Source organism: Gracilinanus agilis, chromosome 1, assembly GCF_016433145.1.
Source record: "Gracilinanus agilis isolate LMUSP501 chromosome 1, AgileGrace, whole genome shotgun sequence".
Lineage (NCBI taxonomy): Eukaryota > Metazoa > Chordata > Mammalia > Didelphimorphia > Didelphidae > Gracilinanus > Gracilinanus agilis.
In genome coordinates, this window is record NC_058130.1 from 169,577,500 (window position 1) to 169,721,678 (window position 144,179).

The window sequence follows — 144,179 nt, forward strand, 5'->3', positions numbered from 1 at the left end:
AAAGGGAATTCTTTATTCTCTTTGTCTATTTTGAGTTAATCAGTCAAGAAGACCTTACTTAATCCCTACTTATCACATTGTTATCCATTAAGTAATAGAATTCACAAGTCACTTACTTGGAGAGTTCCGCCCTTTTAACCCAATCAATCAGAAACTTGTGAATCCTTTAATAAGAGTTGACACCTTCAGAGGATGAAAGGTGGATCCTGTAGATACTGCCCTCCTGGGCAGTGCTAGGCAATTTGGAAGCTGTGATTGGCCCCCGTGAAGAGGGGAAGGGACAGGAAGTGACATGGAAAAAGGCCTATAAGAAGTCCTGAACTTCTTTGGCTTGAATATTTGACTTGGAGCTTTGGCTGGTGACCTGCCTCTTGGAGGTGACTTTGGACTTGGACCTCGGCTTCAACTTGGGACCTTGGCTCTTAGACTGGCTCTTGGGTTATTGAGTAGCTGGCCTTCATTTCCTGGCTTCTGGAGAGATTAGTTCCGGAGAGCCCTTCCCCTCTTGGAGGAGACCCAGTAAGGTCAAGGTTTAATAAGCCCTGCCAGCAATATTTAGGTGATAGGCTAGACATCTTTATCCTCTTTTTTGCATTTCTCTACTTTCACTCTTTCCACTTGTTTGTAAATAAAAGCTATTAAAAGTCATTTTGACTTGAGCTATAATATTTTAAATTGGCAACCACCATATTATTTTAGAATTCTTATGTATTTAGTCAAACCCTTAATTTCATTCCTTACAATAATACTAAGTATTGGTTCCAAGGTAAAAGAGTGGTAAGGGCTAGGCAATGGTTGGGGGGGGGGGGGTTAAGTTACATACCCAGGGTCATATAGCTAGGAAGTCGCTGAGGCCAGATTTAAATCCAGGACCTTCCATCTCTAGGCCTGGCTCTCAATCCAATGAACCACCTAATTTCCCCCTTAGATTCATACTTATTTATTTAAAGTAGCTAAGTGCTCTCTATTTTCTCTCCTATCATAGGCTTCAATTGGCCCCTGAACTGTGTTTGGCCTATCTTTCCTATTTTGAAGATCATTTTCCTTGATAGTTATTTTATTTGGGGTTTGATAATCCCCTGACTTTCTTGAGCCTTTTTTTCTACCATAACTGCATAAAACATTCAGACTGTGGGACTCATTAATGACACTAATTTACTAGCATCTTTTTTTTTTAATTTTAAAATTTATTTAAAAATATTTGTCCATGTTTACATGATTCATTTTCCTTCCCTCCCCATTCCCAGAGCCAACAAGCAATTCCACTGGGTTGTGCAAATGTTATCACTTGATACCTATTTCCATATTATTCATTCTTTAAATTTTTAAATTTTATTTATTTATTTATAATTTTTTTCCATGATTTTTTTCCATGATTCAAGTTCTTTCTCTCCTTCCTTCCCTCCTTCCTCCCTGAGCTGACAAGCAATTCCACTGGGTTATACATTTATCATTGTATATGGAATGGAAATACAATGGAAACCCATTTCCATATTATTAATATTTGCAGTAGGGTGATTATTTAAAGTCAGAATCCCCAATCATATCCCCATCGAACCATGTGATCGATCCTATGTTTTTCTTCTGTGTTTCTGTTCCCACAGTTCTTTCTCTGGATGTGGATAGTGTTCTTTCTCCTAAGTTCCTCTGGATTATTCTGGATCATTGCATTGCTGCTAATAGAAAAATCTATTACATTCAGTTGTGCCACAATGTCTCAGCCTCTGAGTATGATGTTCTCCTGGTTCTTACTAGCATCTTTTTTAAGACCTTCATCTTGGAGAGGGTGATTTTCCACCACCATTTACAAAAAGGTTTGGAGTTATACATCCCACTGAAAATTTAAAAACAGTCTAGATCTCTTGCCAGGTTTCTTCTTTAGGCACTGAGGTTGTTTTTAAAGGCTAACTTCTTTTTGTCTGATACTGAGGCAGTTAGCTAGATGGTTCGGTGCACAGTGTGTTGGACCTTGGAGTTGGCAAAACCGGAGTTCAATTCAACCTCAGGCATTTAGTAATTGTATGACCCTAGGTAAATTACCTCTTCCTGCCTCTGCTTCCTCAGTTGCAAAAAGGATATAATAATAGCACTTGCCTCCCTGGATTGTTGAGAGAATCATGGGTTAATATTTGCAGACATTTATTAAGTGCTTGTTTCCTTTCTCCTGATGTCTTGAGTTTAAGTAAGCAACCTAGGAGTTAAACTGAATGTCTGTACTTCCTCTGTGGTCTATTCTCTTTCTATAAGTAATTGACTTTTTTGCTGATGTCCACAACATTGCCAGGAAACTCTTGGTATATTGTGATATGCCTGACAATGTCTTGCTAATACCATAAATATCTCATTGTCTTAAAGGCTATCAAATAAGTCATGTCATATTTTTTTCTCACGAAATGGCCAGTGTTTTCTGGCTAGTGCAACAGGATTCTTCTCAACATGAATATCAGTCTCTGAACTCATGTCAAGATGCAGTGATGTAAGTCACGTCTTCAGAAAGGCATTGAGAAAAATGCCAGAATGACTTAAAGGTCAGCAAAGACAACAACAAAAGATCAAGAGAGGATTGTAATAAATGGATTCTTACCCTATTCTAACATATTCTACCATTTAGTTAGTGCTGACAAAGGAGAAATACAGAGGTTTGTAAGGGAAATTCACATGAATGACCATTTCCCTTAGTCACCCTTTAAATGAAGTTTCTGTTTCTAGAAGCAAGAGAAGGAAGCATGGTCTAGTACAAATAGCATTTGGTCTGCAATCAGAAGGTTGGGGTTATAATTTGGAGCCTTCCCTTTTATTACCTTTGTTGGGCAAGTCCCTTAGCTTCTTAGAGCCTCAGTTTCCTCATCTGTAAAATGAGAAAATTTGACTTACAATTTGAAATATTTTCATGATAAGGGGCAAGAGGTAGCTGTCCAAATATTAAAAGGATTGTCACTTGAAGAGCAGTTCATCTTGTACTATTTGATCTCAAAGGGCAGAAGAAAGAAAAATGGGTAGCAGCTGAAGAAAGGCAGATTTTACCTCTATAAAAAGAAAAACTTCCAATTAATTAAAGCTATCTCATAGTGGAATAGGGTAGGGAGAGGTTCAGAGATAATGAGCTCCCTCTCACTAAAGGTTTTCAAGTGAAATCTGGGTGACTAGTTAAGTTGTAGAGAAAACTTTTCATCAGGTAAAAGTTGGAATAAGATGGTCTCCAGGGCCTGATTTAAAATGAATAAAAGGCAGTAGTCTCAGGACTTCAGCCCATATCCTTATCTTTATAGCATGTTAAATCATTTCTTTTCTTTTTTTTTTTAAATTAAAAGATATTTCCTCAATTATCTAGAGTAACAATTGTCAACATATGTTTTCTAAAATTATAAGATCCAGGGGGCAGCTGGGTAGCTCAGTGGATTGAGAGTCAGGCCTAGAGACGGGAGGTCCTAGGTTCAAATCTGGCCTCAGACACTTCCCAGCCATGTGACCCTGGGCAAGTCACTTGACCCCCACTGCCTACCCTTACCACTCTTCTGCCTTGGAGCCAATACACATTATTGACTCCAAGATGGAAGGTAAGGGCCTAAAAATAAATAAATAAATAAATGGAATTATAAGATCCAAATTATCTCCCTCCTGCCTTTCTGTTCCCCCTCTCAGAAATGGTAAGCATTTTGATCTGGGTTATCATATCATTTTAAATCTTATGAAGGATTTTTATTTTAAACCCTTAAGTTTGGTGTATTGAATTATAGGTGGAAGAGTGGTAAGGGTAGGCAATGGGGGTCAAGTGACTTGCCCAGGGTCACACAGCTGGGAAGTGTCTGAGGCCGGATTTGAACCTAGGACCTCTCGTCTCTAGGCCTGGCTCTCAATCCACTGAGCTACCCAGCTGCCCCCTCTTATGAAGGATTTTGAACATTTCAAGTCTATAATAAAATTTCTGTCAAGGCCAGCTTATTAGATGCTTTTTTTGCTCCTGACCACTGACTTCTGTGGTCATTTTTTACCTTATCTAGGTATTTCTTCTGGAGGGCCCAAGCTATATTGGTTTCTGCCTCAGGAACTATGTAAAGGCCCTGGTCACAAGCTAGAGTGCTTCTGTTATTATTAATACCTTTGTTTGGATTCCTTATATTTAGCCTCTTGTTTTCATTATTTTACCACTTTCCTGGCTTCTCTTGCCTTAGACTTTTGATTGTCTATCTTCCTCTGGCTTTTGATATTTGTGATTTTATTATGGTTCCCACCTATGCTCTACAATTGTACTTTTTACCCCCTATTCACTGTGGGCCATAACTTGTTGGTTTATCTGGTTTTAACTCATGGTCTTGCTCTGATTTTCAGAACTTGAACATACACTACCTCTATCTGCATAGCTGGGCTTGGCTTTGCTTTGACTATAAGATTCTGGGCACTCTCTGAAGTTTTGCCCGTTTCTGTACCTATTTTCCCCAAATTTCAAATGTCTTCATCTCCAATTTGAAACTTGCCATTTTCTATGTGAATCAGTAAGAAGTAATTTTTTTAAAGCTCTTACCTTCTGTCTTAGAGTTTTCTTAGAGTTCTGTCTTAGAGTCTTAGAGTTGATACTAAGTATCAAAAAGGCAGAAGAGCAGTAAGGGCTAGGCAGGGGTTAAGTGACTTATCTAGGGCCATATAGCTAGGAAGTGTCTGAGGCCAGACTTGAACCCAAGACTTCCTGTGTCTAGGCCTGGCTTTCTAGCCACTGGGCAACCTAGCAGTCCTAACAAGTCATGATTAAGTACTTACTATATTCCAGATACTATACTGAACTTTGGAGATACACAGAAAGGCAAAAACAGTCCCTATCCTCAAAGAGCTCACATTCAAATGGGGGGGGGGGAATAATGAGAATTACTGGGTACAGGGGAGATACATGAAGCAGAAACAAGATAATCTCAAAGGGGAAGTCTCTAGCAAATGAGAAGACGAGAAAAGTCCTTCTGCAGAATTTGAGTCCTCTGAGTCTTGAAGGAAGTCAGAAAACCAACGTGAGAAATGAGAGCATTCCAGGAATGATGGACAGTCATTGTAAAGTCACTGAGAATGAAAATGGAATGTTGCATGTGAAAAAGAGAAAGTAGGTTGTGTAGCTGGACTGTAGAATGCATGGAAGTGGGTAAAAACTGAAAAGGAAGGGGCCAGGTTATAAAGGGCTTTTAAATGGTAAAAAGATGATTTTATATTTGATCCAAGAGGTAGTATAGTGCCACTGGAATTTATTGAGGGATTAGACTTACACACATGAAAAATCTATGCCAGTTCATTGGAGCATAGAATGGAGTGGAGTGAAAAGAGACGTGAGGCATCAAGACCAATTAGAAGGTCTAATTGAGAAGTGATGAAGGCTGAACTAGGATGATACTTAAGTGAGTATAGGGAAATGGGCTTTCTAAGAAATATGAAAGTAGAAATAGCAAGATTTGGCAAGTGAGAGTAAGAAGCAGAATATGACCCTGAGGTTTTAAGCCTGGCATGGAAGAGACCTGGATGGATGGTGTACCTTTAATAGTAAATGGAAATTGGGAAGAGGGGAGGATTTGGAGGGAAAGATTGTGAGTTGTGTTTTGGACAGATTTAATTTGAGATGCCTATGGACATCCAGTTTGAGATATCTAGGAGACACTTGGTGATGCAGGACTCAAGCTAAGGAGTTAAAATAGACTACGTACTTACTTACCAAAGTAGTAAACTGAAGGATGATCCAACAGGTAGAAAAAGAGCCCGGAGAAAGCAGTGCCATGAATATTCAGAGAGGAGAAACTCTCCAAGGGGAGAAATTGATTAATAATATACTGCTAAGGGGGCAGCTGGGTAGCCCAGTGGATTGAGAGTCAGACCTAGAGCCGGGAGGTCCTAGGTTCAAATCCGGCCTCAGACACTTCCCAGCTGTGTGACCCTGGGCAAGTCACTTGACCCCCATTGCCTACCCTTATCACTCTTCTAATTAGGAGCCAATATACAAAAGTTAAGGGCTTAAAATAAAAATAAACAAACAAACAAATAAATAAATGAATAAATAAATAAATAAAGTATGTGCCTTTGGGAAAAAAAAAATAATAATATACTGCTGAGAGCTCTAGGAAGATGCAGATGGAGAAAAGGTCCTAGAGTTGGCATTTGCCCTCAAGGAGCTTGTCATATAAAAAGGAAGACAACAGGCAAATAAATATAGACAAAGCAAGTTATATACAGGATAAATAGAAAATAATTAATGGGGAAAGCACTAGAATTAAGAGGCATCGGGGAAGGTTTTCAATAAAACCAGAGTCCAAATCAGCAAGTATTTATTAAATTCTAAGCCAGTTTGTTGTGCCAAAGAAACATAAAAAACAGTCCCTGCCTTCAGTGAACTCGCAATCTAAAGGAGGAGGGAAGGGGAACAACATATTTGTAAATTTGTAAGGCAACATATTTGTTTATAAAAATGTTTGTAAATAACTGAACAGATAAGATATATTGAGGATATCTTGAAAGTAATTTCAGAGGGAAGGCACTGGAAAAGATTCTTGAAGAAGAAAGTCAGTCTTCAGCTGAGACTTAAAGGAAACCAGGAGATGGAAATGAGGAGGGAGCACATTTCAGGCATGGGGAGAACTACTAGTGAAATTTCATGAAACAGGGGGATGGAATGTCTAATTCAAGGAACAACAAGGAAATCGGTGTCATTAAACTGTAGGATTTGTGGAGGGGATGAGGCAGACGTAAGATAGAGAAGATTGGAAAAGCTGGTAGGGGCCAGATTATGAAGGGCTTTGATAGACAAACAGAAGATATTATATTGGGTCCTAGATGTAAGAGGGAACCACTGAAATTTATTGAATGGAGGGGGATCAGACTTACACTTTTTAGAAAGATCATTTTGATAGCTGAGTGGAGGGTGGACTGGTGTTGGAAGAGGCTTGAGGCAAAGACCAACTAAAAGGCTATTGAAATAGTAGAGTAGGGAGAAACCTACATCAGGTTGGTGGCTGTGTCAAAGGAAAGAAAGGGGTAAATCTGAATGCAGTTGCAAAGGTAGAAACAATAGGCCTATGGGGAGGGAAAGTGAGAGAAAGTGAAGGGGAAGACATTTAAGTTCTGAACCTTGATGACTAGAAAGATGGTGGTATCCTTGATAGTAATGTGGAAGTGGGAAAGAGGGGAAAGTTGGGAAGAAAAATAAGTTCAGTTTTGGACAAGTTCAGTTTAAGAACTCTACTGAACATTCCATTCAAGACATCTGGTAGTGAGATTCTAGGCTGCAGGTAAGGAGAGAGGCTAGAGCTGTATAAATAGATATGAGAATTATTTGCATAGAGATAGAGGAAGACTCAGGATAGAACCTTGGTGGTAACCCACCATTATAGGGCATAACCTGGATGGATGTGATAGGGGAGATGGTAAAGGAAGATATCTGAGCAGTGTGAGTTGAACAAAGCAGATGAAGGGGTACTCACCAAGAATGTCTGCATTTTTAATTTTTTAAAAAAATTTTGGTGAGATGAATTAAGATGTATAACTGAAAAGGGCAGGGAGGGATGGTATCCTAGAAGACTTCAGAAAAGCTAAGAAAATTCATAGCAGCTGTGGAGAGTGGGATAGTAAATAATTACCTCCATGTAGTGAGAGTCCAGTTGAAAAGGAAAAGAACATAAATTTATAATGAACCCAGTCAGTTTGGATTTGCGATTTTCTGTTCAGCAACATGAGGATAGGAATGAAGAAGGTGAATGGTGGAAGCATCCTCAAAAGCTCATTTACTTGGGGTCATGGAAATTAGAGCTAGAAGAGATCTTGTAATCCACCTTGTCTAACTCCCTCGTTTTGTTTTTGTTTTTGTTTTTTCTCTTAGGTGAGGAAATTTCGGAGAGGTGAAGAAAGTTGCCCCAAATTATACAACAATTAGGTGAAATGAACTTACCTAAGGATATTCTAGGTTGTTTTACTTGTAAGTCACAGCCTCAGGACTTGAACTGAGGTCTTTTTAGTTCATTTTTTTTTTTTCTCTACTTATTTGCATTATCCCTCTGGGTAACCCAGGACTTTCATCTCCTCCTCCCTCAATTAGTACAGTCCCCAAATGATTCCTATTCTTTTCAGACTTTGCTTGTTAACTAATAGCCACTAGGTGATCCAGTGGATAGAGTACCAGGCCTGAATTCAGGAAGATTCATTTTTGTGAGTTCAAATCTGATCTGACACTTACTAGCTATGTGACCCTGGGCAAGTCACTTAATCCTTTTTGCCCCAGTTCCTCATCTATAAGAAATGAACTGGAGAAGGAAACAATAAACCACCCTAGTATGTCTGCCAAGAAAACTCTAAATGGGGACACAAAGAGTTGGATATCAGCTGAACAAGAGTTTAATAAAAGAGGTGGGGAGGGGAATTTGCTTTATGACTGGGATCAGAACAAAGAAGAGTCTTTTTTTTTTTTTAATCTTTATCTTCTGTCTTAGAATAAGTTCTAAGGCAGAAGAGTGGGAAGGGCTCAGCAATTGGAGTTAAATGACTGGTCCTGGGTCACACTGATAGGGCATGTCTGAGGTCAAATTTAAATCCATGTCCTTTTTTTTTTTATCATACAAATTAATATTTTATTTTTTAGAAAAATTTTCCATGATTACATGATTCATGTTCTTTTTTCCCCCTTCACCCCCTCAAACACCTCCCTCCATAGCCAATTCGAATTTCCACTGGTTTTAACATGTGTCATCAATCAAGATTTATTTACATATTATTGATAGTTGCATTGGTGTGGTCCTTTCGAGTCTACATCCCCAATCATGTCTGCATCAACCCATGTGTTCAAGCAGTTGTTTTTCTTCTGTGTTTCCACTCCTGTAGTTCTTTCTCTGAATGTGGGTAGCGTTCTTTTCCATAAATCCCTCAGAATTGTCCTGGGTCATTGCATTGCTGCTAGTACAGAAGTCCATTACATTCGATTTTACCACAGTATATCAGTCTCTGTGTACAATGTTCTTCTGGCTCTGCTCCTTTCACTCTGCATCAATTCCTGGAGGTCTTTCCAGTTCACATGGAATTCCTCCAGTTTATTATTCCTTTGAGCACAATAGTATTCAATCACCAGCATATACCACAATTTGTTCAGCCATTCCCCAAGTGAAGGGGAACCTCTTCCTCATACCCTCTAAATCCAGGTCCTTCTGACTCCAGGCCTGTCATGAAAGGTCTTATCCATGCAAAGCTGTGATTGGTCTTTGGTTGATGGACCAGTTGATGTAGAGAAAATTTTTGTGCTAACATTTACATCTTCTTGTGAAGTTTCTATTTTAATTTGTAGAGGGGAATTGTAGGGGCAAGAATTTAACTCAGGTTGGGGGTTCAGCTAAGTTGAGAGCTGGATCTAGAGACAAGAGGTCCTGAGTTCCAATCTGGCTTTAGACACATCCTAGCTGTGTGACCCTGGGCATTACCCCATTACCCAGCCCTTATCACTCTTCTGCCTTGAAACCAATCCACAGTATTGATTTTAAGACAGAAGGTAGGAGTTAAAAAATGTAATTTGGGGAGCTCTGTCCCCACACTCTTCCAAAAGTGTAGGGCTTAATGGAGAGTATTAAAAGGGGCACTTGTTAAAGGCTTCCATGGTCCTTAGCTTTATTTTAAATTTATTTAAAATTTATTAGCCTAAATTTTGTTGACTGGAAATCTGATTACTTTTATTTACACTGAGAGGTTCTATGGGTGGGAGGGTGGTTTTTTGTTTTTTTGTTTGTTTGTTTTTGATTTTAAGGTGAGGCACAGGGTCATTAAATAGTTTAGCCATACACAGAAAACCAGTGTTCAAGTCTAGGCAGGACTTCTTGACTCCTAGGTCATGTTTATCCATTTTACTACACAGTCCCCTCAGGGAAGATAAGGAGTTCACATGATTAACTCAGGAAACTGGCATAGTTCTATGGGAAGGCAAAATTCTATTGAATGTCAGACCATTGAGAAGAAAGTTGTTCAAAAGTGACCTTTGCTAAAAGTCATGGGAAATGCAAAGAAGAAGCAATCACTTTGAAAAGTGTTTATTAAGCATCTAGTGGTTGTGTTGGAGAGAGAAGATACACACACAAAGGTCACTAAGAGGACATAAAAGTCTATATATGAAATGCTAAAAGAATAACAGACACTAGTTGCAAAAAGATGTCAGGATGGGAAGAAATTCCTAGTTGGGCCTCTTGAGGCAGTAAGTAGGTAAAGTAAAGCCGTCAATGAACACAGGCCCCCAGAAAAACAAACCCTGAAGGAAATCTAGTTGGACCTAAACAATTCTTATTTGCTTTGGAACAAGTGTCTGTTTCCTCATTTGTCAAAGTGGGTTACCTGCCCTACCTTGCCCTCTTCCAAGGGTTGTGGTGTGGATCAGTGTGGAAGGAATTTGTTATGGGCTCAAATGTTAAACATCGGGAAGGTCAGGTCCAGTATTTCTTGGCACCTGTCCGTGACCTTCCTATTCTCCAGCCAAGAAGGTACTCAGTTGTAAGGATTTCTGTTCAGCCTGGGCTATATGGACTTACCGCTCACTTCGGGGCATGCTGGGAGACGCCACAAGCCCCTCCCTCTACATGAATAATTAAGCCGGGACCCGAGAACTCCGCCCCCATCCGCGCTGCGTGGCCACTTCCGGCAACTCAGTTGAGGCGGAGGCGCCGGCGGACGGAGCAGAACGGTGAGCAGCTACTCGCGAGGTATCGGCTCGTTTGGGAGCTTGGGTCGGGACGCCCGTCCTTCCTCCTAACTCCTTTACTGGGGGCCACATCTCCGGGCCCTGTCAGTGGCTTGGGCACCTCGTCATGTGCACCCTAGAAGGGATCCCTGGGGACCCAGATCGTGCGGGGGAGTTGGGGGGGTACTGGGGCAGAAAGAGAGGGAGGGAAGGAGGAACCGGGTCACGTCCCGTCTGGTCTCGTCCCGGCTGTTCTGCTGCGTAGCCAGGTGACCGCCTCCCTCCCCACCCCCCACCCCCGGCGGGAGGGGGGGGAAGAGGGGGAGAATCACCCTGACCGGGATCAGCTCCGTGTGGGGGAGGAGGCAGCCGCAAGAGCTGCGGAGCCGCTGGGGCGGGATGCCGCGGGGGTTTGGTCCCCAAGGAAGGAGTAGACCTGGTGGTGAAGGTGTCCCACTCCGGGCTGGGCTATGGTGGGGTTGGGGCGGGGCAGGTGCGGAAACGAGCTCACCTGAGCCGCTGTATCTGGGCCCGGCCCGGCCAATGATGGTCAAGTCCCGAGAATTCGACCTCGCGACCCCTGGAAGCCCCGGGAGCCCAGCTATTGCCTTCAGCCGCAGGGAGTGAGAGGCTCGGCCGAGAAAGAAACAAAAGGACATTTTGTGGAAGGAATGTTCCATCGGAGGCGGGGGTAACCGCAGTTTACGGGGACAGTGCAGGTTTTGAGTTTTTTGTTGCTGTTTTTTAAAGGCTGTTCTGGCTTTAGGCCCTCAGTTGGATGAGAATAGAAACCCAGCTGGGGTTTGGAATTTTCTATAGAATCGGGACTAAATGCACCTTTGGAACCTCGAATTTTTTGAAAACAGGCTAGAAACATTGGGACTGAGTGTGGCAAGTTGTGTCAAATCCATAGCTGGAAGGAGCCTTTTGGGTTATCTGTTCTAACTCTAACGCTTTAGAGATAAGGAAAACGAGGCAGGGGATAGTAAAGTCATGTTCAGGGTCACTTAGGTAATAAATGTCAAAGGCAGGATTTGAACCTATTTCCTCTGGTTTCAGAGCTTGTGCTTTTTTCCTATTTTAATACCATGTTGCCTTCAAAATATCATCAGATATTTGCCTCCTTATTCCATGGTTAGGGTCCAGTTGAGGCCCAGTTACCAACTTGGTTTGTCAGAGGTTTGATCTAACTCATAAGGTTGGGTTCTAAGTGACAGAATTTTGGCAAAAAACCTTCAACAGACCAGCTTACTGAGTCATGGAGGAATGATATCTGTATTGGAGGACAAAAATCACATCCTTAAAGTAGAGTAATGCTGGGTGTTTATATAGTAAATCGTGCAGACTTGGTCATTGTCTCCCTAAAGGTTTGAGGGCAATGTAGAACTCCTTACTTTATTTTTCCATCAATAAAATGTAGACTTTTAATTATTTGAATTTTTTTTCCGTTAACTTTTGCACACCTTTGTGAGAATGTTAGATTATAAGGTGCAGTCTTTAGTATGTAACCAATAGGAGATAACTGGTCTGTACAAGCAATACATACATGACCTTGACCTCATTAGCACAAAGCTTTAACTAATTGCTAGATATAGGCTGTTTAAGAACAGTGCTCTGTTTTCACACACATTGCCAGTTTGTACAGTGTCATATAAATTGTTTTTAATGAATAGTAAGTTTGTTTAACAACATGTAGATTCCCAACTGTACTATATTAGGGTGGTAGTTATAAAAACTTATTAAGGATAGATTAGTGGAATTGTTCATTTGATGATGTCACTCTTCCCCGTTTTAGACTTTGGGGAAGGAGAATAGCATTTCTATGGAGACTGTAACAGGAATTTAAACAATCCTGTGTACACATGTATTCTGTCATTTTTTAATTAAGTGAAAAATGTCTTTTTGGACAACTTCTGGCATTTGTTTTAAATGGAAGGAGAAATTTAGTAAGTTATTTTGTGATATAGAGGAATAGATCTTTTTTGATATCTCCATAATAGTTCACTATATATTAAATACATATTTTAGTAGTTCTTCCTTACTTAGCTATTTCACTACAGAATTCTTTTTTTTTTTTAAACCCTTAACTTCTGTGTATTGACTTATAGGTGGAAGAGTGGTAAGGGTGGGCAATGGGGGTCAAGTGACTTGCCTAGGGTCACATAGCTGGGAAGTGGCTGAGGCCAGATTTGAACCTAGGACCTCCCGTCTCTAGGCCTGGCTCTCAATGCACTGAGCTACCCAGCTGCCCTCACTACAGAATTCTGATACACACTTCACACAGTTGCCAAAGTGATATTTCTAAACCTTACACCACTTCTCTGCTTATAATGTCCTAATGGTGCTTGCAATTGCCTTTAGGATAAAACACAAATTTCTCTGTTTGCCTCTCTTACTGCTCTTTTGCCTTGGAACCAATACTTATTCATACTAAGATGTAAGGTATGGATCTTTTTTTAAAACTTGTAAAGCAAATTTTATTGAATTATTCTGAAGGAAATTTTCCATATTATAATAACAAAAATAATAAAGTTAAATGTTATGAAAAAATACCACAGGGTGAGGGGTTGGAGGTAGAGGGGTTTGATGAGTGCCCTGTAAACATGGTTTGAAGCCTTTAACAATCTGACTACTTTTCCAGGCTTCTTAACACATTACTTTTCTTCAAGAACTATACATAGTTCTTTGTATGTAACATTACCTCTCCTGTACTCTGTGCTTTTGCACCAGCTATCTCCCTTTACCTCCCTAACCCCCATGCCTGGGATGTACCTCCTCCTTCTGCGTGTGTGTGTGTGCGCGCGCATGTGTGTGTGTATGTATATGTATGTATATATACACACCTATTACACACACACACACACACACACACACACACACACACACACACACTCCTACCCCTATTAGATCTCTAACTTCCTTCAAAGGGCAGCTAGGTCGTTCAGTGGATAGGCAACCAGGCCTAGTTCTAGGCTCAAATATGACCTCAGATACTTCCTAAGCTATGTGACCTTGGGCAAGTCACTTAACCCAGTTGCCTAACCCTTACCATTCTTCTGTCTTGGAACTGATTCTAAATTAGAAGGTACAAGTTTAAAAAGGGTTAAAAAAAAAGTTCAAATGCTATCTCACACTGAAAATCTTTTCAAATCTGATGCTCTCTCTGGAAGGACTCCTATCAGAGTCCCTTGGCTGTTTACTTCATATATTCTTTGTACCTATTTTGTTTTGATTTCTATGTATACATGCTCTTTCCTTTATAAAATGTATATATTCCTTGGAAGGTAAGAACTGTTTATTTTTTGACCCTCGCACCTAGCACTGCACTTGGTACAAGGTAGGAACTTAATAAATGATTGTTGATGTTTTATTATTTTTGTTCTTTAGATCAGACTGAGGGCATTTGACAGGGCAAGTTACTGATTATATTTCAGACCTTAACCAAGAAGTTGTTATGCCCCAAGTACTTAAAAGTTTCAGAATGAAATTAGAAGTTGCCAAGTTCTTGGCTAAAAACTACCCTGTGGACTTAGAAGTGGGATTGACATTGAAAACTTGATTTTATAAAAAGCTTTCCTTAGTTGGATTTATTTTGGAGGAAGATAGTAGTATTTCCACCATGGTTAATTTGGTTTTCTATTTTCACATTTAAAAAAAGTTTGATAAAAGTGAACTGTTTTAAGCAGCCACTTAATACCATTGAAAATCTTGACTTCTTTTAATATATTCAGAAAGGAAACTGATTTGGTCTGCTAAATATCAAGTATGAGTTCCTTTTTTCTCCCTCTGGGAATGAGTTTGGACTTTGCAGAAGACTCCTATTGTGAACTGCTGTAAGAATGTCTGCAGATAGGAAACTGAATTTTAAAGGAAAGCTTTACCATTAAGTATTAAAACACACACACACACACACACACACAGCAATAGAGACAAAATAACATTTATATAGCTCTTGAAAATTTGTCAAGCACTTTAGAAGAAGCTGATTTGTATTTGTGAGATTTAATTATAGTAGTAACTTTTTTTTTTTGGTTCTAAAGTGCCATGAGTTTCTGTTAAGATGAAGTTAATACTTTGCCTCCTAAGCAGTGATCAGAGGCCTAGCTGAGACCCTGAGGGTCTTAAGGTCACACAGGTTAAGTTTCCTAAGAGCTAGGATTCAAGCCCAACTTCCATATTTAGTGTTCTTTTCCCATAGTGTCTCAGGATGCACACTCTCAAATGAAAGTGTTAAATAATCCCATGTCAGAAAAAGAAATTGAACAAGCCATCAGTGAACTCCTCAGGAAAAACCTCCCTGGGGCCAGATGGATTTACAAGTAAATTCTATAAGATATTTTAAAGACTAACTAATCCAAATATTCTACAAACTGTACCTCAGCCAGGAAGACCAAAAACAGAAAGAAAATTACTGACCAATCTCCTTAATGAACATAGATGCAAAAATCTTAAATAAATACTAGCAAAGAGGCTATATAGCAAGTTATCAAACGTAAGAGTGTGCACCTTGGGGAAGAGAAAGAAGAAAAGTGACAATTGTAGGATTGGTGAAGTAGATGTTAGACAATTACTTCGTTCTTTATTAGAGCTAGTTAAGTTTGTTGATTTTTTTTTAACCCATATCTTCCATCTTAGAATCAATATTGTGTATTGTTTCCAAGACAGAAGAACTATAAAGGCTAAATAATGAGAGTTAAGTGACTTGCTCTAGATCACACAGCTAGGAAATATCTGAGGTTAGATTTGAACACAGGACCTTCCATCTTAAAGCTAGTTAAGTTTTAACTGCTTCCTTTATAAAGGAAATTGAGAGGAGGATCTTCCTGAGAAGCAACCTTGAATAACTTTAAGTACTCAATTAATTTAAACAAATTAACATCTCCCTACTAATTTGTTTTAAACCTATATGAAATTTTCAAGCGATTGGTAGGTGACCAATAATTTATATGAGTTGTTAAATGTAGAATACAAATGCTACAGATCATACTAATTAGATGAAGAATTGAAGTAGAGATTGGAGAGGATTTAATGAAATGAGTAGAAGTAGAGGTAGTTAGATATGATTAATTTATTTAAAATACATTTTCTCTTGTACTTCACAGCATCACAAAAATGTGAGCACTTTCTAGTGAACTTTTTACAGATACTGGGACCCACTGAAGGAAAGTAATTGCTCATGTGAAACATCTAGTTAGAAATGAGGATTGATTCTTGAACCTACGTCTTCCTCATCACCTATTTATCCACTACTCCTTATATTATAGCCACAAATTAATATATTCGTGAGTGGACATCTGAGAAGGAAAGTTAGATACCGAGAGAAAATGGATAAAGGGATCAGAGAGAGAGAGAGAGGGAACACCACAAAGGGAAGAAAGACTCAGAGACACAAGAATTGTAGCAAAAGAGGCTTTGCAGCAATTAGGCTCTAGATCAGTGATTCCCAAAGTGGGCACCACCGCCCCCTGGTGGGTGCTGCAGCCATACAGTGAGGCGGTGATGGCCACAGGTGCATTTGGGGGCAGTGATAGTATGTGACAGGGGCCGCTAAGTAATATTTTTTCTGGAAAGGGGGCGGTAGGCCAAAAAAGTTTGGGAACCACTGCTCTAGATGGAACAGAGCTCTGAGAGCATGTTGTGAAGAGGATGGTGGAACAGAAGCGTGTTGTCCAGAGCTTTGGCAGTAAAGAGCGGAGGTGGAATTGGGAGGTGGAATTGAGCTTCCTCGTGTTAGGCGTTACTCATTTTTATTGGGGTTACAAAAAGGAGGGAGGAAAGGGACAAAGGTGGTCTGACAAGTTAGGTAATCTCCACAAGACCCAAACTGCCACATCCTAAGACAATAGATGTAGTTAATGCCCAAAATCAAAAGTACATATGGCCTAAGGCATACAAGCTTGTTTGATACATGTTAATTGTTATTGGCAAAATCATAGACTGAGATACCTGGCCAGTCTTCTGGAGTGTAGCCTCTGGGAAGGGCTAGGAATTTGACTAGGTTAAGGTTCAATTTAACTCAAGATTACAGGAATCAATCATAAGAAATATCATAAGAGTAAGCTTTTTGAGCACCCTTAAAATATTATCAAGATTAATATATGCCTGGACTGCTACATCTCATTGCCTCTCAAGAAAAGATAGGAAGGACTTGTGTTAGCATTCCTGTAATGTATTCATTATGTAATTATTGAGCCTTACAATGTGTATAGCTGTGTATTTGCCAGCTAAGGAGATGTAAAAAAAGTGAAAGATGGAATCCTGACCTGTAAGGAATTTATAATCTTACCAGAGAAACATGATGTGGACATATAAAAGTTAGATAACCATGTAAAGTAGTAAGCACTAATCTAGGTGACATAGACCAAACTAATTTAGCCATGGAAGTTTTGATGTTTTAACCCATTATTTCTGACCTGTGGGGTTTGAAGATATGCAATACCCCTGGAATAAAATGGAACAGAGTTGGAAAATTTTGCATCAAGTTAGAAGTTAACAAGAATTTATTATGTGCTACGTTATGCACTGGGGATGCAAGGAAAGGCAAAATGTATATACTGTTTTGGCACAGATCTTTTCATATATAATATTTTAGAGGAGAAATATTACTGGTATTGACATTTTCTGGCAACCTTTCCATGTTTTTTGGAACATTGCTTCCATGCAGCATAGTTTGGAAAATGTTGATATAAATAGTCAAGTGTTATTGGAGTTCACAGATGAGAAAGAGAACTGTGACTTAGAGGACTTGAAGAAGGACTGATAGAGAAAATAGAATTTGAGTTAGAATATGAAAGATAGGTTAGAATTTAGAGGTACTGAACTGAAGTAGGAAAAGGAGAAAGAAGAAGGGCAAGAGCAAATAATGGAACATGAAACTGGAGGAACAGAGGGTGCTTTTGAGATCCTTGCTATGGGACATATTTTTCATAGGATCATAGAATTAGAGCTCATTTTGCAAGTGAGGAAACTGAGACAGAATTATTGCTCAAAGTTACATAGGTGATAAGGGACAGAGGCAGGATTTGAACCTAAGTTTGTTGATTCCAGATCCAACATTTTATTCTCTTGAGACATTCTATTTCTCTAAGGTCATATATGTAGTCAGACTCCCATTCCCAACCCCTTCATTTTTCAAATGCAGTAACTAAGATCCAAAGAGGTTAATAGCTTTCACAAGGTCACACAGATAATGAATGGCATAGCTGGCATTCAGACCCTGGTCCTTCAACTCCAACAACATCCCAAAAATTGATTCCACTACCACCACTTAAGTCCTCCAGTGAAGAGTAACTCACTCCCTTCTATAGATAGCCATTCCAATTTTATTTAATTGATTAATTAAGAAAATTTTTCAATGGTTACATGATTCATATTCTTTCTCTCCCCTCCTCCCACCCCTGTCCCCTAGCCAACAAGCAATTCTACTGAGTTTTATATGTGTCATTGATCAGGACCTATTTCCATATTATTGATAATTGCACTAGGGTGACTGTTTCCAGTCTACATCCCCAATCATCCCCATCGAACCCTGTGATCAATCAGTTGTTTTTCTTCTGTTTCACCTCTCACAGTTTTTCCTCTGGTTGTGGATAGCATTTTTTCTCATAAGTCCCTCAGAAATGTCCTGGATCATTGCATTGCTGTTAGTAGAGAACTCTATTACATTCAATTGTGCCATAATGTATCAGTCTCTGTGTATAAGGTTCTCCTGGCTCTGCTCCTTTCACTCTGCATTGGTTCCTAGAGGTTGTTCCTGGTTCGCATGGAATTCCTCCAGTTCATTATTCCTTTGGGCACAATAGTATTCCATCACCAACAGATACCACAATTTGTTTAGCCATTCCTCTATAGAAGGGCATCCCCTCTTTTTCCAATTTTTTGCCACTGGCATGGGCATTGTACCCCCCCCCAAACTCATGCAAATTGTAAACCGGGACATTCCTTTGCTCCCTTATGCTCTAGTGACTCCCAACCCAAAACATCTGACCTTGAGGATTACCCTCCTTTGATTGTCCCATTGATGTGAGTTGGACAAAGAGACACACCTTATTCTTCTGTCCTCTAAATTAAAAGAATCACCCCCATGCCTTTGGGCAACCTCCCCCCACTTCTTGCTTCAGTACTTACCACTCTAGAGTCAGGTCTTCACTGTTGTAAAGAGTTAAAAAAAAAAACAGAATTGATGTCCTCTGGAGGGGGACAGCTTTCCATCCTTGCTGTTCTCTCTAGGACAGCTCTCCACCCATGCTGTTCCACCTAGGAGGCAGGCTTCCACCTATGCTGCCCTCCTGGCCAGATTCAACATTACCTTCTAAATTAATAAATTTCTCTTTTTATTTTTAAGCTAAGTATCGGAGTCTTGCATTCTTGCAAAAGGTATCCTTCCTGAACCCGGGGATTCACCTCTAAACCCTACAACACCACCACAAAGAACACAGCTATAAATATTTTTGTACAAGTCTTTTTCCTTATCATCTCTTTAGGGTATAAACCCAGCAGTGGTATGGCTGGATCAAAGGGCATGTGGTCTTTTAAAGCCCTTTGGGGCCATTCCAATTTTAGACAGTTCACACTGAAAAGAAATTTTTCCTTCAAGCTTAAACAAATCCAACTATTTTTCTAATTCAGTTCTCATCCCTTTAAAAATTCCAGCTAAGTGGGCAGTGGATAGAGCACTGAACCTGGAGTCATGAAGACCTGAGTTCAAATGTGACCTCAGCCTTTTACTAGCTGTGTGACCTTAGGCAGGTTACTTAACCACTCTGTTTTGCCCCAGTTGCTGACACTATAAATGGGGGAAAGAAAGGTTGAGGATCAAATGAGAAGTCAGGGAAGTATATTTTCTCAGATTTTCTCATGGACCAAACTCAGGCATAGTAATTATATGATATTCAATTTTAATTCTTTGTTTCTTCTGTTTACATTTTTATGATATATAGCTATCCATCTACCTATGTAGTTTTCCCACTTCTGCTTACTTCCATCATGTTCTACAACCCTATCATTTCCATCACATTCTTTTACCATAGTTTGTTTAGCTATTCCTCAATGGATGGATATCTTTCTTGTTACAAAAACTGCCCCTATTATATTTGGGTGAAATGGGGCTTTCTTTTTGTTTTTGACTTTGGAACATATGCCTAGCAGTGGGATTTTTGGATTAGAGTGTGAATATTTTTGTGCTTTTTTTTTTAGCATAATTCCTAATTGTTTTTGAAACTAATAATGCTAATTAACAACTTTACCAGTACTAGATTACTGTGCCTTTCCAACCTTGTTTCTATCTTCTGTTCTTTTTTTACTAGGTGTGAGGTGAAATTCAAGTCAAATCAACTAGAATTTAGGTGCCTCCTACATGCCAATTGTTGTGATTATTTCTGGGCATACCAAGAAAGATCAAAAAAAGCCCCTTTCCCCTAGGAGTTTGTGGGATAACTAGGGGTACAGCATGCAAACAGTTATGTACTATCTGTCCATCTATATTGTATGGAATAAATTCCAGTGAGGGAGAACTGGAAAATATTTTTTTGCAGAGGATGGGATTTTAGCCATAGGAAGCCAGTGAAGAGAGAAAGAGGAGATGATAATTGAAACCATGGGAGCTGATGAGATGATCAAGAGAAATAGTGGAGAAGGAGAAGAGAAGAGGGGCCAGGACAGAGCTTGAGGGAATCTCCCCTGGTTAGTAATCATGACGTGGATAAAGATCTAGCAAAGAAAATGGAGAAAAAATCAAATAGACGTGGAGAACCAAGAGAGGAGAGTCTTGAAAATCTATACAGAAGAGACAATTAAGGAAAAGAGGGAGATTGACAGAGTCAAATACTACAGAGGAGTCAAGAAGATCTGAAAATTGAGAAAGGGCCATTAGATTTGACAATAAAGAGATCATTAGTAACTTAAAATATATATATATATATATTTTTTTTTTTTTTTTAAATTTTTTTTTAAACCCTTACCAGAATTCTGCCTTGGAGTCAATATTGTGTATTGACTCTAAGGCAGAAGAGTGGTAAGGGTAGGCAATGGGGGTCAAGTGACTTGCCCAGGGTCACACAGCTGGGGATTAGTAACTTTAGAGAGAGCATTTTCATTTGAATAATGAGGTCAGAAGCCAGACTGTAGAGTTAAGAAAAAGAAAAGTGAGAGGAAAGAAAGTGGAGATATCTATTATAGATGAGAAGAGAGGTATGGGATGATAGCTAGCAGGTATCAAGATAGGATGGGCCTTAGTAAGTTTCTTGAGAATGGAAGAAATGTGTTTGTCAGCAGTAGGATAACAGCCAATTGAAGATTAGTAAGAGGTAAGGGATGATAGAGGGGACAGTCACCTGGAGAAGATAAAATAGAATGGAATAATTTTGCAGTTTTCCCAGCAATTTTTATCAAGGAAGTTTTTTTCCTAAGTAGTTTATGCTTCTCCCTTTTTATTGAGTTCTAATTTGTATTTCTGATTTTTCCTTGTCTGGTCTATTCTAGTCTGCTCAATACCTTTATTTTTAACCAATGCCACATCGTTCGTGTGTGTGTGTGTGTGTGTGTGTGTGTGTGTGTGTGTGTGTGTGTGTGTGTTTTGCTTTATAATATAGTTTGAAGTCTATTGCTATTCCTTCTCTTTTTTATCATTTCTCCCCTACCCATTTATTTCCAATATTTGGCAGCAAAGACCTCTTCAGATGTGTTAAGGTAATTAAACGTCCACATTAGGGAAGGAAAAAGGAGAAAAACCAGAGACTTATGTATCCAAGTGGGATTTTTAATTGTGTGTACCTGACTGAGATCTGAGGAGTAGAAACAGGAAGATTCTCCATATCTCTCAGACTCTCTCCAAATGTGGTAGTGTGGCATGTGGCAGTGCTTCCAAAGATGGCTTCTCAGGTTTCTCCTTTAATACAAGAAAAGTCCCATCTCTCTTCCACATTTGAAATGCCTTCTCTCTTTGGATAGTAGACTAGGGAAAGTCAAATGATTGGTGGATAAACAAAGTATTATTTGTTACTTCTGCTTCCAGATCTATGCTTTTAGCATTGCAGTTGATTGAGGGGACAAAGACAAAAAGAAGGAAAATGGAGAGAGAAACTGATTTTGGGGACAGTTCTTATGGAGGTAGGATCTTGCATTTGACTATGTGGCTTTGGCTTGACTGCTGAGGAACTGTCCCTTGTACAGATGGTCATGAGCTCATACAAAGAACAAAAGTACAAAAGTTCATTCGTGGCCTGAATTTTTAATGTAACTCAACTCTCATGTACCAGTCTCTAGATTCTGAAATATGCCATAGATAACAGCAACCAGATTAACATTCTCAGGACCTTTTGTTCAGTACTTATTCATACACTGGGGTATCTTGTACCAGTGCGATAGGTCAGCAGTTAAAAATAAGCCCCAACACATCTAAGCAAAAATGGGAGACTATGGATATGGAATACAGCATGTACTGTCAAATACAGTTGATTTGTTGGCTTTACTGAACTTTTTTTTTTCTCTTTTCATTAAGAAAGGCTAACTGAGTAGGGAACAAGGAGGGAATTGAATGTGATATAAAAACAAAATGTATCAGTAAAAATAAGATGATAAAACATACTTCCTAACTGCTATGAAAAATTAACTGCAGCCAGTACCCTTTTTCTTGTTACCCAGAGTAGAATTTTGGATTTTAAAAAGGGAGAATTTTGATATTAAGTTTGAAATATCCCACTCTGATTGAATTAAGTTGCAATTCACCCAAGCCCTTTGAGAGAGTTAAGAACAAACATAGCTAGTCAGCAAACTATTTAAGATAATGTGAGCCTGTGTTCTTTGCTGTCATCTTAAAGGCCAAGCTACAGGACTCCTGGCATTTTGGAAGACACTTGCCTCTTGTCCCTCCATGACTCCCTGGTAGCTGGAAGACCCATCTCTGATCATAACTGAGTCAGAGTCCCCCCATATCAGAGGAGCTCAGAAAAATGACATCACATGAAGCATAAAATTGGACTGGAAAAAGGAAATAGGTTTCTTTTGTCTTGGAACCATGGAGAGAGGAGTTGGTTGGCACTGACCAGGGGCAAGGGGTGAGAGGAGGCATCTAGAAGAGCACCAGTGAAGGAGAGCACTGGCTAGAGAAGCCCTGGTACACACACACCATTGGGCTCAGGGCTGCCCAGGAGAGCATTCCAAGTGCCCCTGAGATCTGGGTGAGAAGCTGGCAAAGCCAGCTGGTGGAGGAGGCATGGGAAGGGAACAGCGGGCCACATGTGGCTGGAGGCTTTGCCTTCTCTGACCAGCTTTTAAAATTATTTAATAAATACTTGTAAATTAAGATACAGTCTCCAGAAGATTTTAATCTTAACATTCTGGGGCATCTGCTTTTTGACAAATCACATCTTCCCTTTGGTGTTATCTATTTGGCCATCTTTTGTTTGTTTTTGGTGTTATCTATTTGGCTATCTTTTGTTTGTTTTTCAATCTTTTAAAAAAGCTTTTTTTTAAAGAATTATGGCTAAGAAATAAATTGATTTTAAAAAATTAGATCTGAACTGGTCAGCCATTAGCAGGCCCTTAATTTAATATTTCATTAACCATATTCTATAGTCTCGGAAAGAGAACATACTTTTTCCGAAAGTTACATACTGGTCAAAAATTACTAGCTGTTCTGAACTTTGAAATAACTAAATTATGGTGATGGAGTCATATTTCCCTTTCTCACTTTTCTGGACCCCCAAAGTATTTTCTTAAATATACTTTTCCTAAATAATTTGTGTTTCCTATTGCATTATAGTTTTTTATCTTCTCAGAATATAAGCTTCTTAAGGTTACTCAATATATGGTTTATTATGTGAATGGTGTCTTGGTGGAAAGAATAGAAGACTGGGAGCTAAGAAATCTGAGTGACAAAAAGAAGAATGTGCCAGTTGATAGGGCATTTTAACATGTGTCAAATACTTTTCTCACAATCCAGAGAGAAAGATTAAGTGTTTTAGTTCTGGCTCCACCACTAATAAGGTGTGTACCTTTGGTCAAGTCATTAAATCTCTGGGCCTCAGTTTTCCTATTTGTAATCTGATAAGTTGATTGAACCAGGTGATTCCTGAGGTCTTCTTCCTCTAACCCCTCAATTTTATGCTTAATAGAAAGAGTGGAGAAAGTACAGTTGGCAGCCCGTTTTCTTTCAAGAACTAGAACTAGTTGAATACATTCTATGTACCTATGAATAACTATTTTTCCCCATCCAGACACAGTGGAGAGAATAGATAACTATGTAGTTTTATGTGTCTTCTCTTTGATCTCTGCTTTTTTGTGTCTATTGTACTCTCTTACCTTCTAATACTAAAATCTTCAGTTTGTTGATATCTAGCTTCCTCTAAAATTAACACACATGGAATGTATTTATGTTTTACTAAGTTGTTATATTGCTTTAAGCTTGTTACGGCTGACTTCTATCTAAAGTGTCAACTTAAAGGGAACTACATTTTTGAGTAATTTTCTTATTTTGAGAAAAATTCACTTTTTTCAAGGCTATATATGTTTCTGATTCCAATGATCTTATTCACTTGGATAGGCAGGGCATACTGTTTACTTTGTTACTAAAAGCTCCCTATTGTAGTCTCTAGAATACTACGGAATAATAATATAGCAGTGTTCTGCCACTAGAATATCTTTTCCAAAACTTTGAAAAAAGGATCCAGAGATGATCTATAGCTGTTTCATGCAAGCCTATCAGTTATATGTAATATAGAAATTTCCTCTCAAATTATATGAAATGAAGTCAATGGTTTAAACCCAAAATTTGGTATACTTTTCCAGGACATAGTGGTATTTTTGAGTTTGAGGTGCATCCTGGCTGGCCTTGGGAGTCAGAAAGATCTGGGTTCAGATTCTGGCAGTGCCTTACTGTATAACCATGAGAAAAGTCATTTAAATGTCTTAGAGCCTTGGGCTCTGGGTAGAGAAAGGCAAAAATCAAAAGAGCTAGCCAGTCAACAAGAATTTATTTACTTATTTTAAAAACCCTTACCTTCTGTATTGGAATTGTTACTCTGTCCACTGTGCTATTTAGCTATCCCTCAGCAAGCATTTATTAAATACTTACTGTGCGCTAAATGTTGGGGATAATGAGACAAACAAACAAACAAAAAAAAACCCAGTCCTTCCCTTGGAGGTCTAATGGGGACTACATGCAAACAATTATGTTCAAACAAGATATAAACAGGATAAACTGGAAGGGGAGTCTAAGCTAAGGAGGACTGGGAAAGGTTTCTTACAGAAGGTGGGACTTCAGCTGAGATTTGAAGGAAGCCAAGAGTCAGAGAGAGATAAGAGAGATCATTCCAGGTATAGGGGACAGCCAGTGAAGATGGATTGTCTTTTTTTATTATTCAGTTTATTTATTTAATTGATTTGTAATTTTTTCCCATGGTTACATGATTCATGTTCTTTCCCTCCACTCTTCCCACTCCCCTCCCGTAGAAAACAAGCAATTCCACTGGGTTTTACATGTGTCATTGATCCAGACCTATTTCCATATTATTGATATTTGCAATAGAGTGATCATTTACAGTCTACATCCTTGATCATATCACAATCGAACCATGTGTTCAAGCAGTTTTCTTCTATGCCTCTACTCCCACAGTTCTTTCTCTGGGTGTGGATAATGTTCTTTCTCATAAGTCCCTCTGGATTGTCCTGGATCATTGCATTACTGCTAGTAGAGAAGTCCATTATATTCAATTGTGCCTCAGTGTATCAGTCTCTGTGTACAATGTTTTCCTGGCTCTGCTCCTCTTGCTCTGCATCAGTTCCTGAAGGTTGTTCCAGTTCACATGGAATTCCTCCAGTTCATTATTCCTTTGAGCACAATAGTATTCCATCACCAGCAGATACCACAATTTGTTCAGCCATTCCCCAATTGAGGGATATCCCCTCATTTTCCAATTTTTTGCTGCCACAAAGAGTGCAGCTATAAATATTTTTGTACAAGTCTTTTTCCTTATTATCTCTTTGGGGTATAAACCCAGCAGTGGTATGACTTGATCAAAGGGCAGGCAGTTTTTTAAAGCCCTTTGGGCATAGTTCCAAATTGCCATCCAGAATGGTTGGATCAATTCACAACTCTACCAGCAGTGCGTTAGTGTCCCAATTTTGCCACATCCCCTCTAACATTTCTTACTTTCCTTTGCTGTCATATTAGTCAATCTGCTAGGTGTGGGAAAATGGAGTGTCTTGTTCAAGGAATGGCTCAGAGGTGGGTGTCACTTGTTTTCAGAGTATATGAGGTGAGTGAGGAATAAGAAGTCTGGAAAGGGAGGCAGTTGGGTGACTCAGTTAATTGAAAGCCAGACCAAAATATGGGAGGTCCTGGCTTCAAATGTGACCTCGGACACATCCTAGCAGCTGTGTGACCCTGGGCAAGTCACTTAACCCCCATTGCCTAACCCTTTCCGCTCTTCTGCCTTTGAACCAATACATAGTCTAAGACATAAGGTAAGGTTTTAAAAAAGAAAACTGGAAAGGTAGAAAGAAAGAAAGCAGCCAGGTTGTGAAAGACTATGAAAACCAAACAGGCTTTTGTGATTTGGTAAGTGATAGGGAGCCACTGGAACAGATTGAATAGGGAAGGTGATAGGGTCAGACCTGCATTTTAGGAGGCTCAGTTGACAGTTGAGTAGAAGGTGAAGTAGAGTAGAAGGAAGTTTGAGGTCAAGCGTACCCACCTTTGAAACACCTGTCTTATATTATTATTGGGGAAAGCAACCAGTACAGAGGCAAGTACAAACATATAGAGCAGTAACTAATTGGGGAAGAGGAAGCTTCAGAAGTGGTCTTGTATAGGAGGCAGTACTTGAGGTGAGCCTCCACAGAATCTGGGAAGTACAAAACAATTACAGAGTTGTTGATCTTCAGGAGTGGAGGGAGTTTACATCCACAAGTGCCTTGTCATTGAAATCACTAGTCCAGACTAAAAATAAAAAAGTTTCCAGTGTTCAGCATATAATAAATACTTATTAAATAAATACTTATTAAAGTGCCTGTCTGTGCAAAAGGCATCAAGGGATACAGACAAAAGCAAAGTAGATCCTTTCCTCAATTCTTACATTGTGTATAGGAGGGTCATATAGCATGTTCACAAATCCAAAGTAACACAGAATAATTAAGAGGCAGTGAGAAGTTAGAAAATAGAATGTTGGAGTCAGGAAGATTGGAGTTCAAATCCAGCCTCAGATACTAGCAATTCAGTGGTGGGCCAGTCATGTAACTACTTGTCTGCCTCAGTTTCCTTATTTATACAATGGAGATAACACCTACCTCCCAGAGTCATCGTGAATATAAAATGATATATTTATAAATGTTTTGTAAACCTTGAGGCGCTATAGAAATACTAGCTATTAAATTTCAAGAGAAAATAAGTGCTAATAACAGGGTATGGGGAGGAAGGTAGGATCAGGAAAGGCAACCTGTAGGAAGTCAGGCATCTGTTAGGTATAGATGGGATAGTGCATTCCAGACAGAGGGGACCACTTGTGCAAAAGACTCAGGGGCCAGAGAGCAAATATTGTGTGTATTTGTGGGCAGCTAGTAGGTCAGTTTTGAAAAAAAGCTTCGTGAAGTGAAATAATATAAAATATTGCACTGGAAAGGTGGAATTATGGAAGACTTAAAATCTGGAAGGGCAACTTGTCCAATTAAGAAGCAATGAATGTAGACTGAGTGCAAAGAATGTAATAAATGGAAGAATGCTTTTTTTTAGAGGATGCTGTTTTCTGTTGACATTTCAAAAAGTAGGAATATTCCCATAATATGCCTATCAAATTTCAATTGTATCAATTAAACCAGATTTCATATTTTGTGTAGTTACTATGGTGATAAGTGCTATAGAATTGTTCAGAGTACCATTGTGACATAGCCTAACATGAAAGAACCTGCCTAGAATTTCCTTTTACGTTGTTCACCGAGACTTGTTAAGTCTCGAAGCCCTGCCCTTCCAGGCATTGAGTAGTGGTGTCCAATTCCTCCTTTTTTAGACTAGTACTTAATCTCCAGCCCTCCAATATCTTTTTAGCCAATAAAGTCAGGACCCACTGAAGAATAGATCTTGTCTTTGTTTCTGAATAACTTGTGAGTGAAGAAAGGTGAGTGTATATATGGCATAGCAGCAGTTTTCTAATCTAATGAGAGCACCAACCATTGATTTCTGGGAGTCATATGACGATGAAGCTTATCATTTACTTGCAGAGATGCTATTGTTCAAAATATAGGTATCCCTTCTACGTTGATTTTTTTTTTCCCATCACAGTTTCAATATATTGTGGGTTGGCACAAGAAATTAAATGGGAATGTTTGGAGAGTTTTGTAGAAGCCACAGACAAGAAATGAAGGCCAGCAGATGTCATAGAAAAAGTTTAGAAACTCGGAAATGCATTAAATATATGTATAGTATTATATAATTTCAACATATTTTATCTTTTAATAGCTTAAATATACACAATCTTTTTAAAATTTAAAAAGGGTAAAAAGTTAGTTTGCAAAAAGAACACAAAAGCTAGCAGGTGACATACAAAGGCCACAAGAGTTAACAATGACCTCATATATCTTATGACTAAATACTTAACCCCTGTTCTACAATAATGTACTGAATACACCCCATAAAAGAAAAAATGAGAAGAGGGCCAAAAAATTTTATGCAGAAGGAAAATCTGTATTTTGAAAATCCTTCAACTACATGCTTATATATCTTGTGTTATATATTTCTATATTAAAATTCCACATATCCTCAATCTCAGTGATGGAAATAGATTTTAAAAAGTCAACCCACTTAGTCCATGACCTGGAACTTGTTAGGCTCAGATTGAAAAATCAAATGGAAGTTATGGCTCCTTCCCCACAGGTAGGATTAGCTTCTTGAGTTTCAGGCAGTTCTTATATATTGGGGAAATCACATGTCATTCATTAAACACCTACGGCATTTCTCAATTATTTCTTTCCCCTTCAACCAAAAACACATAACATAATTTCTCAGAAAAATTTTTTGTTATCAGAGCTGAAGTTACAAGTTAAAAAGAATGCTCAAGTCAAAGCTGAGGTAAAAAGACCTTCAGCCTTTTAAAGGTTCACCAGCCAGTATTTTGTGATTGCACCAACAAATGGCAATTCCCTTTGTCTCTCCAGATAGTGTTATTTTAAAAGATCTTAGCTTCTGGGGTGGCTAGGTGGCTCAGTGTATTGAGAAGCCAGGCCCAGAGATGGAGGTCCTGGGTTCATATATGGCCTCAGGCACTTAATAGCTGTGTGACCCTGGGGAAGTCACTTAACCTTCATTACCTAGCTCTTAATGCTCTTCTGGCTTAGAACTGACACACAGTATTGATTCTAAGATGGAAGGTAAGGGTTTAAAAAAAAAAAAAAAGATCTTAGCTTCTTCTTGCCGTTGAGGATCCTCAGATTAGACACAACTCTCATATATTTGCCAAAACTCACTTGTGTCCAACTCCCTCCACTTCCATGGTTTCTTTGCCTCAGCCTCTGTATTGCTCTCACTCTTTACAATTACCAACATCTCCTTTTTAGATTTGACTAAAAAGTCACTGCAATCCAAGGTAGTTTTCTTCTGTCAGGAATGCCTTTCCTCTTTTGGTGCAAATCTTAATATTCTTCAGAAGAACCCAGCTCAAAGCCTTTCCTGACTATACAGACTGAAAGCCATCTATCCTATCTATATATCACTTATTTGACAATCATGTACTACTTCTTTTGAAAAATACTAAAAGCCTATCCTTAAGTGACCCTGGGTAAATCGTTTAATCTCCCATTGCCTAACCCTTATTGCTCTTCTGCCTTGGAATTAATACATACAGTATTGATTTTTAGACAGGAGGTAAGGGTTGGTTTTTTTTTTTTTTGGTTATTGTTTTTTAAAGCTCATTGTTGAGCATGCACACAACCAGCCTTTTAAAATAACTTTATAATTGCATTTAATGGCAACATAAAAAGTACCATGATTTTTCAGATGCTTCTCGTATATCCTCATGAAGTTTCTTTTTCCATTTGCATCCTTTTTTCTCTTGTCATAGTATGTATTCTTTCTTGCTTTTCTCTTGAACTGTTAATTTTGTATTGCTTTTCTCATTCTGTATTATCTCTTCAACTGGTTTATAATCTCTTTGAGAGCAGGGATTATATTTTATTAGTGCAGCATAATGCCTTAGGAGCTTAATAAATATTTCTTGATTTGAGTTCTTTCTTGAGTATTCTCATCCTATTATTTTGCTTTGGGTCTCTTTATCTCTTATATTTTATTTAGACTGAATTGGGTCACTTCCCACCTATTGGTAGACTGTTATGAAAATGTTTTTACCTAATTTTATTTGAATTTTGTGTGTGTGTGTGTGTGTGTGTGTGTATTTCCTCTATTTTCTTCACTCTGGCAGCTGATAATCTTTCATTGCTACTTGTTGGCTTATTAAAATCCAGTGCTGAAGTATGTTGTTTGAATTTCACTGTAGTTTGAATGTGTTTGATTTTTCTCCTCTTCCCTACTGTTGTTGCATTTGAGTTCACAGAAGTTTTATGGGTATACTGTTGTCAAGCCCACCCCAGATTGCCTTGTGACCCCACACTATCCCCACCTTCTTTATGTCATCTCTCTCTTTGGTTGTCATTTTGTTCCCAGCCTTCCCCTTTCTCACCAAATAGCTGGTTTTGAAAAAACAAAACAGAAGAGAGATCCATCTTCTCCTAAGCTTGAGCCTTTTTTCATTTTGTGGCATCAGATTTTTTACACATGAATTGTGTGGGTTGATAGAATCATTTGCCTTTTAAAAATATATTTTGTCTCTTAGCACATAAATGTCTATGAAGACAAGGATTAGCTTATGTCTTACATATAAAGAGTAACAAGCAACAGTGGTAAAGGGAACAGAATATAATATACTATGTACATCGTTTCCTACTAGGAGTCTTGGCACCTGTTGATAAGAAGTGACTTCACTTACCTTATTAAGTAGAACACAATAGATGGCCCCGGGATTCCTTGCAATGCTTTGGGTTTATATATATATTTTATTGATAATTTGTTTCTTAACAATGGTTTAAAAATAGTCTATTGAAAAGACATGAATCTTTGCCATGTTTGGGAGCTTTGAGAGGTCATGAGAAGAACTACATCTCTTCAGTAGATCCATGATTTCTTTGGCATGAATGTTTTCCCCCATTAATGCAGATTACAGTTTATCTACATTCCCTCATCCTTTGCAACTTTTGTCCATCTGGATCCCCTGATAGTAGCAGGACTGATAACAGTTCAAAAGTCTTCTCTCAGTATGGGACTGTACCATCTCCTCTTGGGTAACATGTCTCTCTTATGATATCTTTTATATGACATAAATAGCCATAAGACATTAATGTGACTGTTGTTGTATATAGACCACTTTAGCTGCCACCATTGATTGGCAATCATCCAGTGGTTTCTAGTATATAGGCCAGTTATTACAAAGGGTCTTTGAATCTATAGACAACATTTCCTCTGTAGCCTGCATAAATAAATATATAGCTTGTAAATGAGTGTTATTTTTTAATGTACTTAGATGTTATTGTGATCAATAAACACAAATTCATTTAAGAGTTACCAAATGCATAATAACTTTGTCATATATTTTCCCTTAAACTATAATGTTGGAAGGAATTTGGGTTTTATAATTTTTTTTAAATTTTTTTAGCCTTAGAATGGATCTTATTCAAAGGAAATCCCATAGTAAAACCTTTTGGTTTTTCTAAAGCAGAAATGCGTACAATTGAGATGGGCACTGTCACAGTTGTTTCTCAGAAGAATTGAACCTGATGGTGTGTATCCAAATGAATGCCCAAGGATCAACCTGCATTTTTTTCTTCTTAAGAACTTATCAGCCTGAGAAATCTGTACTTTATTGGTATACACTCTACTTTGGGTTGAGAAATATGGAAATAGATGTTCACTTAAGGTTTCTTCTAGCTCTTGCTATTAACTTTGTAGTTTCTGAGCATAGGCCAGTGTGTGGATTTTTACAGAAGAGATTAGTTTTCTAGCTTGGTTTGCCATTTGATTGTGCTTTCTACTTTTATCCTGACAATGTAAGAATGTAGGGACTAGTAAGTTTGCCCCAGTTGATTTATGCCAATTGGCACTCCAGTTATTTAATCTTGTAATACCCCATGATTCCTTTCCTTGAAAATTATTTTCTGTCATCTTGACAACAAAAATCAGAAGCAAAGTTCATGGAATTAAAATGAAAGTGAAAAATCTTCTGAGTAAGATTGCTTTTTGTGAGTTAGAGAGAAGTTAAGGATGCTTGTGCTTTGAAACATTTAAGAGCTGAGGGACTGAGTTAGAAGGTAGGTGGCTTAAATTCTAGTTGAGGTGTTGCTGCTACTACCTCATTCACTCCATGTATAGGACCTTGGGGCCTTCAGATCATTGACTTTGAGTCGCAAAACTGACCTTACAAGTCATATATACATGTTACAAGTCATTCCTTCATTTTACAGGTGAGGAAAATGAGACTTAAAAAGAGAGCTTAAATGAATTGTTTCAAATCATTCAGGCTTGGACCCAGGTTTGGTCATGCCCAATATTCACTCTTTCCACTGCCACTGCCTCATTGAGAAGGGCACTCATACAAATCTCAGACTTCTGAAAGTATTCATCCAAATGGAAGGTACACTTTTCCTTACAATTAAGGCTTATATAAAACCCATATTTGGTGTTACTTTTCTGAGTATACATATCTTTCCCCTTTTTTTAAAATTGCCTCTTGAATATCTCTACCTGGGATACCCTCCTGGTATATCAGATTCAACATGTTGCAAAACTTGTCTCATAAGCTCACTCCCACATATCTGTCCTTTCTCTCACATTCTCATCAGTATCCCATCTTCCATCACTATCTAAAACCCGGCATCACTTTTTCCCATCCTAGGTGCAGGCTACATCTTTTCTCACCTGGCTGACTTCTGTGATAGTCAAACTGTTCATCAAATTGTTCATCAGCTCTCCTGACCTGAGCAATCTTATGGGTCTGCTGTTCCGATTGTGCCACTGCCATCTGCTGAATGTAAAATCCTAATCCTGGTATTCAAGGTCCTCTGCAGTTTTTCTTCACTGTACCTTTCCATCTTACACCTTACACACTTGGACCTAATCCTTTTATAGATACTTCTATCTCTCAGTCCTTGGTCATGTCCATCTCCTGTGTCTGGAATGAAATCTTCTCCCTCATCTTTGTTGAAAAATCCTTTCCTTCCTTCAAAGTCTGTGAAGCTTTTCCTGATGGTTGGATAATAGGATAAAAATTTAGAGTTGGAGGGGACCTTGGAGGCCTTTGCTTTACAGATAGGAAATTGAAGTTTCAGACAAGTTAAAAGGCTAAGGCTTTCCATATTTCCTCCTGTTCATACTTATTAGTTTAATAGTGCTATTCCATTAATATTCAGTTATATTACTTTATCAATTTTATTTGGCCACTTGACATATAGTCTTTTGCAAATAAAAATAATGCTATGATTTTTATACAACTGTATCCTTTTTTAAAATTATTTATTTATTTACTTGTTTTTTTCCCAACTGTATCCTTTTTTCCATTTCATGATACCTTTTGGAAATCATCTGAGCAGTGGAATTTTTAGATCAAAGGATCTATAATATATCTGAAATATTTACACCAGGCTACCCATTTCCCTGCAGCCCCACTAGCATTGAATTTGATCCTTTTTGTGTTGTGCTATTTTTGCCAATTTTGCTAGATCTATGCAGTCATTTCTTAACATTGACTAGATTTTAATTTCTATGATTATTAGGCAATTGGAATATCTTTTCATATGACTTTTGATATTCCTAAAATTATTTATACCCTTCATTATTGTTAAATTGGAGGGTAAGCTTTATGTCTTTTTACCCTTTTATATTTTTACACATCCTTTCATAGATATGTATTAGTTTCTTAAGAATTCTAGATCAGTCATTTATTTTTATCTTTATTTAATATTTATACCATTCATTTAATATTTATATTATTTATTTATTTATCAGCCATCTAGTCAGACATTTATTAAGTCCTTAGGATGTGCTAAGCACTATGCTAACACTTGGGAAACAAATGCAAAAGTGAGATGGTGGTCCTTGCCATAAAAGGATTTATATTCTACTGGGGAGATAAAATATATTCACAGGATATATTCTAAATAACTAAAGCAGTATCTGCTACAGTGGCCCAACAACTGGGGGGAAAGAGTATTTTATTTAAGAAGACAGTGCTTTCAAGAATATCAAGGGAACTAATGAAAAAAAGTAAAGGATAGGGGCCTAGCAGTACCAGATCTTAAACTGTACTACTATAAAGTGGTGATCATCAAAACAATATGGTACTGGCTAAGAGACAGAAGGGAGGATCAGTGGAATAGACTAGGAGTAAATGACCTCAGCAAGATAGTGTACAATAAACCCAAAGATCCTAGCTTTGGGGACAAGAACTCGCTATTTGGCAAAAACTGCTGGGAGAATTGGAAAAACAGTATGGGAGAGATTAGATTTAGATTAGCATCTTACACCCTTATACCAAGATAAATTCAGAATGAGTAAATGACTAAAATAGAACGAGGGAAATTATAAGTAAATTAGGTGAACATAGAATAATATACCTGTCATATTTATGGGAAAGGAAAGAATTTAAGACCAAGTAAGAGATAGCAAACATTGCAAAATGTAAAATGAATAATTTTGATTACATTTAAATTAAAAAGGTTTTGTAGAAACAAAACCAATGCAACCAAAATTAGAAGGGAAGCAACAAATTGGGGAAAATCTTTATAACAAAAACCTCTGACAAAGGTCTATTTTATAAAGAGGTAAGTCAATTGTACAAAAAAAAGAAAGCCATTCTCCAATTGATAAATGGGCAAGGGACATGAATAGGCAGTTTTTGGATAAAAAATCAAAACTATCAATAAGCACATGAAAAAGTGTTCTAAATCTCTCATAAGTAGAGAAATGCAAATTAAAACTACTCTGAGGTACCACCTCACACCTGGCAGATTGACCAATATGGCAGTAAAGGAAAGTGATTGATGTTGGGGGGATGTGGCAAAATTAGGACACTAATACACCACTGGTAGAGTTGTGAATTGGCCTGATCATTCAGGTGGGCAATTTGGAATTATGCCCAGAGTGCTTTAAAAAAATGCCTGCCCTTTGATCCAGCCATACCACTGCTGGGTTTGTTATACCCCAAAGAGATAATAAGGAAAAATACTGCAGAAAAATATTTATTGCTGTGCTCTGTGTAGTGGCAAAAAACTGGAAAAGGAGGGGGTGTCCTTTGATTGGGGAATGGCTGAACAAATTTAGGTATCTGGTGATGATGGAATACTATTGTGCTGAAAGGAATGATAAACTGGAGGAATTCCATGTGAACTGGAAAGACCTCCAGGAATTGATGCAGAGTGAAAGGAGCAGAATCAGGAGAACATTGTACACAGAGACTCGTACATTATGGCACAATCGAATGTAATGGACTTTTCTACTACCAGCAAGGACAATTCAGAGGAATTTATGAGAAAGAACGCTATCTACATCCAGAGAAAAAACTATGGGAGTAGAATCGCAGAAGAAAACATATGATCGATCACGTGGTTTGATGGGTACATGATTGGGGGTTTTGACTTTAAATGATCACTCTATTGCAAATATTAATAATATGGAAATAGATTTTGAACAATGGCACATGTATATAACCCATTGCTTGTCAGCTCTGGGAAGGGAGAGGGAAGTTGGGTGGGAAAAATCATGAATCATGTAATAATGGAAAAGTATTCTTAATTAAAAGAAAAATAAGGCAGTGCTTAGGATCATAGTCTTGAAGGGAGCAAGAAGTTTCAAGAGTCAGAGTTGAAGAGGGAGAACATTATAGGTCATGCAAGACAGCCTGTGCTGAGGTACAGAGTTGAGAGATAGGAAACTTTTGTTGGATTATTTGAATTGGACCTGGACTAGTGATTTCACTGTATAGGGAACTCTGATTAGGGCCTGCTTTGCCAGAGTGTTGCCTGGGTCACTAAGAGGTTAAGGAAGTTACCCGTCACATAGAATGATAGATCAGAAGTGAGCGCAGGTCTTCTTGAGGACCTAGATGACTTTCTATCCACCACTTGCATCGTGTTATAAATTAGTGAAAGTATTTCCCTCTAGTCTTACACTTTAGAGGTTGTGGTTTGTCAAGTACAACTTGACATTATTTGTGGGACACAGAATGGGATAAGAGAAATGGGATTGGCATCAGGAGGGTCAAAATATAGGTTTACAGACAGACTCAAAGGCCTCTTGCTAATCAGTGACCAAGTTTAATGATTTGGAGTACATACTTTATAGAGAGAGTAATGTAGGCTAAGGGATTGGGTAAGCCTTTTGCAGAGACTGGTTAGTAATGATTTACAAGATAGAGACAATGGATATAGATTACCTCAGTGGTTCTAAACAATTTTCTATAGGTGGTAATTCAATATGTGAGTGTGTGTAACCATCTAATAGAGTTTCTCATAGAATTCCTGTATCAGTAATTTCTTGGAAGGACATTTAGTATTTGGGGAGGATTTGGATTGAGTTCTCATGGTGGGGGTAGGGGTGGCAAACTACGTGTCTGACTACTAAACTATGGCTGTAATTTTACTGGGGCCTACTCTCACTACTAGGGCTACAGTGGTTCTTGTGCACACTTGATCAGAAGCATTGGTTTTGTTTCCAATAATTTCTTCTGTTTGACATGTATCCAATTTTATTCAATCTTTAGTCACTGATTATAGCCATCTTGTATCCTTTTTCAATTAGGAAATCACTTGATATATAGCATTTACAATGTACTATGTATCATGGTAGGCCCCGAAGATACAATATGATCAAATATCCTTGAGGAGCTTATAGTCTAGTATATTGATGTAAGACATAGAACTACAATATGGGAGAGGTCACTTGTAACTTGACAGGATAACAAAAAGGTTCATGGGGTGGCTCAGTGGATAGAGAGAGAGCCAGGCCTGGAGAATAGGAGGTCTTGGGTTCAAATCTGGCCTCAGAGACTTCCTAGCATTGTGATTCTGGGCAAGTCACTTAACCCCAATTGCCTCACAGCTCAAATGTTTAGTATTAATTTTAAGAGAGAAGGCAAGGGTTTAAAAGGAAGGAGAGGTTATGGAAGATATAGTAATTATGCTAGGTCAGAAAGAAAGGATTTCTGTGGGTAAAAATGTGTGGGAGGAGATAGCCATGTTAACATGCAAGCATTTATTAGATGTTTACTATGTGCCAGGTGCTTTGTTAAGCGCTAGGAATTCAAAGAAATGGAAAAAAAACCAAACAGCTTCTGCTTTTCAAGGAGTTCATTCACTCTTAAGGAATTCAGTCTAACAAGGGAGATGGTATGCAAACAACTGTATAAAAACAATATATACAGGTTAAATTGGGTTGACTCAGAAGGAATGCACTAAGAACAAGGAAGACTGGGAAAGGCTTCTTGCAGAAAGGTGAGACTGGGGCAGGCTAGGTAGCACTGTGGATAGAGTGCCAGGGCTGTAGGACCTGGGCTTAGATGTGGCCTCAGACATTTCCTAGTTGTCTACCCTTGGGTAAATCACTTAATCCCAGTTGCCTAGTCTTTACCACTCTTCTACCTCAGAAGAAATACTTAGTATGAATCCTAAGGTATTGTGTCATACAGAAAGAAAAATGGGACCTTAGATGAGAATGGATTGCTTTTCATATAGATATGAAGCAAAATGCCTTGCTCTTTTATCTTTCAAGCAACCTTACAGAATTTTGACATTTGCATGAGAAACAACTCACTGTTCAGGAGATGAGCAAATAACACTTTAATCATTAATATATACTTGACCTATACCAGCATCCAAATGCCACTTCAGGACATTCCATTCCACTGCAAAGAGGTAACCTGGGTCTTTGTTGTTTAAAACAAAACAAAAAACAACAAAAGATAGGACCTCTAACTCCAATAAGCTTTGACTTTAATTCAGGCTGCTCTATAGAGGTTTATCAGGAATCCAGTCTTCCTATATCATACATTATAGCTTGTACTCCCTGCCTATTCAGAAGCTAGATGATTTTAAGAAAGACAATGAAACTAAATCAGTTGTGTACCAGGAACTACTAAATCTCAGACTTCATCAGTGCAGGGAAATAAAGGAAAGAAAATGTATTGGGAGAGGGGGGAGAGGCATGCCACAAGCATTGTATCTTAGGAGATGGATGGGTGGGGCTGAATTGATGAGAACAGGACTGCTGGACTTTAAAAAAAAAAAAGGAAAACACTTTCTGAGGACAGAATCATCACTGTTGGGGGGACTTAATTTATATGAATCCAAATTCTTCTCAGTCTCAAGTCACAGTTTCCCAGCAAACAGAACCTAGACAAAAAGCCAAAAATAAACAGTTTCTATCAGATTCCTCTTTTTTTTTTAAACCCTTACCTTCCATCTTAGAATCAATACTGGTGTATTGGTTCTAAGGCAGAAGAATGGTAAGGGCTAGGCAATGGGGGTTAAGTGACTTGCACAGCTAGGAAGTATCTGAGGACAGATTTAAACCCAGGACCTGCCATCTCTGGGCCTGGCTCTAAATTGATTGAGCTATGCAACTGCCCCCTATCAGAATCCTTCTAAGCAAATCAGATTTATTTTATAGCTACCTGTAAGGATTGGTAAACTCAATTCTCAGCCTTTTGCTCCCAGATTATATCTCTGTCCAAACTCAAAAGTAGGATTTTTGCAGTAATTTGGACTCAACTGAATTTAAAAGGATGTGCATCCATGGGACTCAGTAGTTTAGGAAATAGTACCTTTTAACTATGTTCTCTTCCTCAAACACAGTCATGTCTTCAGTAGACAAGTGAGCACAGATCTTGATACCATGTATCAGATATAGGTAGATTGGGGTACTATTGGCATTTCTACATAAAACTGTTCAGAACAGCTTGATTTAGAATTAAATGGAAAGCTGGCTTTTGCTGTTTTGTTTTATGCAAAGATGCAGATCACTCTGATAAGAATTGGATTGTCTCAAAGCAAAATATGGATGCTAGCATGCCTAGAGTAGAATAGTATTTCTAAGAAAAATGATCCTGAGGGATTTGGTCTATTTCTTCTCCTTGGAGTCATGGGTAGTCTGGAAGAGTGTATGATAATTTCATGGACATTCAGGAAAATGTCATTAGCTTTCCCTAAATGTTTCCCTGCAGGATCAGAGGGGTGAAAGAAAACCCAAAGAACCTGCACTAAGCCATAATGTCTTCGGAATTGGAGACACCATCTGATGGAGTGGATGAATCTGAAAAAAAAAACTATGGCACACCTGAATGGGAAAACCACATAAAGTGAGTGATCTAAATCTAAAAATAACAACTTCCTCTTCTCCCTCACCAGATTAAAGTTTGTTCCTTTTTAAGGGTTTTATTTTGAGATGGACAAACTTGTGTTACAACTATTAATGGCAGGGGTATAGACTTCTCTTTACAGAATCTACAGAATTAATAGAATTGCAATGCAATTAAAACTGAATTTTTTGCTTTTCTAAAATGTTTTTACACTGATTTTGTATCTCCCCTTAGGACTTTGAGAAGTTACACAGCACTAGTTGTGAGACATTTCATCACAGATTTCCGTAACTTTATTTTTCCATTCTTTTTTTAACCCAGTGATTTTATATAAGAGAGTAATTGGAGAAAATTTGTTTATTTAACTTTGTCAAACCCTTCTTGATGTGTCTATCTCTCTTGATACATGCTGGCATCACTAGATCTCTTGCCCTCCTCCAAAAATAATACGTTATTTTTGTATTGTGCCAAATGCTTTGTCTAGAGGACCATAAGTCTGAAAATGCTACTGCCCATTTACAGAGTTCTTGTTTTATGGCTCAAAAATTATTCTTGGCAAAAACTAACACCATTAGAGTACTAAAATGCTATTCTCATGTGCTAGCTGGGCGACAGGCATAACAGGTGGCCTAGGGTAGCTCCTGGAGTTTTCTTAGGTTCCTAGTTGTCATCTTGTTAGCGGGTGCATACCTATTTTTTTCTCCTAATCATATTTTTTCCTCCCATTTTTAGTGCTTGTTAACTAGATTATCAAGTGATTACCTAATCTTGTCTCACTTTGCAGATTTGCCTCTATTCTTATTTTTCCTTTTGCCAGATTTTCAAGAGGCCTAAGCCTCAGGAATATTGTCACTAGCTACCTCTACACGTGACTAGCCTGAGGTTCTAATAGGTCCAGTGGGAGACTTACTGTCTTGGAGCTTTGTTCTCTTGAGGGCTAAATGAACTGTTTGTAAGACAGATTCATGCCAGGGAATATATTTCTTCTGGTATTTGGGTAAATGTAGCAGCAGACTATTTTCACCTGTGGGGTGGGGCATAAGTAGGGATGAGTTACCTCTGTGCCACTAAGGTCAGAGCTTTGTCTCTTTTAATCCATAACATGGCCTGAAAAACCCTCTGTTTCATAATAGGTTCTCCTAGGACAGTGAGTCCCAAAGTGGGCACTACCACCCCCTGGTGGGTGCTGCAGCGATCCAGGGGGAGCGGTGATGGCTACACTTTTTTTGTATTACATTCTATTCTGAGTTCAATAAATAGTTTCATAATTTCCAGGGGGCGCTAAGTAATATTTTTTTCTGGAAAAGGGGCAGTAGGCCAAAAAAGTTTGGGAACCGCTGTCCTAAGAGCTGGGTTTCAGAAAGCCCTAGGGATTTGCTGAGAGCTCTCATATTCAATAAGCCATCAAACCTGGTTGAACCAGCCCAGCTTTTTTCTTCTCTCCCTCAGTGAACTGACTTGCTGGGATTTTAGACTCTTTATCTGTTGTCCAGGTGTTAGGGTTAGGGTGTGTCAGTCTTACCAGCTAGGACATGATGCACAAATCTTTACTGAGTGGCTGAGTTTGACAAGAAGTCCTTTTTAAAAGCACCTTGCAAAAAAAAAAAAAAACTGAGCACAAGACCTACAGATAAGGATCACCTCCCACCAGGTCCAACAAATCCCACTTCTGGGCTTTCTCTCCACAGATTAACAGATCTGTCTGAGCTCCTCAAGGAAGGGACTAAGGAGTCCCATGACCGTGCTGAGAATACCCAGTTTGTCAAAGATTTCTTGAAAGGACACATCAAGAAAGATCTCTTTAAGGTTTGTACTCTGAAATTATTTTGGATCCTAAGAATGTTAGAGGACAGTTTGGCTGGTGTGGTGGGAAAGTCTTGTACCTCCCCACCAGTGTATGTTTCATACTAATGTGGGGATGGAATACTGCATCTCCAAGAGACAGTGGCAGCTGGGGCTGAAGAGAATCAAAGTCTGAGTTAAAAATTAAACTAGGGAATTCATGTTTGCTTGTTAGAGAATTCATTATGTAAGACTTTTTAAAAGTGAGCTTCCTAAGTATATTTTAAATGATTTCACTTATTAAAATTTGATTTGCACAATGTGGTCCAGGATATATCTTTTTCTGTTTTTAAAGCATAGTGGCTCATAGAGACCTTTTGATCACCAGAGGATCTGTGAAAGTCAGAGAGGGAACAGAAAGAATGTCAGGTCATCCAGACTAAGCCCTACCAGTCAGGGCCTTTTGAAGGCCAAGCATCCAGCTGGCGTTCTACAGAAAACAGCCAGAGGAGACAAGGTGGCTAAAGCTTTAAGTTGGGGGGCCCAGATTTGTTTCATTTGTGAAGATCACATTAGGGCTGTGCCTCTAAAAGAGTCTGATGGTAAATTAGTGACCACTTGTGTGCTAATGATGGTCTGGAACCCCCTGATGCTGCTGTACCCACACTCACACCTGCCACCTCTCCCTTGCCCTGTCCACTACAGCTAGCTACCACTGCACTTTATTTCACATACTTGGCCCTAGAAGAGGAGATGGAGCGCAACAAGGACCACCCAGCCTTTGCTCCTTTATATTTCCCCGTGGAGCTACATCGCACGGAGGCACTAACCAAGGACATGGAGTATTTCTTTGGAAAGGACTGGAAGGAGCAATCGAAGTGCTCAGAGGCCACCCAGAGCTATGTAGACCGGATCCATTACGTGGGGCAGCATGAGCCTGAGCTCCTGGTGGCCCATGCCTACACACGCTACATGGGGGACCTTTCTGGTGGCCAGGTGCTTAGGAAGGTGGCCCAGCGGGTACTGAAGCTGCCAAGCACAGGAGAAGGGACCCAGTTCTACCACTTTGAGAATATAGACAATGCCCAGCAATTCAAGCAGTTTTATCGGGCCAGGATGAATGCCCTGGACTTGGATATGAAGACCAAGGAGAAAATTGTTGAGGAGGCCAACCGGGCCTTTGAGTACAACATGCAGGTATCAATCACTAAGGGAATAAATGGGGGCAAATGGGATTGCTTAGGATTGGGGGGGGGGCAGGTAATGTTAGAAAAGGGTAAATATGGTATCTGACCAAACAAATGGATTTGGCCACCTTTTTAGCTCAAGAAGTTATACCTGGTAAAAAAAAAAAAATTTTTTTTTTTAAAGTAAAGTCTTTGCTGATCAGAGCCTTCTATTTCCAGGATAGAAAAGTATTTCAGAAAATTTAGGGTCTTCACTATCCAGGTACAGGCTAAGGCTCACTTTTTGGCTTCAGAAGTGAGAGAAGCCAATTTCAGGGCAAGCTCAGTGTTGTGCATCCTATTTAGATTTAGGGAGAGGACAAGTTAGGAAGTTAGGAAGATGATGTTCCTTTTGCAGCCTCAAGAAGTGTCATAGGACTGGTTGGTGATATTGAGCACTAGAATGATATGCTCCAATTGAAGGGATACAACAGCTCAGTCAAGGCCCACTGAGGCCAGCAAGCAGTCCTGGAAATGTCTGGTCAGGGCTGGTTTGGGAAAGTTCTTTAAACTCTTGAGATGCCAGATTTCTGTGTCACTTGAGAAACAGGTTCCACCCATCTAGGCACAGGGTCTTGATAATGAATAAATCTTTGGGCCTATTCCAGGGGACCCTCTGGTCCCCAGTATAGTCTCTGTGTAGAATGCCAGTCACCTAGTATAGGCCTTCACCTCCCCATAACAAGAGACACCTGGAAAAAGCAGCGTGAGGGAACCCAGGAAATGACCCCGTACTTATCTGTTGATAAATGTTTATGGTTTTTTCTAGGCTAACTTCTTTTTTTGGTCCTAACCAGTGATTTGATTCATTTCCAGGGAGGGGGAGGGGGAAATGCCTATCAATATAAATCTGCAACTTGTGCAAATTAGAGAATTCCCTGGGCACTGAGATGTTAAGATGCTAGTATGTGTCAGAGGTGGGACATGAACCCAGGGCTCCAACTCCAAAACGGTGAGACTTCCCTGGGTTGGCATGATGTCCCCTTGGATGTTTTCCAGTGAGAGGATTTAAAGGACACTGAGGAACCAAGAAAAGCTGCCACAGCAGATCTGGGGTCAGTCTTCACCCTTTAGAAAGGGCATTTTAAGACTAACCTAAATCAGCCAGGAGTTACAGAGTTACCCTGAAACATTCAACAGAAATTTGCTGCTTTAATGGATTCCCCAGAGCTCTGCCTCCAAGCCTTGCTCTAGTCATAGCACTTGCCACCCCAGCCCCTCAAGACAGATTTCCTGTAGGACTCAGTTGCTACTCTTCTACTCCAGATTTTCAATGAACTGGACAAGGTTGGCTCTTTGCTGGCCAAAGAATCCCTGGATGGAGAGTTCTTACATGATGGGAAAGGAGATGTGCGCAAGTGCCCCTACTATGCTGCTCAACAAGATAAAGGTGGGTCTTACCCTTCTCCAAAACCTCCAAACAGGGATGGCATCTTGGCTTTCTAACTCCATGCTGTCTCCTATTGGCATTGCCCCCACAGGTACCCAGGAGAGTTGTGCTTGCCCCTTCAAAGCTGCCACAGCTGTATTGAGGCAACTCAACCTTCAACTCTTCCTTGCTGTCATGGCCCTGGTTTGTGGACTGATTGCCTGGTACTTCATGTGAAGCAGGAGCCTGTTACTCTGGTACCCTCCAGGGATGATCCCAGTCAACACCCCTACCCCTACCCTAACCCCACTGACTAAACCACCTCCTCAGGTGACTTTTTTTTTTAAGCTGGGTTTGAGAAAACGAGCAACCAATAAAACCAGACACTAAAGTCAATGCCTAACAGACTGCTCTTTGCAATGTTTTTGTAACCCAGATACTAAGGGTAGGGGTGTGGATCTCCCCAGCAGTAGAATTCTGCCCAGAGGAGAACTCAAACCCAGAACTTGGAGACCCAGGGAGCACAGCTTAGATCCAAAAACCTCTATGCAGTGGAGTCAACCCCTCCCCTGAGGGTTCCACCACTACTTAGGGCTATCTTCTTCCTTCCTCTCCTCACTCAGTGGATGAGACGTTTCAGAACAATGGGAACTTGTAGGGGTGGAAGGAGGGGAAATAAAGCTGCTACGCTGTGTCCACCACACCAAAGGCAGGGGGACAGATAGCCCTGGGAGGAAAAGAGCCCATGTTTCTGGCCTGGGGAGCAGGCTCCTACCCCAGATTTAATTTTGTCTGCTTTCTTCAGGCCACCAAACCTCACTGTCCCTTCTGGACAGAACAGAAGTAAAGCGTTTGGCTCCACATGTAACCAATGTAAATGCTAAAATTTCCAATAAAGTTTATACTTCATGCTGCTGCCTCTTCTCCAGTAATGTGCCTTGTGCAGAAGAATTTTGCCGGGGGGAGGAAGGCGGGTTGGGCAGAATCCAGTGCTTCTCCTAGGTAATAGGTACATTGGGCAACCAGGTGTCCAGACCTTGGAATTATGTTTTATATTTCTCCTTTGTACAGCTGTCTGAGGCCCAGAATATTGGAATGAAGAGATTTTGAGATGATCTCATCCAGCCTAATTTTATAGCTGAGGAGATGAAGCCATTTGGTGGAGGTCACATAGCTTAGTGACAGGCTCTCAATTCAAGTGAAGTTTCACATCCCAATGTAAGGGCCCCACTCTGCCCTACAAGCTGCACTCTGGAGTACAGCTGAACCAGATTCAAAAGTAATTGGGAAATAACAAAATAAAAATAGAATAAAACCTATGAATTAACTTGGTGGTTTTCAGAGTAAACATGTGGCTTGCAGGATCCTTCTATACTATTGTGACCCTCATTTCCTTTTGAGTTTTAACCCCACTTTACTACATTACACTGGCTGAGGCCAGCTGACAAAGAGAAGTAAAAAATAGCTGGCTCTAGAGCAGTATTGAGGTTACCCTGCTGTTAGCCCTCCCTTCAGTTTCTCTTTCCCCTGAGAAGAGGATTGTAGTTGCATTTATTTCTATTCATTACCTATCCCTCTTATTAGCAATAGGTATATGAAAGTAGGTCACTGAGATGCCACAGGCCTCCACTTCATTTAGCCTGAGTTCATTAGGAAGGGGTAAGGGAGGATGGGTGGAGCCTTTTCACCGAGGCTGTGTGAAAATATCCTGCCTGACTTTCCTGGGTGTTTCCTTCCTGTCTGGTTAGAAATGGAATGACAATGCTGGCTTGCCAACTTCCTTAATTACTTTAAGAACTTTAGAATAGAGAGTATCAAATACTCTGTTATAACCATAGAGCTCTTTAGCTTCTGCCTTTTTGAAACTGCCACCATTTTCAGATGTTATTCATCTCCAAGAGAAAAACAGCCCAAAAAGGAAGGGCAGTTGATCTCTGGGCCAAGATAATCTTTTCAGATGAAAATATTTTGGAGAACGCCTAGGAAGAGGAGTGGGGAAGGGTGGTGCCTTACAGCCAGAGAATCGTATCTGTCCATAATGCCTTGGCAGAGGTCTATATCAAGGTGACCTGACCCTAAATCTTAAAAAAGGAACTACTAAAACCCCTGATGTTTCTTTAGGAACACAGAAGTCTAAGGTGCCACAGAAAGAGAAGCACAATCCTCTAATAACAAGATTACAAATTGAAAATGTTACTGGACAGCCAAAATTTAATCCACAAAACAAGTTAAAATGGACCCTCTAGAGTTGTCTTGAAGGACCAGACCAGGCCTCAGTAAGGAAAACTGAAGCCCAGGAAAGTAGGAAATGAATCTTGAAAAAGTACCAGAACGAAGAGTGCTTTTGAATCTAGATCTGTTCATTCCCACTCAAAAATCTTTGCCTTTCCGGGAAGGTGAGCTTGGACACTTTCCCTGCTCAACTATTCAAAAGCAGAAGAGCCAACCTGCCCAGGTAGGCAACAAAGGATGTTGGTTATAGCAGTCAGCTTTTTGGTGACATGGATGCAGGATACTGTCAAAATAGCAAAACTGTCTAGAGAAGCCAAACCATATTAATTGGGAATAAAATCCTGAAACAATGGTAGTTTGTGGTTTTCTAAATCAACAGGAGCTTTGAGGGATCCATTTCTGTTTGATTTGACACCACTATTATCCACATTCTAATGGTCCAGGTTCAGGGTGTAGAGAAACCTCTACTGAGGTTCCCAGTTTATTATGAAATGCCTGGAAAGCCTCCATTCAACTTATACCTTTAGCAATTGATTTAACTAGGTTCCAATAAAGTTCCTTGACTGGTGGGGCTCAGTTATTGCAAACTTATGTTTTATGTGTAGTATGCACATAAATGGAATGTTTGTTCCCAGCCTTGGCTGCCAGTACATTCATTCTGACCCAAGTTATATTGCAAAGTAAGGAATGTTTTCCATCTGGCACTTGAGGAGCAAAGAAAGAGTGAACCATCTGTCCTGGATCTAAGGGCAGCCACAATAAAACTGCCTACAACTTGAGAGGTTCATAGCCTGTACTGCTTTCTTGCATTAGGAGAGCTCCTGCACAACTTGCTCTACCAAACCAAAGAGACACCTTTTCTACAGCTTCCTCTTTGGGCTAGAGATAGATGGCCTATGCTAGCTTGTCAACTTCAGTGGAGGGGGGATGCTCTACCAACACAAAGTCTCACTGCAGTTACTGCCTTTTCTAATGCTGCCATTAATATCCCTACCATTTTCTGGAGTTACTCATTGACTAGAGGGAAAAGCCCGTAGGGAAAGAGTTCCGGCACTGCTTTGACCCTGGGCTATAATTAGGAGGAAAGGTACAGTGTGGAGAGGTTAAGGGGTGTTTATTTGCCCAAAGTCACATAACCACTATTAGTCAGAGGCAAAATTTGGAACTGTTTCTAAAATCAACTGTCCCCTTAGGTCAAGGGACTGTTCTCTAGAAGCCAAAATCTTCTGTGGCTGATGGTTGAAGACTTCAGTCTTTAGTGAGACCAAACAGGTTTTGGATATTCCAGGCCCCAATGCTGCTCACATGCAAAATAAAAATCCAAACAACATAGGGCAAAGGAAGCCCAGGGGACAGGGAAAGTTGGGCAGATGGGCCAATTTAATGTTGTGATAAACTAAGACTTGAGAACAAACAGGTTCACATTGAATAGGATGACATGCATTTGAATTGCAGAAACCAGGTACGGGGTACAGTAGCAGTAGTGATGCTTATGACACAAGTCCCAAGTCTTACATTCAACATCAGGGCTTAATCAGATGTTGGCTCTGCCTCATTACCCATTATTGCCTCTTCATTCCCTACCTAAACCAAATTAAATAACATGATTTCTCCAACTGAAGCCTCTAAACACAACAGACATTAAAAGGTTTAGTGCAAAAACAGTGTTCCTAAAGGAAATTAATCTCTGCAAATAACAATTCACACAAAGCCTGTTGTGCATGTGCCATCTAGTGGCCAGTCAATAAACTTCCAAGTCTGGGAAGTAGGGGTAGTATAGTGTTTAGAACAGTAGTAGTCTTTCTGGCCTCTTCCCAGTCCCCCTTTCATGACAGGTGTGAAAAATGCCAAATTCCAGGAAGAGTCCGGGAAAAGTCCAAAAGGAACAAGCCAAGTCCTCCATTGCCACTGCACCCTCATCTCCCTAGAAGCAAGGCTCAACAGGGCTCCACAGGTACAATGTTGGGACTTCTGGAAAGGGAGCCAAGGCGATGTGCCAGTGGCATCTGCTAAAAGTTTGGGGTGCAATTTTGCTTGCTATTTTTTCTAAATTGACATCTAGTCTTGTCCCAAGGCAGTGTCATACTTGAGCATTGATCTTCATTCCTCACCAACTCTTTCCTAATTAGTCTGATGGGAGCTTTGACATGGCCTAAGCTTATGATACCTGAGAGTTCCTAGTGCCAGTGCTTTCATCTCTCTTCCTATTAACAGAAATCCTGTCCTTTGTGATGCATCTAGTTCCTACAAGTTTGTGTGACCCCAGTTATTTGACTATTGGGAACTTAAAAGCTCTCTAGTATAATTAGAAACAGGATGGCCTACTGAAAAGGTGGGTACCTTTTCTTGCAGTGTGTTCTCCATGACCACCTTGCCCCTTGGTTTCTCAATAAACAAGGGCTCCCTTCCATGCCTCAACACCACCAAGGTCAACATCCCATGTCTGACTAGTGGCAGTAGCATCCCGCCTTGGGCTATTCCGTAGTAATGGAAAGCATCAAAACAGACATGCAATAGTGTCAGGGCAAACTGGTAATAGAAGGTAATTGTTACTGTAGAAGGCATAGGGATATGGGAGTAGGAAGAGGAACTGTTATCCCAGAGGCCCCACGAAACAAACTACTATTCCAGGATCGAGGTTTTCTGATTCCCAAGGATGCAAATATTAAAGAATCAATACCTCTAATAACACAATGAAAGGATCTGGAAACTTTCAATGGGGAGAGTACCTCTGCTACTGGACAGTTAGTTCACTCTCGAAATCCTGATTACATATACTAATAAGCAAAATATCAATATCCAAAATAACATGCTTGTCACTTCCCCCCACCCCACTGACACTAAACTTCTGATCTGCCAAACCCTAAACCAGGATAGATACAGAGATCCCTGGGCTGGACAGACCAGAGAGGACAGGAGTTCCCTGCTTCCAACCTATGGAGGAAAAAGGGAGAAGCTACTGCCGAGCAGGAAAACAAAGCACAGGGTAAGGATTGACAAGCAAAAAGGAGAGATGGTAATCCCGGGTCCCAGCTCCCGGGTGGTCTCCGTTAGCACAGGCGCTTGTACGTGTAGATGTAGGCTTTGCAGTTGGGACAGGTGTGTGTCACATCTTTGAAGTCATCAATCAGGCAGGGGATCAAGCAGCAGCCCAGGTCACACCTGAAGTGGAAAGACAGAAAAAGTGAATCATGAGAACAAAGAAGCTATGAGGACAGGGGTTGAGGATGGAGATGAATAAATTGGGCTTCGGTCTCACAGGGTCAGAAGAGGGTGGGGATCATGGGAAAGGTAGAGAGTAGGGCAGCCATGCAGACCAATCCAAATGAAAGATATCAGAAGCCTCAAATGGGCAGAATGCTTGCCTTCCCCAGGCTAGGTTTTTCCACATACCCCATGAAGCAGCAGAAGAAGCCTAGTACAAAGTTCATCAGGCCAATCTCATAAGAAATCTTGGTGGTGATAGACTGCTGGCAGTGAGGACACACAGTCTGCACAGGTGCACCCTCAAAGATTTCTCCCTGCAACACAGTCACTGTGGTAGCAGCCCCTGAGGGGACGAGGACGGTGGCTGTGTGGCCCCCAGGGCCTGGATAAGGACCTGTGGGGTAGTAGCCCATAGGAGGGTGGGGGCCAGGAGGTGGATAGAAGCCTAAGGAAAAGTAAAAACAAAAATAGTCAATTCTGAGGGTTAATTTTCCTCAAACATTAGGCCAACCAAAAAACCATATATATATATATATATATATATATATATATATATAACATAACAGGTTAACTCAGGAATTTTAACCCCTCTGATATCTACCAAATGCAGAACATAAATCTGCACAGGGACTTAAATATACTGTCAGAGTAAGACGACCCTGTAAGGAAATGATTGGAAGTCCCATTTCTCTGACCCAAGCTGACACCTGCATCCCTTCAAATCCTTTATAAAATGGGGCAAGACCTCATTCCAGAGAACTCTAGCTCCTTCTCCTCTTTAGGAGGTAAGACAATGAAAAAGGTCAGATATCTCTGCCAAAGTGGGCAAATCTCGCAACAGAACCCAGGTGTCTTGATTTCTAGTCCCAGTCAATACATTCAATCTCCTCATTCTCCTTGGTAAGTAACCTGCAGGCCTACCCAGTGTGATGTGCACAGCCTGGGGAGAGCAGAGTAGCTCAGCACTGAGGGTAAAAATCCTTGTAAAAACTTAGGAAACAGTCCTTAAACTTCAATTCATACACCTTCAAGCAGGGACAAGAAGAGAAAGCCATTAGAAGCAAGAATTAAAGCTGTTTGTTCTGGGAGTTGAAATAATTAAAAACATGCATAGTAGGAGGTCTTCAAGATAACATGTTACACATTCCACATGTGTTTCAACCAGAAACCAACACCTAATTCTGATGGTGTGTCTACATACTTGATTTTGTCAGTGGGATAAGGGAATATATTCTACAGGTTGCAGGCCAGCCTAAAGGCTCTTCTCACAGAGCTTCTGGTGCTGTAAACTCAGGGAGCAATACCAGCTTTTTCCTGGGCCATTTTTCTCTGGGCCCTGGGCACCACTTTTAAGGAAAGAACTTTTTGAGAGCATTAAGGAGTTTTGAGAGGGAAACTGCCCATCAGACTAACTTTTTATTTAGGTTTAAGCAATCTGACTATTTAACCCACAGCTGTCCCCCACACTAAAGGGCATTAAGATCAGTGGTGAACCTGGGTTTTATAGATTAGGGAACTACTTGGCATGATGTGGATGACAAATCAGCAAAGGTTACTGAGGAGTGGTGAGACAAGTCGGATTGTGAGAGTACTGTCATGAAAGCCACAAGAGTGCTGGTGGCCACCACTTTCCCACCTCTCACCCCTCTGCAATAGGACTTCCAATCTCAGCATTCCATTGAAATTGCTCTTTTCAATGTTACCATTCATCCATTTAATGTGGAGGGTGTTTTACCGATCCTTGTCCTTTTTGACCTATATTCAGCATTTGAGGTAACCACCCCCTCTCTTCCTTGATTCTTTTTTTTCCCTTTGGTTTGCTAAGACACTGGGTGGTTACTTTGGGTTGTCTTGTCTGACTGATCCTCAATTTCCTTTCTCTGTGCATTTCTCATAAGAAAGTTCCTAAATGTCACTTTTCTCTACATTTTCATTTGATGATCTCATTTTCTTCAATGAGTTGATTATGCCTATGCATAGCTATATAGATTGGAGAGCCTAGTCTCCCTCCTGTTTGTGAAAAGCTTCAAATGTCAAAAGTATATGTTTGATCTTAAAGACAACAGGGAAACCACAGGCGTTTAAGTACAGAAGGAATATATTCAATCTGGGTGTCCTGCAGACTCAGCTTGTCCAAAGAATTAATTTTCCTCCAAACTCCCTCCTCTTCTGAACTTCTTCATTTCTATACAGAGCACCACATCCTTCAAGTCATCTCATTCAGGTTCACACACATTGGGTAAAAATTCTGACTTCTCACTCAATTTACATGTTGAATCATTTGCCTAATCTTTTTAAAATTTATAATTCCAAAATACCTCTTGCATCTATCCCTTTCTTGACTTACAGGGTCACCAGCCCAGTTCAAGCCCTTATTACTTCTTGCCTGAGCTGATACTGCATTAACTTCCCAGTTGGTCTTAATTTCTCCTCTTTCCAATCTACCTTCCAGCAAGTTACCAAAACAATTCTCCTAAAATGCAAGTCTGAAAATGCTATTCCCCTGCTCAAACTCTCATTGCTTCCTATGTCTCTAGGAGTCAATACAAATAACTATGGCATTTAAACTGCTTTGCCACTTGGACTCAACCCCCCCCCCCCCCCCCCCCAGTATACTGTACTCCACAGCACACTGTACACCAGCCAATTTGGTTAAATAGAACAGTACTTGATAAAGTAACTTAGACCTGAAATGCACTTCCACCTAACCTACACTGCAGAGAAGTCTCTCTTCAAGCCAAAGTTAAAGCATTACCTTCTACAAGATTTTCCTTAGACGTTCTCCTTCCTAAGAACTACTACAGCTTTTCCCAAACTGCTTTATTCTTGTTATTTTTCATGTCTTCCCTACCCAAAATATAAAATATGAACAAAAGGCCCTGGTTCAGAAGATAAATCAGAAATTAGGGCATGGACTTTTGTTCTTTGCATGAATTTATGTCCACTTATGTCTATAGAAATAAGTTTCTTATAAGTCTAATCCAAAGTCATCCTCCGAGCAAGAATTCCTTGGGAAGCCTCATGCCCCTTAACTAGTTGCTATCTTATATGCCTATGCATATATCTCATATACCCTGTAGTTTTCATTACTTCTCATTCTTTTTTGGCTTTATCCACTAAATTCAGATGGAATCCCTGGGCCTCTTCAATTATAACTTAAAGTGATAAGTATCTATCCAGGCCCAACATTACCATAAAGTCAAAACATTCCTTCCAGCCTGAATACTATTTTAAAGAACTGGGTAACTGAATTTTAGAACCCAATTTTCTGTTGACATTTCAGGGCTGCTGTGCCAGGCTAACAGTGGAGTGGTTCTAAGAGTTGGGCCTAGAGCATCTGCAATGCTACTTTAATGTATAAATGAACAACTGCTGTGAATAATGTACACTAATTCCTTGGACCTGAGTGTAGTTTTACTGTAATATTCAGAAAGATATTTATTGCGTTTGTGGGACCCATGCTTACTCTTGGCTTACCTCCTGCTATGGTGTACCATGGGGATAGACTCCGAACAAGAGAACAACAATGAGAATGACCAGTTCTCCAGCTTAATGGCTCTTAGAACCTTAGATTTCAATGTAGCTAGCCAAAGGAGATTATATACCCTTATCAAAAGAATACTGTACCTCAGCTCTGAGAAATCTGAAAACATTCATCATCTGGCAGAACATATTAGAAAACAAATGACCAAAGGCAATAGAATCACTGTTTAGTTTCTTACTGGAGATAGTGGGATCCAATACAATACCCTGAATGTTGTGCTGATTGGAATTTACATTTTAGGAACAACTGTATAGTACTATTTAAATTCAGCTATGAAAAAATTCATGTCCTCCTCATTCTCCTTTGGTGGATCTTAAACCAAGTCACCAACTCTTGAGCATATCCCCCAAAGCTGGAACTACCTGGAAAATGGAAATGCTCATCAACTGGGGAATGACTGTAAAAGTGTGGAATATTATGCTATAAGACATGATGAAGAAGGTGGTTTCAGAAAAATCTGGGAAGATTTGTATAATCTGATGCAAGGTGAAGTGACTAGAACCATAAGAATTTGAATATTAACTACAATAATATGTCAATGTTGAAAGAATATTGACCCCAAACCAACCATAATTCTAAAGGACTCCTCCTATGTGGTTCTAAGTAGAGGGCTAATGGACTCAAGAATGTAGACTGAAGTATATTTTCTTCCCTTTTTCTTGCCTATTTTTTTGTTTGTTTTGGACATGGCTAATGCAAAAATTTGGTTTGCATGACTATACATATTTTAATGGACTTTGTATTTCTCATTCTCATTGGGTGGGGAAGGGGAAAAGAGAGAGAAAAAACTGAATTAAAAAAAATAAAATTAATGCATTCATCTCCCTAAGAAGACAGAATGCCTTTAGTACTTACTCTCTAAATTTATCTAAATTTACCATCCATTGCCATTTATCTTACACTACACGTTGTACTGTTATATTGTCTCTAGCATTTGCCTTGCTGCTCTCCCGCCGCCCCCCCAAAACAACTATGCTATGCTTGAGGAAAACAAGTGTTGCTTGTCTCATCTTTCTCATGGTATTTGGAGAGAAGGTACTCTGAAATGAGACTGAATTTAGAATGTATCAAAGCTAGGACAATCTCATTTTCACCATCAGGCAAGATACTCTACTGAGAGGGTAAGGGGGAAATGAATTAAATCGATGAAGGATTCAGGACATTCTCTCCAAAAACTAACTCCCTCAGCTTACCTGGGGGCATGTAAGTACCATCTGCATTCAAGTGGGGAGGAACAAAGTTTGGTTGAGGGTGAAGTGGTGGCTCATATGGAGGAGGCCCGATGTCTGGTGGAGGCAGGGGTATGCCAGGGGGTTGAACCATCGCTGGTGATGCTCTGCCTGGAGAAAAAGAGAAGAGGATGTCCTGTCAGCCTGTCTCAGGTCTGCATTTGCCAGAGTTAAAACTTGCCTCTGAGGAACAGTGAAAGCTGACAGTTCCCTAGGTGGGGGAACCCTTGAGATTTCAGTCTTAAATTATTCCTTTGGCCCCTTTCCTTCAATTCCTCAAAAAAAGGCTCTCTCAAAGGTCTAGATTTTGAACCCCAGGAAGCCCCTTTGTAAGCCAGTGGTTTTTCCATAACAAACATCATTAGAAGACCTACCTGTGCCAGGTGGGCCTCCAGTCTTCTCCTCCAAAAGGGGAGCTGAGGGGTCCCCAGGATAGGGAGGGGGAGGGTCATTGGACATCTTTGCTGACCTTGTGGAGAAATTCAAAATGATTACATTGGGGAGTTTTCAGGATTGGAAAAAAATGGGGTTTTTCTCCTTTTTCCTTGATCTCCTTGAGGGTAGACAGTTTTATAATTCTCTGGATATAATTCTGAATTGCTCTCCAGAATGGTTGCATCAGTTTCACAGCTCCACCAACAGTGTGTTAGTATCCCCATTTTTCCTCATCTTCTCCCCAACATGTCATTTTGCCTTTTTGTCATTATAGCCAATGTTATAAAATAAATAGACTTTATAGAGATAGAGAAGGGGCAAACTGGATACTACCAATGCTAACTGGGTGACAGCAGTGATAGATCAGATATGTGGCTAGAGCAAGATTGTCTGAGTATTGCCACCTAGCTAGATGTTGTACCACCTCCCTCCTTTATAACAGTGCCCAGGCAGGATCCTTCAGGTCAGTAGATGGTATCCCTTCAGATCCCACCTGGGGTTGATTAATGATGGTTATTGGGCTCTATTAGCTTTGGACACGTCTATCTGTCTGCATTGCTACCTTCCCAGAAAAGTGATGACACAACCACTCCAGGAAGGTACTTAAATAGCTTTATCTATATTTCTAGCAAAGAAGGAATATTAGGAAATGGGAAGAGGAATTGGGAAACCCTAAACTAATGTTGATAATAATAATCCCTCAGAGCTGTAGGCAAGTGAGTGATTCTGGCTTGTTTAGCCTCTGGTTCAGCCTGGCCACAGCCAAACCAGAGCAAGCAAGCTGCTGTTTGATGTCTTTCAGCTTCATCTTCTTCTTGCCAGATGTTGTTATGCCTTTTACAGCCTTCAGATACCACCCCTATCCACCCTCTTCTTCTTCTCCTGCCCACTTCCTGGATCCTTCCCGGGCCCTGGGATACCTAGATAACTAAAGATGTTTGAATTCCTAAATATCTAGGGGACAGTAGAATAAGAAGATTGATGGTCTGGGTACAGGTTGGCAATGTTAATCAGGTACAAGACAGGAGTTCTTGCAAGGTTGAACCAAGCAAGTCACAAATCCCAATAGACCAGGGTCCACAGATCTCAGGTCCAAGGGAAATGAAAGCAACCAAAAGCCAGGGCTGCCAGGGCATTTATACCCCCCTGGCCAACAGCTTTCTCCCCTGTCCTCATGGCTTCTGGGAACATTCTGATGTCCAACGGCCTTCACCTGTCAATCAACAGTGAGACTCTCTGCTCCCAGAGTTTCAATATAACACCAATCTGATAGGTGTGAGATAGTATCTCAGAATTGTTCTGGTTTATATTTCTCTAAACAGTAGTGATTTAAAGCATTATTTTCATATACCTAGTTCTGGCTTTGATTGATTAGCAGCTCTTTGTGGTGACAAAGAATTAGAAATTGAAAGGATGTGTATCAATTGGGGAATAGCTAAACAACTTGAGGTACATGATTGTGATGGAATAGTACTGCATCATAAGAAGTGATGAGCAGGTTAATTAAAAAAAAAACTTGGAAAGAACTATATAGGAAAATGAACAGTAAAATGAGTAGAACCAAGAAATATTATACACAGCTACAGAATTAATACTGGAAAAATAAATTGTGAATATCACCTCCAGAGAGTGAACTGAAAGGTGAAAACATGAAAGTCTTAATTTGTATGAACATGACAGTCTCCCAAATGACACCTTCTGTGATTTGAGAAGTGTGAGGAGGGCTGTGTTATAGTGAAATCAGGGAAAATGGAAGTAACAGGCAGAGAGAAAGAGAAAATTCCAGAACTCTGGGGTCAGTGACTGGCTGGTGTCGTATAGTGTCTGGACTTAACTTTCACTCTGGAAGTACTGGTTCTTTCTCTGGATACCCTGTCTGAGTGGATCATCCACCAGGAAGAGGTTGAGTTTTGGTGAAACACACGGGTGGACTGTGTAGTCAAGAGCCTTACTCCCCTTCTTTTGGATTTATGTTGCTGAGACCCTACTAGATTCTTGACAGACTCTAAAGGACAACAGCCATGAGATCTCCCTACAAACCCAGTGGACTTGTTTACCTTCTAGCTTTCCCTTACTCTTCATATTACCAAAGGAGAGATTCTGATTAGGACCTAATTTAGTTAGCTGGGTAAATTTAGGTAGAGATCAGTGTAGATACCTGTTGGACCTTGGTGGGAGGAAATTGAGTTCTACCCTAGTTTCATCCCATTCCCTTCCCTTCCCTGTCCCAATTAAATAATAAACCCTGTTAATGTTACCTTGTCAGTCTCTCCCTGAATCCTTTCCCAGATCTATAGGATTTTAAATTACTGGCCCAAGGACTATCAAGAACCTAGAAATCATCTAACCCTTTTAAGCATTATACCATCAACCTACTGATATTTAATTATCCCTGTTATTTTTTTCAGCTGAAACACTTATAGATGGGATTTATATTAGCAATGAAGAAAAGTTAAACATAAAAGAGATTTGTGATTTCATTTATATACAATCTTTTTCTTTGTGTATGGAAATACTTGTTTTACTTAGTTTTGGAATATTTGGAATAAAAATTTTTAAATAAAATTAAAAAATATAAAAGCTCATTTGGTAGGGCAGCTAGGTAGCTCAGTGGATAGAGCTAATCCTAGATTCAAATCTGGCCTCAGACACTTCCTAGTTATATGACCTAAGGCAAGTCATTTAACCCCAACTGCCTAGCCCTTACCACTCTTCTGCTTTAGAATCAATACTTAGTATTCTAAAACAGAAGGTAAGGATTAAAAAAAATATTCATCAGGCTCAAACCAAGAGGTTTTCCAAGACAATCTTTACCTTTCCTAGCAAGGCAGCAGGCCACAACCTCAATCATGCTCTGAGTCTGATCCAAAGCTTGGCTGAGCTACCTTCCACCAGCTAGCTCAAGCAGCAATTTTCCTTTGAACACAAAAATGACAAAAACAAGCTGATCTAGTTAGTGCACTGGAAAACAAAACCCTCCATGAAACTAGAATATTCAGCATTGTCAGAAGTCCGTCCCTTAAGAGTTTGCCTTTTAATAGAGAAATCATAGATTCCAGGATGTGCCTATAGATACTTCATCCACGTCTCTACTATCAATTCATTTAGAGCTGGTTTCACTATAAACCTGAGCCCCCCCCCCCCCCAACCTAAAACTTCTACTCAATACCCACATAGAATCAAGAGATGTGGAGAGAGCTTTCAAGATCATCCAGCCCAACTCCTAAATTTTACAAGTGAGGAAGACATACTATTTGAAGGTAACACCTTCTGCTATGGATTGCTGAGACCTGAAAAGGGCAGAGTTTGAATTTATATTTGGAGTGGGGGGGTTAAAATTAATAAGGGAGAAAAATTCCCAAGTCCAACCAACTTTTGCAAAGAGTCCATAAAAAGGTGGAAGACAGATGATGAGACTGAGAAGCAGCCAGATATGATAACCGTGAAAATCAAGGAAGAGTATTATCTAGAAGGTAGTCAACCGAGTCAGATGCTCTACAGGAATCAAGAAGGAAGAAGATTAAGAAAAGGTTACTATATTTTGCAATTAAAGAGATCACTACTGATAAGTTGTTTCACTTTAGAGATGATAGGAGTGAGACTGCAAAGGAATAAGGTCAGTGGGGAGGTAAGAAAATGAAGACAAAACACACAGCCAGATTTTTCTAGGAATTTGGTTATGAAAAAAGAGGCATGACAGAGGATGTTACCTTTAGGTAGGGTTAGGTAAAGGTTAAGATTAGGTGAGATCCACTACACCCCAAGAAAGAATAATAATTTCTTTACTTAAAATAATAAAATAGGGGGCATTTGGGTAGCTCAGTGTTTTGAGAGCCAGGCCTAGAGATGGGAGGTCCTAGGTTCAAATCTGGCCTCAGACACTTCCCAGCTGTGTGACCCTGGGCAAGTCCCTTAACCCCCATTGCCTAGCCTTTACCACTCTTGGCTCCAAGACAGAAGATAAGGGTTTACAAAAAAAATAATAAAATAATGAAATAGCTTTTGTCCTCTGATATTTTTCTGGTATAGTAGAAAGAGCCCTAGTGTTGGAGACAGAAGACTTGGGTTCAAATCCTTTTTCTGATGCTTACTACTTATAAAACCATGGGGGGAAAATCACTGGGTCTCAGCTTCCTTTATAAAATAAAGAAACTGAATCAGACAGCTTCTAAGGCCTCTTCCATGTCTAGGTCATAGACTTAGATCATCTCTCCTTTTTTTAGAAAGAAGGTTCTGGATGTACATTAAGTAGGAGGTTAATTACAGATCATAGTGTTGGACGTCCGGACTAGGAATTAACAGACCAGGATTCTATTGCTGTTCATCACCGATAGCTCCTTTTACTAGTTAGTTATTCACTAGTTTGTACTCACTAGGGCTCTTTTGTAAAACAAACTTTGTATTAAGGTCTGTGAAAAATACCTGTACAGAGAACATTTTATATTTGACCCAAGATATTCTAAAAGGACCTGCCTTTTATGTCTGTAAAGGTTTGTGTAATAGAAAGAGCACTGGATTTGAAGACCTGGATTACTTGGACCTTGGACAAGTTATTTAACCTTTGAGCCTCAGTTTGTCATCTGTAAAATAAGAAGGTTGAACTTCTCTGGATTTTTTCCAGATAATTTCTGGGTCCTTTCCAGTGCTAAATCTATGGCCCTATTGAAATAGCTATTTTAAAAAGTAAAAGAGTTGTCTATCCTCCTTAGTGAATTTTTTTAAAAAAAAAAGAGAGATTTTTACCTTATTCAAAGACAGTCTTTTTTGTTTCTGGGGGAATCTCAGAACAGGATTAAACTTCCTCAAAATCAGCACCTCAGGAAAAAAGGCTTCTGAAGCTGCAGGACAGAAAGGAAAAGCACAGTTGTCAGTGCAAGGGAAAAACTCACCCAAAGCAAAAGGTCCACTAGATGCCTTATGATGCTGAAGGAGCCCAATTCCAATTTGCAGCCACATCCTTACTTTGTCTTTATTCCTTTACGCCTTTCACAAGTAGCAGGAATCTGAGGAATCAGGAAAAGGATTGGGAAGGAAAGAGGAATTCTTTCCCTAACCCCATTCTCTATACTTTTGTTTACCTTTTTCTCCCCCTTTCTCTGCCTAATCAAATCCTACCCATCCTTAAAGCATAGTTGGAATTACCTGACCTTTATAAAACCTCTAGCTACTGCAGCCCTCAGTGGCCTCTTCCTTCGCTAAACTTATTCAGCCACACAGCTACGAATAAGGCAATCACCAAAAGCCTCTGCAGCCCTCCCCAGGCCCTGGGCAGCCTATTTCAAGTTAAATTGCCTGAGTCCAACTTCCACTGAGCTAGAAGAGGGAAAAGCCAGAGACAGAGAAGATACTGCATCTCTAGGATGGCTCTCCTGCTGTTCTTGAAAACTGAAGAATGAAGAAAAAGATCTCAACTTAAAAGGGGAGGGAGGGAGATTGAAGCTGGAATTTAATTAGGATGTCACATCCTATGATACATATGTCTCATGCTTCTTGATTTTTATAATATTTTACTAATTTAATTAAAATGCTTATTTACCTATGAGCTTGAGGTCTAAATGAATGTTAACAACTTACATCTTCCAAAACACTGTTATCAGTGAGTGGCAGTGAGGCATCCTCCTGGTCATTCATCTGGAAGCTATGGGACTCAGTGTCCTTCTGAAATGTGGTTCTCAAAAACAACACTCTCTAAGTGGCCTGAAGAGGGCAGAATACAGTGAGACTGGCTACTCTTGTTCTGGATACAGCTATTATCTTAGCATCTAACATCAGATTACCTTTTCTGGTTGCCACATATACGACTAACTCATACTGAACTTGCAATTTGCTAAAACTCCCAGGTTTGTTTGTTTTTTTTCAAATGAACTGTTAATCTAGCTGTATCCCCTCTATCTTGCAAATGTGAAACTGCATTTTAATGCAATTATGTAAGAAACCCTGGAGTCTCCAAAACAGATAGCAACCCTTCCTTAACTTAATGAATAGTTTTCAAGAATTTTTGTAGTCAAAAAATAAATAATCATTCTACTATTAACCTAGGAATAAGCCTCTCCAACATTCTATACCAGTCTATTTCTGGGCCCACACTTGAAGCCTTTTCCAATTTAATACGATCCTCTGATTTGCTTGCATAATGTTTGAGAAACCAGTCATCTTAATACCATGAGGTACTGAAGCAGGATTTTACTGGAGGTTATCTTTATTTTAAAAATAGATAAATAAATAAATAAAGCCCAATGCCTCAGGTACCTATATACAAATGAAAAGTAATACACTAGAATCTTAATGCATGGAGACAAATTCAATTTGAGTGACATTGATGAGATATAAGGTAGTGGGGCTCACGATGAGAATATTGCTCTAAGAAAGTGTACTGAATTGGCCAAGAATAGAAGAGATAAGAGGTGGTAGAGTAGCACTGTATATTAAAATGATACACTGATGTAAGAAAATTTCTAGACTAGAAAGGGAAGAATCATGATAGAAAATATTTAGGTGAGCATCAATGGAGGGAAACAGAAGTGATAGTCATGGGTATATACTATACAGTACCTAGACAGAAGGAAATAAAGGAAATCAATCCCAAACATTACCATTATAATATATTTAGGTGATGGCAAAGTAGTGATAGACAATTTCAATAATTACTTAAAATAATTTAAAAAGTTTATTTGTAGTGGTTCTCCCTTTGTCATAATTCTTGATTTGTCCAATCATCATATGCCTAATTCTGACTTGTAAGGATGAAATTATTGAAACAAGTAGAAATAATGAGAAATGTTTCAATCAGTCCATTTAAAAATTCATGTTTGAGAAAAAGGAAAAGTGAAGCATGGTCTAACACTCAAGAATTCAGGGGAACAGATTTCTGGAAGTTCAGAAAGATGGAGCTTAAAATTTTTCCAAAAAAAAATAAAAATCAGCCCCAAAACTGTGCATACCCTTTAATCCTATAATACCACTTCTGTATCCCAAAGAGATGATAAAAAAGAGGAAAGGATCTACTTGTACAAAAATATTTATAGTAGCTTTTTTTGTGGTGGCAAAGAATTGGAAATTGAAGGGATGTCCATCATACCTGGGGAATGATTGAACAAACTGTACTTTAAGCGATGTAATACTATTGTGGTATAATAAACAATGAGCAGGATGATTTCAGAAAAGGCTGGCAAAATCTGCAGGAACTAATGCAAAGAGAAATAAGCAGAACCAGAACACTGTACACAGTAACCACAATATTTTACAGATGATCGACTATGAAAGATTTGCCTACTTTTGGCAATACAAGGATCCAGGACAATCTCAAAGGACTTATGATCAAAAATGCTATCCACCTCCAGAGAAAGAACTTTTAGAGTCTGAATGCAGATCAAAGCATGTGATTTTTCATACTGGTTTATGTTTTTATTCAGGGGTTTTGGTTTTACATGAGTATTCTCTTACAATGACCAATATGGAAGTATGTTTTATATAATACATGTATAACCTAGATCAAATTGCTTATCATATCTGAAAGAGAGGAGACAATTTGGATTTTATAATTTCAGAAAACTTATGTTGAAAAGTGTTATTATACATAATTGGGAAAATAAGTTTTTAAAAAAGTCAGCCCAAAAGCAAAGTTTTCAAAACTGAAATTTTGAGGACACATACAGTTCCAATTAAGATAAAAGAAGGAATAGTCTAGAGCAGTGATGGGCAAACTACGGCCCAAGGGCCAGATTGGGGGGGGTCTTGAAATGTTCTATCTGGCTTCGACATTATTCCTAATCTGACTAATACAGTGAGTAGGATACAATACTTTGAAAGAATTGCCTTAGAAACAGACTGACAGATAAGCATTTCCTTTCTTTTGGCTCCCTCTTTAAAAAGTTTGTCCATCACTGATCTAGAGACAAGCTAGAAACACGAGATGCATATCGACTAAATTTTTTGAAAGCTACAATATATGATGGCAACAAGATCGTATAACAGAAGTTGTATATGTAAGAGTAGCATGCCAGAAATGAAATATGAAAAACAAAAAAAGGGGGGGTCAGAAGAAACCAGAAAAAGAAATAGATTTTTAAAAAAGTTTACTCATACATGGTATTTTGCTATAACAGACAGATATCAGTCAAATTGTGTCTGTCCCCTACAAAAAAATATTCCTTGAAAGCAGTAAGCAAAAATTACTTCTTAGCATGAGTATTAGAACACTTTCTGTTTTTGAAGCTTAATGACTCAAAAGAAAGGAAGGATGTATGCTATATAAACTTGATAGTGAGGAAGCAACAATGTCTGTTATTTTGGCCGAGTTTTGTTGCCTCTTAGAATTGCCTTTATTTAGAATACAATGTGCCAGACACTGTGTCAGGTAAGGAAGCCAGGAAGATAAAAAAAAAAAAAGACAGTTCCTGTCCTCTAGGATTGCATCTTCTTTGGGGGGAGGGAAAAGTGTATAACATGTAAACACAAAGTAAAGGGAGAGGGGGCCCGAACAGGATACTAACAAGGGGGAAATGAGAAAAAAAGGCCCTTTTAGAAAGTAGTACTTGAACTGGGCCTTGAAGGGAACTAAGTATTCCAATAAGTGTGAATAAGAAAAGAGTGAACTGCTGGCATGGGAAAGGCCTGTACAAAAGCACAGAGGTGGGAGATGGAATAGAATTTGGACGACACATGTAACACATGAGGAGTTATATGTAATCTGCCTGAAAAGATAGGTTGGATCTGGGCTATGCAAGCTTTAAATGCCAACAGAGGAGATTTCATTTTGTCCTTAAAGTAATAGAGAGTCACTGAGGCTTCTTGAATAGGGAAGTGACATTGTCCAGCTTGTGCTTTAGGAATGCCATTTTGGTAGCTGTATATAAAATGGATTAGAAGGAAAAGAGAACAGATCCTGGGATATTCATTAAGATGCTATTGTCATATGCCAAATGAGAGAAGCTGTAGGCCTCTACTAGGCTGCTCGTGGTATGAATGGAGAGAAGGGGATTGATTGACAGAATTGGCAGTGGACAGGAAAAGTTGAGGAGGACCCTACAGTTAATGGAAGAATCATGGGGCCCTTGTCATAAAAAGGAAATTTAGGCAGAAGTATATATTTAGAGGCGCAAGATTAGTTCAGTTTTAGAAATGTTAAGATGCCTCTGAGACATCCAAATGGATACATTCCACAGGTATTTGGAGGTATTAGGAGGTAAAACAGATATTGGGGTTTGGTAAGTTAGTGACAGGAGTGTGAATCCTCTGTCAGCCTGCCTTGGGTAGAACCTTGAGCTAAGGTCTTCCTTAGGAATTCTGTGAGACCTGAGACGTTGGAAATTCTGTTAAGCCCAAAGGTCTCTCTCTCTGCTGGTGCTCCCTGTCCAGAGAGGAGGCTAAATTTTGGCTCTTGGGAATTTTTTGAACCAGAGTGACAGTTTTGGAAAGAAGAAAAAGTTGGACGTTTTGGGAAGAGCTGTGAAAGGAAGATCAACAGTTAGAAGAAAATCTGGTTTTTGTTCCTCTGTGGTTACAGAGTAGAACAGGCTTGGCTCGGCCTTCCAGGCCAGAAGTTACTAGGCCCAAAAACCCTGACTGACTGGAATTTGGAGAATTGAACTGAACAACTACAAGGAGGTAGTAACTTTATAATATATAAAAATAATAATCATTAGAAATCGGCTTAGTTAGAAATTTAGGTATAAGGTAGTGATAAGGAGAGAGAGCAGGTCTGGTTTTTACCAGAAGGAAGTAGTTCTCCTGAGATGCCTTGAGCTGGGTGTGGTTTGAGGTAATATTCCATTAGTATTTAGGAATCTTTCCTGCTAAGCTTTTACCTTTCCTTTAAACCTTTTAAATCCTTATAAACCTTAATAAATAGAAGTTTTATTTTTACCGACTGCCTCCACAGTTGTGTCAGTCCCTATCCCTCAAGATGGACTTACTGTTATTCAGGCCTCCCTATTCTACCCAGCCTATAACAACTTTGTCACAAAGTTTGGCCAGTTGGCCCTTCTTACCAACAAACAGATACAGTTTCAAAATTATTCTAACAGAGATATGGGGTTGGAGATTCAACAAGAGAATGAGGGCTGCAAATGGAGATTTAGGCACCATCTGCAGAAAGAGAAGCTGAAAGTCTGATGAGAATTTGTAGAGAGAAGGAGGAGCAGGAGAGCTTTAGGATATATTCATCCACAATGGGGAAAGATACAGATGATGACCCAAAAAAAGATGGAGCAAGACAGATAAAAAGAGAAACATAACAGGACAACTTCACAAAAGCCTAGAGGAGAAAGTGTCCAAAAGAAGGGAATGGTAATCAGTGTCCAACACTGCGAGATCAAATAGTATTTTGTAGTCACTGTATATATATATTCTTTTTCTGGCTCTGCTTTTGTTCATGTTACAATACTTCATATAAATCTTTCATGGCAAACAGTATGTTATTATTGCTTTGTTTGATAACACATCTTTTTTTTTAAATGTTTATTTTACTTTTTTTGAATGTTTTTGCTGATAATTACTAAGTTGTTTTTATTTTAAATCTTTACTTTCCACCTTAGAATCAATATTATGTATTGCTTCCAAGGCAGAAAGCAGTAAGGCCTAGGCAATGGGGGTTAGATGACTTGCCCAGGGTCACACAGCTGGGAAGTGTCTGAGGCCAGATATGAACATTTCCCATCTCTAGGCCTGGCTCTCAATCCACTGAGAGCCTTCCTATCCCCTAGTTCCTAATCCCTTGAACAAAATTTTTTAAAGTCATTTATTATCATTGTCATCATTATTATTTTACCTCAAAATAAGTTAAGGTTTGTGGTAAATTAAAAAAACAAACTAATAAGAGCCCTTTTGGAAGAAGGGATAGGGCTGCTACTCAAGTGGGCTGGATAATATCAGGAGATAAGATACTCATTAAACTCTTATATTTCCCTACCAAAGAGATATTCATCTTTATATCAGCAAAGACAGAACAAAAATAGTCAACACCACCCCACCCCCACCTCCCCCCCAAAAGAGAAAGAGAACAGTAAGAGAACATCTAGTTATCCTCAATGAACTTAAGTTTCCAGTTCAGGCCAAATTATACCTTAGGTACTGAAAGGACTGATATATTTGATTGCTGAACTACCATTATTTCTCAGCCTTGAAAATTCACAGACAATGGGAGAAAAAGGAAAAAAAGGTGCCATAGGAATAGGGATGGAAATGTGTAGGGGCAACTGGGTAAAACAGTGGATAAAGCACCAGGCCAGGAGCTGGGAGGACACAGGTTCAAATCTGGCTTCAGACACTTTCTAGCTGTGTGACCCTGGGCAAGTCACCTTGATTGCTTAGCACTTGCCACTCCTTTCTTAGAACTGATACTAAGACAGAAGTTAAGGGTAGGAAGAGGAGGTGGAAAAGGGGAGGAAGAGGAGATGGGAGAAAGGGGAAGGAAGGAAGGAAGGAGGAAATGTGATATTGGAAATTTGGGGTTCATTTGAGCCTTAAATCTTTAGATATGACATAAACTTCCTGGGACTTTTAGAGGACTTTGAAACTACATTTCCCATGATACAATGGGTTTCCTGTCTTACATGTTGACGTGAGCCAATGTAAAGCGTAGCTTAAATAGTGAGAACTGGATTGGGATGTTCTCTTTAATATGAGGCAGCCAGGTGGGCAGGAGGTAATGGTGGGAGATTTGAATTAGATCTTAGCAGGCACGTGGTCTCTTCTTAAATTTACCAACATGTCTTTAATTAAAATATTAATACTTCTATCTATATCCATCTATATCCATTTTAATCTTAATAGACGGAAAGAAGGAAAGAAGAAAGAGAAAAGCTAATTTTCAAAAAAGAAGTGAGATTTGTGTCTTCAAAATGTGGCATAATAACCTTGACTGAATACTGGTAACATTTTAGAATGGATCATAAAAAGGGATAGTTTGTGAGCATTTAGAGATGGAAATAGTGATCACAAAAGCGAGAAAAACCTTTTCCTTTTTTTAAATAGGATTATCATACTGAGAGAAAAGAAAAATGTTACATACATTTTATTACACCCCTCAAATTTCAGCAAACATTTCACAAAGACTTTAAATTTAAAGCTTATAAAAAATGTGAGCTAAATGATAGTACCACCAGGTGGATTCAGAACCAGTTTTAATCATTGAATACAATAGTCATCATTAAGGCATGGATGTCAATGTGGAGGGAAAGTTTATAATAGAAAGCTCCAGAAATCTGCTCTTGGCCTGATAATGTACATTTTTAAAAATCAAACTTGAATGAACATACAACTTTCCAGATGAAACAAAGAGTGTGAGATAGCTAGTTTTATGATCCAAAGCAAGTCTCAACAGGCTAGTATGATGTACCAAAGTGTGTGACTCTGGGCAAGTCACTTAACCCCCATTGCCTAGCCCTTACCACTCTTCTGCCTTGGAGTCAATGCTGTGTATTGGCAGGCAGAAGATAAGGATTTATTTAAAAAAAAAAAAAAAAGATCTAGGAACTTTATAGGACTGCTAGCTTAAAGTAACTCAACAGTATAACAAGGCAACAACAACAAAAAAAGGTAATGGAATCTTAATTTACACTAAGTTGTACAGCATCCAGAACAAGGAACATCATTTATTTGTACTCTTCTCTTGAAGGATCACATTTGGATTTAGTTATTATGTTCATTAGGAAGAATACTGAAAAGCTTAGATGCATCTAGGAAGGCAACCAAAGTATGAGGAGGCAGGAGATCATGGTGTAACAAGACTGGTTAAAGGAGCTAAGGATGTTTATTTTGGAGAAAGAAAAAACTAGAAGGAAACATGATAATGGTTTTCAAGTACTTAAAAGGCTCTGAGATGGAAAAGAGATTAGATTTCTCCCTGCTTCACCCGACTAGGCAGAACTAGAAACAATGAATGGAATTTGCAGAGAAACAAGGTTCAGTTTATTATAAAAGAAAAACTTCCTAAATAAATTTAAGACATCTCAAAGTTGAAAGGGTTGCCTCAAAAGGTTTTCAAGTAAATGCAAGATTACTGGTCAGGAATATTTTAGAGGGGTTCCTATTCAGTTAAGGATAGATTAGATTACCTCTTAAATGCCTTCCAACTCTTTTTAAAATTCTGTGGTTCAGGCAGCTAGGTAGCACAGTGAATAGAGTTCAAGGCTTGGAGTTAGGAATACCAAGTTCAAATATAGCCTCAGGCACATACTAGACACTTCCTAGCAGTGTGACCCTGGGCAAGTTGCTTAACCCTGTTTGCAGACCCCATCCAAAATTCTGTGTTTTTGCTAGCAGTAGATTAGAGAAGAATTAGAATTTGTTAGAGAATTAGAAAATTAGAGAAGAAAAAGAAATTGAAAGGATAGAAGTAGGCAATGAGGAAACTAAACTGTCGTTCTTTGCAGATGACATGATTGTATACCTACAGAATATCTGAGAAAATCAACCAAAAAGCTAGTAGAAATAATAACTTTAGGGGCATCTGGGTAGCTCACCACTCTTCTGCCTTGGAGCCAATACACGGGTTTAAAAAAAAAGAAAAGAAATAATAACTTTACCAAAATTCTGTGGTTCTATTAAATGTACAGATATTATATATGAAAATGATCTATTGATCTCTCCAATGTCTCCAAATCCAGAGTATGCATTTAGGAGTTTTCCAAGAAAGGAAAGTTTTTCATAGCCTTGGCTCAGGTCACATTTTGTGATCAATGAGCACTATCAAGCAAAACACCACACCTAAGTCAAAACCATATAACCACAATGAATATAGTGTTTTAAATACATGAGATGCTGGGCAGCTGGGTAGCTCAGTGGATTGAGAGTCAGGCCTAGAGACAGGAGGTCCTAGGTTCAAATCCGGCCTCAGATACTTCACAGCTGGGTGACCCTGGGCAAGTCACTTGACCCCCATTGCCCACCCTTACCACTCTTCCACCTAGGAGACAATACACAGAAGTTAAGGGTTTAAAAAAAATAAAGAAATAAAGAAATACATGAGATGAACAATTAGGAATTTAAATCTGCTTCAGCAAGTCATATTTTAAAACTATATTCTAAAATACTCAAATTGACTGCTACCTGGAGTTATTGGTACCCCTGCTTCCCTTCATTTGTGCAGATATCTGACATTGTTTTAAGTACTAAAATTTTATGAATCTATGTACTGGTTACAAATTATTTGCTATCAAGTATTGTTTTATTCATTCCATTAATACAAAAGAAATTGAGAAGATCATGTTGTGCACAACACTGACCGCACTACTGAAGCCACAGGAAATGTCCTCTGGCTTCTTGCTAACACCTATTTATTTCTGCTGCTTTCATATCAATCCAAGTCTAAAATGAATCAAACTTGATGCAACCTAAGATAACTCACACTTTATCAAATAACAGGAAGATCTCCAGTGTGGCAGTCCTGGAAAGAAGCCAGGCTCCTTGTCTTGAAGCCATTTTCACCACAGTGCAACCCCACTGTGCTGGCTCTGTGTGAAAAATCAAAAACATCAAGACTATCCAAGAGCTATTGGGTGGGAAGATGAAGGAGGCAGAAGCAAGGCTGAGGTGTAAAAGAATGTCAGTATAATGAACTCATCACCAAGGATGCCTTGACTGAAGGGCTAGCTGTAGCTAGTTATCTATAAAGTAAGTTAGCAATCCCTTGACTAACCAAAAGTCTATAATTTAAAAGAAGTTCTACAAATTATAGCTAAAGAACTATAGTCACAAAACATTTTATACAAACTAATAAAAATTAATTAAAGTAATCTATATTAAAAATGTGATCTCTATACATTTCACACTATTCAAGTGAAGGAACCCCAAAATCCAAGTTCTACTCAGGGTAACCTGGTCACAAACACAAATAAAATAAAGGATCTGATGACTCTCCATCCACTCCTGGGGGACCATCACCCCATCTCAGCACTATCATTGCTGGCCAGGCCACAAAATCCCAGGCAGTGGGGACTACTACTGCCCTTTTTCTTATCTGCCCCTCTTAGAAGTTATTCTATTTCCCTTCAATTAGACTGTACAATAATTCTCCATCTTTCAACAAATACAGGGAATCAGAAAACATACAATGGACAGGAATACAAGAATGCTGGGTCATGTGGTAGTGGTGGGGGCAGCTTAGGGCAGAATATACTCTAAATAATAAATTAAACCCAGTCAGCAAGGTGAGGTCACTGTCCTCAAAGATCATATAATAAAAACTGTCTCTCTCATACATGGGGAGACGCCAGACACATACACGGACTCACTGAAAAGACCCCTTTCCACCACTAAAGCAGCTATCAGAAAGGCACTCAGAAGCAAGGGTTACTGATAATGTCATCTTTTCAGCCACTCTTGCTAACAAAGATATCAACTTTAACTTTCAACATATCTCAATATACTCCCAAATCCCTCCATGGTCTGAGAGTCAGCAGAGGCAAATCCCCATCTTTTCTTCCTCTTTCCACCTATACAACAAGTTGACAGAGCCCAGGGCCAGCCTATCATGAGAGGAAGTAATTCTCTAAATTATAAGGAAGGGCTGCTGCCCACCCCACCTCACAATACCTAAAATCCCACCACAGAGATTTCTTTCTTGAGTTAAATAAGCTCTTTTAAAATGCAAATAATACTGGGAAGAGATCAGAAGGGAAATTTAAGGATCACTCATACCTTAGTGTGAATTCATGTATCAAATACTTTCTAACAACTAAAATTAAGACATTAAAGCAGCAATGGAAGTTTTGAAGGGATAATTTGGGAAATGGACATTACCCAGAGAGGATGTACTTTGGTAAGGCAGTACGGGATCAGAGTGCCTGGGGAAACACAGAAAAGGTAGATGGAAATGAAAACCCTTACTTTGTCTACCAGAAGGATGGAACTGTGTGTATATATATATATCCCATTTGGAGTATATGGAGTATATGGAGTGGATGATTATAAGAAAATAAATATTTACCAAATATCTGGAGATACATAGAAAGAAAGCTGCTGGACCAGGATTTCCCAATCAAAAAGGTTCTAACAGTTGACCTTACCAGTAATATCTCCAAACTGGTTAGTACTGCCACAACCCCCCCACCCCCCAACAAGAGTTTTGTGGATTCACATTAGAGAAGGGTATGTATGCAGATGCCTACTGACCTGCTCAGGAATTTCACTGTTAAAACCTTATTCTTTTAGAAAATTTTGAGGATTTTGGAAAATTACTAGTAATAACCACTCACCAAAAGGTTAGGGACACTCTTGTTCTACATAAATAAAAACTATAGATTTATTATGAAATTAACCCAAAGGTTTCCTAGTAGATAAAACTCAAGAATGAAAACACTCAAAATCAAAGGACCTCAACTCTGATGACTGATTAGCTTTATAGTACAGTACAGTTCATGGCTACTTGCTTTGAGACAAAGTCTATTAAGTTACTTTCTGAAATCAAGAATTAACTAACAAACCTGGCTAAAGGGTGCTTCTTTGTCCTCCCTCGTCTCTCTCTCTCTCTTTAAAAAAAATTATGTTAAGTGGTCTACCTTAAATGCATTAAGGACAGGTTATCTATCACCACTCCTGTACAATTCATTTCATGCTAAAGTCATTCCAGGACATAGGAATTGTCAAAGAAGATGCTGCTGGAAAGCATTAGCTCCAAATTTCTCAGGGAATAATAAGCTGGATTCACAAGCTTACTTATTGAGTGTTTACACTGGTAGAGAGAGCTCTCTTTCTGCTTAGTAGCTATGGCATTACAATCCCATTTGTCAGCCTCAGGGTTCATTTATTCCCCAGGAAGCAGGTTCTCAGGCATTTGCCAGGGAACAACACTCTTTCTTTTTTGTCGAGTTGACTGAAATGAGGCTTTCTTCCTTTCCCATCACTTAGAGCTTTCTAAACAAAAAGCCTCTACAGACCCACTACTCCAAGAGGCCTTCATCCAGATTCTGCTCCCTGGATCATGTTTCCGGAGGGAGGGAATCCAACATCAAAGGAAAAACTGCTAGAGTACTATGAAGCCTGGAGCCATAAAGAGGCAAAACAAAAGCTAACTGGGCAAGTAGTTCCTTAAAGAGACCCCAAAAATAGAAGTTGGAGATGCATGATAACCCAAGACAGGGTTTAGAAAGTGACTGATGGGGGCAGCCAGGTGGATTAGTAGATAGATAGTCAGGCCTGGAGTTGGGAGGTCCTAGGTTCAAATCTGACCTCAGACACTTTCCTAGCTGTGTGACCCTAGGCAAGTCACTTAACCTCATTTGCCTAGCCTTTATTGCTCTTCTGCTTTGAAATAAATACTCAGCAATAGAAGGTAAGAATTTTAAAAAAAAGCACTTCTGCCCAGCTTAATCCACATTGCAGTAAAAATATCATTTGTTTGGATATTATTATTAACATAACTGATACTTCCATAGGATTCTAAGGTTTGCAAAGTGTTTGATGTAGAGAATCCCATTTGTTACTCATAATGATCCTGTGAAGTAAATACCATGATTATCATTATTATTATCATCACCACCCCCATTTTATGGATAAGGAAAATGGGCTCAGAGAGAGTAAGTGATTTGCCTGTAATCACACAGGTAGTAAATGTCGGAGGTAGAATTCAAACTTCTAGCCTCTTCTACTCTAAATCTAAAGTTCTTTTCACTCCACCACCATGTCACTTTTCAGCATAATTCAGAATTTATAATTTAATCAGAGGGTAAGTGAATTCAGGCAGAGATAAAGTCTGGTTTGTAGATCAAAGTTTCTTTTCCAAAGGAAAGATTAATTCAGACAAAGAAACAGAAGGGAGGCAAGTGTTTTATCTAGAATGGTAATAGACTGCTGTCCCTTTCATTATGCATATGTTCCCATCCCTCTGTTTCTCCCTCTTTATTCTCTTAGTCTACAAGTACTGAGTATGGCCACTCCCACTTAGTTCCTCACTACTAAAAAAATTCCCAGTTTGTGTATTAGAATCTCATACATGGGGGTAGAAAGGGAAGTAAATCAAGGAAGGGGACAAAGGTTGCTGGCTTAAAGCAAACCACTGGTTTAAAAGGAAATAGTGTAAGAAGAAGGGGTAGAATTAGGAGAGGATACGAAAATGTCGGTGAATACACAACTGATAATTATAACTCTGAATGTGAATGGGATGAACTCGCCCATAAAACAGAAGCAAATAGCAGAGTGGATTAGAAACCAAAATCCTACCATAAGTTGCCTACAAGAAACACATATGAGGCGGGTGGACATACACAAGTTTAAGGTAAAGGGCTTGAGCAAAATCTTTTGGGCTTCAAATGAGAAAAAAAGGCAGGAGTGGCTATTATGATTTCTGACAAAGACAAAGTAAAAATAGATATGATTAAAAAGACAGGGAAGGTAATTACATCCTGATAAAAGGCAGTATAGATAATGAGGAAATAACAGTGCTCAATATGTATACATCAAGTGGCATAGCATCCAAATTCGTAAAAGAGAAACTGGAAGAGCTCAAGAAGGAAATAGATAGTAAAACCATACTAGTGGGAGATCTAAATATTTCTCTTTCAGATCTAGATAAATCAAACCAAAAAATAAATAAGAAAGAGGTAAGAGAGGTGAATGAAGTCCTAGAAAAATTAAGATTTAATTGATATGTGGAGAAAAATAAATAAGGACAAAAAAGAATACACCTTCTTCTCAGCTGCACATGGTACATTCACAAAGATTGACCATGTAATAGGGCATAGAAACATTGCAAACAAATGCAAAAGAGCAGAAATAATAAATGTAAACTTCTCAGATCATAATGCAATAAAAATAATAATTAGTAAGGGCACCTGGATAGGCAAATCAAAAACTAATTGGAAATTAAATAATATGATTCTCCAAAACCAGCTAGTCAAAGAAGAAATCATAGAAACAATCAACAATTTCATTGAAGAGAATGACAATGATGAGACATCCTACCAAACTCTGTGGGATGCAGCCAAGGCAGTACTCAAGGGGAAATTTATATCCTTGAGTGCGTATATTAACAAATTAGGGAGGGCAGAGATTAATGAATTGGGCATGCAACTTAAAAAATTAGAAAGCGAGCAAATTAAAAATCCCCAGATGAAAACTAAATTAGAAATACTAAAAACCAAGGGAGAAATTAATAAAATCGAAAGTAAAAGAACTATTGAATTAATAAATAAGACTAGAAGCTGGTATTTTGAAAAAATAGATAAAATAGACAAAGTACTGGTCAATCTAATAAAAAAAGGAAAGAAGAAAACAAAATTGACAGTATCAAAGATGAAAAGGAAGACCTCACCTCCAATGAAGGGGAAATTAAGGCAATCATTAGAAATTATTTTGCCCAATTATATGGCAATAAATATAGCAATCTAGGAGATATGGACGAATATTTACAAAAATATAAATTGCCTAGATTAACAACAGAAGAAATAGAATACCTAAATAATCCCATATCAGAAAGAGAAATTGAACAAGCCATCAAAGAACTCCCTAAGAAAAAATCGCCAAGGCCTGATGGATTCACAAGTGAATTCTATCAGACATTCAAAGAGCAACTAATCCCAATACTCTACAAATTATTTGATATAATAAGCAAAGAAGGAGTCCTACCAAATTCCTTTTATTACACAAATATGGTACTGATTCCAAAGCCAGGGAGATCAAAAACAGAGAAAGAAAACTACAGACCAATCTCCCTAATGAACATAGATGCAAAAATTTTAAATAGAATACTAGCAAAGAGACTCCAGCAAGAGATCAAGAGGATCATCCACCATGATCAGGTGGGATTTATACCAGGAATGCAAGGATGGTTCAACACTAGGAAAACCATCCACATAATTGACCATATCAACAATCTAACAAACAAAAATCACATCATTATCTCAATAGATGCTGAAAAAGCCTTTGACAAAATACAGCACCCATTCCTATTGAAAACCCTGGAAAGTATAGGAATAGAAGGACCTTTCCTAAAAATAATAAACAGTATATATCTAAAACCATCAACAAGCATCATATGCAATGGGGATAAATTAGAAGCCTTCCCAATAAGATCAGGAGTGAAATAAGGATGCCCACTATCACCTCTATTATTCAACATTGTACTAGAAACACTAGCAAGTAGCAATTAGAGAAGAAAAAGAAATTGAAGGTATCAAAATAGGCAAGGAGGAGACTAAGCTATCACTCTTTGCAGATGATATGATGGTCTACTTAAAAAATCCTAAAGAAACAACTAAGAAGCTTGTAGAAATAATCAACAACTTTAGCAAAGTTGCAGGATACAAAATAAATGCACATAAATCATCAGCATTTCTATATATTTCCAACACATCACAGCAGCAAGAGGTAGAAAGAGAAACACCATTTAAAATCGCCCTAGATAACATAAAATACTTAGGAATCTATCTACCAAAACAAACACAGGAATTATACGAAAACAATACAAAACACTTTCCAAACAATTAAAACTAGATCTAAACAATTGGAAAAACATTGATTGTTCATGGGTAGGATGAGCTAACATAATAAAAATGACCATTCTACCCAAATTAATTTACCTATTTAGTGCCATACCTATCAAACTACCAAAAAACTTTTTCACTGAATTAGGAAAAACTATAACAAAGTTCATTTGGAATAACAAAAGATCAAGAATATCAAGGGAAATAATGAAAAAAAATGTGAAGGAAGGTGGCCTAGCAATACCAGATATTAAACTATACTATAAAGCAGCAGTCATCAAAACAGTGTGGTACTGGCTAAGAGAGAGAAGGGAAGATCAGTGGAATAGACTTGGGGTAAGTGACATCAGCAAGACAGTGTATGATAAACCCAAAGAGCCCAACTTTTGGGACAAAAATTCACTATTTGACAAAAACTGCTGGGAAAATTGGAAAACAATATGGGAGAGATTAAGTTTAGATCAACATCTCACACCCTACACCAAGATAAATTCAGAATGGGTGAATGACTTGAATATAAAGAGGGAAACTATAAATAAGTTAAGTGAACACAGAATAGTATACTTGTCAGATCTCTGGGAAAGGAAAGATTTTAAAACCAAGCAAGTGTTAGAGAAAATTACAAAATGTAAAATAAATTATTTTGATTATATAAAACTAAAAAGCTTTTGTACAAACCAAAACAATGTAGCCAAGATCAGAAGGGAAATAACAAATTGGGAAAAAATCTTTATAACAAAAAACTCTGACAGGGGTCTAATTACTCAAATATAAAAGGAGTTAAATCAAGTGTATAAAAAATCAAGCCATTCCCCAATTGATAAATGGGCAAGAGAAATGAATAGATTCAGATAAATAGATTTCAGATAAAGAAATCAAAACTATCAATAAGCACATGAGAAAGTGTTCTAAATCTCTAATAATTAGAGAAATGCAAATCAAAACAACTCTGAGGTATCACCTCACACCTAGCAGATTGGCTAAAATGAGAGAAGGGGAAAGTAATGAATGTTGGAGGGGATGTGGCCAAATTGGAACATTAATGCATGCTGGTGGAGTTGTGAACTGATCCAACCATTCTGGCTGGCAATTTGGAACTATGCTCAAAGAGCTATAAGAGAATGCCTGCCCTTTGATCCAGCTATACCACTGTTGGGTTTTTAGCCCCAAAGAGATCATAGATAAACAGACTTGCACAAAAATATTTATAGCTGTGCTTTTTGTGGTGGCAAAAAACTGGAAAATGAGGGTATGCCCTTCAGTTGGGGAATGGCTGAACAAATTGTGGTATATGCTGGTGATGGAATACTATTGTGCTCAAAGGAATAATAAACTGGAGGAATTCCATGTGAACTGGAAAGACCTCCAGGAATTGATGCAGAGTGAAAGGAGCAGAGCCAGAAGAACATTGTACACAGAGACCAATAAACTGTGGTAAAATGGAATGTAATGGATTTCTGTACTAGCAGCAATGCAATTACCCAGGACAATTCTGAGGGACTTATGGAAAAGAACGCTACCCACATTCAGAGGAAGAACTGCAGGAGAGGAAACACAGAAGAAAAGCAACTGCTTGAATACATGGGTTGATGCGGACATGATTGGGGATGTAGACTCGAAACTACCACACCAATGCAACTATCAACAATTAGGAAATAGGTCTTGATCAATGACACATGTTAAAACCAGTAGAAATGCATATTGGCCATGGGAGGGGGGGAGTTCAGGGGGTGAAGGGGAAAGTAAGAGCATGAATCATGTAACCATGTTAACTTTTCTAAAAAATAAATATTAATAAATGTTAAAAAAAAAAGAATCTCATACATGATTTAGTAGATAATAATAATTTTAAATTAGCCTATTGATATTTATGGCTAAGGCTGGCTTTTAACCCAATGGACCTCTTTGGAAAAAAACAGAATAAAGTGTAAACAAGATTGTGAACAGAATTAGAGTTATGACAAATAAAGTAATTGTTCTTACTTTCCCATCACTCTAAAAAAATACTCTAGCAGTTAGCATCTGTTTGCAAAAAGCTTATTTGCAATTCCTAAATGTCTTCGTCTCTATTTATCAGGAAGGTATCATGCATATATAAAAAAAACAAAGGATTTGAAGCTGAAGAACCTGGGTTCAGGTCTTATCACAGTCATTCAACTTAGGTCAAATGGCTTAACTTTTCTGACATGAACAAAGGGAAAAGTATATGTATCTACTATAGTCAGGAGGAAATTTCTCTGTAAATCTCTACAACATTAAGTAAAAGTGACATTCCTATTGGCATGGGCATTGTACCCCCAAAACTATAGAAATGTTTCAGGCAAACTATAAGCAGGGAAATTCCTTTGCTCCCTTCTATCCTTGAGACTCCTTGCCCAAAACATCTGATAACTCTGATTAAGACCCTGAGACGATTATCCTCCTGGGCTCCTCCTTTAGATTTGAGATGGACAGAGAAATATATCTCCTTGATATCATCAAGTTGTATCTTAGACATCCATCTGTCCTCTAAACTATGAGGACAGATGTCCTATATGTCTTCCAGCAAACCTCCCCCCCTCCATGCCTCAGTGCATACCACTCTAGAGTAACATCTTCACTGTGGCACAAAATCACATCTTCATTGTTGTAAAGAGTATAAAGACCCCAGAATTGAGATAATCTGGGAACAGCTTTCCATCTATGCTGTTTCACCTAGGAGGCAGGCTTCTACCTATGCTGTCCTCCTGGCCAGATTCAACATTACCTTCTAAATTAATAAATTTCTCTTTTTATTTTTAAGCTAAGTTTCAGAATCTTGCATCCTTGCAAAAGGTACCCTTCCTGAGTCCTGGGGGTTCACCTCAAGCCTCCCACAACGAGATTAACTAAACTTGCCCAATATCACATAACTAGCTATAATAGAACTAGAGCTAAAATTTAGGCCCCTGGAATCCAGTGTTCCTTCTACTACACCAAAGTCCTCAGATGAAATCAGTTTTAAGAGATTTGCAAATGTTGTTGCAGCAATACCAATGGCTGGGTCTATATCCCAAAAAAATCAGAGATAAGGGTAAAGGACCTATTTGTGCCAAAATATTTTTAGCAGCTCTTTGCGGTGTCAAAGAATTAGAAGCTAAGGGGATATTCATCACCTGGAGAATGGATGAACAAATGGTGGTATAGTTGTAACAGAATACTATTGTACCATAAAAAACAATGAACAGGATGAGTTCAGAAAAACCTGGAAAGATTTATATGAACCATGCAAAGGGAATGCAAAGGGAAATAAGCAGAACCAAGAGAACAATGTAAACAACAACAGAAATTCTCTGCTATGATGATCAACCATGAAGAACTAAACCATTATCAGAACTAAACCATTATCAGTAAAGCAAGTCTCCAAGGGACTCATGATGAAAACGCTGTCCATAGCCAAAGAAGGAACTTTTGGAGTCTGAATGAAGACCACAGGATGCTATCTTCCACTATATTTCCTTCATAAAATTTCTATTGTATGCATGACATGATTTCCATCATGACATGAGCAATATGGAAATATGATCACATGGAAAGTATGGATATAATCTATATCAGACTACTCATCACCTTGGGGAGGGGTGGGAAGAAAACTTGAATTCTAAAATATCAAAAAAACAATTGTCAAAAATTGTTTTTACATGTAACTGAAAAAATAAAAAAAGAATTGCAAATGGTTCTATGCTCTAGCCTGTTATGTAAAAGGCTGTGCACAAAGAATTTTGTGAACGTTAAACTGCCATATGATTAGAACTAGTTTCTAAATAAATAATTATCCACATTGATGTGAGAGGGAGGTGAAAAATTGGTGATACAGATAACCTAAAAGCAAATCATCCAAAAATAATGTATAGATGGCTTGTTTCTGTACTTATATCTGAATAGTTATGTCTAATGTCTTGGGAATTCTTAACAAAATGAGTCAGCTGCAAGCTCAATATGAGTCAGCAGTGTGAAATGACAACCAATCTTAATGAGGCCTTAGGCTACCTTATTATAGAGTCCAAAGCAAAAGAGTAATAGTACTCTGTACTGTGCCCTGGTCAGATCACATCTGTACCATTATGTCCAATTCTAGTTACCACATTTTAAAAGGAACATTGACAAGGAATGCATATCCAAAAGAAACTAATATAATCAGGGAATTCAAAATTGAGCCATGTGAGAGCAATTCACAGAACTGGGGATATTTAGCAAAAGAAAATTCATGGAGAATATTATCTGTTATTAAAATAAAGCTGACATATCATACTTTTTCAGCTTGGCCACAGAAAGCAGCTATGATTAATGGATGGAAGCCACTGGATTGGATGGAAGTTATATTTTAGTTTAATATAAAGAAAAAATGAGGCAGTATGGTTCAGTGGATATACTGGGCCTTAGCATTAGCAAACCTTGAATTCAGGTCCCACTGGTTGTATGATGAGCAAATCACTTAATCTCTCTACATCAGAGGCAACTCTCCAAGGTTATAATAGTGCAGGAGGATGGCTCATTTGCCCTAGTAAAGAATGTTTCCTACACCAAAGAAAAGCATGGGTATAGATCAGCATCAGCAAACCTTTTCCAGTTCAAGTGGTCAGAAGGCAAATTCAAGCTGTCTGTGTGCACTGGGGAGAGAAAGAGCAGAGGGAGGAAGTGCTTGCTTTGGATGGCTGGACAGAGGGGCTGGGCATGCAAAAAATGTCCTCAGGCACTGGGAAGAGGGGAAACAGAGCAGTTCCCCCAGTGCAGCTCTGATGCCAATACTTCCCCAACACTGGTACAAACCAAAAGGAAAAATTTCCTAATAATTGTTGTTATTCAGATGCTTCAGTCAAGTCTGGCTCTTCATGACCCCATCTGTATTTTCTTCAGACACCAGAATGATTTGTCATTTCCTTCTTCAGCTCATTATACAGATGAGGAAAAACAAGAGTTAAGTGACTTATCTAGGGTCACACACAGGTAGTGTCTAAGCCACAGCACCATCTAGCTCTTCCTAACTAGAGCTGTCCAAAAATGGAATGGGATGCCTCAGGGTGTAGGTAATTCCCATCACTGTAGGTCTTCAAATAGAAGACTGAATGACCACTTGTCATTAATGTTGTGTTGTAATTCATGCTTTGGGTATAGGCTGGACTAAAGTTTTGGAGGTCAGTTTTTTAAAAGATTTTTATTTCTGGGGGCAGCTGGGTGGCTCAGTGGATTGAGAGCCAGACACAGAGACAGGAGGTCCTGGGTTCAAATTTGATCTCAGACACTTCCTAGCTGTGTGACCCTGGGCAAGTTACTTGCCCAGCCCATTGCCCAGCCCTTACCACTCTTCTACCTTAGAACCAATACACAGTGTTGATTCTAAGACGGAAGGTAAGAGTTTTTTTTTAAAAAAGACTTTTATTTCTATTTTTTGTTTTTGTCACTTCAATTACCCCTGTATTTCTTCCTCTCCCAGTAAGCTCTCCTTTTTATAACAATTAATTTTTAAAAATCTAAATGAGGAAGTTAATAAAAATAATTTCAGCAAAACCCACCAATACATTAAAAACAACTGTGTGATACTGTGTACTCCTTCCCTCCTCATCCTCCCCCAGCTCCAGAGAAGCAAGGTGATATAGCTTTTCATATCTCACGTTTGAGGACAAGCTTGTTCTTTATAAGGTTGCAGTACTCATTTTTGACTGCTCCATGGTGGTTCTATTTACATGTTTAAGTTATTGCATATATTGTTTTCCTGGTTCTGCTTACTCTACTTTATATCAATGCATGTCAGTCTTTTTATGCCTCTCTGTATTCATCATATTCACTGTTTCCTGCAACACAGTAATATTCTATTATATTAGTGTACAATTTGTTTAGTCATCCCTAGGTCAATTCCAAATTCATGATTCTATGCTGTACTATTTTTATGCTCCTGGAAATCTAGTTTTCCCTAGAAGACACTATTACTGGATGATTCTTCATATCACCCATATATGCTGAGCAGGAGGGCTTAGTATACTAATTGCTTTCCATTTCAACTTACAGATTCTGTTATTCAATTGTTTCACCTTTGAGTGTCCCTCACTCCATTTTTCTATGTTACCTGGTTGCTGAACACTGCTGCTATTTACTAACTCTCCTTCCTTTCTCAAATACTTCCGTACATAGCTCACAGTTTTCATCTCCATTGACTTACTGACCCTCCTACTTGAAGACTCTGATGTTTCTTCAAATATTCTTGTCTCTCAGTTCATCAATTCAAATCCCATGACTAACTTTTTTTTAAAGGAAACTGATTGTGATGAGGGCAGGAAATTTTTAAAAATTTAAAAAAAAATTTGAAAAACTGTATAACTTTTATTGTAATTTTGTCATTTTGAATTTGGCAAACATCAACAAGCATAAGCATGTCCATTCACACAGAAGGCCTGTACATTAAACTATGAATTATTTTGTATAGCTTTTCAAAGCTGTTCTACTTGTCTTTCTCCTAATATCCTTTTGTTCTCTTCTATACTTAAAAAAATATTACAGTAACTCTCTTTTCTTTTTTGGGGGGGGCATCATTACTGCTAGTTCCCCACTATCTCCCAAATCCCCTCCTCACCTGAAAAAATGACAATCTGATAACAAAGAAGAAGAGTCAGGCAAACTAAAACAATACATTAGCCATGTCAAAAAATTTGCATCTTAATCTGTACCCTGAATTCTATTGTCAGGTGGTAGGTAGCATCTTTTATTATCAGTCCTCTGATTTTGTCTAGCCAGCATAGAGTATATCAATACTATCTTCTTCCTTGTCCTGGATACTAAACTTCTATGAATACAGCCTAAGATTATATTGGTTTCAGAAATAGCCATGCCCATGGGGGCAGCTGGGTAGCTCAGTGGATTGAGAGACAGGCCTAGAGACGGGACGTCCTAGGTTCAAATCTGGCCTCAGACACATCCCAGCTGTGTGACCCTGGGCAAGTCACTTGACCCCCATTGCCTACCCTTAACACTCTTCTGCCTTGGAGCCAATACACAGTATTAACTCCAAGATGGAAGGTAAGGGTTTAAAAAAAAAAAAAGAAAGAAATAGCCATGCCCTCCTGCTGACTTATATTGATCTAAAGTCCACTAAAACAATTGCTCTGCGAGGGGGAAGGGAATGAAAATGAATCATGTAAACATGGAAAAATATTCTAAAAAATAAAACAAAATGCAAACAATAAAATAAAATCCCTAAATATATTTTTACATGAACTGTTATAAAGCTAGCCTTCCCCCATCCTATACTTGCACTATATATATGTATGTGTATATATATATATACATATATATATATTTTTTTTTTTTAATTAAAATTTTTTTTAAGGATGCCCTTTATTTTTATATTTCTTTTAAGGCTAGCACAATGTCCCATATCTGCTATTTGCAAGCAGTAATCATTTCTGCTACTGTGGGCAAGTTACTGGGGCCTGTATGAAAGTCTTAGAGACAACTAAGTTCACAGTTTGGGAGTTATGAATCGAAACTGTCTCTTTATACTTCTTAAACTTATGCAGCATCCTCAGTCCTTAGCAAATTAACTGGGGTGCAACATATCCCTACCTCTAATTCCAAGGTCTCTGGGCTCCTAGGGAGGATCAAAGAGTTTTCTTTCAAGTGCATCTCAAAAACTATGAGGCACAGTTCCCAACAGCCTCACACAAGTCCTAAGCAGTCCTTTTAGCACAGGTTTTTAAGAAAATTCCAAAATTAAATTTGGAGGAGAAATGGGGGCCAATTGTAGATGGGCATATGCTGTTAGACAGTGCCTTTAGAAGTTGGTTTTATTTAACTGTTTTTTTTCCTTTGTTACAAGGAACCATTCTATTGCTTAGTAATTCTACTGTAAAAAAAAAAACACCAAAATCAATAAACATTAAATTTGTTTTGCTCATCCAAGATGTTTTAAGACCCTAAGCCTTTCATCCAGTGTCAGTTCTGTTATATCATTCCAGTTCTGTGTTATATCAAATTTGTTAGGAGTTCTTTCTATAATATAATCAAAGTCACTGATTTTTTAAAAACTTAGGATAGGATGGAAGATAGAGCTATGTGACATGACACTAGGCATCAGGCTGACAAAGATCCATTTATATTTGGATTCAGTTAACAACCTCACTACATTAACTGAACCATGGTCAAGTTATTTTTTGTCCTTAAGGATACCATAACAGAGGCAGCTAGGTGGCTCAATGGATAGAGCCAAGACTGGAAACAAGAGGTTCTGAGTTCAGATACTTCCGAGCTGTGTGATTCTGGGCAAATTTCTTAACCCAAATTGCCCAAGTCCTTACCACTCTTCTGCCATGTAATTAATGTTTAGTATTAATTCTAGGGAAGAAAGGCTAAAAAAATACCATAACAGACTTTGCTGAACGTTGTGATGAACTCAAGATATTCTCTGCCCACAGCAATTCTCTAAAAGTCTAGCACTTCTTCCTTATTACTCCTTTTAAAATCAGTAAAATGTTTTCATGAATTTCCATGGCCCATCAAATCCAACTTTTTCAGGATAAACTTATAAGTGTTAAAATTAATGGTTTGGCCAAATATATGAAAATTGTAAATCTTTTATTTACAAAAGAGGTGAAAAGAATGAAAGCAGAGGAATACAAAAGGGTAGAGAAGACATTAACCTATCTAAATATTGTTCCAGTGCTTGGCTCAGCCAGGACTAGTTAACCTTCAACTGGAATTAAATTCTCGCCAGAATACAGGAAGGGAAAGCCAGCTATCCATTCACCCAAGTTCCCCCCAAAGAGGCAGGTCAAGACAATGACTTGAGATCAAGGTAACTCCTGAAGCTGACTTTCTTCTTTGAGCCAACCTTCTTGAAGCTGGCTTCCTTACTTGAGTCAATTCTCTTCTTGGAATCCATTCCCTCAGCCTCAGAAATTCAGGGCTTTTTATAGTGACTTCTTGTCTCCTCCCCTCCTCACAGGGGCCAATCACTGCTTCCAAATAGTCTAGAACTGCCCAAAGGGCAGTGTTTGTGAGAACCAGTTCACACCTTCTGGAGGGGTGAATACTCATTAAAAGGGTTCACAGTTTCTGAGGGTGTAAACTCTTCTAACAGTTTGAGTTAGAAAAAAGGGTAGAACTCTCCAAGTATTTTGCTGGCTTCTCACCTAGCACTAGGTAGGGTGTGAATTCACTAAGTGGTTTTGGAGCTATTCCACCTAGATTAAGTTTGTGTTGATTCAAAGATATTGTTAACCAAAATGTTAACTCCAACTAGGCAAAGAGAAAAAGGATTCCCTTTTCACAAATGTGAACTTAAAGAGAACCAAGAATTCCCTTTTACATTCTACAACCTTAATTAGGATAGATTCTAAAAGCCAACACTATTAACATTATTATAAAAGGAAATTAGCAGTTTCCTTCCTGAATTCCTACAGGTCTTATTAAAAATACTTATTTGGCACTTAATCATATACTTCCTAGTATTTTAACTGTTAAAATGTACATTCTGTTTTCCAAACAGCAGAAGAAAATATGCAAACTGCCCTAGAGCTAGAAGGTAGGAGATGCTGGTTTAAGTAAGGCTTTGCTTTGACAACCAGCTTTGACATTAAATAAATTATTTTCATTTCCCTGAGTTTTGGCTTGTTTTTATGATAAGATGATCTCTAAAGTCCCTATCCTAACTATGTCTAGATTTCAAATTCCTTAAGATCTAGCTAAGTTTTAGACTTCTTTCCCCCATGAAGCTAGATTCCTACTTGGCTCTCAAATATTTATTGAATGACTATACAGGAGTCAGCAAGAGTTTACCAGAATGGGAAAGAAGAATGACAATAGGTCAAGTAAAGTTATTATTTTTAGTTTTAGTTTTTTTAGGAGGTGTCAACATGGAATCTAGTCTCATGGACCACCTCAATCAATAAATATGTTATACCAGGCACTATGTTAGGGATACAAATTACACCTACTCCTATTTATTATGAAGGAGACAAGTGTCAACTAAAGACCTGGAAACCCCAAGCATGCCCCAATCCCTTAAGGGAAGTCTCAGGCTGACTTTGTTTCAGACCAAACAAAAGACCTTAAAGTACTTAATGACCCCAGTATAGGTGGGACTAGTAGACATAATCAAATATTAAGTATCCTTTTTGTCTTAGAAAGTTTCCCCATTGTATCAGAAATCCTTTCCCAAGAAGACCAACATCTGGCAGAAACCATTCTTCTTTTTTATTTTTTTAAATTTATTTATTTAATTTAGAATATTTTTCCATAGTTACATGATTCATGTTCTTTCCCACCCTGCCTCCCATAGCCAGTGGGTAATTCCACTGGGCTTTATATGTGTCATTATTCAAGACCTATTTCCATATTATTAATATTTGCACTAGGGTGATCATCTAGAGTCTACATCCCCAATCTTATACCCATCGAACCATGTGATCAAGCAGTTGTTTTTCTTTTGTGTTTCTACTCCCACAGTCCTTTCTCTGGATGTGGATAGTATTCTTTCTCATAGGTCCCTTAGAATTGTCCTGGATCACTGCATTGCTGCTAGTAGAGAAGTCCATTATATTCGATTGTGCCACAGTTTATCAGTCTCTGTGTATAATGTTCTCCTGGTTCTGCTCCTTTCACTTTGCATCAATTCCTGGAGGTCGTTCCAGTTCACATGGAATTCCTCCAATTCATTATTCTTTTTAGCACAATAGTTTTCCATCACCAACAGATATCACAATTTGTTCAAGCCATTACCCAATTGAAGGGCATCCCCTCATTTTCCAATTTTTTTGCCACCACAAAGAGCATAATAAATCTTTTTCTACAAGTCTTTTTCCTTATTATCTCTTTGGGGTACAAACCCAGCAGTGGATCAAAGGACAGGCAGTCTTTTAAAGCCCTTTGGGCATAAGGAACCATCCTTCTTGTATCCATTGTAGTATACCACTCCCTGATACCTCAGCCTCTGGCTACAGCCTCTTTCCTAAGCCTGCTTAAAACTCATCAGTGTATGTTTGCTGTGCTTAATTTCTCCCAAAAGATATAAGATTCCTATGTTCTATTATTCCTTGGAGAATCACCTGGCTCAGGTGATCCTCTCAGAGACACTGTCCCCAGGGCCCCCAGGGTTTGACTCTAGGTAGTGGTTGATTATTATGGATCTATCTCTTACCTGATTAAAGATTTGGTTTTGCTGACTATTTTAGTAGTTCTCTGTTTTTCCAGGTTGAAAAAAGCATATACAGAATAATTATAAAGAGAATAAAGAAAAATAGAGACAAGGTACTTGGAAAGAAGGGTAGTAAGCAGTTGAGGGGATTAGTAAAGGCTTCATGTAAAAAGTAATGCCTGAATTGTATCTTGAAGGAGAAAAAGGATTCTCTGAAGAGGTAACAATGCATATTACAAACCAGAGGGAAAGCCCAGGAAAAGCAAAAGATAAGATATGTTCATGTGAAAGGGAAAGAAACAGTCTGAATGGATTAAAGTACAGGAGGCAGAATAACATACAACAAATTTAGAAGGATAGGTTGAGGCCAAAATGTAAAGTGCTTTAAAAGGTAAACAGGATAGTCTATATTTTATCCAGAGGCACTAGGAATTGAACCCCTGAAATTTTTTGAGTAAGGGAATGATATGGTCAAATCTGCACTAAAGGAAAAATCACTTTAGCAATGATGTAGAGGATTATCTATAGTAGCAAACCTAGAACAAGGATACCAACTAGGAGGGAAGGTAAAAGGTGATGAGGCTTGAACTAAGTGGTGACAATGTTGTGTAATTAGAATCTGTTACTGTAAAAGCTACAATTCCCAGCACCCTCATGTTATGTGCTGACATAAGGAGGATATAAATTTGGTATAGTCCTACTACTCGCTCTCTTCTTCCTGACACAGCTTTGGTAGAGCCGGCTCTTTTAAATAGGCAAGGAGAGCTTGGTCACGTAGTCTTGTTTTGTTAGATAATTACCTTTTTATTCCTTTACTTCTAGTGATTATTAATAAACTTTATAAAATATAACACTTGAAGTATTGGACACTAATTTAAGTCCTACATTCATGGAGACCAGAAGTAGGGTTTAGAACCTTTAATTCTCTCTGAGTAAATTAGTTTGAAAAGAAATAGCCTTTCCCCTCTGGGGAGTAGTGGCATCCACACCTATTTGCCTTGCTTCCAGCTGCTGTTGCTGCTACCCTTTTGCCTCCCTCTCTAACTGCCTAGGTGGTCCTGACCACCATTGCAGCCTGTCTTTCCCTTGCATTGCTAACACCTAAATGCAAAGCCCGGGTGTTTCTTTTAGGCAATAATCAGCCTCATAAAGGGCTTTTACCTTAGGAGATGCTTCTACCCTCTTAACTCCCTGTCTACAAGGCAGTGAAGCAAGTGGCTCTCTGGTGTTTTCACTCCTGGGGGGAGGGGAAGGAAGGTTACTCTTCCAAACAGGAAGCAGAATTGCAAGCATGTCCCAGTTTCTTGCCTATCTCATACAGTTCCCATTCTGAGAGAGTATTATAGAGCTCACATAGCTCAAAGTTTCTTTGAGGTCTCTTTTCTTACAATTGTTACTGGGTGCACTCATCCTTGCAATTAGCTAAAATAATCCTGAAATTCAGGGGAGAGAGTCATCTCCATACACCCCCTTGCCATTTTGGCCTGCCCAGTCTGCAACACATCTAATATGGGATTCATACACACTATGCCCAGTGTGGGTATGCAGAACCCAAGAGGTGTGATCAAAGGAATCTAGATGGATGATGATGCTGGGGAGGGGAAGGAACCTTAAAAAGTCTGGAGGTGAATTTTTAGCTTTTTAGACTCCATTGCTAACTGCTCAAGTTCATTACCCTCCATATAGTGAAGTGCTGATTGTTTGTTTTAAGATTTATTTTGTTTGTTAAGTTCACGTATTGATATAATCTAATATATTCTGTTACCCTACGTCACTTTAAATTTCTTATGTTTTAGCTATTAGCTATATGTTCTGTTACACTGTTTTTATTTGCACCACCCTACTATCTTTATTTATACCTCCCCATATGACTGGACTGGAGAAAATATCATTGTAAAAGCCCATAAACAACTTGCACAAATCCTTTTTCATGGCAAAACCATAGGTACTTATGGATGCTGGGTTTGTCACCAGATCCACCAAGATTACATGTTGCCTAAATGGCCTTTTGTGCCTTTTTGCCTTTGTTAATTATCACATAGATCAGTGGTTCCCAAAGTTTTTTGGCCTACCGCCCCCTTTCCAGAAAAAATATTACTTAGCCCCCTGGAAATTAATTTTTTTAAATTTTAATAGCAATTAATAGGAAAGATAAATGCACCTGTGGCCATCACTGCCCCCCTGGATCGCCGCATCACCCACCAGGGGGTGGTAACACCCACTTTGGGAATCACTGACATAGATGATGATGGGTAGACTCTACCAAACTGGTTATACAATCTGTATACAACCGTTGGAAAATTTATTGATCTAAAATTTTAAATTGATTTTAAGGGGCCTTTCAGAAATGATTTTTAGATATCCAATAGCATCACTACCTCTGCCTCTCCTTGAGCAAACATGGTGTGTCACTGACTGTGAACTATATATTTTTGATTTTTAAAATTTTATTATTTTTTCTTGAATGTGCAATAGAGTATTTGAGTTTTCTTTTTTCTCTCATTTTTTGTACTTGAAGCATGTTACCAGCATTAATTGTTTTTTGATTTTGCACTAATTTAAGTTTACAATATCCATTAGCCCTGATATCAATGCATACTGTAATGGAGGATTATTAAGAATGTAATCTAAATGGTTTTGTGGGCTCACACTGGGTTGAAGGAGAGACAGGAATGTCTGATGGTCTGGACCAAACAGGATGGGAAGACCAGGGTTTACTGCCAAGCTGTTAACTGTCACAAGAATGGCAGTTTGGCCAACAGTCACTTAGCTCACCTAGGTTAGGGCCTATGTAATCAGCAGGCAACAGGTAAAAGTTGTAACAGTTTTAATTGAATAAACAAATAAACAAGGATGGGTATTAGGGATTCTACTTTTAACAACTAAGGACAAACCACAAGGTCAAGGGAGGGACTTAACTATACTATTCTATTGACCTAAGCCAGGTAGGGCCCAAAGGAAGCAGTATTGAAGTCACAGGGAAAAGATCCTCCAAACCTGGTTCCAGCCAGGTATGGTCAGCTCAGCTAAAGGACTTGAGGATGGCTTTCAATTGGGATCTCATGGTAAATCCAAGGATGGTTTCATGATGCCAGGAGCCAACTCCACCAGGATAGGTGATCCAAGGTACCCAGGTAAGGAGAGAAAGTTTGCAATGCTGTCCACCAAATCACAAACCACTTCCCTACTCGGTGCTGCTCTGCAGGTCTGTTGTCCTCTGCTGTAAGCCTTCACCACTCTCAGGATCCCAGGGAATCTGGATACAACTCCCCTAGCTCTGAGATCTCCCAGGGTCAGCAACAGTTTGTGCCAACCACCATGGAGTCTCTCTCAGAGAGCAAGAAGCACACTTCCTGCTTCTTCATTCCATCTTGGAATCCTCTAGCCCTTCCTGCTAGGTCCAACACTAATACTAAATTAATAACTAAATAACCCTCACAACAATACCCAAAAGCTTTAGACTATGGAAATCTGCCATTGGTTGATAAATATTGTGGGACTTTGATTAATAATTATGTCTAATTCAAAGAGAAGGGATCACAAAAGAGCCATTGCACAGTGTCAAGGAAACACAAAGTTAATCTGCATAGTGCCTATGAGCACAAGGTCAAGGAGACCAACCAATCCCAATGGGATTAATGAGAATCTGTGCCAAGACAAAGGATTTGTTGGAGGTTCAAGGTTGCAGCTATTTGACATAAGTCAGATGCAGGTCTTCCCTATGCCACATTCTGACAAACACTTAAGTTTGGCTACCATACTGGCTCCCCTATCCCTGAGAGCAAAGGTAAAATCAGGCCAGGGAATGCTATTTCCTGTCTGCTACAAAAATCTAGTCCCTTTTCTGTCTTTCATAAGTGTGGCAATTTTCTGTAGTCCTAGCTGCTGATTGGTTAAGTGCATATTGTTGCAATGGCCATACAGGTTTGTGGGACATAAATCACTTTAATTGGGCCCTGATTCAAGGACCTGTTACAGGTTTATTTTTCCTTACTTGGAATTTTTACACATAAGACTTTGACATTTTATATTTCAACCAAAAGTTACTTTTTTCTCATTTGTTTTTTTATGTTTTTGATTTTCTTTTGCCAATTGATTCATATACTTCATAATTCAGCCATGTATCCTTGGGTGATCTGTGTGTTTGTCAACACCCTCCTCAGGGGGGATTGTATAATTGTCATAAAATTATAATTTTATAAAAATTCTTGTTTGAGAGTAATTTTAGGATAAGAAACTTGCTACCTCCCTGAATCAAGAAAGTGAACTGCTTGGAGAAGGTGCCATGAAGATGCTTGCAGTCACACACTGCACCAAAAAAGATCCAGAATGAATTTTGGGATGTAGTGAAATTGAATTGTGGGGGGTTAAATGCATTTATTTTGAATGTAAACTCTTATACCAAAGGGAACTGCTCCCTAATTGGCTCTTTATCAATGCACCTAGCATACACTGGTTTTGCTCTCTCTCTCTCTTCTATTTCCCTCTTATCTCTAACTATTGTAGTTTCCTCTTAGGAAGTATAATATTGTATGCACCTTTAGTTAGAAGATCTTTAGAGGTATAAGATTAAATGATCCATTGGGGAGACTAGTCTCCCAAAGGATCACAGGGGGAATTGTGTAATTAGAATCTGTTACCCTAAAAACTACAATTCACAGCACCCCACTCTCCAAACGTTACACACTGATGTAGGGAGGATATAAATTTGGTGTAGCTCCGCCTCTAGCTCTCATCTTCCTGACATGGCTTTGGTGGAGCAAAACAGGCAAGGAGAGCTTGGTCACGTGGTCTTGTTAGATAATTACCTTTTTATTCCTTTACTTCTACTGATTATTAATAAACTTTATAAAATATAGCACTTGGACACTAATTTAAGTCCTACAATGTGAATAAAGATAAGGGAACTGGTCATGAGAGAAGTGGTAAAGGTAGAAATAGCAAGATTTGAAAATATAGTAGGGGCCCCCCTAGATCTGCATGTTCCAGGATCTACCTCACACAGAGGGCTGAAACCAAGAATATAAGTGAACAACTGCTAACCTCCCATATATACATGCTCTCTCTTCCTAGCTCCTGTCCCTTCTCAGCATCCTTGGCCTCCCTTTCTCCCATCTCAAAAAAATAAAATAAAATAAAAAATAAAAAAATAAAAGTGAAAGCAGGAAAGGGGTGTGGGAGAAGAAAAGGATTAGATAGCTGCCACAAGTGGCCCCACAACTAGATCTCTATCTAGATCTTTATCTAGATCTTTATCTCTCTCTCCCTCCCTTAAAGAGGGTATACTTTAACATTTTCAAGGTCCTCTCAATTTTCATTTCACACAAATTCATGTTAAAAGTCTGTGAACTACTTTTTAAAATATTCTGATAATTTTATTTTAACACAGTTTTCTTTGTATCTTGTGGGTTTTATTTTCTACATTTAAAAAACATTAGTCTGAGAAGAGGTCCATAGACTTTAAGCTGCTACACAAATGAAAACCCCTATTCTAAATGAAGCACTGGAATATAACTACTTTGTAAGTTAGATATTTCTTGTATTTGATAGTTCTTAGTTTTGAGAAATTTGATTTTTCTTCCTTGAAGGCTAGTGGATGGCTTATTTTAGGTGTTAGTAGACTGGTTAGTTGATTTAAAAACAGAATTCTGAATTCGAATTTTTTAAATTCCTTCCTTTAAACTTGTTTGTGAATCATGTATACTTGTAGAATATTAGGTGTCTAAAAATGGATAAATTTAAATAAACCTTTTTTTGCCCCCCCCAAATTAATGTTTAACATTATTTTTACATGTAAATAGGGGGAAATAAAATATCACCAGAAAAAGAAAGACACAGTCCTCTGCTAAAAAAAGTGGAAAAGGATAGTACAGGAAGCTTAATTATAGAAGAGAAAGTCTGGAATCGTTTCTGAATTTTTTAAGAGTTTATTCTGTGATCCCCATTGTGCTAAGTATTGCAGACACAAAGAAAGGTAAAAACACTGCACCTACTGCTAAGGAACTCACATTCTAATAAAGAGTATATAAGTAACATATACATACAAGAGCAATATGAAGCTCATCTCTAAGGAAGGCCTTGGGGGTGGGGAAGAATGAGAGAAGGAAATGAATTAAGGAAAAAAAGAACTGCCTTGATATGTTGAGGGTCTGGTTAAAGTAAGACAGTATCAATTTATAGGACATCCCACCTGTCTTTTTAATATTTCACTAATCACTACCTTATAATTTCTCTTCCCCATCTTTATTCCCTACTTTCCCATCTTCTACGATATTTCCAACCTGAGAATCATCCCATATCTTTTTGTAATCTCTATCAACTGGTTTCTCTATTCCTACACCAGGACTCCTGAGTATCACTGAGGAGAAAAACAACACGAAGTTACATATTTAGGATCCATAGCCTCAACTGGGCCCTGACAACTTATAGAATTCAGAGAAGTAAAAAGCCTTAGAGATCTGGTCCAACATGGGCCCATAAATATTTTGAGAGCTAAAGTCACATGGGTAACAGGGCTGTAACTTTAATCCAGTAACTCACTCTAGATCACCTACTTACTCTCTTCTCCCTCTAGTCAGAGAAAAGGAATAAATGAATAGAATTTATTAAATTCTTACAAAGTACCAATCACCATGCCAGTACCAATCACAGAGAATACAAATGAATTTCCAAACTATATGGCTTACACTCATGATTCTCATTTCTCCTTCCCAATAGAACCTGGACTCCGTTCCTCTGAGAAACAGTTATGCCCCTGTATCTGCTGATTCAGTTACTTATAGTTAGTTACAGGAAAAAAATTGGAAAATTCCAGAAAAAAAATAAATGCTTCATAAGATTCAAACTTCCCACAGAATGTGTACAGGCTGTAATATTAAGTCTGTCAGCCCAATACATGACTCATTTCTCCTTATCCCCATACCCATGCTCCAATGGAAAACTTTCCTCCAGTTCTGCCTCTAATGTTCTCACTAATTGCATTCACTGAAGCGTCAACACAGTACCTCTCTTTAAGAAAAATCCTTATTTGCTCTAATAATGACCCCAAGAGCAAGAATAGTGGTGTTGGTAGTGCAGTTGTCCCCTATATTCACTGATTCAGTTACCTATGGTGAACAGCAGGTACACAATTATATCCACAGTTCCAGCCATGGTAGGTCTTGGAATATATCTCCTGAAGATACTGGGCCATACTGTATTGACTGGGCCATACTGTATTGAATTCTGAATATATCTAGTAAATAGTTAACTACTTTGTCAAAAAGCAAGAGCACTCACTGGCATAAGAACCATATTTTTGAGAAATAGCACCAAAAACAAGGGTGGAGTCTATAGAAAACAAAGAAGAAATATTAAAAGGGCTGAAATCAAAAGAGGCTAACCAACTTTTTTCAGGGTTTAGACAATTTCTCAGTAATTTACCCATTCAAGATCAGAAGCTATCATGAAACAGTTTTATAAGTGGATTGACTGATAACATGTATGGCTTCTATAAATTATTTGCAACCAGAGTTAAAATATGTTGGTAATCGACTTCCAATTGAGATGGTAATGTGAAAGGTCATTGAGAAACCCAGATCTTCCCTATAAACTTCAGCAAAATATCAGAAAATGGTCCCAGAAAAAAACAGTGACTTAAAAAAAAACTGGAAGCAGAAGAAAACTCCCTGATACATTCTAGAATTGCATACAGATAAGAGTGAAACAGGCATGAAAGTGGTTTAGGGTCTTGCAGTACCAGCAAAGATAAATGAGGAAGCATCCGTGGCCAGGAAAAACAAAAACAAAAACAGAAAATCCCATAACCCCTGTTAGAAGTCAGAAGAGGAGAACTGGCTTTAAGTTTTGCAAACAGACAGGAAGCCAGCCAGCATTCTGAACAAGACTGTCACAAGTCAGTGCCACTTCCAATAATATAGTGTTGGGTACCAGATACTATATCTGGCATGTTATGACACAAATTGGGGACAGAACCAATTCCCACAGTCAATGCACAGAAAGACAGGACCAAACCATGAACTCTTCAGAACACTTGGAGCCCACAGTAGAGAGTGCTCAGTACCCTCAGTGTGAGTGCAGGAGAGCTATGTAAGAGGCATGATCTCCAATATCTCACTGAGGCCTGTTAAAGCCACAGCAGAGAATAAAACCAACTTCTGACTGAGGTATGTGCCAAGAGAAAGAAAATAAGAGAGCAACAGAAGTCAGAAGCTTCAACCACTAGAAGACTAAGACAGAAGACAGAGACTGAGGCAGGCAGAGGGTGTAGTTTAATACCACCTCCCCCATCAAAACTGGCATTAGCACCCAAACTACAGAAAGGACCAAACAAAGCCTATGCAACCCAACAAAAAGTGCTAGTGGATACTGGCTTGAACACAAAATCCCTACCCCAAGCCTGGAGGTGAAAAGATTAATGAACAAAAACTCCAAACACAACAGAGATGTATTAGCAAGAGATCTCTTTGTTGATGTATTTTGCTTATTGCATAGGAAGACATCAAATTTCTTCTCTTGGATAAGAATGTCTTATCTTTAGTTGATATTATGGCAAACTTAAATTGATTGATTAAAATGAGATCAATACAGATTTGGCAAAAAATTTTCCTTTTATGACTTCACTGAAAAAAAATTGAGTCCATTTGCAGAGAATTCTCTCCTCATTTCATATCCTTCTGACATAGTCCTCCACTTTGCTATTTCTGTCAAAGAAGTGGCCTTTCTTCTTTCCTAGGCCAAACCCATGATCCTATCCTTTCCTATCTTCTCTAGAACACTAACCCTACTATCATTCCCAATCTCTCTAGTGAAAGTGGAAACTGATTTTTAATTTTATTTTGTTAAAACAATCAAGCTTGCATAGATTTATCTCCTTTGATGTATGTGCCTAAATTCCTTGCTCTTATGAGTTCACTCAGGTAATCTCAGGTCACATGGGTCGTGATTCTACTCCCATGACTTGTAACTCCACCCTTACATTATGACCACAACCCTAGAGAGTAGACTAGCCAGTAATCAATAAAATGGATCTATGGCCTTTCAAAATCTAAAGACCACACATGAGGAAGGGTAAGGTCCTTTATGGTGATTTATGGGAGTAACAGAGTAAAATCTTAGGCAACACTGGTGTGTCTTCTGATTGGCTAGAAAGTAAAAACCTTCTGACATCAGCCTGATATTACAATTCATTGGACCTCCCATTCTGAACTCTCCATTGCCACCCCAACTCCTTTAACCAAAAGTTGATTTTTGAATTTTTAATTCTATTTTGTTAAAACATAATTAAATTATTGTTTAATTATTAACAATTATACAATACAATAAATATAACAATTAAAAATTGTTTAAAAATAATTAAATTATTCCCTTTTGCTGTCCCTTACCCTTGTAACTTCACCTATTATACACATTTTGGGGGGTGGGGTAAACAAATTAAAAGTCTGTGGTGACCATTTTTTTCCAACAATAGATACTCACATCAAGTCTCTGTCACATTTTGGTAATTCTTGAAACATTTCAAACTTTTAAATTATTATCATATGTTATGGTTATCTGTGATCAGTAAAATAGTGTTACCATTGCAAAAGTTTTTGGACACCTTGGGGCACACCCATAAGATGGCAAACATAATCAATAAACTTTGTGTGTGCTTAGTGCTCCCCATGTCAGCTCCCTCCCTCTCTTCAGGCCTTCTTGTTCCCTGAGACACAATGATATTGAAATTAGCTCAATTAATAATTCTACAAAGGAAGATGAGGCAAACTTCACTGTTGTCATCAGCCTCACTGTCTTCTGGAGTCATCAAAGCCCAATGGCAAGACAAAAGCCAGAATAACTGGTGACGATGGAGATATAGTAGATGACCTTGGTGTCTTCAATGTCTGACCAAGCTCTAAACCGACTATATCACCTACTTCAACTTCCTTCATGGCTTTTGGAAATGTTTCATTAGCCTATTTCAATGGAGAAAGTCTTCATATGCTTGGGATAGAGAGCTGCATAACTCACCAACAAGGTTTGAGGTCTGTCATTTATTCTCAACCTGGTTTCAGCCTGTGAAAGGGAATTTTTAACTCTATTTTAACTTAATCAATCAAGAACTCGGAGTGTCCCTCCTTTCATATTTAGTCAGTCAAGCACTTGGTGAATCTTTTACTAGAAAAGGAAGTTCACACCCTCAAAGGCTGGAAGTGGATCCCACAAGCACTGCACCCCATCCCACCCCACCCAGTGTCAGGCAAATTAAGAAACTATGATTGGTTTCTGAGATGTGATAGACCAGCCCGTAGTGAAAGGAAGTAGAAACCAGAGACAAGAAGTGATGTGGGAAAAGAGTTTATAAAAGGGGAGACCTGGAGAGTTGAGCATTCATTCTGCATTGGTGATTCTGCCTTGGTGGCTCTTGCAGAAAGAGGGATTCTGCGATGGAGACTCTTTTGTGGCTCAGCCTCTTCGGGTGTTGGTCTTTCGTTTTGGTGATACGCTTGGCTGGAGACACTCTTGTGGGCTGGTGAGATTCACATTAGGATTCTCACTCACAGTCTGGAGGCACTCAAATCTGGACTTAGGGTATTTAGCTAGGCAATATTTTCTACCTCCTTCCTACATTTCCTTCTCTTTACTATCTCTATCTTGCTGTAAATAAAGCTACTAAATCTACTAACAGCCTCATGACTTAAGAGTCATTTTTTATAAATGGCAACCACAACTTTTTATAACTCTTAATTTGACCAAAACCAATTTTAACTCTTACAAGCCCATTCACCTACATGATTTTACTGGCTGTGGCTGCTGTCCATGCTACAGCTTTATGGAGCCAGAGGTGAGGTAGATCAAAGGTGGACACCAAAGTGGGTTGAGCAGTCCTGAAAGAGTTCAGCAAGCCCTTACACCAGAGGTGCTAGTTCTCCCTGAACAACCCATGCCCAAGCCCAGTATGGATTCCTCCACACTGTCTACAAGAATACTCATGAGATCTCCTTCATGCTAAAAAAACTCTTATCTCACTATCCCTAACTGCTATTACCATATATATTTCCTCCCCATCTCTGCTAAACTCCTCGGAAAAAATCGTCTATATTCAATGGCTCCACTTCCCCGAATCTGACTCTCTTCTAAACCTTCTATTTTATCACATTCCTCACTCAACTGAAACTGCTCTCAATCCAGTTAATAATGATACTTTAATTGACTAATGGCCTTTTCTCAAAAGTTTAACCCTCTTCATCTCTCTGCAGCATAACACAGTTGAACCACCATCTCCTTTGGGATTTTGTGTTTTTTCTCTTTTCACTGAGTTTTTGTAACACTACTCTCTTGTTTTCTCCCTACTTCTCTAGCCATTCCTTAGGCTCCTTTGCTGGATCTTCATCTAGTCTAGATCTTGCCCATTAACCGCAGGTATCCCTTAATGCCCTATCTTGGGTCCTCTTCTCTTTTCTCTTTTATACTATCCTCCTGGTGATCTCATCAGTCTTCATGGTTCAATTATACCTTAGTAAATGATTTCCACAATCTACATGTCAAGCCCAAATCTCTCTTCTGAGATTTCCAACTGCCCACTGGACATTTCTAATTGGATATCCCCAAGTTTCCTCAAATTTAAAATGACCAAACATACTCTTTCACCATAACTCTCTCCTCTTTCCAATTTTCCTATTATGGCCAATGCAACACACCATTCTCCAGTCACCCAGATTCACAAACTTAGCATCATCCTAAACTCTTCAGGCTCATTCACCTCACATATCTATCAGCTGCCAAATCTATCTCTACCTCCACAACTTCTCTCATATATATGTCCTCTTTTCTGTAACTCATACAATTCCCAACCTAGTTCAGGCTCACATTACCTCTTGTTTGCACTATTCTCCAGTTGACTGTTAAAGTGATGTGCCTTTGTTTTGCATTTAAGGGTTTTCACAACCTGGCTGCTTTCTAGTCTTCCTACACTTTACTTCTCCCTTCCCCACCCCACCCCACTCCATGAATTCTATGATCCAACAATACAGATCAACTTGATGGTTTCCTCAAACACAACACCCTAATTTCCATCTCTGTGCCTTCTTACTTACATGTTCACCATGCTTGGAACACTCTCCCTCAATCTCTTAGAAATTCTTGGTTTCTTTCAAGACCAGGTTCAAAAACCACTTCACCCAGGAGGTCTTTCTTGGTCCCCCTCTTCCACTCACCCTACTCTGTTGCTAATGCCTTTTCTCTGGGATTATCTTTCTCTTGCTCTTCCATATTTTGTCTATATCTATTAATTTAAAAGTTATCTTCCCCATTCAAATAAAAGCTCTTTGAGAGCAGAGACTATAGGTTAAGGTTTTTGTTTGTTTGCCTTGGGGGGGGGGTCTTTATATCTACAGTGTTTATCACAGTACCTGACTCAGTTATCACTTAAATACTTATGGAATGATTAATAAGTGGATAGCTAAATAAATACACAGCTTAATTAAAATTGTTTAAGTATTTTAAAAAAACCTCTTCCTCTAGTCCTAAAATTGGGAAGCACAGTCAGAATTTATATGTACCTAGATTGAATAAAGGAAGGAACCACAGTATCAAAATGTAACAATAGAAAAGTAGATAGGGATTCTGTTTCTGTGGGAAAAAAATTTAATAAGCAAGTAATGTGTGCAAAACACTTAATCCTCAGTGCCTACCTAGCACAAAGTTAAAACATAAAACTATAGCTTTAAGCAGCTTATATCTGTTAGAAGACATACAAATAATTATGATATGAGGAAGAATGTGATAAATTCAAATGAGTAGTCCAAAAAATATGCAATGATAAATTTGAGAAAAGAGAGACCACTTCTAGTGAAGGCTTCATGGAGGTACAAGTATCATATGTACTGAAACTTTTAATGAAGTGAGAGGTTTCAAGAGGAGGTGGGGAAGGAGGTGAGGAAGACAATAGAAAATGTAGGAAGACCCTTTCCTGGCATGGAGGGAAGCATGATTAAGGACAGGAGAAGGATGGATGAGAACAGGAAGAACCAAGACCTAGAAAAGGCGAGGGATTTACGGAAGTAGAAGAGAATACATTACTGATGTCAGCAACTACAGTTTCAGGTCTATGAAAGAGAAAAAGGGAAATGAAAAGGGAAAAAGTGACAGATTAGAATAGGGAGAGGGGCAGCTAGGTGGATCAGTGGTAGAGACAAGCCTGGAAACAGAAGGTCCCTGTTCAAATCTAACCTTGGATGCTTCCCAGCAATGTGACCTAGGGCAAGATACTTAACCCTAATTGCTTACCCCTCACCTCTCTTCAGTCCCAGAAGACAAAGGATTAAAAAAAAAACAGAGTAAAAGAATAAAAAGTCAAGGAAAAAGAAAGGGAGAAACAAATACAGAAGGAATGCAATAGCAATTAGAGGTGGAAATATGCAGGCAATAGGTCAGAAAGGGAAGTTCAGTGTTCTGTTCACAAGTTTGAAAGTGTAACAGTTGTGAATGACAGTGAAGTCTAAGGTGTGACCAAGAGAGAACAGAGAAGGAGATCATGGGACATGAGATGACTGAGGAAGAAAAGGCAGAGTATCTGTTACATCATCAAAATGAGTACTAAAGTGGTTGAGGTTGATAGCAAAGGACAGAATAGAAATGAAAGAGTATACGTCAGAAGTCAAAGTTCCTGAGAAAAATGAGTGAAGGTTGATAATATGCCTTGACAAAGGAATCCAAACAGATGGCATAATCAGCTGGCAAGAACATGAAAGAAGGAAAGGTTTTTTTGAATATTGTGAAAAAATGCTGAAAACTCAAATAAATACCTATTTGGAGTACCACATTCTTTCCTCTTTCTTCAACCTGTAAAGAAAATGTTTTCCATCTTAATTAAAACTAAAGCGCTTCAGGGGCAGCTGGGTAGCTCAGTGGATTGAGAGTCAGGCCTAGAGACAGTAGGTCCTAGGTTCAAATCTAGCCTCAGACACTTCCCAGCTGTGTGACCCTGGGCAAGTCACTTGACCTCCATTGCCCACCCTTACCACTCTTCCAACAAGGAACCAATACACAGAAGTTAAGGGTTAAAAAAAAACCAAAAAACTAAAGTGCTTCATTTAACTTGCTTCAAATGCCAACAGGAAGTTTTCTGCAAACCTCAACTAAAATGAACCTCAATTTCCCACTCTTCATATACTTATTGCCTTTTCTTGATTACTTCTGCAGTTGAAGGGCTAAAATTTGCCATCAAAAGTAAGTCCGGATAAATCTGAATCATTGCCATAATGGTGCCTTACAGCACTTAAGGAGCATCACCCATGCAGTCCCATGTCTGTGATACATTCCACTTCACTATTTCTTGAAATCCTTTTAAAGCCAGGTTAAGTGCCACTTTCCACATCCTTAACAACCCCCCTCCCTCCGACTTTTCCTAAAACACTTTGTTTGGATTTATCCTTTATGTTCATTACATTCTGTCTCATATAAGGAGGTATTAATTTATGTCATGTCTCTTCCCAAGAGAATGTAAGCTTCTTGAAGGCGGCACTTTGCCATTTTTCTTCTTTGTATTTTCTTCTTTGTATTTGGCAGAGCGTCTGGCACTTAACAAGCGTTGTTTAATAGAATCATCGAATTTTATAGCCAGAAATCATCTAATCTAAACCCTTAATTTTATACCTGCCGAGGCCCTAGGTCCCATTTAAAGAGAAGTGGGGCAAGCCAGTGAAGTCACTACAATCGAGTGTGCCCAGAGAAGTGAAAACACTTGCTCAAGGTCACACTGCAATTGAGTGGCTGCCAGGATTAGAACCCAGACTCCCAGGTTTGGGGGTAGAGGTGGGAACGGGACTTCCCTACCGCCGCCGCCGCCGCCGCCGCCACCACCACCACCACCACTAAAACACTCTACTCCTCTATTCTATACACCACCCAACCTCCGACCGGCAGCGATACCTCTCCAGTCTCCTTCTCTCGAGCTGAAAAATGGGAATAACAGCTGCCACGGATGCCCGGGATAAAGCCTTAAAATAAATCCCGAAGCGCCCCCTACTCACCCAAACAACAAACGTCCGCCTCGCTGCAGTCAGGCAGGCTCTTGCCATCTGTCCCCCCTCCGCGTCCCTCGCACCCAGGCGTCAGGGCAGAGGGAACAGAAGGAAGGGTCCAGGGGCAATAATCGATGCACCGCTTTCCCGGCAGCCACCCCGTTCTTCAAATTCCAGCACCCGCAGTATGGCCCAGGACGGTACCGCGGGAGAAATCGAGCGACGCGAGCTCTAAAGGGCCACGAGAACGAAGCATGTCCCCCTCCCCCACTACTTGTTACGCCCCCAGTCACGGACTACGGGGCCCGGCCAGACCGCCAGTGAGGGCCCGTGTCTCCCCGGGGGGGAGGGGAGGAGGGACAGGGTCCCCTTCCCCCCCAGCCTAGCACTAGGCAAAGGAACCCACCGCCGGCCGAAGTGCGCTACCTACCAGGACTGGCTGAGTCGCTGAGGAAAAAACTACGAGAAAAGAAAAGCGACGAGGAAGACAAGACCGGACTGCAGTCGAAACGGTCAGCAGCGACTGTCACCTCCGTGTGTCAGTAGCTGGAGAAGAGGAGGAGAGGGGCGAGGCCTTCAACGTCACTGCAAGGGGCGGGGCCATGAGGTCAGCGCTCCGAGCGCGAGGAGCTGGGGGATGGGGAAGGGAGGAGGAGTTTGGCACCGAGTTCGCAGCACGTGATGTGTCCGGTCGGCCCCACCTCCCGGTCTTTTGCTTCTGATTGTGGGGTCCGAGTCTTTTGGCCTTCCTAGCGGCTAGGTGTTTGACTTGCCAGCCCTCCCCGTTCCCCCTCCCCCCCCCCCCGTGATCGGGGATGCGGGGTGAGCCGGGAAAGTTACTGTGTTGGTTGCAGTCTAGCGTAACATCGTAGATCCCAGTGATGCTCCAGCCCAGCCTAGCCTGAAGCGGCAAACACGGGATAGTCCCGGGAGGAGGAGGGCAAGCTAGGGCCAGAACATCCCTAGCAACTGATCCCAGCAGGGCGTGGCGTGCCAGTAGGCGGGGTTTACGGTCCTACTCAGCTGGAACTGCCTAGTGAGCAAGCTACAACGTAGGCGGGCCCCGTGGGTACCACTTCAGCCGTATGATAAGAATAGCACACTCACCTCCCTGCCCTCAAATATTGGGAGGGTAGGCCGAGCTCGTAGTCTCCGTCCCAGTTCCTAATTATCCTGATGACATTTCAAAGTCACAAGACTTCCCTGGGCCCCAGTCTTCTAATCTGCAAAATGGGAATGATAGACTCCCATTCGTATTTCTTAACAGAGCTGTGGTGTAAATGAATTGAGATAATGGAATTATATTCGAATTCATTATTAGAATTTATTGTCGTAGTGCCTAAGACAGTGCTTGGCATATAGTTGGTGCTTAATAAATGCTTTTTAATTGATTAGAGATTTTTCATTTTACAAAGGAGTCAACAAATATGTAAATATGCATGCATATGTTTACTTAATGATTTTAACAGATTTTTAAGGAAAGCTCTTAGGCCAGTCATGTCTTCATCCCTCTCCAATATTCAGGACTGACTATGAACTTTCTCTATTATACCTCCTATGTTCTCTCCCTTCCCTCTTTTTAGCTCCTCTTTGGGTGCTGTCTTACCTCAGTAGAATATAAGCTCTTTGAGGATTGGGACTATCTTTCTACTTGTATTTCCATGTCTAGTATAGTGCCTGATAAATACTTAATGACTCACTACATGCTAGTTGTGTACCAAACAGTAGAATCCTCTAATCCTGGAGACAAAAAGAAAGACAAAAATTGTCCCAACCCTCAAGGAGCTCACTTGCTAATAGGGATGAGTATATAATACTTTTTTTTAATTCAAAATGCAAAAATAAGGTGTTCTTTCCTCCAATTTTCTACCTTGTCCATAATTTTCAGATTAGATATATGTATGAGCATTTCAGATCCTGAGTTCAAGTTCTAAAGGAGTATATATATAATATTTAATCTTGCAAAGTAACTGCTTGCCTCTATTCATTGGAAGGATTTAGCTTTACTTTCCCACCCTGTTGTTGTCTACTAGCACACTACTTACATGGGATCATAGTATCATATATTTAAGTTTAGAAGGAACCTTAGTATTCATCTAGTCCAATCCTTTCCTTCAGAGATAAGAAAACCCAGTAAGACCTAAAGAAGTTAAATATATACTTGCCACAGTATCAAAATGACTTGCATTTCTCAAATTCCTTACAATTAGGCTTTTTACCCATGCTGCTCCATTGAAACTCTCTAGTAACCACATACTAACCATTGCTTACTGCTAAATCTGATGGCCTCTTCCCTTTCTCATTTTTTTTGACTCCTCTATAATATTTGACACAGTGGGCTCTGTACTGTGCTTGAAAGAGCACAAGAGATTACAACTGAGGGGAGGACACTAGCCCTCTCCCTTTCTACCAAGAGCCTCTCAGCTCTGGACCTAAAAGAACACAGACTATATTCAGTCCTAGGAGAGCATGGTCACTAAAGAAAGGGGATGAATTTTTATTCTTACATTTTCTGGCTGTTTATACCCCAACTAGCTCCAAGTAAGAAAAAATTACTTAATGTTTAAATATTAATGTACATCTAGATCAGTGGTTCCCAAACTTTTTTGGCCTACCACCCCCTTTCCAGAAAAAATATTACTTAGCCGCCTGGAAATTAATTTATTTTAATTTTAATAGCAGTTAATTGGAAAGATAAATGCACCTGTGGCCATCACCACCTTCCTGGATCGCTGCAGCACCCACCAGGGGGCAGTGGTGCCCACTTTGGGAATCACTGATCTAGATTCTCTCAAAAAGGAATAGAAGAGATACTCAAAGTAAAATATAAATCAAGAATAGGGCAGCTATTTTTTTCCCTCCACACAAAAGAAATACTAAACGCAAAAGACTCACAGGCTCAAATTGACAAAAACATGTAGTAGCTCATACCTTCTATTAGGTTTTCCTGGGTGAGTGCTACTTAAACATATCAGATGATGAGAAATTTTGAGACTACTGAATCTGCATTTCACCTTCTCACTAGCTTTGGATGGTCCAAACAATTTCTACAGGGTCCATTCTTTCTGGTAAGCCACCTCAAAACTTGGACTCATCTGTCTACTGTTGGTCATCATCAACCAAGAAGGATGGAGTTGCAAAATACTCCTGCTGCCAGGAAGCTCCAATTAAGGGACCCAAGATCAAACAGTAAAGTCCAGATAAACCCTTCTGATAACTGCCTTTAACATCCCTAAGCTGTCTCCCAGGCTGGACTTACTCATATTGGTATTGCTACCTGTGCTCACAGAAGCACCACTATATTGGAAGAGATAGCCATAAGCCCAAAGTTCAAGCTAATCTAAGTGGGTCATGTGTCTACCACCATGTTATTGTGCAGATACCAGATATGGGGAGCCCAAGCTTACATATTAGTGGAGGAGCATGATAGGTAACTGGGTAAACAATGGACTTTAACCTATTTGCCACCTCCTTTCCCCCCCTCCTTCAAATAAAGAAATCTGTAACCTATTTTACTCCATCCCTCCCCAAGGACTTCTACTTTCCTCCTTTCTACTCAGACTAACCTCTAAGAATGACCTCAGATCTTAGACACAAAACCACATTGATCGAGAGACTTCAAGACACCCCATAGACAGACATGAGATTGTTGCTTCTGAGGAAGCCACCACCGAAGGAGTAGTAAGTAGCCTATACCCTGCCTGATGGGAGAGCAACTTACATAGAGTGCTGCTGCCTCTATGGGGAAATAGGAGAAAATGAGCTATCTAGTTGCTTCCCATTTTAATTATTCTTGCCAGGGACATGTTTAAGCTCAATTGTTTCTATTGTTGAAGGAATAGCACCTTATGGGAAAACTCTGATCACCCTTACCTAATTTGTCTGTCCCTGTTTCTCCTATAATAAATATAAACTCAGCCTCATTTTCAAGGCCCTCCACAATCTGGCTCCAAATTACCTTTCCTTCTTTATTTCATATATCCTCTACTTCACATACTTCATGCGTTAGACAAACTAGACTTCTTGTTGTTTCCTATAATCACCATTTCATCCTTTCCTGCATATTTGCACAAGGTATCTCTGACAGATGGAATGTCCTTCTTCCTCTGCCCTTCAAAATTTTTATTTCCATTCCAAGTTCAACCTAGATACTGACCTTTACCAATGCTTTCCCTGATATACCTTCTCCTCACCAGTCAATTTATTAGAGCTCTCCCCTCCAAATTACCATGCATTTATCTGAGCACAAGTTCTCTTTCCTCAAACATCCCCACCCCTCACCATATAAATTCCTTAAAGGCAGCAATGGTTTAGTTTTTGTCCTTGTACATCCAACACCTAGCAGAGTTCCTTGTACAGAGTAGGCACTAAATAGGTGGTAATTGAATTGCACATATGTAAGTACAATTTTCCTTTACTATTAAATCTGAATTCTAACATCTTCTCTAGTCCCTAATATTGCAGACCAAAAAGAACACAAGTCCTTCTTGATGAACTCATTAGTTATATGCCTCTTAGCTCCTGTGACTTCCCCACAAAGCTAGGCTGTCATCCCAAAGGGCCCACCTAATTTTCTGAAAATTTGTTGATGTATTAATTGCATCCCAGGTAATAGTAGAATAATCCCAATGTGTAAAAGCAGCAAATATTATTCTTTAGACTTTACTGCCAATGCCATCTGCTGGTAAAACTATGGCAAATAGCACTGATTAATTTCTCAGTTTTTATTTCCTAACATTTTCCTCGTGTTTAAATTAAGTATAAACCATTAACTTCTTTTTCCTTTGTAAAATCCCTCCTTCCTAACTTCCCTTTTTTGAACTAAAAATGATGTCTATTCTTCTGAATAAGAGCAGTGAAAATTAGGGACATATTTCTACATGTGTAAACTAGAAGATAACCTGTCTAAATCCTCTGCCTCTCTGCATTGCTAGAATGAACACTATAACTCAGCTAACATAAAAGAAAGGAGTTTAAACAGAAGCATTTAATTTTCCTCTCTGCTATCTAAAATGGAAGTTGGCAAATAGAAGGAATAACAAGGAATTTTGCACATACAGTACTTTGGTTGGCAAAAATTGCATAAATCTGAGAGTTTGTTGGGGATCTTCATCTTGGAGGAGTAGAATCAAGAAGGAAGAATAGAGTAGGAGAGCCATATAGAGAAGTAGCTCTCTCTTCCTGACTTAGAAAGAATGTTCCTATAGTATTTTCTGAAGCATTCACATTTCTAGAACATCCATTATAACAACATTCATGTTTAAATTTTAAAATTTCCCAAACAGAAATAAAAATGAATTCCCAGAATATGATATTGAAAGGAATTCAGAGAGCATCTAGTCTAATCCGTACATGGCCAATAATTCCTCCTATAATATTTCCATCAAATGTGATTTTCCAGATTTTGTTTTAACACCTCTAGTGTTAGGGTAGAGAATAGGGTGAGGGGAGTCATTATGTATTGTTTTTCTCCTTTATTTATTTGTTTTTTAGATTTTAATTTCATTTTTCAAGTAACAAATATTTTTAAAAACCAGCCTTACCACTATCTCCCTTCCTTTGTGCCAAAAATATATCATCTACAAGAAAAATGGTTGAGGCAGAGCTTTGAGCCAATAATTATTTTTTATTAGAGACAACTGGCCTTCTTCACTGAATTGGATCCCAGATTTTCTTCACTATCTGAGATCATCCCATCTATCTGCAGGACACAGATTTTATAATGCTTGATATTCAGAAGTTATAGATGGTACAGAGTAAAACACACAATCTCATTGATTAGCAAACTTATGTACCCTGACCCTCCAGAAGGACCTAGTAGATAGGCTAGGGATAATGTCAACAGGATAGGCAAGACAGGGGTCATCTCCACTGACTAAATAGTTATAGGAAGGCTGACAAGATGAACACCTTCCAATGTTGCATAACCAAGGGCAGAGAGGCAGAGGTGGAGGGGCCCTTAAAATAAATGAAATATTTTTCACAGTATTAGGACATGTCTAACATGAAAAACTTAAATGATTAGACTTAGTGGAAACTGGCTGGCCTTCATGCTCATGGTGGAGGCCCTACATACCCCTCGGTTACTTAATCATTAGGCCAAAATGATGGATATCCTTTATTCAGCATTTTGTGCTTAAGCAAGAACACCCATTGAGTCTAATACAAAAAAGAGAATCTTTAATCTGATTCAATCATCCCTAAATAAAATCAATACTAGTTGATTAACCTACTTGACTAAATGTTTATTGATTGTTAAATAAGAAACAATCACTTCCCCTATGAAATTACACTAAAGTGAATAATGCTGATTAGAAATAAACTAAGGGATAGATCAATAAATCAATAACTTCTCAAACTTCCCAAATGAAAGAAAAAAATACAACCTTAGTACATATCTACAAAACTGATAAATCATTATTTTAGAAGATGACTGATTACTGATGTGGGAATCATGTCATAATCTTGTGAAGTGGAATAGAGAATCTGGGTATTAATTCTCTCAGTAAGACTTTTACAACAAATGCTGAAGTGTTACATTTGACTGAGAAAGCTTCTGGCCACTTAGTTAATCTATCCACTATCACTAATGCATATCTGTAAGCTTGACTCCTTGGCATAGTGATGTAATCAATTTGTAAGCATTCAAATGGTGTATAGGCTAGTGCCCAGACTGTGGACTTTTGTAATTGTCTGATTGAATTGCATACAAATTCTGCACCTCTGTGAAACTCTCATAGCAACTTCTTATATGCCCGTTGCATTCCAATACCTAGTTATAGAATCTGCCATGCCCAGACTTCCATAATGTCCTTTTTGGTGTAATGCATTGCAAAAGGTGAAATACAGGGATCTAGGCAACATAGGTTTTCCATTTGCCCCCAGCCAAACTCCGTTAGCTAAGTATGCACCATGATGTTTCTTCCAATCCTTCACTTCCTTTGGGGAGTATGTGTTTTTGAGATCATTTTCCTCCACCAAAGATAAGTTTAGAATTGTACTTGGTCCATACCTCGCCGTGAATTTGGCTGTGATATCTGCACATTTGTTCCCTGATTCCACTAGCCCTTGGATCTTGCTATGAGCCTTGCGATGAATGACTGACACTCGGGCTGGTAATTAGATTGCATCCAACAATTGAATTAATTAAATTCCCGTACGCTATCTGTTTGCCATTGAATGTAATGAAGCCTCGATTTTTCCAGAGTTCACCAGAATGATGCAGAACTCCAAAAGCATAACAAGAATCGGTAAAAAACGTTCGTTTTTTGATTTTCAGCAAGCTATAGAGCATATATCAATCCAACTAATTCTGCCCCTTGGGCACTCATGGTAAGTGGTAATGATGAGTACCAAAGTTGTTTCGGAGGCTGTCACTATGGCTGCTCTGGTATATCTCTGATTGTCTACTATGTATGACAATCCATCTATGAATAAGGTCAAATCGAGGTTTTCCATGGGCTTGTCGGATAAATCTGCCCTTGTTTTATGCACAATGTTAAGTGCATCTTCACAGATATGTAGACTTTCTCCCTCCAGAGGTAAATCTGGGATCAGAGTCGTAGGATTTAAGTTTCTGCACCGATGAAAAGTTATGTTTGGTATTGTGATAGTCTTTGGGAGGTGAATGCTTGAAGTGTGGTGTTTCTTTAAGTAGATTCCACCTGGTGTGGGGAAAATAATTTCAGTTCACTCCCTAATACCAAGGAAGATGCTTTTCTAATCATGATGGCTACAGCAGCAATAGCTCTTAAACAGTTTGGCATTCCACAGATTACTAGATCTAGTTTTGAGCTATAATAGGCAACTGGTCTTAGGGTATTCCTGAATGACTGAGTGAGAACACTAGAGGCTATCCCTTTATCCTCGTGGACGTAAAGGAGAAATGGTTTGTCATGATCAGGGATACCTAGGGCTGGTGCTGATAGTGAGTGATTTTAGTTTCTATATAGCATGGACATGGTCTTTTGATAATTTTAGCGGTTCTGGAACTTCCTTCCTGGTTAGCTCTATCAGAGGTTTTGTGATGAGAGCATATCCTGGAATCCAGTTTCTAGAGAAGCTCATTACTCCTATAATTGCCCTGAGCTGCCTCTTGGTCTTAGGCAAACTCAAATTCTGTATATTTTGTGTTCTCTTTTGGGAAATCTTTCTGGAGCCTTTTTCTAGGATTAATCCTAAATAATTTACTTTTTTCCTCACAAATTGAAGTTTTGTTTTGGAAATATTATGGCCCTTTTTGCCTAGCTCTTTGATTAAATGTACACTGTCAGTATAGCAGACTTCAGCAGATGGTGACATTAGCAGGATGTCATCAACATAATGTACCATTTTGCTGTCTTGGAAAGTGATCAACTCAAGGTCTCTCTGCAGGATTTGACAGAAGACCGAAGCTAAATCTGAAAAACCATGGGGCAAACAGGTCCATTGGATGGATTTGCCTTCCCATGTGAAAGCTAACAGCTTCTGGCTGTCTCTGTACAGGGGAACAGAGAAGTACGCAGAGCTCAAGTCCAGAACAGTAAACCAAGCAGCTTCAGGTGGTATGGCTGCTATGATTTGTGATGGACTTGGTACCATGGCATAGGTCTTTTGCACATGGTCATTAATTGCTCTGAGATCTTGTACTAAATGCCATTGAGCCTTCCCTTCAGGAGATAATTTGGCTTTCTTTATAGGTATGATTGGTGTATTATATTGTGATAAGCCATATCTTAATATACCCTGCTGCAATAAACTCTATATGATGGGTTTCACTCCCTCTATCACCTCTTGGCTAAGTCTGAACTGAGGAATTCTTGGAGGTAAACCTTCTTTTACCTCTATTTTTACTGGTTCCACAGATAATATCCTGCCCACTTCATTAGAAATTTTAGCCCACACGTAATCAGGAATATCATCAGGAACCTCATAGATGTTGTTATTTGATTGGTAAGTGGGTTCCTCACTACATGGGTCTAAAAATAAAATGGGATGGTGTTTCAGAGATCTCTTGGGTAGCTGGAGTGTTACGATTAAAAATAATAAGGACCAAGATGAAAAGGGAGAATAGTATTTTAATAACAGCCATGCTGATAGGGATAAAGTCATTAGACCACACGCCGGTAAGAATTCAAAACTGCCGCCCCAGCCATTATTGTTACCTCCGTGCGCTGAGGTAGCTAAAGAGGGCTTACTTTCGATTTTCCTCCCATTTAAACTGTCCTCTGCCTGGTGACGCAGGCATTCCCACACCCAAAGAACCGGAACCGGAAACCTGTTGGACCACGGGAAATGTAGTTTGATAGTTCCCACATGTCCATAGAAAATATATATACTTTTAGATGGCATCTCCCAAATTCCAATTTAACAGGAGATAGATTTGCCCATGCGGCTGGCATTGGATGGTGGTAGCCAATTTACATAAGAGATCTCATCCCACAAGATTCGAAGTACACGATGGCATCAATAAAAAGGTGTGTTCGAGAGTCAGAGGGACGAATTTTACCATTTTAACTTTTAGCTTCTGGACTTGTTGGGCTATCCCAGAAGCTCCTCTCACTCTCAAACTACCTTGATATTGACATCCTTCAGGTGCCTCGCATAAAATGGAACATGTTGCACCAATGTCCAATAGTCCTTCATAATGTACTCCCCCGATTTCTAGGGTAACTAGTGGTTCTCCACTGTCATTGGACTTCACTGGTACTAGGGGTAATAAGGAATCCTCAATTTTGTGTGTGCACTTGGTATTGATCCAGTATCGCGTATGGTCATTTGTATCTAAACTAGAACATCCTGTAGCACTATTAAGCAAGTTAAGTTTAGAATCATCAGAAGAACAACAGAAAGCAGGCTTAGAGAGCGACCTCTCACTCTCATTGAGAGCCTGAGAGTCATTATCAGCTGTTACTAAACTGTGCTGTGCACAGCACACAGAATCTTCATGTTGGCTTTTGCAAAGGGCTGCAGAAATGGAGGTTTGGTTTAATTCATTGTCCACTCTGATATTTAAAGAACTGTCAAGCCCCAAATCAGAAGTTTTCCCATCAGTTGTATCCAGGAATGTTTGGTAGATACTTTGTGTTCCCTTCGACACCTCTGGTACGACTACTGACTCATGAGCTGACTGAAGTTCACTATCTTGCCCTGAAGTTTGTGTGGCTGAAGTCAGATGGTTTGTGTCTTCAATCACTGAACAAACTTCATTGATGTTGTCACTAATCACACTGGTTACTGGAGATGACAACTGCTCCCTCTCCCTTCCCCAAGCTTCTGGTTGGAATTCTTCAGCTAAGGGGTCGAGAAAGGTGGGTGTAGAATCTCCTAAGCAGCTGCCAGCACCCTGCAACTCAGTGGGTTGCACTTTTAAAATTAAGTATTTGCCAACATACTGATTTGATTGCTCTCTAACTTCAATCTGTGACATTATGTCTGAAGCAAGTGAATGGGATTCCACTAACTCCTCCAAGGTTACTACTGATTCTCCTTTCTGAATACATTGCAAATCCTTGCCATAATGTTCTTTATCCAAGCTGCCCCATTGTTTTAGACTTGGAATAAAGAGAGGAGTTTGAGTTTTTGATGACTTTGAACAAGATTGCAAAGCTTTTTGATGCAAGCTGTTGCAAGTGCTTGTACAGTCCTTATGTTTCTCATCCAATGTTTTTGTGATGGAATGAGAAAGCTGATGCCTTATGTAGTCATCCTCACTATTGCCATACATTTCTCTATGCATCCACATTATGTCCTCCCATTGCTGATCATCTGCCATAGATATATCTTTATATTCTGTGCAGCTTGCTTGAGACATCTGTTCTGTAGTGCCCAGTTTTTCAATATTATTTTCCCCACTCAGACTATATATCCTCACACCCAAATTATAATCATTAGACCTTTTTAAATTAGGAACTTCAATTCATAACGACTTTGGCTTTGTTCCCATCTGTATGTATCTCTCCATTTCTTCGAAAGATGGGGATAAGCTAAATTTCTTGCATGAATGGCTACAGCACGGACCATCATGCTTACTTTCCTCACTTCTCTTTGTATCATTATTTCTGGACCATTTCGTGTTGTAATAGGTCCTTCTCATTCCTCTTTCTCTTTGGCTATAATTGTCATTTTTGGCAAAGTCAATTTGTTGTCTAAATCTACAAAATTTGAGAATATGACCTGGACGTCCACAGGTTGCCTGGATTGACTATGGCTCCTACTCACTTGAAGGGCAAAATTTTTTACTTCTTCTAATTCTTTTTCTCTTTTTATCTGCTTTAATTGTTTTCTCAAGTCTGCTATCAGTTTGTCCTTTTCTGAGTCTGTCTGTCTTGCTACCCTTGCTTCCTTCTGCTTTGAATCATGGATGTAGGAAGCATGCTGTCTTACATCCTCCAATGGCAGTGATTCCCACTGTGGACAGTTTTGTCTAAAATAATTTTGGATGGGGATTGATGTTCCCTTTACAAATTGCCTACAGATATGATCTATGGTCTCTTAGGCACATGTGTCACATAATCCTAGGATAGTTTCTGCTGCCTCTATTACTTTATCGAGGAAACTACTAGGATGTTCTTCTTTTCCCTGTCTTAAATTTCTTAAATTTTTGCCATGAATTTGGCCTTTTTGCATGGATACACCATTCGAATGCTTACAAATTGATTACATCATACATACTATGCCAAGGAGTCAAGCTTACAGATATGCATTAGTGATAGTGGATAGATTAACTAAGTGGCCAGAAGCTTTCCCAGTCAAATGTAACACTTCAGCATTTGTTGTAAAAGTCTTACTGAGAGAATTAATACCCAGATTCTCTATTCATTTCACATTGCTTCAGATTCTGGGTCCCACTTCACTAATAAGATTTTAGGGGCAGCTGGGTAGCTCAGTGGATTGTGAGCCAGGCCTAGAGAGAGGAGGTCCTGGGTTCAAATCCGGCCTCAGACACTTCCCAGCTGTGTGACCCTGGGCAGGTCACTTGACCCCCATTGCCTACCCTTACCAATCTTCCACCTATAAACCAATACACAGAAGTTAAGGGTTTAAAATTAAAAAAAAAAAAGATTTTAGCTACAGTTTATGAGACCTTAGGAGTCAAACAACATCTCCATTCAATATACAGATCCCAATCTAGTGGACAGATTGAATGAGTGAATAGATCTTTGAAGACTCTAGTAGCCAAAATCTGTGCAGAATCTCATATGAAATGACCTGATACTTTACCATTGGCACTATTCCACCTCAGATGCCAACCCAACATCATTATACACTTATCACCATTCGAAATGCTGTATGGCTATCCACCTTTCCATGGCAAGTCACCTCAAAGCATTCACAAATTATCACACCTAGGTATGGAATGCAAGCTGTACAAGTACATTAAATTACTCAAGCAGCGCTTAAACCAACTTCATAAAATAGGCTTGATACATCAAAGAGTACTCTTTGATTGTAGTCTGCACAACTTTCAACCTGGAGATTATGTTTACATCAGAAACTTCACCAGGAAGTCTGTGTTAGAACCCAAGTGGCATGGCCCATCCCAAATAATTTTAACAACTCCTAGTGCAATCAAAGTTAAAGGGAGGGATCCTTGGTTCCACGTCACTCATGTCAAGCCAGCAAAAGACATGTCCCAACAACAACCACAAGACCCAGTTATTATACAGCATAAAGATCAACTAGCACCAAACAGTCAATCAAATAAGTCCACAGAAAGTCCACAGCCTATACATGAGACCACAGAACCAGAGCATCAATTAGAACAACAATCAGAGAATGAATCAGAGCCAGATTTAGACCAAGAGCCAGTGAACAGCCAGATATTACACCAAATTTTACACCCAAATGATTATCCTGAACCCAATTACAACTTTAAAAAATCATCCATAAACCATTATGACAATGAAAAAGAATCAGCAGCAGAAGACACAACATTTGATTTGCAATCAACCCGAGACCTAGACACTGATATAGACGAATAAATGAAAGCACAAAAGACTTTATAACGAACTCTTATTACCTGTAATCATCTTTATTAAACCGCAAAGAAAAGGAAAGAAGAAAAGATTAATCACATTTCATGGACATTTGAACTTTGTTCCTGACACAAATCAACACCAAAACATCAGTTCCAGTGCAAGTTGACAAGCGCAGGATAGCATCAAACGACACAAATAAAGTGTTGCTGACTTTACAGATCATCACAAGGACAGCAAACCTGAGGACTATAAAAGACATCCGTGACCAAATACACAATTGGTGTATGGGACAACCACACTGTGAAGAAGAGCATCAGATCAGCGTTGGACCCATGCATTTGAAGAACATAAGTTACACCCAACAGAATTCTCACTGCATCCAACACTTTAGATTCCATCCACACAGCACATGCAATTTGCAGAAGAATTCCAGTGGAGTAAGTAGGTAACATTTCATCACACAGATATGTCACACTACACAACACATAGAACATTTTTCTGACTTCACATCTACATATGAAACACATACTTAAACTTAAGAGAGAAGCTTGTCTGCCTTAGCATAGAGTTTTCCTCTTACTTTGGTTCAGACACCTTCTACTCAAATCACCTGACATTTCTTGTAAAAAATGTAAATATATAAATTTTGCTTACTAATCCTTAACAATAAGCTTTACTAACACATAGGGTCAGCTTAGTTAGTTTGAGAAGTTAGAACAGGGACAGAATTTTCTAAGCTTTCTTGTAAATATTGTACATAGCTTAAGTCTATAGTTTAACCAAAAGGCTTACAATAATATTAGTCTTACTTATTCTTACTAACATTTCTAACATAGGCATAAATGTACTAACATGTTCATATACTAACTTTAGAAAATGAATTAGAATTTAGAAGCTTAGATTGCAGAAATTTTCTTACATTGATACTTTGTGGTTAATTCATGAAATTAGATAAGTACATAGATAGAATTTATTACTTTGTTTTAGTTAACAAAGGTTAGCTTTTAGACTGTTTGTGAATGTTTGCATTTAATCTGCTTTTCCTTTCTGTTCAAAAATTTTTTGCAAAACTCAAACCCCCATTTCTTTCCTATGCCTTTCCCATAACCCATCTTAGTTTTAGCTAAGATTAGTCTTAGCATAAGTTTAGGAGTTAGTTACCCTTTTTATTATTTTACAAAACTTAGATAGGGATAAGAGCACAGTTATAATTTAGCTTAGAGTAAGAGTAGTAAAATCCCTTTAAGTCTTAGCAACCAGGAAATGTCACGAGGTACAAATTTCCAAAAGACAAATGAGCAGATTGTAATGCAAGATTGCTAGCAGAAGCTTTTTGCTTCTGCAATTTCAAACTGTCACAGAAAGATAGTTGGAGGTCTTAGAATCTTCAGAAAGTCAGTTGGAGCCTGAGGCTATAAATAGGGCTGAAGTCCAACTGATGGGGCTTTTGCCTTCTGGCTCTCACTTTGTCTGGGGGCTTCTGCTTTTGGGTTTGGGCTTAGCTTTTGGCTTCGGCATTGGCCTGTGCTTATTTGTCTTGGGGAAATTTGGACCTATCTAATTTCTCTGGGCCTCTCCCTGATCTCTCCATTACATCCCTGCTATTCCCCTGAAGTTCCCTTTGGGCCCTGGGAGGAAGGGTGGCTTGGTGATTGGATATAATGGATTTAGATTCTGTAGGCAAGTAGGGCATCCTAAACAAGTTAACCCCAATTTAGTGATTTAATAAATACTTTACTTTAAGGCAGTTAAATCTTCCTGACTGGGAGAGCAGGCTCTCTCAGTCTAACCCCCTCCTGTGACCCTTCCCCCACCATCAGCTTTCTCCCTAGCAGCAGTTAGAAAACCTAAACCTCTTTCCCTCCAACTAACCTGACATTAATAAATTCCCTTTGTTACCTACTTAAAGCCTCTGGTGAATCATTGTATCGAAGATTAAGGCAAGGGCTAAAGAGGGAAGGAATTATTTTCTTTTATTTCTTGAGGGAACTGCAAGCATCCATCTTGGCAGGAAGTACCTATCCAAGACTTCCTACAGCCATCAGTTTCACTGGCAGGGAGGAGCCCTTTTGTCTCCTCCCTCAAGGGACTTAGAAATTAACAAGAGAAGTCCTCCAGCCAGATATAAAACATTTCTGACTGGCCCAATCCCCCTGTACCTTAGAGATACCTTCCCTGATTGAAGAACCTCAGCCTATTTCCTCAGGATCCTTTGTCTCTAGCCTCGGTGAATAAGTCTGTTTAAACTTCCCTCCTGTATACTCCTTGTCATTCCCTTACCTTCCTATTGTAAGAAAATACAAGTGAGGTAATGGGGTCACCAGGGATATTACAATAAACTAAGTGGTTTGTGGGAACACACTCAGGATTTATGAGAGATTGGACCAGGGTGAAGAGACCAGAGTTTACTGGATTTCCACAGGAATGGCAGTTGATCTTAACTGTAATTCAGCTTCTACTAGACCAGAGTATAGTAACAGGCTAACAAGGTAAAAGGGACTTAACAGCTTTAATTATGTTAGACTAAAAGGTGGGAAAGGATTTCTATACTTAAAATCTAAAGGATAAAACCACAGGGCAATGGGAGGACTTATTCTACTCTTATCTAAGAGATCTAAACTAACAGGGCCCAAGGAGCTATAAATGGAGTCTCTGGGTTTCTGCCACAAACCTGGAACCTGCCAGGCTTGAGTGCAGCTAGGGCTTTTGTGGATTTGGGATTCTTACTATATAACTGATGACCTCTGGATGCCAGGAGCTAAAGTTGTCTCAGGAACCAAGTAGAAAGGGTTCTGCTTGAAGCACTGTCCTCCAGTTTTCAAACTTCTCCTCCTCTCTTGGCTCAGTAGATTTGTCCTTTTCTTAGATGCCACACCACACAGGATCCCAGGGGAAATCAGGAAACAGGGTGTCCTTTGCTCTGAGGTCTCCCAGGCTGGCAACAGTTTTGCCCACCACTAATAGAGTCCACACACACAAGGCACAGACAGACTTCCTCCTCCTTCATTCCAACCTGGAATTCCAAGCTCCAGCTCCTTCCTGCTAAGTACTTCCTAATCAATACATAATCAATACCTAATAACCAGCTAATCTAGTCTTACTCATAACAGCTCCCCCCTTTGCACAAAGCCAAAATTACCAAAATTTTGGTATTTGTGCACTACAAACTAAGCTAAAATTCTAACCCAAAATAACAAACAACCTACACTAACTATTCTATCTAACACTATCCTACTCTACCCTACACTAGGGATTTCAACAAGGAAAGGTAAAAAGATAAATACATTGAACAGTTACATAGTTCAAAGCATAAACCAACAAGTAACACAGCAAAATTTCCAACAAAATCAACAGCAAATATGAAATATCAACACAAAAGTCAAAACAAACATCAAACATAACTATTCTAATACAGAAATATCCTACCAACTAATAAATGCAAACCATTTTGAAAAATACATTTTAACACAACGTTGCATAAGCCTTTACATCAAAATTACAACAAAACATCAAACTCCCTTATGCAAATTACATTTGAATGTTTGCAACTCAATTATATCAGAGTATTCACAGAATTTACATTTATACACATACATACACATGATACATACATATAATATATACATAATATATACATGTATGGTCTACATATATACATGTATATACACATAATATATACATATCAAATATACATATGTACACCCTTTACATATATACAGAATACTTACACTATAATACAATTTACAATATACACATACTATTTACACAACTATTTACATTAATTGTGATATGTGGTCTGAAACGTATTATATGTTCTTCATGTAATGCAATTTTGTTATGTATGTTGTATCTGCACAGTATGTACATTAGTACCTTATCTTATCCTCTAACCTAATCTAATACCATATCTATTTCACTAAACTATTCTAAACTAACCCTAATGTATTAGTATATTAGTCTAGCTATATCTTATCTAAATAACTAGCTAATCTTTGTTAGTAACTATCTCTTGTTAGTACTTACTTATCCTATAGCTAATTCTAATTTTGTTAGTATTATACATTGTCTCATTCCATAAGGAACACAATGTATCCTAACATGTTTGTGTCATATGTATCTGATTTGTTATGTTGTTTCTTTGCTATATTGTGTTGCAACATGTTACTGATGGATGCATGATACCTACCAAAACTCCAGATCTCCTGCAGATCTCCTTTCTCCTTATGATGTTCCATTCCTCTAGGAAATCTCTTCTCTCCTGTTTTCTCCGGTTTTTCTCTTCTCCTTTTCTCCATCGAAGGTCTTGATAGTTTTATGTGCAATGTTGGATGCATATGAGTATGTAGTGACACTATATACATTACCCAAAATACTTCCAAACCATTTAATCCAAATTGTCCATGATTAATCCTCTTCTTCAAGAAAATCCATGAAAATGAAGTTTTTATCAGTTCAATTCATAAGTTCATCAGTCTTAATACAAAGTCTATAAATCCTGAATCCCGAATCCTCTTCATCCATCTCCTCTTCCATCAGAATGTCCTCTTCCACTGGAATGGTCCTCTCCTTACTGAACTTTCTGACTGCAGACTCTAATTGACTGAAGATCTCAAATTACACAATCTCTTCTTCTTCTTCTTCTTCTTCATCATCATTATTAAAAATTTCTACATTTTCATTATCTATTCCATGTGCTAATTTAATGTGAGAACTGTGATACCACAAATCTCTACCTAAAACTTTTACAGAAGATGGTGAAACTAATACAATTGTATAAGGACCTACCCAATTTTGTTCTGTTACCGATGTTTTGGCAAAATTTTTCACATAGACCATATCACCTGGTTGAAAATTATGAAGAGAATAATCCAATGGACCAGATTGAATTAATACTCCCATATCTTGTAATTCTCTTAGCCTCTGCTGTAAAGCACTTAAATATGAAGCAATTTGGCAATCACCTCCTAAGAGTGATGCATAAACAGCCTTACAGGTTTTTGCCTGTAGTGGAGCATGTCCAAAGAGCATCTCATACGATGATATATGTAGATCCGCTCTTGGTCTCGTATGTAGGTAAAACAAAGCTATGGGAAGAATCTCTGGCCATTTGAGATGAGTTTCAGCACAGAGTTTCCCAACCATAGTCTTGAGTTCCCTATTCATACGCTCCACCTGACCTGAACTTTGCGGATGGTAAGGAACATGATATTTAGGTGTTATTCCTAGATTCTCATAGACTCTTCTAAGGATATCCTGAGTAAAATGAGATCCCTTATCCGAATCTATGGTTAAAGGTACACCAAATCTAGGCACAATTTCCTTAAGCAACATTTTCACCACAAAACTAGCTGTATTTGTATTTGATGGAAAAGCTTCAGGCCATTTAGTTAGTCTATCGACTGTCACAAGATAATACTTGTATCTTCCAGCTTTAGGCATACAGATATAATCAATCTGTAAACTCTCAAATGGACAATATGCTAAAGGCCTACCACCCAAACCTTTCTTTCTGAATGCACTTTGATTGAACTTTTGGCAGACTGGACAGCTATTACAGATCTTATTTGCAACAGTACTTATTCCAGGAGCAACCCATTGTCTCCTAATGGAATCCACAACAGCTTGTGTACCAAAATGACCTTTTGTGTGGATGGCTTGACACAAATAGGTATACAAATCTTTTGGTAACAATGGTCTTCCTGTATCAGTAATCCATATCCCATGTTCTTTCCTAGCTCCAAATTTATCCTTTCATTTCTCAATATCTGAGTCTACATAAGCTTTCTCTAGATCATCAGAATCAATAGATGTTAAATTCATCACATAAATTGGAGCATTCTGGGCTGCATACTTCGCAGTGATATCAGCTCTATGATTTCCTTTAGAGACTGAATCTCTACCACGAGTATGACTCCGACAATGAATTACTGCCAGTTGTTTTGGCTTCTGGATTGCTTCCAACAACTCAGTTATTATTCCTGCATGAGCTATTGGTTTACCCGATGCAGTAATAAAACCTCGTTGTTTCCAGATTGTTCCTGTTGCATGGCAAACAGAAAATGCATATCGAGAGTCTGTGTAAATATTCACACGTTTACCTTCAGCTAGAAGACAGGCTTGCTTCAATGCCACCAATTCAGCACCTTGAGCACTAAGATTATTAGGTAATGAGCCATACCACAGTGTCTCAAATTCTGTGACAACTGCAGCACCAGTACATCTAATTCCATTACATAAATATGATGATCCATCTGTGAATAACACCCAGTCTGGATTTTCGAGTGGAGTATCTTTTAAATCCATCCTAGGCATATCCACAAGATCTACTACCTCAACACATTCATGCAATGGCTCTCCGTTCTTTGGCAAATCAGGAAGAAGAGTAGCTGCATTAAGTATGCTACATCTCTTCAACTTGATGTTCTCACTACCTAAGAGAATAATTTCATACTTAGCTATTCGTTGGTCTGAATATGCTTGAGTACGAAACTTCCTCATTAGTGCTTCTATCTGATGTGAACAATAAACCATTAAAGGACATCCCAAAACTAGATCAGCTGACTTCTGGACTAACACAGCTGCTGCAGCTACCCCCCCTTAGACAGGGTACTGTCCCCGCAGCTATCATCAAGAATTACAGAATTTTCCCAGGATTTTAAACCATTGGTCCTTTTCACCTCTATTCTGGTATCATTGTTCTTATTCACAATCAAATCACAATTTCTATTATTCTTCTTAATTCCACAATTACTAGAACTTCTAACACCATTCACAACAGTATTTCTCTTTTTCTCACAATTATTTATAACATTAATCGAATTATTATCAACACTAGTTAAATTAGTACTACCAGTAGGTAAATTACCATTAATATTAATTAAAGTACTATTTACACCATTACTAGTAGTTAATTCAGACAATTTCATATTAACACCATTCAAATTATCATTAATTCTCATCAAATTATCGTTTACATTGATTAAACTATCATTGATTCCATTTAGATTAACACTCATTACCATTATTAATTAAATTCTTATTATCACCAATCAAATCAATATTAACACCAAGTGCACCATTTCCATTATTCACAAATACATTATCATCATCCTTAACACATACAATTCTATCAACATTCACTTTAGTCTCATTACCTTGATCAATCACTTCTGAACTTCGGGCACACCTTCATAATGAAACTGTCCCTCCATTCATGTTACCATTAGTAGCATTCTCCTGAACAGCGTGACTAAACTTGGGCCTGGCTCCTGCGCGAAGGTAATCCTGTGTCGTTGCCAAATTAGGAGCTTGTGCACCTTGACAGCATGCATTCTGACATTGGAAGACATTTTTTTGTCCATTTCCCTGATTGAAACCATTATTCCAATTATTTCCCCTGTAACCATAATTATTATTATACCTATTATTTCCATTGTTATTATTGTATCTCTGCCCATATGATCTCTTTCTGTATCTACAGTCCCTTGCAAAATGTCCAAGACGTTCACAAACATAACAAGATTACTGCCTCTGGTTCCTATTGTTTGAATTTCCACTGGTCTTATTATTACTATTTCTCTTTTCTGCTGCCCATAACGCTGCTACCGCCTTGATTTCATTTATTTCCTTCTCATTAGCTCGAGAATTTGCCTCCCTTAATTGCTTCCTAAGATTTTCAATGATTATATCCTTGTCATCACTACTCCCGTCTTTTTCTTGGGCAAAAACATATGTTGCTTTTTGTTTTAATTCGTCTAGACTTAACAATTCCCAATCAGGGTAATTGTCCATAAAAAATTTCTTTACCTGGGGAACCGAATTTCTCACAAAAATCCTTTTAACATGATCTACGGTGGTATTTTCTAGAATATTCATGTTTAAATACATTTCTGCTGCCTCAATGATTCTGTCCAAAAAAGTTGCAGGGGTCTCTACTGCTGTCTGCCTGATCTTTTTGAATTTACTGCAAGAATTAGGACGCTTAACATGCTTACTCATAACACTATATATCACCTCATCCTTCCCTACACTCAGCTATTTCCTTCATTCCCCTTCCAAATCTCCTACATATCCCTTTTATCCCTCCTCACTACCCAAATTGCCTGAGACCTGCTTAGATTACCCACCTTCTTTATAACAATCTTCCATTTGTGTGTAATGAGACCATTAACAAGTCACAGCAAAGGTTAAAATCACCATCAAAATAAAATAAAGACTTAAAAAGAAAAGACAATGCAAACAAATTTAACTTGAACTATCCAAATGATCCATCGACATTAATCAAAGGGATATAGAAATAGATTAAGATTTATCTTTATTATTACCATTAACAGCAAAACTTTAACTTATGTAAAGTAGTTGCTACAAGGATAAAGCCAAAAGAAACCAGAAACCACCTTAATCAGCAAACACTTAATCTCCTCACCAAGGTAAAAAGTGGCAGTGAAGGACACCAGCTTAGAATATAAATACCTTTGCAAAGCACTTTTGAGGATGGTAAAGGTTACAAAGAGTATCACTTTTTTATAAAAAAACAAAATGTGGGGCAGCTGGGTAGCTCAGTGGATTGAGAGTCAGGCCTAGAGACGGGAGGTCCTAGATTCAAATCTGACCTCAGACACTTCCCAGCTGTGTGACCCTGGGAAAGTCACTTGATCCCCATTGCCCACCCTTACCACTCTTCCACCTAGGAGCCAATACACAGAAGTTAAGGGTTAAAAAAAAAGGTAATGAAAGTGAATACAAATATTTATGTATGTATCCCTAGATAAAGCATCAATTTTTCACGATTACTATTAACAATAATAACTAAGGCTTATATAGTAGTTTAAAGTTTGAAAATCACTTTATATATGTCATCTTATTGAGAGAACAGACTGTTGGTTCATTTAAAAAAATCTTCAGAGCTACTATAAAGTTAACTAATCAGGAGGGGCGACTCTAAGCATGTTTCTAGAGATGGCCCTCATTTCACAGATAAAAGAATTTTGTTTTGAGCCTTATAAGTCTCAGTGATTATAAGAGAAGATAAAGATAAAGTTCTGGGAAGCTTCAGAGAACAGAAAATCACATAGAGTTAGAGTTGACTAGATGTACAACTTCATGCAGATTGAAATCTTTTTTTTTTTTTTTAATCCTAACCTTCTGTCTTAGAATCAATGTTCCAAGGCAGAAGAGCAATAAGGGCTAGGCAACTGGGGGCAAGTTAAGTTGCCCAGGATCACAGAGCTAGGAAGTGTCTCAGGCCACATTTGAACCCAGGACCTCCCATTTCCAGGCCTGGTTCTCTATCCACTGAGCCACCTAGCTGCCCCTAGACTGAAATCTCCCCAAGTCTTCTTATTATATTGTGTAATTAGGATTTGCTCCCCAGGACTCTAAATCCCAGCATCCCACTTTCTTTCTCATGATAGTACTTAGGTTTCGGAGGTAAAGTTTGCGTGTGGCCCTGCGGTTGGGAAAGTTTTCTTTACTCAGGTTTTTACCTTTGTCTTTTTATTTCTTCTACTTCAAGTGATTATTAATAAATCTTATGAAATATAATACTTGGAGTTATTGGATATTAATTTAAATCTTACTACACTGAAGTCTGGTTGATGTCTTTCTATAAGCCTTTCCTAGGATACTTCTTTGGTGAACTGAAGGTCTTCTGATTCTTTCAAATATTTCATGCCTAACCTTAAAGAGCCAGTGCTGTGCCCATAGGAGCTGTGGCATTGGGCCCACTCCATATTCTGTACCCAGATATGTGGTTTGGACCAATTTCAACACTAGGGAACCTGGTTTCTAATGAGATGGCACTAAGCTCCCTGTTCTTACACTCTTTGGCTCAATAAACTCATATATTAAGGTTCACATCTAGGGGTTCCTCCACCTAAAAAAAAGGGAGCAACTAGATACTGTACAGTATGAATCATATTTGGGGCAAGAAATTTATTCCTACGTACAAGCACACATTTAACAAAAGCAAACTCAAGACTCATTAACTTCATTCGTTGTTAGGGACCAAGACTTTAAGATAAGATAGTCACTCTTCTAAGAATAGATATCATTCACTCTTCTAAGATAAGATATTGATCATAGGCCCAGCCATGCTTGGAGACAGTAAGACGCCACCAGAGATTTTCTATGCTCCCTTTCCGCGTTCCTTTCCCCCTTAATATCTGCCGACCCCCTTCTGTCCTCAGCCTATATATTCTTGTCATAGATCTGCAATAAACGAGCCTTGTATCCATCTAAACGACTCTGTCTTGCACGCGAGGTCTCCCCTCTTCTTCCCCTATGGGTTTTTAGGTTGCCGTTTCCCCAGACCCCTCGGTTGTGTCCGGCTGGACCCGGACAGTGGCGCCCAACGCGAGGCACGGAGAAAACGGCTTACTGGACAACTGAGGAGCAGCTGTCGCGGCCGCGAAGACGTAACGGGTAGAGGCTGAGCAAGACGCCTCGAGGTAGGGTAAGTTGTCCCATCCCCCATAGGCATTTAAAAATCAAGAGTGTTTCTAAAAAAGGTATGTGTGTGTGTGTGCAAGGAAAGTGGAAGGAATACGTGTGCATGATGGGAAAAACACTCTCAAAGGAAACAGTGTTCGTGACTGAACTAAAAAATAGTCGCAGGGAGAGAGGTAGCAGAGTAAAAAAGAAGGACCTGTTCAGGTTCTATGGCTTGATTCGTGACATTCTTAAAGAAGCCGACACGAGTCAACAAGTCTCCCACCTCCTCGGCTTGGCTGAGGACGCTGTCTTAGAATCTAAGATAAAAAATGAAGAACCAAACTCGACTAAAGAACAGAGCTCGCCCCTCAAGGGGAATGAGCGTCCCTCGTCTCTCTTAGACAAACCTATCAAAAACCCCTCCCTTGAGGAGCCCCTTGTTCCCTCTAAGCCCAGACCACGCCTTTATCCAGTCCTATTCACGGACCCTCCTCAAGATAGCACACTTAATCTGGCTTATCAAGCAGAGCTAGAGGAGGAGACAGCCCACTACCATAACAATGGCCCTCTGAGGAATAGACCTCCTCCCTACAACCTCCCATCCCCCACCATCCAACTTGCCCCCCCACATGATTCCTCTGACTCCGAACAGGAGGAAGAGGGGAAGGAGGAAAGCGGATCCCGTGGAAATTCTAGGGCCGCAGATACTTCAGGCCTCCCTCACCATCATCGGCCAATTTATAAAAAATTAAAAATTAAGCACATTAAGGACCTGCATTCGGCAGTCAAAAATTATGGCCTGAATGCCCCTTTTACACTCTCCATCCTAGAAGGGCTTGGAGGAGAGGGACACATGCTCCCCTCAGAATGGACCAAAGTTGTGCAATCTGTCCTATCCCGAGGGCAATTTCTAATCTGGAAGGCAGAGTTCTTAGAAAGGGCAGAACATCAAGCTAGGCTCAACTTAAAAAATGCCCAGACAGCTAATTGGACGACCGACAAGATTGTCGGCCGTGACCACTTTGCATTAGAAAACCAACAGATAAGGCTGCCTCCGGGCTTACTCATGCAAACGGCGCACACCGCTATGGCCGCATGGCGGGCAGTTCCTGCCACTGGCTCTGTTACAGCACCTCTCTCGAAAATCCTTCAGGGACCCAATGAGCCCTACGCGCAGTTTGTTGCAAAACTCCTTGAAACTGCTGAGAGAGTCTTAGGTTAGGATGGGTCAGACAACCCAGTGGTTAGACATTTAGCGATTGAAAACGCTAACTCTGCCTGTAAGGCAGCCTTAAAGGGGCAAGCTAGAGATCTTGATCTAAATGGGATGGTACGCCTATGCAGTGACATAGATGCATATGACCACAAACTAAACAAGTCCATCTCCTTAGCCATCGGGGCAGCCATTCAGGCCTCTCGCCCCACCACCCCCCGAAATTGCTTTAAATGCGGGCAACCTGGCCATTTCGCCCGTGAATGTCCCTCTAACCAGACTCCCACCCCCCTTCAGACTCTAGCCCAAAGACCACCTCCCAGCGTTTGCCCTAAATGTCGAAAGGGTCAGCACTGGGCTCGGGATTGCCGAGCCAAACCTCAGAACTTTTCCCCAATGTCGGGAAACAGGATGCGGGGCTCCTACGGGAGCCCCTGCCCAGTTCCCTTACTCGAGCCACAGCTGGCAGCGCAGGCCTGGACCTCTGTGCCGCCTCCACCTGAATATTGACCCCTGAAGAAGGCCCGGTAGTCCTCCCCACCGGCAAATTCGGACCACCGCCTCCTGGCATGTTTTTCTTGGTCATCGGCAGGGCGCTCACCACCTTACAAGGTGTAGTTGTGCATCCCACCCTTGTTGATAACGACTACACAGGGGAGATAAAACTTATCATAGAATCTCCACACGGTCCGGTTACCATTCCTGCTTAGCTCAGGCCCTCCCCCTCCCCATGATAGGCGATTTTCCTGCCGCAGCCCAAAAACGAGGTCCTTCCTCACCCGGCTCTTCCAACATTTATTGGGTACAACAACTTACTGAGTCCCGACCCACTCTGCAATTAAAGATCGAAGGAAAAACCTTCACAGGGCTGCTGGACACAGGGGCAGACTCTACTGTCATCTCCCAGGCTCATTGGCCCCAAGCCTGGCCCCTTCAACCCTCAGCCACCCACCTGTCAGGAATAGGTCAGATCCAAGATACCCTCCAAAGTACTAAGCTCCTCCATTGGCAAGATACTGAGGGCAATAGTGGCACTACCCGTCCCTATGTAGTCGCGGGACTCCCCGTTAATCTCTGGGGCAGGGATATTCTGGCCCAGATGCGGCTCCTTATGGTTAGCCCCAGTGATACTGTCACCACCATGATGCTGAAATCTGGATACCTCCCAGGCAAAGGCTTTGGCAAGAACGAACAAGGCATCTTACACCCAATATCCCCCCCAGCCCAAAACGATAAAGGAGGACTTGGGTCAAAAAATTTTTTTATAAAGGTCACTGATCCCCCTGCAATCCAGGCAGATAAGATCACCTGGAAGTCCGATTCCCCTGTCTGGATTGACCAGTGACCTCTAACATCTGAGAAGGTTCAAGCTGCCCTAATGCTAGTGCAGGAGCAACTCTCTCTTGGACACCTTGAACCTTCCACTTCCCCATGGAATACACCTATTTTTGTTATTAAAAAGAAATCGGGGAAATGGAGACTTCTACAGGACCTACGTGAGGTCAATAAGACCATGCTACCCATGGGGGCTTTACAGTCAGGCCTTCCATCCCTGACTGCTATCATTTTCCATTCCCATAGTCAATTCCCCATCCCCCTCATTGACACAGCTCCAAGCTCCCGGCTTTAGCATTGCCCCAGACAAAATTCAAACTCAAAGCCCAAGAAACTCTTTATCCCTTAAGTGGCAATCAGACTTTGCTTCTTGCTCACGCCCTCTTTGTTCTTAATTTCCTCACGCTGGATGCCGAAGGGCGTTCCGCTGCTGATCGCCACTGGAATCCGCATACTTCATCTAATCTGGCCACAGTCCTATGGCGTGACCCCGTCACGGGCCTCTGGTGTGGCCCCGACCCTGTCATTATCTGGGGAAAGGGCTCCGCCTGTATTTTTGATAAAGTGGCTAATAATGCCCCTTGGATTCCATCTAGACTGATTAAACCTTTCGTCCCTGATACTAACCCTCCTAAGCCAGGGAGAAGTCTTTTTCTTCTTCCTTTTACAGAACCACAACCCTGATAACATCACAGATGGGACCTCAGATCCTGAACTTGTTTTCTCTGGCAGTTTACATCATCTACTCCACCTTCCTTCCGGTCACCACTTCCAGTCCTCATCTCCTGGTCCAACAACGATGGGAGATCATCAATCCAGTTAATCAAGCCATCATTACCTCCGTTTCTTCTTCGCAATGGCCCCAATGGACGTGGTTTCCTTCCATTCCGGTTGATCTTTGTGCCCTAGGCGCCCCCCAGATGTCCTCAATCCACTACTGCGCCCCCACCCTCCCTGGCGTGCCTAGCCTCCCGGATTACTGGACTCAATACACTCAGTTTCCTCTATATGGCTGCCCTGGCTTTGATCAGCCACCACACTGTGGGGACCAGACAGACGGATTTTGTGCAGCCTGGGGATGTGAAACCATTGCACTGGATATTGGATCCAGGCGAACCAGGACTTGATATCAATAACCCGCAATCTATCCCGTCCATCTGTGTGCACCCCTAGTCCTCCTAATTGTAATCCCCTCATTATCACATTTACCAACGCAGGGAAACGAAGTGTTAAATGGACAGATGGCTTGACTTGGGGTTTACGACTCTATAAGAAGGGCGGTTTTGATGATGTTCTTCTTTTCACCCTCCGCCTCCGTGTGCAGCCCCTCATTGTTTCTGTTGGTCCTAACATCATCCTCTCGGATCAACGACGCCCTTTTTCCCCTAACCCCCAGCCATTACCGGCTCCCACGTCTCTCCTCATCCCATCGGTTCCCCTTTTTTCCCCTTCATCTCCGAATACCTCCTCCCAGTTACAGCCCCAGTCACAGCAAGGGTCCCTAAATATTCCCGGTACAGCAGACAGATTTCTATCTCTAGTATCAGGTGCCTATACTGCCCTGAACACCTCCAGGCCAGATTTGACGATTAAGTGCTGGCTCTGTCTGAGTCCACAACCCCCTTACTATGAAGGTATTGCCTATATGGCAGAGCCCAATGAAACAGTTCTAGCTTCCCCGCGCTGCGCCGCCTTTTCTCGCCGTCTCACTCTTGCTGAAGTCTCTGGCCGTGGCCTTTGTTTAGGCACCATTCCCCGATCTCATGCCCACTTATGTAACTCCACCCTTGACCTCCCCCCTTCCCCTTCCTTTTTGGAAGCCCCGAATAATGGCTTTTGGGCTTGCAATACTGGCCTCACCCCTTGTATATCTCTTCTAGTTTTCAATACCTCCTTTGAATTCTGTGTTCTTGTCCAGCTATGGCCACGTATCTCTTTCCACACGGACGATAGTGTGGCCTCCCTCCTCTCCCCCTCTCCTAGAACACGTAGGGAACCCTTTACTACTTTAGCTATCCTGTTAAGACTCGGCGGTCTTGCTGCAGGCATTGGCACTGGCACTACTGCCCTTCTCCAGACCCAACACTTGGCCGCTCTTCAGATGGCCATGACAACCGATTTAGAAGCCCTTGAAAAGTCTGTCACGGCCCTGGAACAATCACTCACTTCTCTGTCAGAGATAGTCTTACAGAATAGGCGCGGTCTTGATCTCCTTTTTTTAAAAGAGGGGGGATTATGCGCAGCCCTCAAAGAGGAATGTTGTTTTTACGCTGACCATACTGGCGTAGTAAGGGAATCTATGGCAAAGTTGCGTGAACGGCTAGCCCAGAGGAAAAGGGAAGCCGAGGCACAGGAAGGATGGTTTAATACCCTTCTCAGAGGTTCTCCTTGGCTCTCCACTTTAATTCCCACTATTATTACACCTCTCTTTATATTTTTATTGATCTTAACCTTTGGCCCTTGGGCCTTCCAACGTCTAACGAAACTCATCAAAACTAACGTTAACTCAGCCCTTGATAAGTTCCCTATGGTTCAATACCATCGTATTGAGATGATGGACACAGAACAACCTGGCAGCACTCGTTTGCAGTTTTCCAGCAGGGCGGTAACCCAATGACGGGAGTAGCACAGGTCCTCAACCCTTGATGGTTGAGTAACTCCCCCTGTGTAGCCTAAGACAGGGGCCATCGCTGCCAATCTCACTTATGGATTGACCAGGGAACACAAGGTGTCTTAGGAAAAACTTCTGGTGTTAAGACAGACTTGGATTGAACAACGACCAAAGGTTAATAAACTTATCCCTTACACCTTTCTATTTAAAAAAGAAAGGGGGATTTGTTAGGGACCAAGACTTTAAGATAAGATAGTCACTCTTCTAAGAATAGATATCATTCACTCTTCTAAGATAAGATATTGATCATAGGCCCAGCCTTGCTTGGAGACAGTAAGACGCCACCAGAGATTTTCTATGCTCCCTTTCCGCGTTCCTTTCCCCCTTAATATCTGCCGACCCCCTTCTGCCCTCAGCCTATATATTCTTGTCATAGATCTGCAATAAACGAGCCTTGTATCCATCTAAACGACTCTGTCTTGCACGCGAGGTCTCCCCTCTTCTTCCCCTATGGGTTTTTAGGTTGCCGTTTCCCCGGACCCCTCGGTTGTGTCCGGCTGGACCCGGACAATTCGTTACTACTATTATAATCTTCTTGAAGGCTACTATTTAAAATCCACCAAAACATAAAGCAATTTGCAAGACACCCAGTTATATATTTTATGTTTTACCTGAACTCTACTAATAAGTCTTTAAGCTTGGACAGAGAGTCACAGAATCTGAGAGTTAAAAGAGAACTCAGCAGGAATTGAGTCAAACCGTATTTGAATCAGCCTATTTTCATCATCCCATGGAGCATTCTCAGGATTGTAATACTGGGTTCCTGAAACCATGTCAAAACTTTGGGACTGGCTTCCTTTTATGTGTGACTTAGGACTAAAACAATTTGCACCTTAAAATAATGAAGAATTATCTTTTTAGTTATGAATATAGAGGAGCTAATGTCTCAGTGGTTATACAAACTGATGAACCTCTTCTCTTCTAATAGAGCTGTTTTTCCAAAAGTCAGTTGTGGTTGAAAAGTAGCTTGCCCTAATCCTCCCTATCCAATATATATTTTTTAAACCCTTACCTTCCATCTTGGAGTCAGTACTGTGTATTGGCTCCAAGGCAGAAGAGTGGTAAGGGTAGGCAATGGGGGTCAAGTGACTTGCCCAGGGTCACACAGCTAGGAAGTGTCTGAAGCCAGATTTGAATTTAGGACTTCCCATCTCTAGGTCTGGCTCTCAATCCACTGAGCCACCCAGCTGCCCCCCTATCAAATATTTTTAAGAATATTTTTTATTTTCCCAATTACTTGTAATAATGACAATTTTCAACATACATTTTCCTGAAATTATAAAGTCCAAATTATCCCTCTTTATCCCTTCTCTCCTTGTTTATGCAATTTGATCTGGGTTATGCATGTATGATCATGCAAAACATATTTTCTTATAGATCACTATTTTGAGAATACTCATATAAAATCAAAAACCAAAATTCCCAATACCTCAGTTAAAGATAATAGCAAACAAATCCATTATCATATATAGGATTCACATGAGTCTCTATATAGCCACTTGCTATGTGCCATTTAAAACCTATGAATTGATGGATACTTATCACAAATTCTACAGATGTAGAAAATCTTTCAACCTTAGCAAAGATATTTTTAACTGTAAGGTTGAAACTTGGATACATGGCAGTTAATGAACCACAACCCCTCTGGGCCACTTCCTGGAATGAACTGCTGCACCCCAGCTTAGCTACACACCCGAGCCAGAGATACCCTGTTATCTAATTTAGCAGCTTGAGCAAGCATCCCCCAAGATCTATATAACCGCTGTAACCAACTCCCACCCACCCCTGCGTCTGTGATTTCAGACCCTAACATAACAAAGTCTATTACTGCCATTATTTCAAAATTTGGCTGAAGAGCCTAGAAAAAACACAAACCTCTGTACTGCTGATGAAAACCTTTTGGGGTCTATAACATCACCAAAAAATCTAGATTATTCTGGTGAAGTATATTAAACTGAAGAGTTAAAATATCATGCATGCAGAAGCTACTTTTTGCTTCATGCTTTATATAAAAAAACTTTTTGGCAGGAACTTCTATTTTGTTCTCTACCTTTAATTCAACATTCTTTATTATATATTATATATAATAATTGTTATTATATTAACATAATATATTATATCTATTTATTATATATATATTCCAGAAGCTACTAGATATCTAAAAATCATTTCTGAGGACCCCTTAAAAGCAATTTAAATTCTTAAGTCATTAAATTCTCCAAAGGTTGCATACAATTGTAACCAATTTTGATGGAGTCCATCCATCATCATCTATGTGACAATTAACAAAGGCAAAATGGAAGAAAAGGCTATATAAACAACATGTGACCTTGACGGATCAGGTGACAAATGCAGCATACATAAGGAGTTATGGGCTTTGCCACTTAAAAAGGTTTATGCAAGGTGTTCATGGGCTTGTACAATGATATTTTGTTCAGTACAATTATAAGGGAAAGGTAAGAATAAAGACAATATAACAGAATATATCTAATAGGCAAAAACAGAATAGCTTAAAATGATTCAGTATAACAGAAAGATATTGATTAGATTAACATATATGAACTTAAAAAAATTAAATCTTAAAACAAACAATCAGCAAATAAAATAAGCATGACAGGGACATAGTTATTGATGCCAAAAGTCCTTTTCTCCAATTCCAATAGATTTCTTCACTATTTGGAGGGGAAGCAAAACTCAAAAGGTTAACATCAATAAACTTCCAGATCTCATTAAAGGTTCCTTCCCCTCCCCAGTATTTTCATCCATTTGCATTTCTTTTGTCACCCCTCTGGAGTTCCTCATACATGCACTGGGCATAGTGTAGACAAATCCCATAATGGTTATGTGACAGAAGCTGGAGAGGAGGTATAGGAAGATGAATCTCCCCTTTGAATCTTAAGATTAGTCAAACTAGGTGCAAGGACCAGCGTACCCAGGAACAGTAGTAAGAAAAGACACTCTAAAACTTTGAGCTGCTGGTGCTGGATAAAGCTCCATGGAAATGAAAGCTGTTTGCGCATTATTCCTCCAAAAAAAAAAAAAGCTGAATTTCATTTATTTATTTGTTTGTTTGTTTGTTTTAAAACCCTTAACTTCTGTGCATTGGCTCCTAGGTGGAAGAGTGGTAAGGGTGGGCAATGGGGGGGTCAAGTGACTTGCCCAGGGTCACACAGCTGGGAAGTGTCTAGAGACCCGGTTCTCAATCCACTGATCTACCCAGCTGCCCCGTGAATTTTATTTACTGAGTAAACAAAAAGGTAAAAACTTTGAGGGAGAACAATAGAATATCTGCATATGAAGGACTGGCTACCCCAGGTATTTTGGTATTTCAGGAGAGAAAAAAAAATCTCAAATCCACTGATTAGGGCTAAGTGCCCTCAAAAAACAAAAACAAAAACAAAACACAAAAAAAAAAAAAAAAAAACAAATAACAATGGCAGAGGAGTCTCCTTCCACAGAAGAAAAATGCTGAGTTGCAAGCCGGGAACCCAGGGTTGGCTTAAGAATTAGCTTAGAGGGGGGCAGCTGGGTAGTTCAGTGGATCGAGAGCCAGGCCTAGAGATGGGAGGTCCTAGGTTCAAATCCGTCCTCAGACACTTCCCAGCTGTGTGACCCTGGGTAAGTCACTTGACCCCCATTGCCTACCCTTACCACTCTTCTGCCTTGAAGCCAATATACAGAAGTTAAGGGTTTTAAATTAAAAAAAAAAAAAAAAAAAAAAAAAAAGAATTGGCTTAGAAACTAGAAGGAGGTGTGGCTCAATACCTCAGTTTTTTCTGCTCCGGGCTTCTGAAAATGGGTAGGACAGGCTGGAAAAATCATGTGGGGTGGGGGTGGCGGTGGCCTAAGGGATTGAGGGTCTCGCCCTCTTGGGGGAGAGGGGGAAGCGGCTCAGAATGGCAGGCTCTTGAGGCAGGTCTGGTCTCTGGTCACAGCAAGTGGAGGGTGCAGGCTGGACGGCAAGTAGCAGTAGCAGGCAGAGCAGCAATGAGAAATGCTGGCTCCAGCAGATGGACGGGAGAAGCCGAAATGGGAGAAACCCGGCTTGCAATATTTATCTAGGCTCTATTCTTTTCTCAAAGGCTTAAAATTCTTTTTTAGAATTCTATCCCTATGTGGTAAGCCATAATGTGAGTTTCAAAATTAATATCCAATATTCTAAGTATTATATTTAATACAATTTATTAATAATAATTAACATTAAAAAGCTAGAGCAAAAAGACGCAGAGTTTCAGAACTTATAAACAAACAACATAAGCACACAAGGTGGGGGTATAGAAGGAAAGGGATTCTGGGAGATGAAGGAATTCTGGGGAACGTAGTTCGAAAGGTACAAAATCTCCACTTAGAGCTCATGAACATAATCTATTCCACTGGTAAGTTTTTCTATTTTATAACCAATACTAAATAGTCTTGATGATTACTAGTTTATAGAATAATTTGAGATTTAATTGCACTAGATCCCATTCCTTCCCACTTTTTTTTTTTAATTTCCCTTGAGATTCTTGAACTTTTATTCCTCGGGATGAGTCCTAGTACTATTTTATCTAGTTCTTTAAAGTAACACTCTGGTAGTTTGGATGTTGTGATACTGAATAAGTTAATTTAGGTGGCATTGTAATTTTTAATATATTGGTACATCCCAACCATAAGCAAATAATATCTCTATAGTGATCCAAGTCTATATGTTTCTGTAATAAGTATTTTATAGTTATATTCATATAATTCCCATTTGTATCTTCAAGGTAGATTCCCAATATTTTATACATTTTGTAGTTATTATGAACATATTTTTCTTTTTCCCTCTTCTTATTAGGTTTTGTTGATAATATACAGAAAAGTTGTTGATTTATGTTGATTTCCTGCTATTTTACTGAAGTTTTTAATTTTATAGTTTTCTAAGTAAGCTATCATCTTTTTTTTTTAAACCCTTAACTTCTGTGTATTGGCTCCTTGGTGGAAGAGGGGTAAGGGTAGGCAATGGGGATCAAGTGACTTTCCCAGGGTCACATAGCTGGGAAGTGTCTGAGGTCGGATTTGAACCCAGGACCTCCTGTCTCTAGGCCTGACTCTCAATCCACTGAGCTACCCAATCTATCATCTTTAAAAATCAATAATTTTGTTTTTTCTCTGCCTATGCATATTCCCTCAGCTTCATGTTCTTATTTTATTGCTACAACTAATATCTCTATCCTTGATCTTATTCACAGAGTCTCTAGTATTCATCATTACAACTAATACTGGCTCGTAGTTTTTTTTATTTTTTATTTTTTTAATTTTAATTTTGAATATTTTCCCATAGTTACATGTTTCATGTTCTTTGTCTCTCCCCCAAGCCCCTCCAACCCCCCATAGCCGACATACAATTCCATGGGGTTTTACATGTATCATTGACTAAGACCTAATTCTATATTATTGATAGTTGGACTAGAGTTATCGTTTAATGTCTACATCCCCAATAATATTCCCATCAGGCCATGTGACCAAGCAGTTGTTTTTCTTCTGTGTTTCTACTCCCACAGTTCTTCCTCTGAGTGTGGCTAGTTTTCTTTCTCATAAGTCCCTCAAAATTGTCCTGGATTATTGCATTGCTGCTAGTAGAGAAGTCCATTATGTTCAGTTGTACCACAGTGTATCAGTCTCTGTATATAATATTCTCCTGGTTCTGCTCCTTTCACTCTGCATCAATTCTTGGAGGTCTTTCCAGTTCACATGGAATTCCTCCATTTCATTATTCCTTTGAGCACAATAGTATTCCATCACCAACAGATACCACAATTTGTTCAGCCATTCCCCAATCGAAGGCTCTTAGTTTTAGAAGGATACTATTTACCAGTTAAGGAAAAAAAAATACTCATTCCCATTAAAATTTTTTTCAACATAAATGTTATTGTTGCTGTTCAGGCATTCAGTCATATCCAATTCTTTGTGTCCCTGTGGACTATAGCACACCAGGCCCTTCTATCCTCTACTATCTCCTGAAGAGTATCCAAGCTCATGTTTATTGCTTCCAGGACATGATCTATCCATCTCCATTGGCATTCCCTTTTCCTTTTGCCTTCAACCTTTCCCAACTTCAGGGTCTTTTCTAATGAGTTCTGACTTTTCCTTCTATAGCCAAAGTATTCAAACTTCAGCTTCAGTATTTGACCTTCCAGCAAATAGTTGGAATTAATTTCTTTCAGTATTGAATAATTTGATCTCCATGCCATCCAGGGAACTTTGTAAAGTCTTCCAGTATAGACCACACATGAGTCCACAGACCATAGTGAGTTTAGCAGACATTTTAATTGCTAGATTTTTATATGGAACATCATATTTTGATTGTTATATTATAAAGTTAATTAAATAAATAATATTACACAAACATTTTTCAAGGTCAAGGATATTTACATTTCTCTACTTTTTTGGGGGCTGAAAATCAATTAAAAAGTAAGTAAAATCCTAGTCCTCCAGTAGGACTCTGAGCCCATGTAGCCAAGAAATACCCTTACCATGCCAGGATCCTTTGGGGGTGCCTCAAACATTGAATGGTAACATCCTAAACCCTTTGGATTTTTTGAACTATGTGACATTTTAGATTTCAATCTAACCCTAAACCCATGCCATTCCCTCCACTACCCTCAGTTCCCCATAATATTTAGGCCAAATTAGCAAATAAGTTCTCTCTTTTTTTTTTCTTGTTTTTTTTGGGGGGGGGGGAGGGAGTTACCATTTATTTTTATATCTTTAACATAATATATAACATAGCAATATAGTTGTTATAAATTTGTAATGAATTATATGTAATATGCTTATCTAAGTATGTAATGAATTATAATAAATATGCCTGCCCAAGAGAAACAAATTCTCATATTAGTTATGTCCAAAAATCTGTCCCATTCTTTTTTTCTCACTGTTTTTATTACCACAGAAAAATAACTATTTTTATAGGAGATATTCAGAGAATACAATAAACATAATTTTCACTCTTCATTCTTTTCCTGGTGTTAAAAATTACTTGCTTAGGCAAAGGAGGTGAGTGTCTCTGTACAATTCTAGGTTCATTTCGCTTAGATTAATCTGCTTAGAAAATCATTTGTTTCTTTCCAATCATGTTAATTGGCTCCTGGCAACTGACCAATCCTTCAGTGTGTAAGGGAAAACCTTTTCCAGTGAGGAGACACTCTGGAATATGTGACCTCCTATCAAGATGAAATCAGGGCCAAAACATTCTTATTAACATATATAAGGAGGAGAATTCTTCCCTATCACACCATTAATTCTCAAAAGTATGGCACAGTGTCCTTTAGGGATCACAAGAGCCATTCCAACATTTCTCTCACTCACAATAAACTTCAAGACCAGGTTTGTTTGTTGTATAGTACAAATTCTTTCTTCTGCCTAGAAGCAGGGGACCATTAGGAGAGGAGTAAGACTACAATCTCCTTAATGCTGAGGACTAACTTAATGAAGACCTTCAAAATATATGTGCCCTGTTTTTGATTCTGTTCCATTTTTTATGTAGCATCTAGAACTCTCTTCCCACCTAAATTCCTGAAATATAGCTCATGTTTGAAGCACTTAGTAGGTCAGCATCCATGCAAGACTCATGAATCTCCATCAATGTATTTCTTTTTACCAACCAACAAATGGACACCTTCGCTTAGAGTGAAAAACATTTCATTAAATACAAAAGCAAAATATGTCACAAGAAAAAACCTGGAGCATGCATGACAAGGAAACATATATAGCTAGGGGACTCCTCTCATGTAGGCCATGTCTAGAATGGCATATCTCATTCTGCATTTTAAGTCCACCTTAAAACAACCTCTCTGGCAGAATGTTTCATTTTCAGTCCCCTGGACTCATGGTTTAGCACAGTATTTGTCAGTTTTAAAACTCTCAGAGTTATTTTCCTTTATAATGTTATCTTTTTATAAGTTGATATTTTTCTTTCTAAAAGTGTCATTACATAAGTTGTTCTACTTCTACTCACTTTGCCCTGTATCAGTTCTTAAGGTCTTCCCAATTTCTGCAGAAATTCTTCATTTTATTATTTCTTACGATACAATAATATTCTGTCATATTCATATACCACCATTTGTTTGGCTATTTCTCAGTCGGTGAGCAATGCCTTCCCTCTTTCCAATTTTTGGCTGCCACAAAAAGAGTTAATATATTCATATATATACATATATATGTATATATTTTTTCCTCTTTCTTTTGATTTTACTTGGGGCATAGGCCTAGTAGTGATATAGATGGGTCAAAAGGTATGCACAGATTAGTAAATTTGGGGGCATAGTTCCAAATTTGTTTTCCAGAGTGCCTGGACCAGTTCTTAGTTTCACCAAGAGTACATTCATGAGCCTCTTTTTCTTCAAAAAAGTCAGTCCTTTCAAAACTGTCACTTTCCTTTTTTGGTCATTTTTTTCCCATCTCATGTGTGTGAGGCAAACCCTAGCTAGTTGCTTTAATTTGCGCCTCTCTGTTAACTATTTTGGCAGCTAGGTGTCACAGTGGATAGAACGCCAGGCCTAGATTCAGCCAAAACGAGTTCAAATCTGGCATCAGATGTTTACTAGCTGAGTGACCCCGGGCAGGTCAATCAACCTTATTTGCCATTTCCTCATCTATAAAACGAGCTAGAGAAGGAAATGGCAAACCAATCTACTATCTTAGTCAAGAAAACTCCAAATAGGGGTCAATAAGAGTCTTAACATGACTGATCAAGTGAATTGTTAGATTCCCAGGAAATGTTATAGATTATCTGGTTATTTTCCTTTATCTACTCTTCCATAAAATTTCCCAGGCTTTCCTTGTTCTAAGATACATTTTTTATAGCCATTCTAGACAATTCTGTTCAATTCTCTGCATCACTATTATCTTTATTGTGTGCTTAGAATCATAGAATGTTAGAATTAAAAGGGAGTTAAAAGGAATGTTAGAATTAGAAGTGAAGATGCACCTAATGCACCTACAGATGATAAATTCGAGGCCCCCAGGGATTGAATGAGTTTCCCAATGTCACTCAGGGAGTTGGCAGCACAGTCCAGTGGAGGATCCAGGCTTCCTGATTCCCAATCCAGTGCTCCCAACTGGCATGCAACTTTCCTGAGCTGGCTGTCTTGCAGAATGTTCCTTGGTATCATAGCAACAAGCAGAAACTTCCTTAAGGCAATGACTATGGCTCACTCGCTCTGGAAGCCTCTGAGGATGTGTTACTCTGACTTTATGGGACGACTAGCCTAGAGGGGAGTTAACAAACTCCCACTGAGGCTGCCCAGAGAGTTAGCACAGACTTCCCTTTCAAGTCAGAATGAGTTTTACCGTCAAATTCATAGACCTCCTGAACCTTTCAATTGGCACCCCAGAACCAGGGGTGGTGAATTTCAATGCCCTGCATATCTTGCTGCAGAGCATCCTAGAACATCTCAACTTGTTAGAGCAGAAGAAGGTCCTGCCAGGGAGTGAGAAGGACTACATTAGCCCCTTCCAGAGGGTCGCTTTTCCCAAAAGCCTGCTGGAAATGCAAGAAGAGAAGATTATGGAAGGAATGTTACCCCGTACCCTATCTGGGAAGGTCATCACTGACTTGGGCCAGCGGCTATCTGTCGTGGAAAACCAGATGGCCTTTCTCGAGGCGCTGCCCACCACCAAGCAGCTGGTAGAGAGCAGTGAGCCTTTGAAAACGCCAGCCCAAGATATGTGGCAGATGTTACAGCTCAAAAAAAAGGTAGAAGGGAATGAAGAAGGAATGACAAAGGTAAGAACATTTCTCCCCTGAAAGTTTTTCTTCTCTCACCTTTCTTCCTCTATTTTACTCAGCTCAGCACCCCTGTATCAACCACCGAAGGTAGCAACAGTTGGAGAGAGTGTTGGAATTGGAGTGAAGAAGATCGGAGTACCAATTTGACCCTCAGCATGTACTAGCTGGGCGACCCAGGGCAAGTCACTTAACCTCTGCCAGCTTCAGTTTCCTCCACTATAAAATGAGAACAATACAAATTCCTAACTTACAGGTTGTTACATGGAAATAGCATCTATAAGTGTTTAATAAACTGGAGAACACTGTAGAAATGCTACCTATTATTATTTTTTGCAAGGCAATGGCTATACAGAAATAGACCACAGTCCCTACCATCATAGAACTTACAACAGGGTAGGAGGGATAAGATAGATAGATGTACAAGTAACTATAAAATCAGCAGAGTGTGAAAAAGTACAAAGGAAAAGCCCAGGGAAGTGCAATTAAAAAGTTGAGAAGGGAGAACTCACTTTCAACTGGGGCACTGGGGAAGGTTTTTTAGAAATGGCATCTGATAATATATGTGTAACCCAGTGGAATTGCTTGTCAGCTCCCAGAGAGGGGAAGGAAGAGAAGAGGGAGACAACATGAATCATGTAACCATGGAAAATTTTTTAAATTAAATTTAAAAACAAGTAAATAAATGGAATTGGGAAATATTTAGCAAAATAAAGAGAAATACAATAAAAAAATGAAAGTGTAAATAACCCTCTGGGGGTAATGGATTAAAAAAAAAAAAAGAAGTGGCATCTGAAAATAGCTTTGTTAAAAAAGAAGAATTGTGAACAAAGATGGGAGTGGAGAATCCATTCTAGGCATGAAGGCATAGCATTGAATTGGGAGAGAATAGGTTCTGAGGAAAGAGCAGTTTACTGACCAGTTTGGGTTTGATCAGAACATGAAGAATTGAGTGAGAGAGGCTGGAATGGTAGGTTAGAGCAGACTTACAAAGAGACTTAAACACCAGGTTGTGGAATCTTCATTTTATTATAGGTACTGAAATTTCCTAAAGGTTTTTCAATAGGCAAAGTGACTGAGGTCAAAGTTATGCTGTATTTAGCAGTATCAAATTCAGATAGAAACTGGAGCTACTAATATAGAATCTTTATGGGTCATATATTGACTTAGTTTTAAAATGTAGTATTTTATAATATTTAATATTTGTAGTTTAAAAGGAAATGTTTATAATGTTTTATTATATTTTTACTTATTTTGTTAAATATTTCCCAATTACTTTCTCCCCCTAAATCCTTATCTTCTGTCATAGAATCAATAGTAAGTATTGCTAAGGGCTAAGCAATTTTGGGGTGAAATGACTTGCCCAAGGCTACACTAGGAAATGTCTGAGGTCAAATTTGAACTCAGGATCTCCCTTTTCCAGGCCTGGCTCTCTTTCCACTGAGCCTCCTAGCTGCCCCTCCCCAATTACTTTTTTTAAATATCTGGTTCAGACCCTACTGGGAGAGGTCTTGGGCTGCATATTAGATACTCTTACTGTAGTCTAATTACCCTGACTGACAGCAGGGAAAGATGGATCTGAGCCAGGAGAAAAGGGAGACCAGCTAGGACACTATTACCATCCTCCAGAAAAGAAACAATGAGTCCTCACTGGCTCATGTCCCGTGATGTTCCTCCTGAGCCAGCTAATGAATGTTTCTCACCTAACATTGTTCTCTAAAATTTGCTTTTTATCAGCTATCTAACTAAGTTAGTCAGACAGTAATGCCAAACACTGCTAATCCTTATAAAGAATACAAAGAAAGTCAGTCCCTGCTCTCAAAGAACTCACAGTCTAGATAATGGAGACAACATGCAAACAATTATATATAAGCAAGGTATTTACCAGATAAATAGGAAATAATCCACAGATGGATGGCTCTAGAATTAAGAGGGTTTGAGAAAACTTCCTATAGAAGGCATAGCGTTAGCTGGATCTTGAAGGAAGCCTGGGAAACCAGAAGGTAGAGATGAAGAAGGAGGACATTGCTTGGCAAATTCATCCTCCAATTCAATTCAAGTCAACAAGTATTTATTGAGCATCTTATGTGTTTACACAATATATTGGGAACGGAAGATGTAAAAGAAATATATGGCACATGTGATCCCTCCTCCAAAAAAACTTATAATCTTGTTGGGGATACCAAAATAGCAACCATAAAGAACCAGGGAAGAATATAAGCTAGAGACCAGCCTTTGAGTCAGGAAGACCTGGTGTAAGTATTGGCTCTATAACCATGAGTAAGTCACTTAGCCCCTCAGTGTCCCAAGGCAATTCTCAAAGAATCTAATATCACACACGGATACTGAATTTAATCAGAAGAGGGAGTTCCCACACTAGAAGTTTCCCACAATAGTGAAATCATAATTCTAAAACAAAAAACCAAACCAAAAGATTATACATAATCAAGCACTAAATTAGGTATGTTCAACTTTCAAAATTGTGTGATATAGCTAATATAGACAGTCATGAAGACACATGTCTTTTCTGTTATACACACTCATTTACATTTATCAAAAAGAGTTATTAGAAGAGATAGGACTTGAGTTGGAAAAGATTAGCCTCATTTTACTGATGAGGAACCAGAGACCCAAGAAAGTTAAATATTTTGCCCAGAAATCTGAACCTGGCTCATCGGATTCTGAATCAACCTACCACTCTTTCCATTGTTACAAAACTGAACAAATGAAACCATAATTACAGAACTGCAGAATTTTAGAGTTGGAAGATCCCTTGATAGCCAGCTCCTCAAAAACATACCCCAAAGGAACTTTTTTTACATATTTACCTATATATAAGAAACCTATCTGCCAAACAGTCATCCATTTCACCAGAAGACCTCTAAAGAGGGAGAAACCCACTACTTTTCAAGCCAGCCCATTCCATTTTTGAAAATTTGAATTGTTAAGTGGCTTTTCTTGATATCAATCCTAAAAGCCCTTCTTTGTAATGCCTACCTGTAATTCCTGGTTCTGCACTCTCTCTGGACAAATAGAACAAGTCTAATCCCTTCTCTTCATGATTTCAAATACTGAAAGGTAGCTAATACATTCTTGCTCACCTCACTCCCTCAATCATCTCCAGAATAAACATCTTCAATTTTTTCAGCTAATCCTCATATGTCATGAACTCAATAACTTTATCATCTATTTTCATTGCTCATCTTTGGATACTCTAACTTCTCAATGTCCTTTTAAAATGAATTGACAAGGGGACAGCTAGGTGGCTCAGTGGATTCCCATAGTGGTCACCAATTCCCTAATTTTGTGCACCAGAAAGAGCACTAGGCTAGAAATTACACAGGAACCCAGCCCAAGTTCTATTATTTATTTGCTATGTGCCCAGGAAGTCACTTTCCTACTCTGGGCTCTGAATGACATTTGTTAATAATGTTTTTAATGTTATCAGTAACTCATTTATACAACACTTAAAGATTCACAAAGAGCTTCTGTCCCAAGATTCTCATGAGTTTAGGTAGTACAAGCATTACTGTTTCCATTTTTAAAATGAGGGAATGAAGGGGGCATCTAGGTGGCTCAGTGAAATGAGATCCAGGCCCCAAAACAGGAGATCCTGAGTTCAAATCTGGTCTCAGACCCTTACTAGCTCTGTGACCCTGGGCAAGCCACTTAAACCCCATTACCTAGCCCTTACCAGTCTTCTACCTTGGAACCAATACACAGTATTGATTCTAAGATGGAAGTTAAAGATTTTTTTTAATTGACCACAGAATTAACCACAATACTGTACTCCAAATATGTCATAATTCCTGAAAGCTATGTCATATTTCACGAAGTCAAAGATGACGTAGGTCAGTTTTACTATAATTCAATATTCATTCCTAAAAATCACCATGCTATGGAAAATTGCATAAAAAAATTCACAGGACTTATGGGAAAAATGCAGTTAGAGGCACAATACTCATTTGTCAATGACATAAAAAATGTGGCAGTCTAATAATAATAATAAATATATGTATAATAAAATAGTTAAGAAATACATAAATACTACACTAAGTAATGGTGGCCTCGGTCTCCTGCTCAGTTCCTGCAGAAGATAGGGGGAGAGGGAATGTGTAGACACAAGAGAACCCTCAGCCCACAACTTCTGCTGTGTATGTGTGTGTTTTGTGTATTCCCAGAGACTAGTTTCAACTGTGTGTAGTTTTCTACATTCTCACTGTTTTTCATAGCCAAAATTAAACAGAAGCAAATGTGAAATTCCAAATTATGTTCAAATCATTCCTTAATATATCAATCATGCTGGAACAAATTCATATTTTCAAAGCAAATGTTATATAACAGAACTGATTGTTTTAGCTATTCTGTCTGCCACATCACACTATTGAACTTGGAAACACTAACACTCCCGGAGCATTTTCAAACAACGTCTCTCGCATCACACACTTGTGAAATTTACACTAAGATTTCTAAGCAGCAGAGTGAGTAGCTGTGGTTGAGACAAACTTTTAAAGGTCTTTCTTTTATTCCCCTCTTCACCTATTTATCTCATAATCTGTAATATAATTTTAAAGTATTTTTAAACTGTGCGACTGGCTGAGATTTGAGAACTGAACGAGAGCTGAAGAGAAATGTGAATATCTCTGTAAATGCCTTGAGGATGGGGCCGATTAGGAAACATCTTAGCCAAAGCAGGGTTGGGGAGAGATGAGTTGTATTTGACCGTGGCATTGAGGCTTAGAACAGAGCTACTGTTCAGATTGAGACCAAGGCTAGATGAAGGCATTAAGAACAGGGAGTTGGAGTTCATAATTTTAGTATGGTGACTTGTTTTCTACAGTCTACACCATCTGTCTGAGAATATGAAGATATTACTCACATCAAATGCCCATCTCCCAGCACAACCTAACAGAAAAACGGTTCTTCATAGTCTATTTTCTGCATCTCCGAGTCCAGAGCTATCTTTGGTTCTGAGATCTCATTAGACAGAGAATCTGACAAATCATAATTAGACTCAGTCTTTGAATAGAGTTGTATTATCATCATCACTGTTGTTGTTTTCATAATTTCACAAGTGTCTCATCGTAATGTTTAATGAGATTCAAATAGAAATAGCCCAAAGACAAGCTGCATTCTGCCCATTATTCTTTTATGTTTAATGTCTGGCAGACTACGGTACAGGTAGACA

General features: G+C 39.2%; 2 protein-coding genes across 4 annotated transcripts; one reads left to right on the forward strand and one right to left on the reverse strand.

The window, feature by feature from the left end:
* The first annotated feature begins 10,630 nt into the window (after nucleotides 1-10,630).
* On the forward strand, nucleotides 10,631-44,332 carry HMOX2 (heme oxygenase 2). 3 transcript variants are annotated; one of them, XM_044658962.1, is made up of 7 exons: nucleotides 10,645-10,669; nucleotides 21,678-21,772; nucleotides 38,911-39,045; nucleotides 40,734-40,851; nucleotides 41,533-42,024; nucleotides 43,320-43,443; nucleotides 43,535-44,332. In XM_044658962.1, exons 3-7 carry the CDS (start codon nucleotides 38,957-38,959, stop codon nucleotides 43,657-43,659), a joined length of 948 nt encoding a protein of 315 aa, XP_044514897.1. In that variant the 5' UTR covers nucleotides 10,645-10,669; nucleotides 21,678-21,772; nucleotides 38,911-38,956; the 3' UTR covers nucleotides 43,660-44,332. The 3 variants fall into 3 exon arrangements, with proteins under 3 accessions (XP_044514884.1, XP_044514891.1, XP_044514897.1); XM_044658949.1 differs by lacking the exon at nucleotides 21,678-21,772 and having other exon boundaries at nucleotides 10,631-10,688; XM_044658956.1 differs by lacking the exon at nucleotides 21,678-21,772 and having other exon boundaries at nucleotides 10,640-10,669.
* A 2,420-nt stretch (nucleotides 44,333-46,752) lies between these two features.
* CDIP1 (cell death inducing p53 target 1) lies at nucleotides 46,753-101,162 on the reverse strand. The gene is made up of 6 exons (XM_044658972.1): nucleotides 101,065-101,162; nucleotides 58,813-58,907; nucleotides 54,009-54,103; nucleotides 53,599-53,745; nucleotides 49,048-49,306; nucleotides 46,753-48,816 (listed from the first exon to the last, which is right to left on the reverse strand). The coding sequence occupies exons 3-6, from the start codon at nucleotides 54,091-54,093 to the stop codon at nucleotides 48,705-48,707; spliced, it is 603 nt and encodes a 200-aa protein (XP_044514907.1). The 5' UTR covers nucleotides 54,094-54,103; nucleotides 58,813-58,907; nucleotides 101,065-101,162; the 3' UTR covers nucleotides 46,753-48,704.
* Between the last annotated feature and the right edge of the window lie 43,017 nt (nucleotides 101,163-144,179).

What these genes read in the sequence shown, in the direction of transcription:
- HMOX2 (XM_044658949.1), top strand. Translation starts at nt 38,957, where the DNA reads ATGTCTTCGGAATTGGAGACACCATCTGATGGAGTGGATGAATCTGAA. An exon ending in TCAAGAAAGATCTCTTTAAG is followed by an intron (nt 40,852 to 41,532) that starts GTTTGTACTCTG and finishes TGTCCACTACAG; the next exon opens with CTAGCTACCACTGCACTTTA. An exon ending in CCTTTGAGTACAACATGCAG is followed by an intron (nt 42,025 to 43,319) that starts GTATCAATCACT and finishes CTTCTACTCCAG; the next exon opens with ATTTTCAATGAACTGGACAA.
- CDIP1 (XM_044658972.1), bottom strand. Translation starts at nt 54,093, where the DNA reads ATGTCCAATGACCCTCCCCCTCCCTATCCTGGGGACCCCTCAGCTCCC. An exon ending in TGGAGGCCCACCTGGCACAG is followed by an intron (nt 53,746 to 54,008) that starts GTAGGTCTTCTA and finishes CTTTTTCTCCAG; the next exon opens with GCAGAGCATCACCAGCGATG. An exon ending in TGGTACTTACATGCCCCCAG is followed by an intron (nt 49,307 to 53,598) that starts GTAAGCTGAGGG and finishes ACTTTTCCTTAG; the next exon opens with GCTTCTATCCACCTCCTGGC.